We start from the raw sequence: 144179 nt of genomic DNA on the forward strand, positions 1-144179 counted from the left end.
AAAAATCCACACTGACATGGGGTGTCAGGTCTTATTAAGAAACAGAGTTACCTTCTGTTGATTCATAATGAGTGTCTAATTCCTTTCCATTCACAAACAAGCTGTGCTGCTGCTGCTAAGTTGCTTCAGTCGTGTCCGACTCTGTACGACCCCATAGACGGCAGCCCACCAGGCTCCCCCATTCCTGGGATTCTCCAGGCAAGAACACTGGAGTGGGTTGCCATTTCCTTCTCCAATGCATGAAAGTGAAAATTGAAAGTGAAGTCGCTCAGTTGTGTCCGACTCTTAGCCACCCCATGGACTGTAGCCCACCAGGCTTCTCCATCCATGGGATTTTCCAGGCAAGAGTACTGGAGTGGGGTACCATTGCCTTCTCAAGCTGTGCTAGTACCTGGGAATAAAAAGTCTATTAAGACTTACCCTCTGCATAAATTGTAGTACTATTTTCTTTGGATCTGTCTCCTAAAGCAAAGGAAACAAAAGCAAAAATTAACAAATGGGGTCTACTTAACCTTAAAAGCCTTTGCACAGCAAAAGAAACCATCATCAAAATGAGAAGGCAACCTATTGAATGCAAGAAAGTATTTGCAAGTGATACAACCAATAAGTGGTTAATCTTCAAAATACATAAACCACTCATACAACTCAACATCAAAAAACAAACAACCCAACTAAGAAATGGGCAGAAGACCTGAATATACATTTTTTTAAAGACATACAGATGGCTAACGGGCACATGAAAAGATGCTCAAAATTGCTAAATGCAAATCAAAACGAAAATGAGGTATCACCTCACACTTATCAGAATGGCTATCATCAAAAAGAACACAAATAACAAATGCTGGAGAGGATGTGGAGAGATGGAAATTCTTGTACACAGTTGGTGGGAATGTAAATTGGTGCAGCCACTGTGGAAACAGTATGGCAGTGTCTCAAAAAACTAAAAATAGAAGTACTGTGTGTGCTCGTGTGCATGCTGTCATGTCTGACTCTTTTGCAACTCCATGGACTGTAGCCCTTTGGGCTCTTCTATCCAGGGGATTTTCCCAGCAAGAATACTGGAGTGGCTTGCCATTTCCTCCTCCAGATGATCTTCCCCACCCAGGGATTGAACTCGAGTCTCTGGTGTCTCCTGCAGTGGCAGGTAGATTCTTTACCATTGAGCCACCTGGGGAGCCCAGAACTACCATATGATCCAGCAATTCCATCCCTGGTTATATATCTGAAGAAAACAAAAAGATTAATTTGAAATGATATATGCTTCCTAATGTTCATAGAGGCATTATTTACAATAGCCAAGATAGGTAGCAACCTAAATGTCCATCAACAGATGAGTGGATAAGGAAGATATGATACATATATACAATGGAATACTAGTTAGCTATAAAAAGAAGGAAATTTTGCCATTTGCAACAACACAGATGGACTTGGAGTGTAATTTGCTTAGTGAAATAAGTTGGACAGTGAAAGACAAATAACTGTATAATATCACTTATGTGTGGAATTTAAAAAATGAAACAGATTCCCAGATAAGGACAAGTTAGGGGTAGAGGATTAAGAGTTACAAACTATGAGGATATATGGTACAGCACAGAGAATATAGCCAATATTTTCCCATAACTATATATGAATTATAACCTTTAAAAATAGTGAATTATTATATTGTACACCTGAAATCGGAGAAGGCAATGGCACCCCACTCCAGTACTCTTGCCTGGAAAATCCATGGACAGAGGAGCCTGGTGGGCTGCAGTCCATGGGGTCACTAAGAGTCGGACACGACTGAGTGACTTCACTTTCCCTTTTCTCTTTCATGCATTGGAGAAGGAAATGGCAACCCACTCCAGTGTTCTTGCCTGGAGAATCCCGGGGACGGCGGAGCCTGGTGGGCTGCCGTCGATGGGGTCGCACAGAGTCGGACACGACTGAAGCGACAGCAGCAGCACACCTGAAATGTATACTATACATCAATTAAAAAAAGAGGAAAAAAATAGAACTAGCTTCTGCCCTCAAGGATCTTTTAGTTTAATTGGGAATCAGGTAAAGTAACACATCAGGTTACTTTAAGATTTAAGGTTAAGATTCAGACGTGCCTCCTCTTTTGTGGAAGTCCAGACCAGGGGACCAGGGAGTGGAACTTGAAAGATGAAGGAAAGTTTGCAAAGCAAAAAACAGGCTGGGGGTAGGATGGAACATCATCAGCAATTTGTCTGTGTTTTTGTCATCAACGCAGACAAGACAGGATAATCATGACTATAAAATCTAATAGCTTTAAAAATGTTAATCTCTAATGTTTTCAACAGGCTTGTGAAGAGACTTCTTGAGCTTGAGACTTAATGTACCTTAAAATCCAGTATTTGCCTACCATAAAGCCACATGATGCTAGACCATGAAAGGATATTAAACATCTTAAGTTCCTTTCCAATATTAAAAACCTCTTTTTAAAATGAAAATGGGACTTCCTTGGTGGTCTAGTGGCTAAGAGTCTGTACTTACAGTGCAGGGGGCTAGAGTTCAATTACTGGTCAGGGAACTAGATCCCACATGCTACAACTAAGACCCCTTGCAGCGAAATAAATAAAAATAAATATTAAAAAAAAACCCAAAGTAATTTATCTTTTTATAGAACATGTAGATCAGCAAAAGCTGAGAAAAAAAAATCATCTTTAATCCTGCTTCTAAACTGTCAGGACTGTTTCATAGCTAAATATTTGTAAATGCCTGAGATTATTCTCTTAAGGTAAATGAGGAGTCACTCCAAGATAGGAATTGCAGACTTAAAGAAAATGCCCATTTCAAGGCTTTTCGCTCAAACTGACGAATACAGGAAGACAGCATTTACTTCTGGAAACCTGAGTTCTGGAGTCTCAAGTTTTCTTCAGAGTCCACCATTACGAACTCTGAGAGATGGCATGTTTCCAACCTTCCTAAGCTTTGGCTTTTTTGGCCAACGGGCAATTTGCCCACAGAGCCAGGTGACCAACGGATTTCATTTGGCGGCAGCTGTGAAGACGGACCCGGGCAGCTGGAGGCGTGAAGAGCTCGCTTCCGGGAGATGGCGGGCATCCTGAGGCGCTAACACGGTGCCCGGCTGAGGCGAGGCGGACAGCAGGTACAGAGATTTGGCCGCCAGTCTCCCCTGGCAGAGAGCACTCCAGTAAGACCCCGAATGTATGTCAAATCAGAGGCCTGCCCCTTAGGCTGAAGTTCCGGGACAAGCAGAGGAGCCTCCTCCACACAAAGTCTGGGTGCCCAGCGGGTGCTTCGCGCTGGACCCAGGGTCAGGGAAACCCTGGTTTGCTCAGGTCCCTGCAGTCTTCTGGGTCTTTGGCATGTGAGCCCCAGTTGATTTTCAAAGCTAGACATTTTGGGGGCTCATCTTTCAGGTGCAGTTCTTAAAGGTTGGGGTACCTTGTGTGGGGTTCGTTCAAATCCTTTGCTCCTCAGAGGTGTTCTGGGTGCTGCTTCCTTCTGACTGAGGGTCTCCTGCCGAATGTGGGATGCGGGGAGGGGAGAGGGGCCTGTGTCCCACCCTTTCCCACCTGCTTCCTGTGGGCTTCTGCTTTGCCTCATGTGTAGAAGCTGCTCAGTTCTAAGGTTTTTTCCAGCGTAAGTTCTTCCATTTGTATCAGTGTGTGTGTTGTCATCTTAAAGCTGATTTTTTAAAAGGAAGCAGTTAGTCACATATATATTTTTTAACAATGTCTAATACTGCTGCTGCTAAGTCACTTCAGTCGTGTCCGACTCTGTGCGACCCCATAGATGGCAGCCCACCAGGCTCCCCCGTCCCTGGGATTAATATTTCTGTTTTCCTCCTGAATAAGATTAATAATTTTAGGATTCTTTAACTTCCTTTAAATATTTCTTCGCTGGTCTGCTTTGAGTAGCTTTTCCATCTTCTGTGCTATTTTTATCTAGTATTTTAATTCCATTTTGTTTTCCATACAAAAAAGTTATCATCATGTACTTATTTTTTAAAAAGTAAACTTTTTTAAAAAGCAGTTTTAGGTTCATGGCAAAATTGAGTGGAAAGTACTTGGGGTTCTCATATACCTTGTGCCCCCATCCTCATTATTTTTATAGTCGATTCTTGCTTAAATTTACCAATGGGTTTTCTGTTTTTTTGTGTGTGTGTCCATGCATCCCATACCTTCCTTCTGCATTTATTTTCATTAATGTGAAGTGAACCTCAATTCTAATTTCTAGAAATGCAAAATAAATGTATACATACTTTTTCAGGGGTGAAAACTTCTGTTTGTTGGGTCTGTGGACTGACTTACTCATTAGAGTTCCTGTTTTTTTTTTTCTTCCCGATATTCTTGGTGAGTGAGGTCATCTTCATGGACATTGTTTCTTTTGAGAGTTCCATGCATGCCTGGGGTGGGAGACGTCCCAGGAGACCTGTTTTCAGTTTGCCTCTGTCCACGTTCAGTAGTACTCATGAGTCCCCAGTTATTTTTGTTGTAAATAGTTTTGGACTTAAAGAAGAGTTGCAAAGATAGTACCGGAAGCTCCCATACACCCTTCACCCAACTTCTATTACTGCAGCCCTTAGTGAGCCTATGTTTGGCCTTCAGTAATTTGTTAAACATTTCTAACTAAATTCTTAGGGGCTTCTACGTGGTGTCACGTGTTTGTCCCAGTTAAAGGCCTGGGTCCTGTTTCTTCCTTGTGGATGTCTGTCTTTCTTCAGATTCTGTGTTGGTTATTGGCTCTGTGACCTCAGTTTTCTGATTTCATAAAAAATTGTTAATTTACAGTTTCTTTAGCTTGTTCCTTGTTTAAGTGTAGGTGTGATGCTTTCCAACACTATGTCTTCAAGTGGAATCAGTTTTGGGGTTAGTTTTTTCTTCCGTATTTCTGTACTTCTCCAATGATGCGAATTTGGGGACTACACAGGCAGTCAGCATAGTTTTGGTGCTGCTGATGCAGTTAGCTATCGGTTGGTTTCCTGGTGCCACAGACAGTAAAGAATCTGCCTGCAATGCAGGAGACCCAGGTTCGATCCCCGGGTGGGGAAGATCTTCTGGAGAAGGGCATGGCAACCCACTCTAATATTCTGGCCTGGGAAATCCCATGGACGCAGGAGCCTGGTGGTCTACAGTCCATTGAGTCACAAAGAGCCGAAGATGACTGAGCAGCTAATATTTTCACTTTTCACTGGTTGCAATCCTAGGTTAGTAAGCAGAGATTCTTTGGTTTCTGTTTATGGACAGGTAGATGGGTTTTATTTGTTTTTTAAAAAATATATTTATTTTATTTTTGGTTCTGCTTTTGTAGAAAATAGTGATTACTAGTGAATCCATGGGGTGAGGGTGGGTTCCCCTGAAGATAGAAATTTCTCAGTGTTTTCTGTTTCGTAACTTATGTGGAGTGCCTATGCACCTCTATGGCACTTTCCATATGATCTGTCCTACATGTGATTTTCTTCTATTTTATTCTGCTTCTGTTTGTTTTGTGTATTTTAGATTGGATGCACTTTGAACAAAGAGGACATAATTTCTACTTTTGTACACCATGTTAGTGCAGAGGATATTTTTTCATTCAGCAAGTATTTTCTGATCCCCTTCTGGGTGCCAGGATCTAATCTAGGAGCTGGGTGTACAGTAGGGAGCAAGCAGAGCAGTTCCCAACTCTTAAGTATTGTGAGGAGTCAGAGACAGAATAAATATGTGTAATTACCAACTATGGTAAAGAAAAGTATAGGGTGCTCTGAGGCCTAATTTTTGGTGGGAGCTTAGAAGGACTTCTCTGAGGGAAGGAACTTGTTTGATTTTTGGCCACACCATGCAACTTTGGGGATCTTAGTTCCCTGACCAGGGATTGAGCTTGGGCCCTGTGCAGTGAAAGTGTGGCATCCTAGCCACTGCACTGCCGGGGAATTCCCAGGAGAAACTTTTAAATTGAGACTTCATGGTGAAGAGGAGTTAGGTAAACAGTGGGAGGGAACAAACAGCATCACAGACAGAGAAAAGTATATGCTAAAATGTTTTGGTGGCAAAAAGTGTGGTGCATTCACAGAATGGAGCAGTCAGTGAGGCTGGATGGAGTGAGGTGGAGAGTCCCATGAAATGAGCTAAAGGAGTGGTCAGAAGTTGGAAGGTACAGGGTCTTGGAAGAGTTAATATTTCATTGTAGTCTTGGCAGCCATGGAAGGGTTTTGATCTAGTTTACATGAGCAGAAGACTGATTATAAGGGAGAGAGAATGGGAATAAGCAGATAATCTGGGCAGTCCAGGCAAGAGAAGACAGCGGCCAAGACAAGGAATCAAGGAAAGAAGGATTCTACGTACAGTGTGGATGTGGGAGGGGCAGGATGATGTTGTGTTTGGGGAGGGATGATTGGGACAGGGAGGAAAGTACCAACAAATCTTTTCCAGTTGATTTATTCATTTCCTCCTAAACGAGGGAAGAAAATGGTGATGTGAGTCTGTTTTTTTTTTTTTTTTTTTTTGGGGGGGGTTGATGGGGAGGGGACTTTCATTGAGCAGACACCTGCTTTACAGCTACATAAGTCTGGTTTGTTCCAGCTGCTGTATTCCATCCTATGTTCTGTCTTGGTCTAGTGAGATTTTCCTTCTCAATGGGATTGTTATTTGACTGGGGGTGCATTGAGGATAGGGGAAGGACTATGTTGCTTCTGTCTCCTCTGTCCATGGGATTCTCCAGGCAAGAATACTGGAGTGGGTTACCATTCCCGTTTCAAGGGGATCTTCCCAACCTAGGGATCAAACCTATATGTCTCCTGCACCGGCAGGCGGATTCTTTACCAATAGCGCCACCTGGAAAACCCACATAAAACTTAACACAGTCCTTGGCTTGATGCTAAAAGTCGTTTTTGAAATACATTTCTTTGGAGCACTTTGTTTCTTCAGTTGGACGAGAGAGATTTTACTTTCATTTGGACTTAACCCCTCTTTCAGTTTTCAGTCCATTGGTAAACTATGGTGCACTTGGCATGCTGATGATCAGTTTTTCCTCTGCTCTTTAATTTTAGTCTGCAATAGAATCAAACTGCTGGGCCAGCACACAGCCAAGCACTTTATCCAAGCCTGGTGTTTGTGAGGTGAGCTACTGAGGAGCACACTGAAACATTTTGCAGATGTGTTTTTTTCTTTAACCTCTGCGGTAAGACATTTTCCTAGCTGTGCTTCAAATTTTTCCCATTCCAGTTTTGAAATTTCCACATGGGGTTTAGCCACTGGGTGAAGAGCCCTCAGATTCTGTGCTCACCATCATACTGGCTTCAGCTGTGAGACCTTTGATATCTTTCTGTTTTTCTGAGCTTGGGTTTACTGCCCCACTGGCTGGCCTCTGCCTTTATTCTTTCCCAGTATTTTATGGTGGTCACGTATGGGCTTTCCCTTTCAACAGTTCTCTGTCCTCAGGGAAGCACTCTGTCTTGTCTGTTCTGTGGTTTTTGATTTTGACTCTGTTGCTTCCCAGCTGTGACTGTTGGAGTTTGAATCACAGTGCCCCAGAGCATGGACCATTTTTCTTCACTTTTGCCTGTTTCTGTCTTCTGTTCTGACATTGTTTCAGACACAGTTTTTAATTCAGTAGAATTTTTCTCATGATTCTGTTTCTTAGTTGCTGATTCCAGTCTGTGTCTTTAAAATAAAGCCAATTTTGTCAATTTCCTTCTTTCTTTCTCTTTTTCCATTTGGCAATGTGGAGATTGCCATTGCTCTTAACAGCTGCTTTCCAATATGTCATTACTCAGCCTGGGAAGTAATTTTAGAATGTTGTGTGCCCCTGACTGGAACACTGTGTTACCAATGTCCCGAGGGTTGTGCATCTGAAGGTGGGGATGACCTGGACGAGAATCTGTGATATTTACACAATGCCTTGCAGTTCACAAGGGACCTTTAAATCTGTGATCTTGTTTGGTACTCATAATAAGCCTAAGAGGGTGGCAGGGCATTATAATTTCCTGTTTTAAAGTCAAGGAACTTGAAGATCACAAAGTGAAGTGTTTTGCCAATGTTGCCTAGCTAGAAGGTGATGGAACCAGTGCTCTTTAGACTACAGGATCTTGTCTTTTCAATATAATTTATTATTATTATATTTAATATTTGTCTATTTATTTATTTGGCTACCTTGGGTCCCATTTGTGGCATGCGGGATCGTTGGTGCACCATGTGAGGTCTTGCGCTGGGGAAAGCAGACTCTCCAGTGTGGCTCCTGGGCCCAGTTGCTCTGCACACATGGGATCTCCATTCCCAAACTAGGGACTGAACTCACATCCCCTGCATTACAAGACAGATTCCTAACCACAGGACCACCAGGAGACTCCCTTCAATATCATTTAAATTTCGGACTGGAATAGATAGGGTTCTTTCCTGGAGAATCCCAGGGACGGGGGAGCCTGGTAGGCTGCTGTCAATGGGGTTGCACAGAGTCGGACACGACTGAAGCGACTTAGCAGCAGCAGCAGACAGGGTAGCTTTCAGGCACAATTGAATATAGGAACTCAAAACATTATTAGGAATGAGTCTTTCTCTCTCTTGGCTCTGCCTTCCTCTGAGTTGACTTTCTCTTTATCCAGGTTCTTCCCTTGGGGGGCCATGTGGCTTCCAGTAGCTCCAGGCTGCTGCTGCTGAGTCGCTTCAGTCATATCCGACTCTATGCGACCCCATAGATGGCAGCCCACCAGGCTCCCCCATCCCTGGGATTCTCCAGGCAAGAACACTGGAGTGGGTTGCCATTTCCTTCTCCAATGTAAGTGAAAAGTGAAAGTGAAGTTGCTCAGTCGTGTCCGACTCTTAGCGACCCCATGGACTGCAGCCCACCAGGCTCCTCCATCCATGGGATTTTTCAGGCAAGAGTATTGGAGTGGGGTGCCATTGCTTCGGGTTACATGTGCTTTAATTTGCTTCCTGGGGGTCCCGGAGGCTGCTCTCCAGGCAGAGGCGCTAGGCTGGGCTCTCCTGCAGCGGGCCCCCCACGTCAGCCCTGCAGACCCTCGGGAAGGGCTGTGTCTTCCTCCAGGCCGCCTGTGCCCTCCACGAGCTCGTCGTAGGTGATCTTCTCGGTGAACGGCCGCGGCCGGAGCAGCTCCATCATGTCGGCCGGCTCCAGCGCCTCCTTCTCCAGCAGGCGCCTGCCCACCTTGTCCACCTGCTCGCGGCAGCGCGTGAGCAGGTCCAGGGTGCTCTCATGCACGGAGCCTATGAGCCGCCACACCTCCTCGTCTATGAGCTGGGCTGTGGCCTTACTGAACGGCTTCTCCACCAGCGCCTCGCCTGGCCGTGGGAGATCAAAGGACACCTGGCCCAGCTTCCAGGCTAATATCTTCCAGTATAAGGGGAAGGAGAACATGCCTCTCCTGCAGAAAAACAGCAGTTTGCTTTGCATTGTCCTTAAATGAGTTCCGTGTTTATTTCTGAGCCAGTTACCGTGGTTAGAGGGGTGTGGTGCTGACTGGTCAGGCCTGAGTCACAGGACCTCCCTTGCTGGTAGAGATGCTATCAAATGGGCTTAAATTATGTGACAGGAGAATGGGAGGGAAGGGGTTCCCCAGAAGAAAACTGAGGTGCTGTTACCAGAATAAAAGTGAATGCATGGGACTTCTCTGGTGGTGCAGTGGTTAAAAGTCTGCCTTGCAATGCAGAGGACATGGGTTTGATTCCTGGTGGGGGAACTAGGATCCCACATGCCTCGGAGCAACTAAGCTTTTGTGCTACAACTGGAGAGTCTGTGCCCCGCAATGAAAGATGCCACACAAGGCAATGAAGATCTCTTGTGCCACAACCAAGACTCAATGAAGCCAAATAAATACATAAATATTTTTTTAAAAAGTGTATACATGCTGAGTGGGCTTCCCTGGTAGCTCAGGTGGTAGAGTCCACCTACAATGCAGGAGACCCAGGTTTTATCCCTGGGTCAGGAAGATCCCCTGGAGAAGGGGATGGCTACTCACTCCAGTATTTTTGCCTGGAGGATTCCATGGACAGAGGAGCCTGGCGGGCTACAGTCCATGGGGTTGCAAAGAATCAGACACAACTGAGCTACTAACACACACACACACACAAATGCTGAGTAGACATGACATGAGATGTCCTGTGATATTTTCCATTTGCTCCTCAGATTTTCTCACTGCTCTGCTCTATGTTCCAAGGGTCTAACCTTGTATAAAGTGCACTGATGGACTCCCTTTTCCTCAAGTTTCCAATTATGTTTGGCCAATGGAATGCTCTGGCAGGAGATCAGAGTCAAGGAGAAGAGGTAGGGAAGACTGTTTATTTTGCCAACTCATTCCTGTGAGGCTACCATCTGAAGCTGAAGGTCACAGGTCCTGCCAGGCAATCCTGTTTACTTTGCTTGCTCTGTACCCAGGTTCTGTTAACTGTTTTCCCTGTTTCTTCAATACCCTGGGGTATTGTACTATCTTTTTACTTTCCCTACCCTCTGCTCCCACTTTTGTAAATGGTCCTTTCATTAATCTGTCCACACGTTACTAAATTTGGGTGTGCCACATCTTTCCTGCCAGGGCCCGGTTGACCTCTACAGGCAGGAAAGTAAAAACTTAATCTGTGGCACATGAAAAATGATTTGGACCATTTGGGGTATTGGGTTAGGAGTTGAGAAAGTATAGTGGGCTATGAAAACTATGATCAATGTAGGTATGAAGGATGACCACAGAAAAAAAGGGAGGAGTAGTTTTTTGTGATTTTATTCAAATCAGAGTTGTTAGAAGTTGCTAACAATTTGTGCTGTCTAAAAATGAAGTGAAAAAAAAAATAAAAAAATAAAAATGAAGTGAGCTGCCTTACAGGCAATGAGTTCACCATCATTGATGGTATTCAAATGGACAGCTTGGCTGCTGCTGCTAAGTCACTTCAGTCGTGTCTGACTCTGTGCGACCCCATAGACAGCAGCCCACCAGGCTCCCCTGTCCCTGGGATTCTCCAGGCAAGAACACTGGAGTGGGTTGCCATTTCCTTCTCCAATGCAGGAAAATGAAAAGTGAAAGTGAAGTTGCTCAGTCGTATCCAACCCTCAGCGACCCCATGGACTGCAGCCTTCCAGGCTCCTCCGTCCATGGGATTTTCCAGGCAAGAGTACTGGAGTGGGGTGCCACATCTCTAGTGACACCCAATCTTCAGGATTTTTTTTCCAAAAGGGAATTCCTTCCTTAGATAGTCAGTGGATTAAATGGTCTTAAGCTGACTTATTGGAAAAGACCCTGATGCTGGGAAAGATTGAGGGCAGAAGGAGAAGGGGGTGACAGAGGATTAGATGGTTGGATGGCATCACCGACTCAATGGACATGAGTTTCAGCAAACTTTGGGAGATAGCAAAGGACAGGGAAGCCTGGCATTTTGTAGTCCACGGGGTTGCAAAGAGTCAGACATGACTTAGCAACTGAACGACAACAAAATGATCTTCAGAGTCCTTGTACAGTTCAATTCATGCAGGAATTGAATTTCCAGAGGAAATTTTCATTTTTCCGTCCTTTGGATACCCACTGCTTTCTCACTGCCTGGCAGACTTTTTGATGTTGAGACCGAGGCTGGGGGTACCCCTGCATTGATCAGTTTGCACTGATCTCCTGGGTCATCCTAGCTCCTAGCATCCCCCAACAGCCTCTGGTGCGAATGTCAGGAATCAGAGGTGGTGAGTTGTGTTTTGTTATTTTGTCAGTTACATGTTAAAGACAATAAAAATCCTCACCCAAGATTTTATCATCACAAACTGGCAAATGTCCCCAAGTGGACACTTTGGGGAGGTAACTGCTGAGGCTCAATACTAAAGGTACCATGTTGTCACAAAGAAATCAGCTACTACTCCTAGAGAAGTAAGATTACATGGGCATCAGGAATTCACTATATAATGACTATTGGTACTAACTTAAAATCTGACATGATGATCACAATCTCCTTATATGTTTCTGCACTCAAAAATTGAATTAAAAATCTCTTCTAAGGTTTTATAGGTTCAACCAAGACTTTTCTCCTCTAGTTCTATTTTGGTTAGAGGGAATATGATTCCTTAGAGACAAATTCTCCTACCCTGCAGGTTTTTATGAACTGATTATATCAGCTGGGACTGGTTACAAGTGACACACAGATCTGGTCAACTTAGTTTAAAGTGGAGCTTACATCTGAAGCACCAGGCTTGGAAAGGACAGTTTGCAGAGCAGCAGGAATCAGGAATCTTGGAAGGACGCTGCTGCAGGTACAAATCAGTTCTCACTAAATTTCTGGCCATGAGTTGTGATATTACAGGTGTGAAATTCTGGGAAAGGAGTCCTAATGGGCCATTTGAGTCTCAAGCCCATCTTTGGTTAGAGGAGGGCAGGGCACCTTGATTGAAAGTCCTACCAAAACTGTACATGGGGGAAGAGGCAACCTGCCTGGAGGTTGGAAAAATGGAAACTGCTATCCACAAAGCTACTCTTACAGCAACTTGAGAAATTATCACGTGAAACAGAGATTGAAACAGGTGTTACAGTAGTTCTGTGATTGTATAGCCAATCCTAGAAAAGTGGATTATGGTTAATGTGGAAAAAGTGCCAACACATAGACATGTATTTAAGAAATATCCACTGAGAGAAATACTATTTCAAAGCATTGTGATTTCATTGTTCCTCTCACTCATGGTCTTAGGATTATCTATGGGACAATTAGCTATTGCCAATACAGTGTGGGTCTAGAGAAGGGTTGACAAACTTTTTTTTTTTTTTGTAGTGGGCTACCTCATAAATATTTTAGATTTTGGAGACCATACAGTTTCTATTCAATTCTGCCATTGCAGTATGAAAACAAGCATAATATGAAAGTAAATGGGCATGGCTATCTTCCAAAAAATCTACATTTACAAAAACAAGCAGTGGTGAAATTTGGCCCACAGGTTACACTTTGTGGAGCCTTGGTCTAGACGGATATTTTTATCGACTATGGTAGCTTGGTGGAACCCAGTCAAAGTCAACGACTGCAGGCTCAATGTGAGTGAATAGTTTGTGTTGCTTTGTGTTGCAGCTGAGTCCTTAAGCATGTTATGATGAGCTGTGGAAGACATGTCTGGTGCGGAGGAAAACACAAGGGACTTTACATCAGGTGGCCTGAGTTCATATCCTTGCTCAACCGCTCTGTAATTGAGGGCAAGCTACTAGATCTTCCTGAGTCTCCAGCAATGTAATTAGAACCCAACTTGAAGTGAAAGTGAAAGTTGCTCAGTTGTGTCTGACTCTTTGCGACCCCATGGGTGTAGTCCATGGAATTCTCTAGGCCAGAATACTGGAGTGGGTAGCCTTTCACTTCTCCAGGGGATCTTCCCAACCCAGGGATCAAACCCAGGTCTCCCACACTGCGGACAGATTCTTCACCAGCTGAGCCACAAGGGAAGCCCAGAACCTAACTTATTTATTTATGCTTTCCATATGACTTTAGGAAGGGAGGGGAAAGGAAACAGAGTGTTCAGTGAATATAATGTGTCAAACTGCATGCTGAATATTTTTCATATATTACTTCATCATTTATTTCATGGGTAGAAGGGTAAAGAGGACCTGTTCCCCTTGCTTTCTTTACAATCCTCTTTCCAGCCTGGCTGCCTTAGAGCTGGGCAGCCTCCCTTCTAGAAACTGGGTGGTTCTGAAGTGTATTGACAAGCAGGAGTTCCTGTGGAGGGGCTATCAATCAGGCCCTGGGATAACACTTTAGGAACATGGGGATTTTCAGAAACATGATAATTTTACATGTTTGAAGGACTAAGCACCTTCTGCTGCATGGACCCAGGGGACCGAAATAGAAACAGTAAGGAGCCACAAAAGGCATGAACTGCCTGGCGAAGAGGGGAATTTCCTATTGCTAGATGTATACAAGCAGAGGGGTTCTGGCATGTTGGAGAGGGAATAAGATCTGGAGAGGGCTATAGATCAGGCCCTCCAACTCAGGAATCCTTTCAGAGCCTGTGGAAGTTCAGAATAGACAGGTTCGTGCACCAGTCCCCAGCCTTTTGGGCACCAGAGACCAGTTTTGTGGAAGACAATTTTTCCACGGCCAGGGGAGGGAGGATGGTTTCTGGAATGATTTAAATGCATTATATTTATTGTGCACTTTATTTCTATTATTACTATATCAGCTCTACCTCAGATCATCAGGCATTAGATCACATGTTGGGGACTCCTGGATTCTTCTTTGAGCTGTTCCTGAAGATATGTTGCCCTAAATATTAGCAATAGTCTACCCCTAGCTGTGGATAGGCTCTTCTCCATGATTGAAGAGTAATTAACATGCCTTCTCTGGGGAAGGATATTAGTAGATAATATTTATTGAACACTTAGAATGAGCCAGGCACTCATAGATGCACTGCAAACATTCTATCTTCTCAAAGTTGCTTTAAGAGGTAGATGCTCATTGTTATGTCATTTTAGAGATGAACCAACTGAAGTCAAAGGAGGTTATATACAGTTAACTAAGACCACGCGGATAACTCCAGAGCCCACTCTTAATCCCAAAACATTTGAAAATTTAATGAAGACAAATGGCTGCTGTTAGCAAAATTAAATAGTAATGTTTAAGGTGCTGGTATCCAGTTTGGGGTTGCCCTCTCGGGGTAGGGAGCTTTCAAGTTTAGTTCCTGCTGTGACTGTTCCTTATCTGCATTATAACCTTGAGTCAAAATGTATGTTGGGTGTTCACTGCAGATTCTGCTTTTCTGGAGGCCATTGAGGAAGTGTCTCATCCTGGTAACTGGGGTAGGAAGGGGAGGAAGGGAATGCACCAGCAGGTTCCAAAGAAGTCCTAAGACATGCATGCAATTGGGTTAAAAAAATGCAAAAATTTATTTAGACAGCTGGGCTTGGGAGAGAATGGTCTTTGTTTGGGGAAACTGCTTAATCAGCCCTCTAGTGTAGAAGGCGAGGGCTGGAAGAATGGTCTGGATGGCAGCATCTGGGAGAGGAGTTCAGGCCCTTTGGACTGATTCTCAAAAGATGTGTTGACCATAGCTGACAGGTAGGTGGCACATACATACAGTCTCTTAACCCCCGCTTCCCCTTCCTGGGAATAAGGCCGCAGCACGCTGGCTTGCTCTGCTAACATCTGACACATGCTGGGCAGAATGTTTGGGACTTTACCATGTAAGGCTGTGCTAGAGATGTTAATTTTAACCCAATTTTCCTTGGATGTGAATGCTGAAAAGCTGAGGAAGGGGTGTCTGACAGTGATTTGCTACAGGCCTGGAAACATTTTAGATATGTGATTCAAGAGAAAAAAATAAAACCACAGAGAACACAGTTGGAGCTTCTATCCTGGAAAGCACAGTCCCCAAACAACCCCAGGCTGCTGCTAGCTCCAGCTCTGCGGTGTGGCCTTGGGCGAGGCGTGTAGGTGTCTCTCTGAGTCTATGTTTCCCATTTGTAAAACAAGGGCAGCTGGACTGAATGATCTCTCAGGTCAACCCCTCATGCTGAAAATTATGTGAGTCCTCCATATTTCTTTCTCGGTATTGAAGTGTTTATTCATTTTAAAAATTCTCTACTAATTTTAGAAGATATTGCAATTCAAGGAGAAGAGTAGTGACATGATACTGGAAAAAAAAAATCAATGTATTTTCAGAATTTAAAAAGAAATGTAAATTCTATATGTCTGTGTGTTTCTTGCTCCCTCTTCTGTCCAAACTCTAGTTTACTCTGGGTATTTTCACATTTTGAAGACCATTGTATAAACTTACTTCCTTACTGTTTGAAATCTGTGCTATTATTATAATTGTTGATATTTCCTGTCTCCTTTTAAAATTGAGGTGAAATTCAAATAACATAAAATTAATCATTTTCAGCTGTATAGCTCATTGGCATTTAGCACATTCATAATGTTTTACAAACAATACCTTTATCTAGTGCCAAAACATTTTCCTTGCCCGCAAATAAAACCCTACATCATGAAGTAGTTACTGTCTATTCCTTCCTCCCCTTAGTCCCTGGAAGCCATCAGTCTGCTCTCTATCTCTATGGATTTGCATTTTATGGATATTTCATATAAATGGAATCATACATTTAACCTTTTGTGACTGACTTCTTTCACTTGGCAAAATGTTTTTGAAGTTCATCAGCATCATAGCATGTATCAATACTGCGTTCCTTTTTATGGCTGAATACTACTCCTTTTCATTGTATGTATGTACAATGATTTGTCTATCCATTCATTAGCTGATAGATACTTGTTTCTATCTTTTAGCTATTGTGAACAATGCTACTGTGAACATATGTGTACAAGTATTTGAATACCTGTTTTCAATCTTTCTGGGTATATATCTAAGAATGGAAATGCTAGGTAATTCTGTGTTTAACTTTTTGAGAAACTGCCTATTTTCCACCACTGCACCATTTTACATGCCCACCAACAACGTATGAGGGTTCCAATTTCTCTACATTCTCATCATGCTTGTTGCTTTTTATTTTTTTGAGTATAACCATCTTAGTAGATATGAAGTGGTATCTCACTGTGGTTTTGATTCTTACTTTTAGGAGATCACAAGATTCCACCATTGCAACCCAGTGCAGGAAGGAATAGATACCAGGCAAGTCCTTTGGCAAAATTAATTTGAATCATCAATCTGTTCTGTATCCCTGGCCACTTAGTTTCATGCCTATCTCAATCTTATTCCTAGGGTACAACTCTGTGGCTTTCTGTGAAAATGTCTTTTACTGACCCTTTGTTTGTCCTTAACAGAAAATACTTTAAAAGTCATATGCAGAAGAGGGTATGAAAGCCAAGAGTCAAGGAGGGAAATGTTTTGGTTTTGGCGAACATTCACTGAAATATACTGAATTCTTTTCTCTGGGGTACATTCTAGGTGAGATGTTTAATTACTCCTGGTTCTATGTGGAATTGAGAGTTGAGAGCATTTTCTTGGACAGACATCTTCTGGAGATACAACTGTTTCAAACATTTGGTCTCTTACAGGGATACTTGGAGCTTTTTTTTTTTTTTTCAAATAATTAAAAAAAATTCGTGTATTTATTTGTTCTTGCCTATGCTGGATATTCACTGCTTTGTGGGGTCTTTTCTACTTGTGTTGAGAGGGGGCTACCCTCCAGTTGTGGTGCTTGGACCTCTCATTGTGGTGGCCTCTTTTGTTTTTTTTCCTTAATTTTAATTTTGTGTAACATTAAAAGCATTTTGTTTTGCAGTATAGCTGATTAACAATGTGGTGGTTTAAGGTGAACAGTGAAGGAACTCAACCGCACATATGCATGTATCCATTTCCCCCCAAACTCCCTTCCATACAGGATGGCACATAATATTGAGCAGAGTTCCATGGGCTATACAGTAGGTCTTTGTTGATTATCCATTTTAAATATAGCAGTGTGTACATGGGAAAGACTAGAGATCTCTTCAAAAAAATTAGAGATACCAAGAGGATATTTCATGCAGAGATGGGCACAATAAAGGACAGAAATGGTATGGACCTAACAGAAGCAGAAGATATTAAGAAGAGGTGGCAAGAATACACAGAAGAACTATATAAAAATAATCTTCACGACCCAGATAACCATGATGGTGTGATCACTTACCTAGAGCCAGACATCCTGGAATTTGAAGTCAAGTGAGCCTTAGGAAGCATCACTACGAACAAAGCTAGCAGAGGTGATGGAATTCCAGTTGAGCTATTTCAAATCCTAGAAGATGATGGTGTGAAAGTGCTGTACTCCATATGCCAGCAAATTTGGAAAACTCATCAGTGGCCACAAGACTGGAAAAAGTCAGTTTTCATTCCAATCCCAAAGAAAGGCAATGCCAAAGAATGTTCAAACTACTGCACAATTTCACTCATCTTACACACTAGCAAAGTAATGCTTAAAATTCCCCAAGCCAGGCTTCAACAGTACCTGAACCATGAACTTCCAGATGTTCCAGCTGGATTTAGAAAAGCCAGAGAAACCAGAGATCAAATTGCCAACACTTGCTGGATCATCGAAAAAGCAAGACAGTTCCATAGAAACATCTGCTTTATTGACTATGCCAAAGCCTTTGACTGTGTGGATCACAACAAACTGTGGAAAATTCTTAAAGAGATGGGACTACCAGACCACTTGACCTGCCTCCTGAGAAATCTGTATGCAGGTCAAGAAGCAACAGTTAGAACTGGACACGGAACAACAGATTGGTTCCAAATTGGGAAAGGAGTACGTCAAGGCTGTATATTGTCATCCTGTTTATTTAACATATATGTAGAGTACATCATGTGAAATACTGGGCTGGATGAAGCACAAGCTGGAATCAAGATTGCTGGGAGAAATATCAATAGTCTCAGATATGCAGAGGACAAAACCTTTACGACAGAAAGTGAAGAAGAACTAAAGAGCCTCTTGTTGAAAGTGAAAGAGGAGAGAAAAAGTTGGCTTAAAACTCAACATTCAGAAAACTAAGATCATGGCATTTGGTCCATCAGTACATGGCGAATAGATGGGGAAACAATGGAAACAGTGACAGACTTTATTTTTGCGGGCTCCAAAATCGCAGCAGATGGTGATTGCAGCCATGAAATTAAAAGATGCTTGCTCCTTGGAAGAAAAGCTGTGACCGACCTAGACAGCATATTAAAAAGCAGAGACATTACTTTGCCAACAAAGATCCATCTAGTCACAGCTATGGTTTTTCCAGTAGTTATGTATAGATGTGAGAATTGGACTATAAAGAAAGCTGAGTGCTGAAGAATTGATGCTTTTGAACTGTGGTGTTGGAAAAGACTCTTGAGAGTTCCTTGGACTGCAAGGAGATCCAATCAGTCAATCCTAAAGGAAATCAGTCCGGAATATTCGTTTGTGACTGATGCTGAAGCTGAAACTCCAATACTTTGGCCACCTGACTCGAACAACTGACTCATTTGAAAAGACCCTGATGCTGGGAAAGATTGAAGGTGAGAGGAGAAGGGGATGACAGAGGATAAGATGGTTGGATGGCATGACTGACTCAATGGACATAATGAGTTTGAATAAGCTCTGGGAGTTGGTGATGGACAGGGAAGCCTGGCATTCTGCAGTCCATGGGGTTGCAAAGAGTTGAACATGATTGAGCAACTGAACTGAACTGTGTACACGACCTTCCAAAAATCCCTAACTATTCCTTCCCTCTGGCAAACACAGGTCATTTTCTAAGTCTGTAAGTCTCTTTCTGTTTTGTAAGTAGGTTCGTTTGTATCATTTCTTTTCAGATTCCGTATATAAGGGATGTTATATATTTCTCCTTCTCTGTCTGACTTACTTCACTCAGTATATTGCTCTCTAGGTCCCTCTATGTTGCTGCAAATGGCATTATTTCACTTTTTAAATGGCTGGGTAATATGCCATTGTATATATGTACATCTTCCTTATCCATTCCTCTGTCAATGAACATTTAGGTTGTTTCCATGTCTTGGCTCTTGTAAACAGTGTGGCAATGAACATTGAGGGGCATGTATCTTTTCGTACCATGTTTTTCGCTGGACATATGCCCAGGAGTGGGATTGCAGGGTCATATGGTAGCTCTATTTTTAGTTTTTTAAGGAACCTCCATACTGTTCTCCATGAACTATAAACTGGCTATACCAGTTTACATTCGTGTGGTGGCCTCTCTTGTTTTGGAGCATGGGGTTGCAGGCTTCAGTAGTTATGATGTGTGGGCTCAGTAGTTGTGGCTCGCAGGCTCCAGAGCACAGGCTCAATAGTTTTGGTGCATGGGCTTTGTTCCTTCACTGCATGTGGGATCTTCCCAGATCAGGGATCGAACATGTTTCTTCGACACTGGCAGGCAATTCTTTACTGCTGAGCCACTAGAGAAGCCTTGAAGATACTTTTGGTACTTCTTTCAAAGGGTATTCTCTATGCTTATCAACCCAAGAAGTGCTGATTCTGCAGAGGATGCCTTTGAACTTCTAACTGTAGTAGTTCCATCTTAAGGGAACTGTACTCAGTGGTTCATCAGCCTAGAGAGAAGGGTAAACACCTTCCCCTTCTGAATTCCAGATTTACATGTGGCATAATCAGTGAGGTCTGGCAGGCTGGCAGATGGCTAATGTTAGCAGGGATTAGTTCTTCCCCACTGCCATCTGAGTGACCTTTCATATCAGGAATTTCTTCTCTTTTCTCACACATCATTCTTCTTGCCGGTCAGTCAAGTCCAAGGTCAATATTTTTTATGGACACTCCACTTTGAAAAAATTGATGAGAGGAGGCTTCTCTAGTTTCTGTGGTAAATGAGATTTACCTACTCTCTACTACAAAATGAAGCATTGAGTTAAAGCTTACTTAAAAATTGGAAATAAGACAAAAAGATGGATAGTATGTCATTGTAGCATCATCTAGGGACATAGTTTAGCAGATCCACTCAAGGAGTATTTAGGCAAAAAAATATACTCTGTTCATCCTAACCATTATTATTCATTGAAGTCTCATATTAACATGTAGATTTGGCAAATAATGTCTGTCCAATAGAAAAGATAGCCACAAAGATTATTACTTTTTGCTCTTCTAGGTCATTAGCCAGTTTTGTATTTAACCTAGTGATCTTGTTGTAATGTTCCAAATACTTATGAAAATCTAGATCCTGAAAATGCTCTTTGAGTGAGCTTTACCATCTTAATGGTTCCCTAATTAATTAACAAATTGAATAACCTCTTTGACACACATTCATCTGATATTTGGATGAGAATCATGTTTTTAGTTTTTTGAAAATTATGTTTTGACAAGTGTTTCAGATGATTTTACTGGAAATCCAGGGGAGGATGGAATTGGGTCAAAGCTAGCTTCAGTAGGGACTTCCTGGTGGTTCAGTGGTTAAGACCCCACGCTTTCAGTGCAGGGGATGTAAGTTTGATTCCTGGTCAGGGCAAAGTAAAAAAAGCTAGCGTCAGTAAGGTGATTATGTCCCATGAAGACTGCCATTATGGCTTTCCCAGACAAGATGATCGCAGATCCATTTGCTGTGTCTAGCTGAGCAATGCAGATTTTGGGGGTTGGGGGGAGGCATCTGACTCCTTTCACTTTAAGACTATGTTTTAGGGTATTTTCAAAGCCTTTCCTTCCATTGTGTAGGTGCATGTGTGTGTGCTCAATCGTGTCCAACTCTTTGTGACCCCATGGATTGTGGCTTGCCAGGCTCCTCTCTGTCCATGGGATTTTTCAAGCAAGAATACTGGAATGGGTTGCCATTTCCTTCTCCAGGGGATCTTCCCAACCCAGGGATCAAACCTGCGTCTCCTTATCTCCTGTATTAGCAGGCGAATTCTTTACCACTGAGCCACCTGGAAAGCCCCGGCCTTTCATTGCCAATGTTAATTCTGCCCAACATTTAGACTTCTGCTTCTGGCTTCTTTGTGCTCTTCCAGCACTTCAGTATTCTTTCTATTCCCAACCTAGATAGACAATTGGCAAGCCCTTTCTCTCCCAACTTCTTTTAATCTTCCTCTCTTGAGTGTGAGACTTCTATACTTAGGAGTTCTAAAAGCTAGATTTTCAAGCCACTCAGTACTTGTTGACACTCCTTTCTCCTCCTGTGTCTGTGAGGCACACATGTGATCTGGCTGGAGAAGAAACACTAGGGAAGAATTTTTTTTAATGAGAGCAACTTGTGAGTTCCAAAGTAAAAACTTGGCTTCAGACTGAATTAAGTTTTTTCTCGTCTTTGGGAATGAGTGATCCTGTGTGCTCAATGATATCACTGCTGCGCTTGCTGTCATCAGTTCCTTAGGCTATTTAATCTCTTGGTCACTCATCAGCAGCTTGGGCTGTTCTATTTTTCCTTTGATGTGTGTATCTTCCCACAGTTCAAACCAGGATTTTCTGGACTCATTTTGATATTCCTTCCTCTTTTCCCACCCCTGAGAATCTTATTCCTCTTTCTTTTAGTTCAGAGTTAATTTGTGTTTCATCTTCTCTATGCTTTTTGGGTGGAATGAGCTCTTGAGAGCCAGATTATCCTGTCTTGATTTAGGCTGAGGAAAGATACATTTCATTTGGAGGGCTTCTTTCTTGCCTTTCTATTCTTCTCTATTCTCGTAATGTCTTCCCTGAGGCATCTCATTTCTCTCAGCTTCTGGGATTTCAGGGGAGGCCAGGGCTGAACAGCTCTATACTCAGAGTTTCTGTCTGTCCCAGGTCAGCTCAGCTTTCCCCTCCAGCCATATAGCCACATTGATGGCACTCTGGGAGAACACCAAAGTCCTCAGTTGTCCATCTTGGGGTCAAAGGTATCAGAAGGTCTGCTCTGCCCAGGCTTGTTAGAGTCTGAAGGAAGCTGTGACCTCACCTCTGTTTCTCAGGTTATCAGAATTTTGGTAATGGGCTTCTCAGCCTCAGATGGTAAAGAATCTGCCTGCAATGCAGGAGACCTGAGTTCAATCCTTGGGTTAGGAAAATCTCCTGGAGAAGGGAATGGCAGCCCACTCCAGTATTCTTGCCTGGAGAATCCCATGGACAGAGGAGTCTGGTGGGCTACAGTCCATGGAGTCGCAAAGAGTCGGACACGACTAAGTGACTAACACTTTCACTTTATCAGGGGGAGCAGGACACTGTCTTTACGCCTCCCCAGAAGCGCTTTTTATATTCTGCCATGGGATGTGTTTCTGTAAGCTTTATAGATCCCCCACAATGCCTAGAATAGTTGCAAAAAGATGTTGCTCAATCTGTGTTTGATGAATAAATGAATGAATCAAATTAGTCGGATTTATTTTGGCACTTGAGTTCCGCTTTAGTTTGAGCCCAGATTGGTTCACGTATAGCATTTCCATAGATCTAGCTTTGCAGCCTTCATTATTGAAAATGGTATTGTAATAGTAATTTAAGAAATTTCATAAAAAATATAGATGCTGATATAAATATAGAGGCCTATATAATTAAAAGCTGGGGCCTTCTGTTTTTAACATTTTGCAAAACCCAATTTCTATCTATTTTGAGAAAAGGCCAGACGTGGAAGGTCTGTTAGGCTCATGTCAGACCAGGACAGTACTAATAACTTAGCCACTGTTTGTGGTTGAACTGGTAGAAGGAGGTCAGCTGTGGAGTTTTGATGTTGCATCCCTGACTGAAGACTAATTAATGTTATTAAGTGGTTAGATTACTTAATACAAAAGAAGAATAGAATCTTCCTTACATAGACTGACTGCACATTGAGAGTCAGTTTCTTTCTGTATGCAGACTGAAGAAAGATTATTTTAATTTTTAAGACTTCTTTCTTGCCTTTCTACTCCTTATTCTGTTCTCAAGCTGTTGTTGACAGGATCTAGGTTTTCCCAAATGGGACAACTTGAAACACAAATGAACTCATGCTCAAATGAAATATATGAGAAAAGAGAACAGCTCTCAAATGTATTTTGGTGATTAGCCATCAAGCCAGGAGAGAAAGGGCAGCAGTTGGCTGGAAATCATCCGTATGAAATCTGCATTCATTTAGCATCCTTCTTTATCCATATGTCACTTTCCTGTTTTAATCGAAAAAGTAAAACAAGTAAACACTTTTAAGCATGCATTTTTTTGAGGGGGAAAAGATTTAGTCTTAAGATTATGCACAGTATTCATACAAGAGAATTTTGAAATATTTTAGAAGCAAATGAAATTAGATAGTTGCAAATCCTTTACAGACTGAAGTGATGTGTACAAATAAATAAAAGGAAGAGAGGTTTCTCTAGTCATCTTTGGGAGATAAAAAGAGTACATTTAGAGGGACTGAATGAATAACATTTTTATGAGAGGTTTATGAAACACTGCAGCTTTTAATTTGGATGCTGATGTACTTGGAAAAGAGAAAAGATGTCATCAAGAGATGGAACAAAATATGACTCATTATTTTTTGTCTTTTTTTTTAGTTTAAATAAATTGAATAAAAAACTTTATTCTGAAAAACTGTGACTCATAGTGTGCTAAAGAGCCTTCAGAGGTTATTTTGTCCAGTCTCTATTTTATACAAAGAAAATTGGTGCTTAGAGACATTAAGTAACTTGCCCAATGTCACCCAGTAACTTAATGGCACATCCTGGGGTTGAATCTAGTCTCCTCTTAAATAAACCAATATTCCAGTAGTGTTATGACTCCCCAGCCCCCATTTACCTAATGTGGTAAAGGTTTGGGAGAATCCAAAATGCTCCAATTGAAGACACAGAGAATTGCAGAATAATTTGCAATCCCCTGACCTTGCTTTGCAATTGCGGAGAGTGCAGCTCATTTTATTTAAAATATGCTAGTCTCTAATGGATAGTTTTATGGCAGACTTATATTTTAAAATTTTTGTGTTATACCTTTGGAAAGGAGGGAAAGTTCCCAAGGTCAACGCAGTTTCCTTGGATAGGCTTTGGCTGTAATTAAAATTTTCAGACTCTATTCTGCATTAAGATCCATGTGAAACCAGGGCGCTTTAGCTTCATTATCCCACTATTTTGGCAGTTAAAAATTTAAACATTTATTTGATTATCCTGGCACATATCTCTGTGAACATATATCTAGTTGACAAACATTATTGGATTTAGTTCTTTCTGAAAGTTTTTTTAAGCTCTTTGCTTTTTTTTATTTTATAAAGCTTTGTTTGTGTCTCCTGAAGATTTACCAATTTTTGCTGACCATTTGTTGCCTAACTTTTTTTCTTCTATCCTTTTGGCTAAATGAATAGATTTTATTCTAGATAGTCCTCTGACCCTTTTCAGACTTTGCTATTTGATTTTGAATGGGCAGAGATTTTCTCTATGTATTGATTCACTTTTAATTGTGGTAAAACAGAGACAAAATTTAACATTTTACCTATTTTTAAGTGTACAATTCAGTGGCATTAAGTACATTCACAGTTTATGCAATGTTGTGTAGCTTGTAATGGTTAATCATCTTCAGAACTTTTTCATCATCCCACACAGAAATTCTGTGCCCATTAAATAACAATTTCCCATTCTTCTCTCCCCTCAGTCCTTGGTAACTTCTATTTTACTTTCTGGATCCATGAATTTGACTAGTCTAGGCACCTCATCTCAGTGGAGTCATACAATATTTGTCCTTTTGTGGTTGGCTTATTTCTCTTAACACAATTCTTTTTTTCTTTTAAAATTAATTTTATTGGAGTATAGTTGCTTTACAATGTTGTTAGTTTCTGCTGTGCAGCACAATGAATCAGCCATTCATGTACATGCATCCCCTCCATTTTGGACTTCTTTCCCATTCAGGTCACCACAGTGAATTAAGTAGAGTTCCCTGTGCTATACAATGTGTTCTCATTAGTTGTCTATTCTCTATTAGTTTATACATAATATCAATAGTGTGTATCTGTCAGTCCTAATCTCCCCTTTCCTTCTTGGTATCCATATATTTGTTCTCTACATTGGTGTCTTTATTTCTGCCAGCACAATGTCTTTTATTAAACTATTGTTGATTTACAATATTGTGTTAGTTTAGGTATATAGCTTCAGATTATTTTTCTTTTACAGGTTATTACAAAATATTGAATATAGTTCCCTGTGTGATACAGTGAATCCTTGTTCATCTATTTTATATAGTAGTTTGTATCTGTTAATCCCATACGCCTACTTTATTCTCCCCCACTTCTCACTTTCCTTGTCCGTAACCGAAAGTTTGTTTTATATGTCTATAAGTCTCTTTCGGTTTAGCATGATATTTTTAAGGTTCATGTGTATTGTAGCCTATTTCAGAATTTTATTCTTTTTGTTAAGGCTACTTAGTACTTTATTTTGTGTGTATGTGTATATGCTGCTGCTAAGTCACGTCAGTCATGTCTGACTCTGTGCGACCCCATAGACAGCAGCCCACCAGGCTCCCCCATCCCTGGGATTCTCCAGGCAAGAACACTGGAGTGGGTTGCCATTTCCTTCTCCAATGCATGAAAGGGAAAAGTGAAAGTGAAGTCGCTTAGTCGTGTCTGACTCTTAGCGACCCCATGGACTGCAGCCTACCAGGCTCCTCCATCCATGGGATTTTCCAGGCAAGAGTACTGGAGTGGGGTGCCATTGCCTTCTCTGGTATGTGTATATATTTGTCTATATATCCCCAGGTGGTGCCATGGTAAAGAATCCACCTGCCAATGCAGGAGACACAGGAGTAGAGGGTTTGATCCCTGGGCCGGGCAGATCTCCAGAAGTAGGGAATGGCAACCACTCCAGTATTCTTGCCTGAAAAATTCCATGGACAGTGGAGCCTGGTGGGCTACAGTCCATGGAGTCACAGAGAGTCGGACACAACTCAGCAAGTGAGCACACCCAGGAACATTGGCTACAGGTGTCTCTTTGAGTCCCAGCTTTTGATTCTTTTGTGTATATACCTAGAAGTGAAATTGTTGGGTCATATGATAATTCTGTTTTAACTTTTTGAGTTAAACACCAAACTGTTTTCCACCACTGCACTATTTTATATTCCTAACAGCAGTAAACAGGTATTCCAATTTCTCCATATCCTCACCTACACTTGTTATTTTCCTTTCCTTTTTTTTTTTTTTTTGATAAATAGCCGTCCTAATGGGCATGGAATGGTATCTCATTGTGGTTTTAATATGTGTTTCCCTATAGTGATGTTCAGATCTTTTCATGTGTTTGTTGGCCATTTTATATCTTTTTTGGAGAAGTGTTCCCTCCAGTCCTTTGCCCATTGTTCTGTATCAGGTTGCTTATATTTTTGTTGTTGAGTTATAGGAGTTCTTCAAGCATGCTTGATAGTAATCCCTTATCAGATGTAATTATTTACAAATATTTTCTCATTCTACGGGCTGTCCTTTCACTCTCTTGATAGTGTCCTTTGTACAAAAGTTTTTAATTTGGCTGAAGTCCAGTTTGTTTTTTATTTTGTTGTCTGTGTGAGGCTTGCAGCGTGTTGAGCATCAGGTAGGCTGGCAACTGGGTTTCAGCTGTGAGGTCAGGTGTGCAAGAATGGCGGTGCCTGGGTCTCCACAACTGTGATCATCAGCCACAGATACTCTGGGTTCCACCTCGCCCAGGGAGCACCTCTTACCAACCCTGTAGAGACGGCTGCTTAAAACCTGGCAGAGGACAAACAGGCCCTTCTCAGATCGATAACCCAACGGTACCACCGTGCAGACCAGAAGTCACATGCCATAAAGCTGACAAGAACTGTCAGTGTGGGTCTGGCTGAGTGTAAGCCAGTGCTGGAGAGGCAACTGAAGCACTGTGGCTGGGACCTGCATCTTAATCCTGGCTGGGCTATTTACTAGCTGTGTGATTATTCAATTCTCTGTGCCTTTTTTATCATAGGTAATATGGAAATAGGTTTGCCAAAATTCGTGAGTTCATCCACATTAAGTGGTTGGAGTAGTGCTTGAAGCAATGCTCCACATTGTCTTTCTGTGTTTATCAACTCTGCTTGCTTTCCCTTGGATTTATTCTCAGGTACATCTCCAAGTGGTGATGAGATGACGCCCCTACTCTGCCCCTGCAGCTGCTGGCTAGCATAATCGTTAAAGACTCTCAGAGTCTCCCCGTCTCTAGTTTAAAGGTGGGATACTGACTGGTCCTATTGGTTATGTGCCTGCCTCTTAGACCAGTCCCCATAATGAATGTGACAACTTGCCAGTTTTGGGTTGCATGCTCCTTCCTGTGACCCCCCACATAAAGAAGAGATATATGTATACAAATGTATAGATGCCTGCACTTTCCATTCATGACTAAAAAGATGCATTTAAAAATTTGAGAGGGAGTGTTATTCCCTAGTCTGCTTATTAATTTAAAAAAGTCCATTTATTTGACTGCAACTGGTCCTAGTTACAGCTTGAGGGTGGGATCTTCAATCTTTGTTTGTGGCGTGCAAACTCTTAGTTGTGTCCTGTGGGGTTTAGTTCCTGGACCAGGGATTGAACTCAGGCCCCCTGCATTGTGAGCATGGAGTCTTAACCACTTACCACCAGCTTATTAATTTACAGGTTGTTTAGACTACCTTAACTTCACCCATTAGTCTTCAATTCTATTGGAGATGTTTCATATAAAATTAATAGTGGTCATTAGGCATTGTTTTAGGTGCCAGCATAGTGACATTAAGGCTTCCCAGGTAGCGTGAGTGGTAAATAACCCACCTGCCAATGCAGGAGATGCAAGAGACTTGGGTTCGATTCCTGGGTCAGGAAGATCCCCTGGAGGAGGGCATGGCAATATACTCCGGTATTCTTACCTGGAGAATCCCATGGACAGAGGAGCCTGCTGCCTACAGTCCACGGGGTCTCAAAGAGTCGCACTTGACTGAAACAACTTAGCCTGCACACATAGTGAATTAAAATGAAGGCTGCGTATGAGCTCTACCAGCCCAGCTTCTAAATTTAAGAGCTGAGGCTAGGTCAACTTCTGGATGGCTTTCTCAGGTCACTGGACTCACTCATTCATTGGGATCCCACTGCCCCGCACGTGTTAGGGTGTAATCTGACAGAAGAGTGTAGTAGGTAATTTCATGAGATCTGTGTTTTGACTCTCCATTGTCATACAAAATGTGTGATTTCTTATTTTGTCACAAAGCAAATACGACTATGATTGGTTTTGCATTTGATGTAGCTTTTCTAGTGTATTATATTTCACATTGAATCATGTTTGGGACAGTTAGAAAAATCAAAATGGCTTTAGAAGTTTTATTCTGACTATAAAAATGATAAAGGCTCACTGTAAACAATTCAAGAAGTATGGGAAAGTATAAAGAAGAAAGAAAAATGGCCTCCAAATCTGTCACCCAGAGATAAATACTGTTAACATTTTGACAAATATCCTTCTGGATATCCTTCTGGGCATTTCTCTGTGCATATATATTGTTACCTGTCTAAAAATGCAAGAATGAAGGCTGCATTTCCTCCAGCGCCTTCCGGAGCCCTTTGAAACGCTGGTATGATATATTGAACATTTTCTATACGGACTCCTTAAAACAATGAAAAACAGTGTTTGTCTACATATTTATCGATCTGTATATTTTTTTCCTGTAGAAGCTACTGGGCTTCTTACAGAAGGACTGGCATATCAGTCTGATTTTCTAATTCCTTAATTTCTGCTTTTTTTCCTATTGTAAGTCCTTCTTGTTTTCCTTGGGCTTTTGTTGTTCTTTTTCTAACTTCTGAGTCATACATTATGGCAACCTAAGTTGAGTCCTGTTTTCTGACCCTCCTTTAACCACCAGAGGAAACTCAAGAGTTCACACTAAACAAACATCTCTCTGTTTTGATAACTCTTTAACTTGGAGTAGAGAGACAATGGGAAAGGCTGGTGACCTTTTCACATAGCCGGCTGTAACAGATGGGATTGCCATTTACTTATGTTTTGGAAGCTCAAGGCAAATAACCATAGCATCTGGGATGAGATCAGTTAAATTTAAGAATGGAAGAAAAGAATTTGGGTCTTTCTACAAGATGAAGATGTAACAGTTTGCTCTAAATGTCACCACCGAAGGAAATGTTACCCTCTGCATAAACTTAGCAGTGCCGGCTCACCCAGCAGGCTTAACAAAATTTAGTGTGGATTGTAGACCGAAGGGCCTGATGTGCTTAACAGAGTTTGGTGATTCCTATTACAACAGGAAGTTTCTGGAAATGATATTTCCTCTGTTGATGTACTTGGTGTGGCTGGTCTTTTCGGCCTGAGGTCCCAAAATCTCCAGCATAAAACCTGCCTTTCTAGGAGGACCAAGAGTTCAGACTGGAGTCAGGATCTGTGCTCAATCATTATGAGCTGTGACCTTGTTGAGTCTCCTGCATCTCTGAGCCTTAGTCTCCTCTCCCAGAGTACAAGACTGATACAAGAGTTAAATTGGCTAATGCATGGAATACAGCACTGATTTTTGAACTGTTGAATGGGGTCATTGGCCAGTCGGACGAGGTACAGGTCACAGTGCTGAAGAGGGTCCTAGAAGCATCCTTTTATGTTTTTAGTTCTTGAAGAAAGGGGACATGGGAAGTCCTAGCAAGGGGAGCTCAGATAATCAGGACAACGGGGGCCTCTTAAGGGTACTCAGCGTAATGGCTGCTTGGTAATGGATAAGATAGTATTTTAATATTCATTTAAATAAGAGTTTTTGATGTGGATATCTTAAAAGTCTTTATTAAGTTTGTTATAGCACTGCTTCTGTTTTATATTTTGGTTTTTTGGCCTTGGGGCACGTGGGATGTTAGCTCCCTGACCAGGGATCTAACCCGCACCCTCTTATTCTGGAAGGGCAAGTCTTAACCCCTAGACCTTCAGAGAAACCCTTTTAATATTTTAATAGCTAGCATTTCAGCCTGGAAAAAAAGCACTTAGCACAGCATCTGGTATACAGTAAGCATTAAGTACTTGTAAGTTATGGTGGTTCCTGTTATTATTTAAAAACTAGTGAACATGATGATGACTATACATATTCCTGCCCACAGACTTGTGCTCTCATTGTTATACTTCTTGAAGGATGGTCATGAGTTAATAAATAAGGAATATGGTCCAACATAGCTCTGTCTTTTTTTTTTTTTGCCAGTGCCATTTCTTATTTAGTCTTCGGTTTCTATCAGGATCCTTTTTATCACCGTGTTAGCACTCCCCCTAAGGATCACTTCTCATTGACAGGAATCACTGAATATTCAGTACCTCGGATGTGCTCAGCACTGTGTTAGCACGCTGGCTCTGGTCCTTGTCCTCAGAGTCCTGAAAACCTCTTTGATGGCTTCCTTTGGTTCTTTTAAAGCCTTCGGTGGCTCCCAATAAACTCTGGATTCTCTGTCAAAATCCCCAGTGCTGTCCTCCGGCACTCTTCATATTACCAAACATTTTCACACCAGACAGAATGTTCCACGTTGGATTTTATTTATTTATGGCTGTGCTAGGTCTTTGGTGCCACACACAGACCGTTGCTGCGAGCTGGCTCTCTCCAGTTGCAGTGAGCACGGGCTATTCTCTAGCTGTGGTGCATGGGCTTCTCATCGTGGTGGCTTCTGTTGTTTCGGAGCATGGGCTCTAGGGAACACGGGCTTCAGTACTTGTGGTGCTCAGGCTTAGCTGCCCAGCAGCATGTGGGATCTTAGTTCCTGGACCCAGGATGGAACCCATGTCTCTTGCATTGGCAGGTAGATTCTTAACCACTGGACCAGCAAGGGAGTCCCAGTCCCACATTCTTGACTAATGAGACTATTTGTCCCTCTTCTACAACCAATTAGTTAACTTCCTGCCTCCTTGACTCTTATAATTTGTCCATGTGGCATATCTTCCCCCCTCAGTCTTCACCTGCTTGGCCTCCTCATGTTTCCTAAAAATGCCATGAGAGTTTCTGATCTTTGCTCAAGCTGCTTTCTCTATAGAATACTTTTCTCCATGCCTCTCTGTCCTGTCTCCCCTTCTTCTAACTCCCCCAACCTTGTAATTATATCCTCTATAGAATTTTTTGGCATTGTTATTTGCACCATTAATTTGATACCTGATATTACTTTGGTTTTACATCTTTTGAAAACTTAGGTCCTACATAATTTCCATAATTGTATTATGTGCTCCTGGAAAGTGCTTTACATCTGTATGTCAAACATCCATAATGAGAATGCAATAAGCATTTGTGGATAGTAGTGATGATGAATCCACTGTTAGTTCTGAGTAGGGGATTTACATGTCCAATGCAAGGGAGGCAGGAGAGATTCTGCAGCAATGTACAGAATGAATAGGATTAAGAGAATGTGGAAAACAGGAGACCAGCTAAAAGTCTGGGGAAGTAATTCATGCCAGGGCAAAGGTAATGGCACTGGGAGTGAGGAGGATGAAACCAATCTTAGGGCCATCTGGAAGAGAAAATCTGCAAGGTAATAGTACAGATTCCATTCAAGGGATAAAAAGTAGACTCAGAAATAAGTCCTGAGGTCTTTTGTTTACAGAACAAAAAAAGTGACAGATAACTGAGGAAAATTTGGATGCAGAGATAGTTTTGCTTTGTACATGTTGAATTTGAGGGGGTTCACAGACAAGTACGAGCTGGAGAATAGAGTTAAAAATCATAGGTAAGGACTTCTTTGGTGGACCAGTGGTCAAGACTCTGCCTTCCAAAACAGGGGGTGGGAGTTCAATCCCTGATTGGGGAACTAAGATCTCACATGTTGCACCTTGTGGCAAAACAAACAAACAGAAACCCACCATAGGTATTGGTAAGGCCATTCAGAGAAAGAATTAATAGAAAACTAGGTGGTAAGGAACCTGCCTGCCAATGCAGGAGACAGAAGAGACGCTGGTTCAATCCTTGGGTTGGGAAGATCTCCTGGAGGAGGGCAGGGAAACCCACTCCAGTATTCTTGCCTGGAGAATCCCATGGACAGAGGAGCCTGGTGGGCTACAGCCCATAGTATCACAAAGAGTTGGACATGTCTGAAGTGACTTAGCATGCATGCATACAAAGAAGAGTAGAAGCCCAGGGACTGAGCCAAAGATCAATCAAGAACTGGACACTGAGGAGAGAGAAGGGGCTGGGAGAAGACATGGGAAGAGGCTGAATCTAGAAAGCACCGTGTCATGGAAACCAACAGAGGACAGTGTGAAGAAGCTTGGGTGGTCAGATTCTATTCGTACTTGTGGAGAATGAAGAATAGCAGACTAAGAAAAGACAGGACCTGAGGTGGGGATTCACCTACTTGTGAGGGGCGGGGAGGGGGACGAACTTTAGTAGGACAGAAACTGGCCTATGAGAAAACGGTAGATATGAATGAAAGGAAAGTGATTTTTAAAAAAAATTATTTATTTGGTTGTGCTGTGTCTTAGTTGTGGCATGTGGCATCTTTTTAGTGAGGCATGTAGGATCTAGTTCCTTGATCAGGGATCAAAGCCAGGCCTCCTGCATTGGGAGCATAGAGTCTTAGCTACTAGACCTCCAGAAAAGTCCCTAGAGGAAACTGATTTAAACCACAGTCTTATCTAGTTATTGCTGATAAAAGGGAAATGTATTGAGAGCATGGAGGAATATTGCATGGAACCTGGGGTTAGGTTCTGCAACCAGGCTGTATGAGAGTCTGGGGCAGGAACTTGACAGCCAATGGTCAACTTCATTCTTTGTTCTCTCCACAGTATTTCTTTAAGTACTCCGGTATGTGCATAACCAAAGCTCCTGGATTTGAGTATCCTCAGTTCAAGTTAGGAGTTCAGATGTGATTATAGACACCCATCATCTAATAAGCTGTGGCCAGGGCCAAAGGGTCTTAAACACAAAAATGAGGATGAAGTGGTCCAGCCTGTGGGTGGGAGGAAGTTCTCAGGAAAAACGGTGTTGACTCTAACTGAAGAGTTAGATAGCAAAAGGAGGAGCAACCCAAGAGTAACAAAGGGGAGGAGCATCAAATACATAGGCTTAAGGTGGAGAGAAATGTGTGTTCCAAGGCAGGAGAGATGGGATCCTTATAAAGGGACAGCTTAGAAAAGGAGGTAATTGGGAGTCTTGGAGAAGGGGAGATTATATGGAATCTAGTGAATAAGTAGAGGGGCTAACTTCCAGGAGAAGAGAGGAAATGTTTAGTCTGGTGCTAGGAAGACAAAAAAACGAAAAGTGATATGATAATGTAAGGAAGGGGAAAGTAAGATTCCTATTAGAAATCTGTGGTAGATATATCCTGCCCCCCTTCCCCAAAGATGTCTTTATTCTAGTCTCTAGAAACTGGGAATATGTTATATTACATGACACAAGGATTTTGTCAATGCAATAAAGTTAAGGATCTTGAGAAGGGGATGTTCTCCTGAGTTATCTGCGTGGGTCCAGTATAATCTTTATAAGAGGGAGGCAGGAGATCAGTGTTAGAAGAGGAAATGTGGAGGCAAAGAAAAGGCGTGGGAGGGAGAGAGAGGATAATTTGAAGATGCTGTGCTGCTGGCTTTGAAGATGAAGGAAGGGGCCACCAGCCCAGGAATGTGGGTGATCTCTAGAAGCTGGAAAAGGCAAGGAAACAGACTCTCCCATAGAACCTCCAGAAAGAATACAGCCCAGCTTACATCTTGATTTTAGGAATTCTGACTTCAATAACTATATAATAATAAATTTGACTTATTTTAAGCTGCAAAGTTTGTGGTAATTTGTAACAGCACAATAGGAAACTAACACAAATTCTTAGTCTTTTCTGACAAATGCGTGCATGTTTAGTCGCTTCAGTTGGGTCTGACTATTTGAGACCCCAGTGGACTGTAGCCCACCAGGCTCCTCTGTCCTCCTCTGTCCATGGGATTCTCCAGGCAAGAATACTGGAGTGGGTTGCCATGCCCTTCTGCAGGGGATCTTCCCGACCCAGGGATCAAACCTCAGTCTCCTACATTGCAGGCAGATTCTTTACCCTGTGCCACCGGGAAAGCCCTAGTAGAGGGCAGACCATAGAATCTGGATAATAATGATAGAAATAAAGTGCTAAAATAAGGGTTAGAACTTATTGATGGTTTGCTGTATGCTCAGGCACTGTTATAAGTGCTTTACATAAATTAAGTAAATAAATAACCTTTACATAAATAAAGTATCATGAAATATTCTCAATAACTCCCTAAAATAGGTGCTATTATGAGCACTATTTACTCATTAGGAAACTGACCTGTTGGAAGGTTAAGTGACTTGCCTACTGCTATACATAGTGGCTCAGTCGGTAAAGAATCTGCCTGCAATGCAGGAGACCCAAATATGATCCCTGAGTCAGGAAGATCCCCTGTAGAAGAGAGGGCTACCCACTCCAGTATTCTTGCCTGGGGAAGTCCATGGACAGAGAAGCCTGGCGGGCTATAATCCTTGGCATTGCAAAGAGTCAGATACTACCGAGTGACTAACACACAGACAGACAGACAGACAGACAGACACACACACACACACACACTCACACAGTAATATCAGTGCTGGCACTTGAACCCAGTAAGTCTGACTCTGAGGTCTATGCCGAAGTTCTATGCCATCATAGAACATGATGCGGTGGTTCTATTCTTTGCATCTCATTTCTGAAGGCTTGTGTCTGGGTTTGGAATCAGATGAAGGCCTGACACTGGACACTACCTGGCCTCCAGCAGACATTACTCTAGCAAATGAACTCGTAGTCTAGTGTGCATTAGGGTTAGGGTTGGGATAACTTCACTTTCTCTTCTCTCTCATCTTCAATAATCTCTACTCTTCTACGTCAGCTCCTCTGATTGTCTTTTTCCTGAACATCTACTTCTCCAGCTCCTCTTTGAAGAGCCAAATGATGGAAGCAGGATAATAGCCAAAACTTTTCTAAGTGTCAGACTTAAAAACAGAGTAGATTAAGTTATACATTCCTCTTTGAGTCAAACACCTAATACATGCTAATGACCTTTCTGTGGAAGGTGTTTTGATTAGCTTGAGCTTCTATAACAAAATACCCCATTGAAAGGCTGATTTCAACAGCACACATTTATTTCTTACACTCTGGAGACTGACTGAGAAGTCTGAGGTTCAGGTGCTGGCAGATTTGGTTCTTGGTGAGAGTCCTCTTCCTGGCTTGCAGGTGACCTTTCTTCTCCCTGCATCCTTATGTAGTGGAGAGAGCGAGCTCTGGTCTTTTCCTCTTCATATAAGGTCTCATGACTTCATCTAAATCTAATTGCCTCCCAAATGTCCCATCTCCAGATACCATCACACTGGGGCTTAAGGCTTCAACATATGGATTTTGGGATGAGGACACAAAATAACAAAGATATAACAAAGTCCATTACAAAGGTATATTTAGTAACTGCGAAGAAGCGCTTGTAATCTAAGTGATTTCAGGGCTGAAGTTGCATAGCATCTATAGGATGCAACCTAGACTGCCACTTCAGTTCAATTAACTCAGCAAGGTGGTAACTAAATGAGGACTGTTGGAAGGATATTCCAGACCATTTGTATTTCTATTTCCAATTCTCTATCCCTGAGAGCCTCACAGAGAAGGTCATTTGGACCTTGAAAGTCATTGACCAAAAATAAAACTCAGACACTATGATGCATTATGCATGCTGAGAAAGGTAATGTTTAGTTACACTTACGTGCTCCGCACTCCAATTGTATTCTGAGATCAATGCCAGGCCCTTTGGGAGTACAGAGAATGAGCATGAGTTCTCTGGTTTCAAGGAGTCCTTTTAGTAGAAGCTTCTGTTTTAGAACTAAAGAGGGCTAAGGGTAAACATTTAGCTCCCCCCATCTTTTTTTTCATTTCTAAATTAATTTAAATTAATTGGAGGCTAATTACTTTACAATATTGTGATGGTTTTTGCCATACAGCGACATGAATCAGCCACGGGTGCCCATGTGTTTCCCCCATCCTAGTTTGCTTTTTGAAACTCTGAGAGACAAATTGTTGGACATATCATGATTCCAACAGCACAGATGTGCATCAGCAGAGCAGATGGGTTTGCACTGGGAGGCCGCGTGAAATTGTCCTTACCTCTTGGGCTGTGCACCTCACACACTCCAGTTTGAGTTAGGCTCCATCACTTACTCATTTCATGAAGCTAGCTATCTTGTTCAGTCTCTCTGAACTTCTCACCTATAAAATGAGTCTAATAATAGTGGAATCTTTCTTGCTCAAGGGTATGTTTTTCCTTGAAGTCTGTACTAATGATTATATAACAACAATGTATCTTGCTTTAGGACATGTTTCTCTTTGTTAACAAGAACCTTCTAACTAATCCTGCTTTCCTAAAATGTATGTTATGAGAGTGGGTCTGGTAAGACCCTTCTATTGCTAGTAACCAACTGAAAAACTATATAAAGCCTTGTTAAGATTGGTGATTGGGACAGCCTCTGCCCCCTTCTGATGTCTATGATAGAAACTCTGTCCTTTTTTCACTTGAATAAAACTCTGCTACACACACACACACACACACAAGTGGAATCCTTGTGAGGATTAAATGAGATCATCTATGTTAAGTGATTATAATAGAGCATTAAAAAAAACAGTAAATATAGTGTCTTTATTCTAGGCAAGAAGGAATCAATGCCACAAATATACTGGTAGTTCTTGGGCTTGGAAGCTTCTTGATGCAATATTATTTAATTATTCTTTGAGTTCTTCCATTATTAATAGGAATTTCAAGATTTAGCAAAACACAGGATACCCTGTACAGATACAGAACATCCAGTTAAATTTGAATTTCAGATAAGCAATGAATACTTCTTAGAATAAGTATGCCCCAAATATTGCATGGGACATATTTATAATAAACATTATTTGTTGTTTGCCTGAAATTCAATTTCAGCAGGGAATCCTGTATTTTATCTGGCATCCCTAGTAGCCTTGTGACTTAAGGCAAGTTACTTCTGTGTGTCTCAGTTTGCTCCTCTGTTAAATGGGTGATGAAATGGGTTGTTAAATGTAAAGCACTTAGAACAGTGGCTCATAGTAAGTGCTGTTTGAATTATTAAAATAATTATTACCATGCAGGTGAGGGTTGTACCTGAATAATGCCAGGTTTCTGGGGTTAAGTCATAGAATCATAATATTGAGGACTCAAGTGACATTTAAAAAAAAATTACATGTTCACTGCTATTGCATTTAGCAGCCATTTGGGATTGTCTTTAAAATGTAACTTTCAAATGAAATCAAAAGAGACTCCATCCTCATCATAGGCCCCTTTGACTTTAATGATTTTCACTCTCCCATAAATACTTATGACAGGATTGACAGTCATCAAGGAAAATTCAATACTCACTCTCTGTCTTCCTAGTTTTGCCCTCTGGAGCAGAGTTGAAATGAAATTCAGTTTCCTCCTTTTGCTCAAGTCGCAGAAGGGTTTTCTGAAGAATTTTTAGAAGTTTCAAACCAGTTCAAAACTGTTTCTTAAATAGAGGCCTCTGGTACTGAGAAAGTTTTAGATGAAAGACTCTGAATCTGAGGTGTAGCTGTGGTTCTGATGGGGGGAGGTGTTTATTTATTAATTTAACCCAGATATTGTATTTCAAATTTGTCAGAGGTTCGTACTTGCCGTTACTATTATTATTTTCTATCAGAGTCTTAACTAGTTAAAACTAGTAGTTATACATGTCTTTGATCTGAGAAAGTAGCTCAACTAAAATGATTTCTTTCCACTTGAAGTAGCCCTCCAAGCCCTTATTCTTCCTGAACTCCACTGGTCAAAGTTCTGCTTATCTTTCCAGAGTCTAATAAGTTCTGCTTCCTTGAGGGCATCTCCAAGTCCTGCCAGAATTAATCTTTCTGAGACCATTTGTCATAAAGAAATAATCTTTACGAGAACATGTATAATGTACGCCCTCAGATGCTGGATGTACTCTCCTTTAGGAGGAGGGATGGAGACCATGTGTAATTCATTTTGGAATTCCCTGTGATGCCTTACAGGTAGTAGACTGCTCAATAAATATTTGTGGTATTGAACTGAAAACATGTGAGCCTTTGGTAGGACTTTAGTGTAACAGCCAAAGACTCATAATTTCACAAATATTCACCTTTTTGTGAATAATATTGCAAACCAAATATGGTTCAAATATTGCAAACCAATCCGAAGGAGCTGCTTTCACTAGAATTGGCGAAATTAAAATATGGAAGAAAATAAATATTTTATTTCAAGTCCAAAGCATTATTCAATTTCTAGTCTTAAGATAGGTTAAGATAAGATAGGTTGGAGCATGAATAATTCACAGTAGACATAGGAAATAAGTGCTTTGGTGGAAATTCTCTGTGTTATTAATGAGAGGATTCCCTTTATTCCTACTGGAAGGAGAAGGGTGTTACCTATGATGTGGAGAACGGCTGGCTGGTATTAAGGCTCTAAGCCGATGTAAAAGGACTGGAACTCTCACTGGGTAGGTTGCTTTCCATTTGCTGCTCTACTCACTCTCTGCCCTCATGCCCAGGAGGCTGACCTTCTCAGATTGCGTCTCCTTTGTTCACCTGCTGGCAGCCTTCAGGTGGGTTTCGCCAACAGAAAGCACCAGCTGGTCAGGGAAAAGAGGTGGGGGAATTCTTTTTCTGTTTCTTCCCTGTTTCTACATTGTATCACAGGCAGCAACTGGATTCCTCCACAATAACAGCTCCTGCTGGGCCCCTTCTCTGTAACCGCTTCAGCTCTCCTAGGTCTCATGGGAGGTAATAGGTCCTTCACCATTGCTAACCTCTGGTGCTTTGACAACTCTGTTTCCTAACCTCTGCCTTCACCTCTATGACTAGTCCTTTCATTCATCTTTCTTTATTTGAAATATCCGGAGTTGATATTTTTGTTGTTACAGTCACACCATCCAAAGCAAAGACTTAATAAAAGATTAAATCCTTCTAAGCAAAGACTTAACAATATTTTTATTTATAGGAGCTTTTAAAATTATTTTCTTTCTGTTTAAATTGGAATATAATTGCTTTACAATGTTGTGTTTCTGGTGTACAATGAAGTGAATCAGCTGTCAGTTCAGTTCAGTCGCTCAGTCATGTTGGACTCTTTGCAACCCCATGAATCGCAGCACGCCAGGCCTCCCTGTCCATCACCAACTCCTGGAGTTCACTGAGACTCACGTGCATCGAGTCAGGGATGCCATCCAGCCATCTCATCCTCTGTCGTCCCCTTCTCCTCCTGCCCCCAATCCCTCCCAGCATCAGCTGTATATATACATAAATCCTCCATCTTGAACCTGCCCTCAACCCCACACACCTCTCTAGGTCGTCACAGAGCACCACACTGAGCTCCCTGTGCTGTACAACAGCTCCCCACTAGCTATCTGTTTTACACATGGTAGCTTATTTATATCAGTGCTATTCTCTCAATCTGTCCCACCCTCTCCTTCCCCCACTGTGTCCACAAGTTTGTTCTCTATGTCTGTGTCTCTATTCCTGCCCAGAGACTTAACGTTCTTTACCTAGTAAGTCTTCATGAGGTCCCTCCTATGTCCCAAACCCTTTCTGAGGGGATGGCAGAATAGGCAGTAGAGAGGAAAATATTGGTTGGATGTTTTAAAATATGATACCTTACTTTGTGTATTTCATTCCGTAACATTTTTTGCTTCAAAATTATGATTGTGAGGTTCATACTTGTTCGTCTCTATAGCACTAGTTCATATCATTTTCATAACTTCTTCATTCTCCTGATGATGGATATTTAGGTTGTTACAAGTTTTTTTTTTTTTTTTTGTACTACAATTAATGCTGGCAATGACAGTGATTTCTGTATGCCTGTTTCACTCATTTAGTAAGTAAAATCAGAGCCTCTTCTATGCCTATATTGCAGTATCGCTTACAATGACATTTTTAGAGCATTTTCCAGTTTACAAAATGCCTTTCAATCTATTAAAGCCTCTCATTGACAGAGACTAGGCTTATGCTAGGGTTTTCTGGGTCTCAAACCAAGGCTCATTACAGTACCTTATGCTATGAAACCTCTTTATGTTTATAAAGACTTTCACCAATGTGAAATAACATCATCACTGCTGAAAAGTACCTTTTGCAGTAGCTCAAAGCCCACTTGTTCTTTCTGTTTATCTTTCAAATAAGGCTTCAGATTCTACTGCTAAAGTTTCCCAAAGTATTACAAAAAATTTTCAATTTTCCATCCCGAGGTAAAAAAATAGTTCCTTGCCATAACCTTGACATTGCTGCCTTGTCAATGTGGCTTTTTAGTGAGTTTCTCTATAATCAAGATTTCCATGGATTTTTTTTTTTAGTTGAGTTTTTACAACTATAAAATTAGTACAAGATTGTTATATAAGGATTTGGAAACTGTAAATGCAGAAAGAAAAACTCACCCAGAAACGAGCACTGTTATCATTGTGATACATTTCTTTCCAGTTTTTTTTTTTTCAATATGTTTATATAGTTGGGCTTGTGCTGTTGATCCAGTTTTGTACCCTGCATTTTCCACTTAACTTGATAATGTAAGCTTTCCCTCTATGGACTTTTAGTGGCCAAAATTTACCCAGAAAGGAAGTCTGTGTCTCTAAGGAAGCTTATTCTCAGAAAGGAAAAAATTCTGTTCTTCACAAGGTTATGGGAAAAACGCCTCTGGTGGTTCAAGCTGTCCCTGCATAACTCTTTATTAAATGTGCAAGTAAACTTTTGTGTTCTGTCGGAGTTTGGTTTCCATGAAGATAATGGCTGGAGTAAATAAAATATGTAAAATGTGTGTATATACCAATGTGTGTACATATGTGGATATATATGACTAGATGTTTATACATACATACATACACATTCACACACACAGACACACACCCCTTAAGGAAGGAGTTGTATAAAGACAGACATACCTGCCACATTACTATTATTTTAGTATTTTGAAGTCATCTTTTTATGATTCTATGTTGTCTTAATCTCAGGCTTCTTTCAGGAAGTGAAGTGAAGTGAAAGTCACTCAGTCGTATCTGACTGTTTGCGACCCCATGGACTATATATAGTTCATGGAATTCTCCAGGCCAAAATACTGGAGTGGGTTGCTGTTCCCTTCTTCAGGGGATCTTCCCAACCCAGGGATCAAACCCAGGTCTCCTGCATTGCAGGCGGATTCTTCACCAGCTGAGCCACAAGGGAAGCCCAAGAATACTGGAATGGGAAGCCTATCTCCTCTCGAGTGGATCTTCCTGACCCAGGAATCGGACTGTGGTCTCCTGCATTGCAGGCAAATTCTTTACCAGCTGAGTTACCAGGGAAGCCCTTCAGGAAGTGGGTGACGTAAGTATTAATGACAGCTTGGAGTCCAAGTTAATTTGTTGTTGGAAGAACTAGTTATTCATTCCAGGGATTCTCCATCAGTGTAACAAGACAGCCTCTACCCATCAACTGTTTTGTTTATGATGAAGCTAATTAAACAGATTTGAGTTTACAATGCAAATAATTGCAAGAAATTAAGGTACACCAGACTTGTAGTATATGCAAAACAGCTATCTTCTTAAAAATTATTTATTTTTAATTGGAGGATAATTGCTTTACAGTTTTGTGTTGCTCTCTGACATATATCAGCATGAATCAGCCATAGGTGTACACATGTCCCCTCCCTCTTGAACTTCCCTCCTACCCCCACCCCATCCCACCCCTCTAGGTTGTCACAGAGCACCTGATCTGAGCTCCTTGCATCATACAGCAAATTTCCACTTGCTATCTCTTTTACATATGGTAATGTATATGTTTCCATGCTACTCTCTCAAGTTGTCCCACTCTCTCCTTCCCCTACTGGGTCCACAAGTCTGTTCTCTATGTCTTCATCTCTATTGCTGCCCTGTGAATAGGTTCATCAGTACCTTATTTCTATATTCCATATATATGTGTTAATATAGAATATTATTTTTTCTCTTTCTGACTACTTCACTCTGTAGAACAGGTTCTAGGTTCATCCACCTCATTAGGACTGACTCAAATGTTTTCCTTTTATGGCTGACCATTGTATATATGTACCACAACTTCTTTATCCATTCATCTGTTGATAAATCTAGGTTGCTTCCATGCCCTTGTTGTTCAGTTGCTAAGTTGTGTCCAACTCTTTGTGACCCCATGAACTGCAGCACACAAGGCTTCCCTATCCTTCACTATCTTCCATGTCCCAGTTATTGTAAATAGTGCTGCAGCGAACATTAGGGTACGTGCAGATCTTTCAGTTATGGTTTTCTCAGGGTGTAGCCCAATAACGGGATTGTTGGGTCTTATTGTAGTTCTAGTTGTACTTTTTAAAGTAATCTCCATACTGCTCTCCATAGTGGCTGTATCATTTTACATTCTCACCAAGAGTGTGAGAGGGTTCCCTTTTCTTCATACCATCTCCAGCATCTATTGTTTGTAGATTCTTTTTGATGATGACTGTTCTGCTAAGTGTGAGATGATACCTCATTGTAGTTTTTATTTACATTCCTCTAATAATGAGTGATGTTGAGAATCTTTTCATGTGTTTTTTAGCCATCCAGAACAACTATCTGAAAATGGAATCGAGTTTCCTCAGATTCAGTGAACATGTTTGTGACATAAACAGGAATCAAGTCAAGAAGTCTGCAAGGAAATTTTTTTTCATAATCCGTCTTCAGCTTTTAAAAAAGTTACATCATAGTTGCCTATTTTAATTTATAAAGTATGTAAGGGCATGAATTTCCCCAAGCAAGGTAAAATATGCAGAGGAGCCAATGTGAGGTTATGGAATAGATTATTTTATGGAAATGTTTTTGAAATGAAATGCTTTTGAAAGTCATAGTTAATAATATTGGAAGTCATTTTACAGTTTACCTGAATTCTCTGTAGCCTCCTCTTTGACTTCAGAGTGTGTAACAACTTCACCCCCATCGCCACAGAGGAGGTAGAAAACATTCCTTGATTCCTGGCTGGAATTCTGCGGGACAGGCTGGTCCCACAGGGAATCATTCTTCTTCTCGTGGCCCCTGGGTGGCCAATCCATCCCATCTCTGGGTCATTTTACAGGGGTGTGCTGGGAGGCAGAGCTAATTGTTACTTTCTGAAGCAAGAGCTCTGCTTGGCCCACGATTGGGATTGTTTGATGCAAGAGAAGTAACATTGGTAGTTACTCCATTAGAAGTGTCTATCCTTAGAAAACCCTAGTTGGGTAGCTTTTGCAAAAGGCTTATTCCAACCTTATTTCACCTTATTCCAACAAGAGCAGTGGCAATGGGCTCCTCTTAGGTTTTCAGCAGCTTCATGCATTTTGAACTTGACAACACTCTCAGGCTAGAACCACATTTCTTGCTTCCTGCCCTGGGGGTTCTGTGCTCTTGAGAACCTGCTTGGCACTCAGTAGTCAAAACAGAGGAGTATTGGGAGTTAAAAAGCCCTGTTGGGCAAGCGTTGACCAACACTTGACACACACTTCTTTACCCTTTTCTTTATGGAGAGCCCATTTGATAAGGTGACTGAACACCTAGAAGCTGGTAGTGTTGGCCAACTCAGTATCACATCTTTGAACTGGTCCTTTTTCCTTTCTTGTTTCATTCCCCCATCCCTCACTTCTGACTCTGGGATCCCACTACCAAACAAACTACTTGAATGTTAGCCATTGTCTCTGGCTCTCCTGTTGGGATAAGCCAGGTAAGACATGTTAGGCTTGGATGCATGAAAGGATGGCGGGCTTGTGAAGAGGAATAGGAAACCATGAATGAAGGGCAAGCTGATGCGGTCAGTTTGGGCTACTCTGAGTCTGAAGCAGTGGATGCAACTCTGATCACAGAACACTCAGTTAATATCTCAGTGTTATTGCTAGCCAGGGTTTTCCTGAAGTTAGAATCCAGGTTTCTTAGCTCCTGATCTTAGCTTTGGATCCGTGCGATGATGATTTCTTCAGTTGCTTTTATTTCTTCACGGCTAGTAGTCTGTATTAGTTGTCTACTGCTGCACGAAAAATTACTCAAAAACTTGGAAGTTTAAAACAACAAACACTTATGATGTTGTGCAGTTCCTGAAAGTCAGAAATTTGGGTGTGACTTAGCTAGTTTAGGGTCACTCATGAGGCTGCAGTCAATTGTCAGCTGGCACTGCTGTGTATGGAAAGTTGATGAGGGTTGGGGGTGGTCTGCTTCCATCTCATTCATGTTGCTGTTATCAGAGACTTTAGTTCCTCACCCTGGGGGCCTCACCATAAAGAGTTTTTTGGAGTATAATTGCTTTACAGTGTTGTTTTAGTTTCTGCTGCACAATGAAGTGTACACATGTAATGTGTACACTTGTGTGTGTGCTCAGTTGCTTCAGTTGTGTCCAACTCTTTGTGACCCTATGGACTGGTAGCCCGCCCACTCCTCAGTCCATGGGATTCTCCAACCCACTCATACTGGAGTGGGTTGCCATTTCCTTCTCCAGGGGATCTTCTTGACCCAGGGATGGAACCTGCATCTCCTATGTCTCCTGCATTCCAGGCAGATTCTTTAACCGCTGAGCCACTGTGAAAGCACCTGTTTGACACGTGGTCATGTGTATATGTCAGTCCTGTTCTCCCAGTTTGTCCTATCCTCCATTCCCTACCCTGTGTCCACATGTCCATTCTCTATGTCTGAGTTTCTATTCCTGCCCTGCAAATAGGTTCATCAGTACCATTTTTCTAGATTCCAAATATATGCATTAATATCTGATGTTCTTTTTTCTCTTTCTGGCTCACTTCACTCTGTATGACAGACTCTAGGTCCATCCATGTCTCTGCAAATGACACCATTTTGTTCCCTTTTATGGCTGAGTAATATTCCATTGTATTTATTTACCACATCTTCTTTATCCATTCCTCTGTTGATGGATATTTAGGTTGCTTCCATGTCATGGCTTTTGTAAATAGTGCTGTGATGAACACTGGTATACATGTGTCTTTTTGAATTATGATTTTGTCAGGTTATACGCCCAGTAGTGGGATTGCTGGGTTATAGAGCTTTTTATTGTGGCTTCCTACAGAGCGAGTGATCTGAGAAAAAGATTTATGTAGAGAAAGAGAGCACCCAAGACAGAAACCATAGTTTTTTATTAAACTTTAAATTGACCTACCATCATTTCTGTCCTATACTCTTGGACACACAGCCTTGGTACAACGTGGGAGGGAGACCATACAAGGGTATAAATACTGTAAAGTGGGATTATTGGGGACCATCCTGGAGCATGGCAACCACACAGCCTTTTCATTTTCTTCTCTTAAATAGGAATCTTATTATATAAGTGCTAAAAAAAAAAAAAAAAAAAAAAAAACCCAAAAAACCCACTGCAGAAGATTTTAAATGAAGAGTAAAATTCTTCCTCATGTCCTGTACCCAGGCTCAATCCTCATAGATAATCAGTGTTAAGGGTTTCATTTTTTTCTTCCTAGTGTTTAAAGCTGTGTTAAATAACTATAAATAGTATACTTTAATTTGCAAATTTGTCAGAGATTTTTGTTCAACTCCCACTTTCATGACTCTTTTACTTCCCAAATGTGTTAGTTACATAATTATTTTTAATTCCTCTCTTGGTTACTGAAAGGTTGTTGCTGAACCATGAAAGACACCAGAATTCTTGGCCTCCGGAGGCGAATTCAATCCGGGGCCAGTGACGAGGCTTGATCACTCAGAGCTTTTGTGTAATAAAGTTTTATTGAAGTATAAAAGAGATAGAGAAAGCTTCTGACACAGACATCAGAAGGGGGCAGGAAGAGTGCCCTCCTGCTAGTCTTTAGCAGGATGTTATATAGCTACTAGCAAGCTGTTCATTATAGAAAGGAGATGTCTCAAAACTCAGATTGGCACCAGGCCCCTCACCCACAACATGCATTTTGAGATAACATTGGCACCAGGTGAGTCATCCTGGGCCATAAAACGATTGACATGAATCTTGAAGAAAGGCAGGTTTCCAAAGGCAGAGTTTCATTAACATAGATTAGCAGAACAATGTATGAGTAAAACATACTGGTTTGTCAAGTTGGTTCTGAGTCTTAGGTGGAGCCGACTTGAAGACAGAGTCTAGGGTAAATATGTAGTTCATTAACATAGCTTAAGAAAAACATTTCCATGAGAAAAACGCTTTGCTTAGCTCAAGGTTTGAGAAAAGTTAAGTTCAGGTGGAACCAGGTGTCGTCATGGCAACACAAATTTTAAGAACCCTCTTTTTAAATTTGTATAGAGAAGGGGAAAGAATATAACACTAGTAGTTTGTTTCCTCCTGCCGCTTAATAGAGAGAGAAAAAATGTCTGACACTTGCAGCCTATTTCCTCCTTTTGGACACCCCTGTTACCCTCTCATTACCTTAGATGTTTAATATGTACTTAGATCTTTGGTTTATAAACATTATCTCTTGACTCCACTATAAAAGATGATATAAGATGAGATACTTAGTAACACACTTCTCTTTACTTTTGACCTCTGTCAGCTATTTCATTCCTTTTGATCTTATGGGGGTTAATAATATTTATATTCTGTTCTGTAGGCATATTTGCTTTTCATTCTTTGACTATAGATTGACTAAAATTTTAAAGCCATGGAACAACACTTATGAGTATGTAAGTATTGGGAGTAAATGCTTTCTGCAAAACTAGGAAAGGCACTCAAAAGGCCAGTGTGCTAAGGGCAAATGGATTTATTTATTTTTCTTTCTTTCTTTTCCTTTTTTTAAACAGCCAATTGATGCTTAAAATATGTCAGATTTTAGTTTGTATCATGTTTGCACAAAGGCTTTCTTTTTTAGTTTTTTTACTGGTATTTCGAATTGCTTTTCTTTCTTTCTTTCTTTTTTTTTTTTTTATAAAAGAGATGTAATGCTTTCATTTTATCTCTAAGGAATTTCTGATTCTTAATCATACATTTGTGTAATGGAATTCTTCTTCAGCTTAATGACATTCTTCACAGAACTGACCTCCTGTTCTAATCTGGAACAATTCATATCCTTCCTGACACGCAGTATTCCTTCAGTATTCCCTTGAGTTAGCTCTTTGAGTTAGTGTTTCTTCTCACTTTTAGATTCCTTTAATGATTTGTTGTAGTGTGTCCTCACATGGATGTGTTTTGAATGGGTTCAGAGGAAGTAAACTTTCTGAGTTCTTTTATGTCTGAAAATGTCTTTATCATGCTCTTACATTTGATTGATAGTTTGGCTTAGTAAGGAATTCAAGTTTCAACAGTTTTTCTTAGAACTTCAAAAACATTTGTCATTGTCTTCTAACATCCAGTGATGCTGATAAGAAGTCTGATGTCAATGAAATTCTTGTTCTTTTGAAGGTAAACCTCCAAGGAAGCCTCTAAAATTATTAAATCTTTGGTACTTGAATGTTTGGAGTATCTGGGTGTGGGTCTTTTTCTGTTAACCCTGTATGGCTCTTGGTGGGTCCTTTCAATCCTAATATTAGAGCCTTCCTGGAGTCCAGCCCCTATGGGCTCACGTTCTCTGATTCTGTAACTTTTGTTACTCAAATTGCTCCTCATTGTAATAAAGGTTTTTATTTTGTATTTTTGCTCTGTTTTAGGGGAAATAGCCCTGACTGTCTTTCAGATTAGGTACATTCTTTAAAAAAATTTTTTTATTTATTTACTTTATCTGGCTGTACCAGATCTTAGCTGTGGTTCGTGGGACCTTCGATCTTCCTTGTGTCAGGTGGGATCTTTAGCGTGGCGTGCGAACTCTTAGTTCTGGCATGTGAGATCTAGTTCCCTGACCAAGGATTGAACCTAGGCCCCTCCATTGGGAGCACAGAGTCTTAGCAACTGGACCACGAGGGAAGTCACAGATCAGTTACATTCTTCTTTTACTCATTCATTCATTTTTAAAATTTTTAAATGTTAGGTAGTTAGAATAGTTAGAATAGGAAAAAGGAGTCCAGAATGGTGGTGGCTAAAAGACACAGAAGGGAAAAGCCCGTGAAAATAGAACAAAAGAAGGTCTGAGGACTGGAGTGAGGACCTCAGGTAAAACAAACAGCACTCCTAGTTAGCCCAATTTACTAGGGCAGGCCCAGGGGGAGGAGAAAAAACATAAAAAGAGGAGCTAAAATTGGACCGGGGGCCTCTTTTCTGTTCGCATCTTTTGGGTCGGCATTCCCTCATTCCTTGAGGGTGTGTTTTCCTTTACTTTCTAAATAAAACTGAGCTGTAACATAAAGCTGTAACACTGGTCTATCTGAGAGCTGTAACACTGGTCTGTCCGAGGGCGATAATGCTGGTCTGTCCGTCACTTCAAATTTTTGTTGCGACAAGACAGAACTGAGGAAATTACAAACTCCCTTAACAAATGAAACAAAGATGAATATTTTTAACGATAAAAGGTACTATTCACAAAAAAGATAGACATCATAAACCTTTAGACACCTAGCAATAAACAAAGATACATAAAGCAAAAATCAGAAGAAATATAAGGGAAAAGGAAAAAATATATAATTATAATGAGACATATTAACATTTCTCTGAGAATATTTTATGAAGTGCAGAAAAAATAAGAAGATCCTGATGTCATTAATAATTTAAGTATAATAGATTTATATTAATCATATCCTACACAAATATATTTAAAATTTTGTATCTCATATGTTATTAGATTTCCATAGGACATTTAGAAAAACTGGCAAAAAGATAAACATTACTAAATTTCAAAAAGTAGAATTAATTTTTTTGGTGATTCAGTTATTCATATACATAGGTTATTACAAGATATTGACTATAGTTCCCTGTGCTGTACAGTAAACCTTTTTTGCTTATTGCATATTTATTTTTTAAAATTAGAAATCTAGCATTCTATTCATACTAAGTCAAAGAAGTAGAATCAAAATGTCATAAATTTTTTGGTTAGGCAAAAATTCATAAGTTTTCTGAAATATATATATTATACATACTATTTATGTATATGTATACAAAAGTGTTTCTACTTTGCTTGATAAAGGCTTGAGAAAGAACATCAAAAAGAAAAGAAGAGATGGAGAAATTGGAAAACATAAGATCAGGTACATTCTTAATGGAATTGAGTAAGCTGCATTCCTCTTTTGGATTTGTTTCTGGTTGCTCTTTCTTCACAGAAGCCTGTGTGTGTCCTTTCTCATTTCTCTGTGTATACCCATAAGCATTAAAAAAAGTCCTTTCCTTGTATTACTTCTTTCTCTCTGTTGGGATTGGTTCTTCTCTTCGTTCATCTTAGTCTTTCTCATTTATCCAGCCTCAGTACCAATATAACACACTTGCCTCAGCCTAATTGTTTGTTGCCTTTAGAAAACAGTTGTTCAGGTCTCTAATAGGATGACATTATTCAAGCCAGTCCTCTATATACTCAGGGAAAAGTGGTCCAACTTCTAATTCTGACTTTCCTGGCAGCCTGACTCTTCGTAGAGAAGACCTATTATCTGTTTTATGATGGAAAAATGCTAGCCTAGACTCCTTGTCTTAGAGGAATTGGGGATCTTTATCTATGAAGATCCTAACATTTAGCCATCATTTTATTAAGAAGGGTTTTCCTGGTGGCTTAGATGGTAAAGAATCTGCCTGTAAAGCAGGAGACCTGGGTTCAGTCCCTGGGTTAGGAAGATCCCCTGGAGAAGGGAATGGCTACCCACCCCAGTATTCTTGTGTGGACAATCCCATAGACAGAGGAGCCTGGCCGGCTACAGTCCATGGGGTCTCAAAGAGCGGGACATGACTGAGTGACTAACATTTTCCACTTTATTAAGAATAACAATCATTTATAGAGTGTTGTCTGTTTGCCAGAGACATAACATATATATTATCTCTTTCAAACAACTTTGAGGAGTAATTACTATTATTCCATTTTATAAAGAAACAGACTAAGCCAGTTAGAATAATTTCCCCAAAGTCACCTAAACAGTAAATTCAAAACTAAGGTTTGAACCTCGGACTGTTGGAGGCTCCAAGTCATAGCTTCTGAAAGGCTTCTATGGCTTGACAAAAGATGAAGAAATACTGCAACACCTCAAAAAGGCTCAATTTTTTTTCTTAAGAGTTTTCTCAGCTTGAAAAAGACAGTGTTTTCAAAAGTAGCATTTGGCATAATTCTCATCTTCCCTCATGTACAATACTATTTTAAGATACCAGGACTTGTTTACTGGCAGAAAGCTTTTATAGAATTTGAAGAGCTCTCTTGAAAATAGATGGATCTATAATCTTGTGGAGAGAGAGGGGCAAAGTTTTTTGTTTGTTTGTTTTAAATGAAGTTGAAGTTGGAGTGTATCTTCAGGGAACTATTCTTGGTGAATTAGAGTAAATATTGCAAGACTATTACTTAAAGTGAGACTTAGACAATTTGGGTAATGGAAGATCTTTATCAAGATCTGCAAGGGTTAATCAGATATGATAGTACGGTGGAGTGAGGGAGAGGTTATAGGCCAAAGAGTTCTAGGATTTATATATTTATTTATGTATTTCCTATGGGAAAAATGCGTAGCCTACTTGTCAACTAAAATCCTTATTTTGGACAGACATCCTGGCATAATGTGTGCTAGCAAAACAAACAACCATATGTACACAAAATCAAACAAGAAGTGGGGAGGAGATGCAAATATAGGGTTAAATAAATTATGTTACACATGAAATCTGTTGTGCCCCACAGTCAATTGCCACTCCCATTGGCTTCTAAGCCACTCCCATAGGCTACTAATGTTTTATTCCAGGCATTTGGGCCCAGGCAGTTGCACCAGCAGAAGCCTTATCATGAAAAATCTGCCTTAACTCTGTGTTTTGTTATAGCCCTAATTAGCAAGCAACTTCCTCTAGTCCTCCCATAACCTCCTATTTCTCGAAGATTGCTATTGCTAATTTGACTTGCACTCCCTCTACTGGCAGATCCAACTATTTTACCCAATTACTGTGGATTTCACTATTGCCAAACTCACATGATGCTTACTAAGTACCAAAAAAACCTTTCTCTTTAACTTGTTTTGCTGTTAAGACAGTCACAGGGTGAAAAGGAAAATTTTTCATAACGGACTTTCAACCTACAGGAAACCCTCCATGGATGATGACTTCCTTTATTCAGGTTCTTTCCGTAATTGAACAGAATAACAATGCCCTAGACAGAAGGCCAAATTAAAATTCGTACCCAGTAGAGCTATAATTTTTTAGTTCTAATAAACCAAATCTTTCTCTTTGAATGTAAATGACCTCTCTTTCTACTCTGAAATTTTGCCACTTAAGATTTACCCAGTAGGAATTTATAGTAGATTAAAAAACAAATCTCTTCAAATCTATTTCAAAGATAAATGCCTCCTACAAATCTTGTCATCAGATATGTACTACTCAGTAGATTCATATGTGCCTGAGGCATTGTTGGTGATGCTTGGGGGTGGGTAGAGTTTTTATTTCTATGTTATATTCTCTTTTCCCTCTCCTAACATTTTGAGTAAATGGGGGTGGATGGATTAGTAGTTAGAATGTCTCTCCTTTCCCAGGACTGGACACAGAGAAGGTGAATGTTCTCTCCACAGAACCCCCTTTTGAAAAGTGTAGCTCCTTCTTTTCAGGGGGGAGAAGTAAAGGAAAACCAAAATAACAGCATCCTTTAAAATGGTTTATAATTGCACATGTATGCAATCATAAGAAATATATGTATTTCCAAGTTTCTGACACAGACCTCCTAGTTGTTCAGTTGCTCAGTAGTATCTGACTCTTTGTGACCCCTTGGACTGCAGCATGCCAGGCTTCCCTGTCCTTTACTATCTCCTGGAGCTTGCTGACACTCATGTTCATTGAGTTGGTGATGCCATCCAACCATCTCATCCTCTCTCACCCACTTCTCCTCTTGCCCTCAATCTTTCCCAGCATCAGGGTCTTTTCCAGTGAGTTGGCTCTTTGCATCAGGTGGCCAAGGTATGGGAACTTCAGCTTCAGCATCAGTCCTTCCAATGAATATTCAGGATTGATTTCCTTTAGGATTGACAGACCTCCTAAAACCCTTGCAAATAGAGGTGCTAGGAGACTCTTTTATTCTAACATTTAGTCTTTGACCTTAGTTATTGACACAGAGCTCCAAAATCCCTTGAAATTTCCTAGGTGATAGTAGTGTCTTTTGTTCTAATGAACTCACTCTTGTTGGCTCCTGTATGGGGACTGGTTACCAGAAAAATGAAGCCAAGATTAGAAGTTTTGAATTTTCGACCCAACCTCAATTTGCAAGAAAGGGGAGTGTGGCTGGAAGTGGAGCTAATAATTAATCATACCTAATGTGATGAATCCTCTATAAAAATCCCAATGGTGGACTTCCCTGGTGGTCCAGTAGTTAAGACTCTGGGCTTCCACTGTAAGAGACATGGGTTTGATGCCTGATGGGGGAACTAAGATCCTGAATGCTGCCTGGCACAACCAAAAAAAAAAAAAAAATTCCAATAGTATGGGGTTTGGCGAGCTTTCAGGTTGTGGAACACATTCATGAACTGGGAATGTGGGGCACCTCAACTTCACAAAGGAAGAAGGTCCTGTGCTCAGTACCCTTTCAGTCCTCAGCCTATATACCTCTCGCGTATGTGTGTGCTCAGTCGTGTCCAACTCTTTGTGGCTCACAGACTGTAGTCTGAAAGGCTCCTCTGTCCATGGGATTTTCTCAGCAAGAATACTGGAGTGGGTTGCCATTTCTTCCTCCAGGGAATTTTCCCAACCCAGCAATTGAATCTGTGTCTCTTTTATCTCTGGCATTGGCAGGCAGGTTCTTTATTACTGAGCCACCATGTACCTCTTACCCAGCTGTTTATTTTTTATGACATCCTTCATTACATAGTAAATTGGTAAACGTAAGTGTTACCTTGATTTTTGTGAGTGATTCCAGCAAATGATCAGATCCAAGCAGGGAGGTCATGGGGGCTTCTGATTTGAAGCCAAGCCAGACAGAAGTTGTGGGTAGCCTTGGGACTTAGTACTTGTGATCGGTATTTGATGTGGAGGACAATCTTATGAGACTGAGTCCTTGACATGTGGGTCTTGCTAACCCTGATTAAGGTCAGAATTGAATTGTAGGGTACCCAGCTGATGTTATGGAATTGCTCGATGTGTGGAAAACCCACACCTCTGGGGTCAGAAGTGTTGTGTTTGGTAGTATTGTGGGGGTAAAGGAGAAACATTCGGGGTGTGTTTCTTTCAAACACTGAGTGATTGTTCTGTTCTACTTGACATTTTCTGTGGAGTTTGAGTATTAAATAAAATGTCTTCTTTGGAAGGAGTGACTATGAGATATGTTGAATGCCATTTTTCTTGTCTTGTTGTTCTTTCTCAAGCATTGTGATTTCTTACTTGAATTTCTGTCTTCCGCATAATAAACATGTAGAAATAAAGATCGTGTAAAACTTCCTTTCACCCCAGATAACAGGTGACTAAAAGGCCATATTTCAAAAATATGAATGCAGTTTTGAGTCTTGGTTGGAAATCATACTTTTTTTCTTTCCCGTAAAATTAATTGAGACTTTTGCTACAGCAAAGGCAAGATGCAAATAATTAAATCCAAATGAGAACTTGCCCAAGAAAATATTTTTTTAAACAATAAAAATAAAAATTGACTAACAATCTAACATTTGTGTTGCATTTTCTATTTAGCAAGATAAAGTGTACTGATGATAAATACTTAAAAAACTGTGGCCCAAAGAAAAATTTTCTCAGACAGAAGGAATTTCCCCAGAGGCAGGAGCATAGTCTTAATTTGAGATCAAAAAGCATTATCATAAAACAGAGTCCCTTCTGTTCTTACAGAAATGGATGATTATCAAAAGAATTTTAGAAGTAGTGAAGGACAGGGAAGCCTGGTCTGCCACAGTCCATGGGGTTGAGTCTCAGACACTTTGAGCGATGGAACAACAGCAACAACAGTGGCCAGTGGTCTCAGTACGAGAAAAGGGCATATGCTAAATGCCCTTACTGGGGTCATTTTGGGTTGGGAAGAATCAGTTTGTTACATTTGTTGCTAAATTCTCCTTCCTTCTCACCTGCTTGAAATTTTCTGTCCTTGTTTTAGGTGGCCGTTAAGAATGATTGAGCTTAGTTGATCATTAGACTAAATGATTCTTCCTTGGGAGTCATTCATTAACAGTACCAGGTTTTGTGGTAGAAGGACTCAACCCAAAAGGACTTTTTGGGATTTTCTGAAAGACAAATTCTCATGTCTGCTGAAGGTGATTGAAGAAGAAAGACTGGCCTTTCAGAATGCTTCAGTGCTGTGTGCAAGAAATGTGAAGAAGTGACTAGAAGGTATAGGAATAGTGGAACAAAATAAAGTGTACGCCTACTTTCTCTGCCTAGTGAATGTAAAGGACATATTTCTCTGTCCAGCATTCATGTTATGGGGGATTGCGCCTCCTGCACTCTATTGCCCTGGTGGGATATAGATTGTGAAACCCATGATACTAGGGGGTGGGGCTTTGGTAGTAGGCACATGACTCAAGCTAAGCCAATCAAGGTCTTCTTCTGGAAGTTTGGATCATTACAGGTGATATCAGCTAGAAAGTGGATTGGGATTGGGCCATCTGATGGCTGGAGCCAAGGCTTCTGTCACTGAATTACTGTTCCTCAGGTCCCTGGGAGTTTCCCCATTCCTGTCTTTCTGGTGGCTGTGGTGTTCAGTGCTTCTTTCATAATGCTGACTACCTACCCCAGTTAGCATTAATATTAATTACATTAATACTAGCATTAGTTAGCATTAATATTTTTAATAAGCCCCCTTTTCTTGTTTAATATGGCAAGATCAATTCCCATGGTTTACTATAAAAAAACAAACAAACAAAAACCCAACTAACAGGTTCAGGTCTAACAGCAATTTCTGGATTAGAAATTAAATTGCATGTATGCATGAGAGAAAGAAATTCTATGGTACAATGGCTCTAAATTGTCAGTCGCTTATCTGCAAGCAGAGACATTACTTTGCCAACAAAGGTTCGTCTAGTCAAGGCTATGGTTTTTCCTGTGGTCATTGTATGGATGTCAGAGTTGGACTGTGAAGAAAGCTGAGCGCCGAAGAATTGATGCTTTTGAACTGTGGTGTTGGAGAAGACTCTTGAGAGTCCCTTGGACTGCAAGGAGATCCAACCAGTCCATTCTGAAGGAGATCAGCCCTGGGGTTTCTTTGGAAGGAATGATGCTAACGCTGAAACTCCAGTACTTTGGCCACCTCATGCGAAGAGTTGACTCATTGGAAAAGACTCTGATGGTGCGAGGGATTGGGGGCAGGAGGAGAAGGGGACGACAGAGGATGAGATGGCTGGATGGTATCACTGACTCGATGGACGTGAGTCTGGGTGAACTCCAGGAGTTGGTGATGGACAGGGAGGCCTGGCGTGCTGTGATTCATGGGGTCACAAAGAGTCGGACACTACTGAATGACTGAACTGAACTGAACTATCTGCAAGCCTGGTTGGCATTATATCACCTTGAAGTTCTGCATCATGTGGTCTTTTCAGCTCTGAAGCTCAGTCAGTGAGACCAGAGAAGCTAGGGAGGCAATGGGGCCAGTGTCGTGTTTCTCAATGTGTTCTAAGAAATACTGTACTACTCCCTTGAGAAAATGCAAACAGAAACATGATGTAGCTAAATAAATGGAGAAACAACTTACCTTGTAAGTGTTTTATGGAGATTTATGTAAATCTCTGAGTTGCATGGGAAAGGAAAGTGTTAACCTTTTGTCTAACCCAGCATTTCCTAAGCTTGTTTAAATATAAAATCCTTTTCCTGCTGCTGCTGCTAAGTCACTTCAGTTCTGTCCAACTCTGTGCGACCCCGGAGAAGGTAATGGCACCCCACTCCAGTACTCTTGCCTGGAAAATCCCATGGATGGAGGAGCCTGGTAGACTGCAGTCCATGGGGTCGCTGAGTCAGACACGACTGAGCGACTTCACTTTCACTTTTCACTTTCATGCATTGGAGGAGGAAATGGCAACCCACTCCAGTGTTCTTGCCTGGAGAATCCCAGGGACGGTGGGGCCTGGTGGGCTGCAGTCTATGGGGTCATACAGAGTTGGATACGACTGAAGCGACTTAGCAGCAGCAGCATAGATGGCAGCCCACCAGGCTCCCCCGTCCCTGGGATTTTCCAGGCAAGAACACTGGAGTGGGTTGCCAATTCCTTCTCCAATGCAGGAAAGTGAAAAGTGAAAGGGAAGTCACTCAGTCGTGTCCGACTCTTAAGCGACCACATGGACTGCAGCCTACCAGGCTCCTCTGTCCATGGGATTTTCCAGGCAAGAGTACTGGAGTGGCGTGCTATCGCCTTCTCCAAAAATCCTTTTCCTGCAAAGTGCCTATTGATATCTCTTGGAACTAGAATTTTGTAAAATGTATTTGGGAAAAAGCAGGTGTAGAGGAATTAGAAATTTAGATATTTAAACATTTATTTGGTAGATTGCTAACAGATGAATTTTTACTTTATTCTCTTTTTCCTAAAACAGTATTTCATCTTTAACCATATGATTATTTTTGATAATGATTTGGAGTATTTTACTGAGACCTTATTTGGGTCATTGTAGTGAGTATTTGATTCAATGGCTATTATGATTTCAAACACTCAAACACTAATTCTACCTTTCCTGAGGGAGACAGATAAATTCTTTCAAAGATCACTAGCCCAAGGATACAGGGTCCAATTTTATTACTTGAAACATGTAACCCTGTATACAAGACAGCAAAAGAGACACTGATGTATAGAACAGTCTTTTGGGCTTTGTGGGAGAGGGAGAGGGAGAGGGTGGGATGATTTGGGAGAATGGCATTGAAACATGTATATCATATATGAAACGAGTCGCCAGTCCAGGTTCAATGCAGGATACAGGATGCTTGGGGCTGGTGCACTGGGATGACCCAGAGGGATGGTACGGGGAGGGAGGAGGGAGGAGGGTTCAGGATGGGGAACACTTGTACACCTGTGGCGGATTCATGTTGATATATGGCAAAACCAATACAATATTGTAAAGTTAAAAAATAAAATAAATTAAAAAAAAATTTTGGACTTTGAGTGAATTTATCACTTCTTAATGGAAAAAAAAAATGAGCATATGTCAGCTAGAACAATGATTCTCAACCTGGGGCAATTTTATCCTCCAAGGACATGTGGTAATGTTTGTAGATGTTTTTTGGTTGTCACAACTGAGTTAAAGGGAATGCTACTTGCATCTAGTGAGTAGAAAGGATGCTCTAAACATTGTGCAATAGGATGACAGATCCCCACAGCAAAGAGTTGTTCAGCCAAAAATGTTAATAATGGGGCTGAGATTGAGAAACCCTGAGTAATGCAAGTGTTCCTGGAGAGGATGGAGAGAGCCCTTTAAGGCATTACCATATTCTTAAACAATTAGGTTCAATGATACACTCCCCATAGGCTTTGTGGCATTATGTATGACAACCTAAATCTAGACTTTGTCATTAACTGAAATTTGACCTGTGCAAATCACTTGAGGGCTCAGTTTCTTCTCCTGAAAAAAACAAAAATGATTAGATGAGATGATTGAGAGGTTTCCTGTGATGTTGTGATTCATGAAGAACAATCCTGGGTCTTAAACACTTGTAATGTGAGATAAACAACATTGGGCTTAACCGTTGGGACATTTAACCTTGTAGAGTAGATCTGCATCCAGTGATGTTGCTACCTTGTGCCTGGATGTATCTGGTACAGTCATGTAGTGATCATGGGCTGAGGGATAAAAGGCTCAGGTCTCCCAGAGAATCTCATCAACTATTGCTCCACTCATCCCTTAAGTGAAAGCTCTGATCTCAGCCCTCTCCTCAAACTACACCCATCTTCTGGCCATGTTCTCCTCTCTTGTTATACTCAGTCCTAATCTCTATGTGAGTATAAATCCCCATTTCACATCCTCATCTTTCTCATGAGCACTGATTGCTGCTGCTGCTCAGTCGTGTCCTACTCTTTGTGACCCCATGGACTGTAGGCCACCAGGCTCCTCTGTCCATGGGATTTTCCTGGCAAGAATACTGGGGTGTGTTGCCATTTCCTCTTCAAGGGGATCTTCCTGACCCAGGTATTGAACCCATGTCTCCTGCATTGCAGGTGGATTCTTTACTGCCGAGACACCAGGGAAGCCTGAACATTGATTCCCAATGGTTTTTCAGGCATCTCCACATGGATGATAGTGATGATGAGGGCAATGATAATAATCATAGTTAAAAATAGCTAACATTGTTGATCTCTTGCTGTGATCCAGGCATTGTACCAAACTCTCTCATTAGAAGTGACTTAGCAGCAGCAGCAGCAGGACTCAAAACTACTAGGGTTCAAAATTCCACATGTCCTAATAGATTGATCAGTTTCTCTCTTACACAGTTCCTCTTGCTGTGTTCCCTGTAATGACAGAATCCATTAACTATTAGTAGAATGGAGTTATCTCATATCCTTATATTTGCAACTAATTGGTTTCCAAGAATTTAACACAATTCATCTTTTCTTTTCCCCAACTACTATTCCCGTCATTGCCTTGTCTCTACTGCACATCTTCATGACTCCCCATCTATAACCAACTAACAAAATGACTTGCTTTTATTTATTATTATTATTTTTAATGTTTTTGGCCACACTATGCACCATGCAAGATCTTAGTTCCCCAAACTCATGCTTCCTGCAGTGGGACCAAGGGTCCTACCACTGAACACATAGGAATTCCCTATGACCTGCCTTTAAACTTTTCCTCTTGATTGTTCTTTCTGCAACCATACTTTCCCTCGTGTAACAGAAATCTAGTCATTTCCTGCCAATCTCAAGAACTTAACAGAAGAAGAGGATATTAAGAAGAGGTGGCAAGAATACACAGAACTGTACAAAGAAGATCTTTACAACCCAGATAGTCATAATGGTGTGATCATCCACACTCACCTAGAGCCAGACATTCTGGAATGTGAAGTCAAGTGGGCCTTAGGAAGCATCACTATGAACAAAGCTAGTGGAGGTGATGGAATTCCAGTTGAGCTATTTCAAATCCTAAAAGATGATGCTGTGAAAGTGCTGCACTCAATATGCCAGCAAATTTGGAAAACTCAGCAGTGGCCACAGGACTGGAAAAGGTCAGTTTTCATTCCAATCCCAAAGAAAGGCAATGTCAAAGACTGCTCAAATTACTGCACAATTGCACTCATCTCACACTCTAGTAAAGTAATGCTCAAAATTCTACAAGCCAGGCTTCAGCAATACATGAACAGTGAACTTCCAGATGTTCAAGCTGGTTTTAGAAAAGGCAGAGGAACCACAGGTCAAATTGCCAACATCCGCTGGATCATGGAACAAGCAAGAGAGTTCCAGAAAAACATCTATTTCTGCTTTATTGACTATGCCAAAGCCTTTGACTGTGTGGGTCACAATAAACTGGAAAATTCAGAAGAAAGAGATGGGAATACCAGACCACCTGACCTGCCTCTTGAGAAATCTGTATGCAGATCAGGAAGCAACAGTTAGAACTGGACATGGAACAACAGACTGGTTCCAAATAGGAAAAGGAGTACGTCAAGGCTGTATATTGTCCCCTGCTTATTTAACTTATATGCAAAGTACATCATGAGAAACACTGGGCTGGAGGAAGCACAAGCTGGAATCAAGATTGCTGGGAGAAATATCAATAACCTCAGATATGCAGATGACACCCTCCTTATGGCAGAAAGTGAAGAAGAACTAAAGAGCCTCTTGATGAAAGTGAAAGAGAAGAGTGAAGAAGTTGGCTTAAAGCTCAACATTCAGAAAACTAAGATCATGGCATCTGGTCACATCACTTCATGGCAAATAGCTGGGGAAACAGTGGAAACAGTGGCTGACTTTATATTTTTGGGCTCTAAAATCACTGCAGATGGTGATTGCAGCCATGAAATTAAAAGATGCTTACTCCTTGGAAGGAAAGTTATGACCAACCTAGACAGTATATTAAAAAGCAGAGACATTACTTTGTCAACAAAGGTCTGTCTAGTCAAGGGTATGGTTTTTCTAGTGGTCATGTGTAGATGTGAGAGTTGGACTATGAAGAAAGCTGAGTGCCGAAGAATTGATGCTTTTGATCTGTGGTGTTGGAGAAGACTCTTGAGAGTCCCTTGGACTGCAAGGAGATCCAACCAGTCCATCCTAAAGGAGATCAATCCTGGATGTTCATTGGAAGGACTGATGTTGAAGCTGAAACTCCAGTACTTTGGCCATCTGATGTGAAGAGCTGACTCATCGGAAAAGACCCTGATGTGGGAAAGATTGAGGGCAGGAGGAGAAGGGAACGAGAGAGGATGAGATGGTTGGATGGCATCACCGACCCAATGGACGTGAGTTTGGGTAAACTCTGGGAGTTGGTGATGGACAGGGAGGCCTGGCGTGCTGCGGTTCATGGGGTCACAGAGTCGGACATGACTGAGTGACTGAACTGAACTTCCTTGCTTATGGAATAAAGACCTTACTCTGACATTCAACACTCTCCATGTCTGAGTCCCAACTGTTGTATCAGCTACAACACTCACCAGTCATTTTCATTATTTCTTTGATCATATCATGTACATTTACATCCAAATTTTTTGAGGGTGTGGTTTAAAGCTTCTCCTAATTGTAACACTAGAATATTAGTTCTCTTGGTTGAAAAAACCAGCTTACTTTTTCCTTGCATTCATCAGAGAAACACATTGACTCCTTGACTCCTTGCTTAGAGGACAGAATGGATGTGGTTTTCAGAATGGATCTGCTTTCCTTTTTTTTAAAGTTTTTCTTTTTTAATGTGGATAATTTTCAAAGTCGTTATTGAATTTGTTCCAATATTACTTCTGTTTTATGTTTTGTTTTTTTGGCCATGAGGCATGTGGAATCTTAGATTCCTGACCAGGGGTCTAATCTGCACCCATCCCCTTCATTGGAAGGCAAAGTCTTAACCACTGGACCAACAGGGAAGTCCCTGCTTTCCTTTGTTTATTTGTGCTTCCTTACACTAGCATGCCTATCCTTTGCCCCATCACTTCTCTTTTCAAAGTCCAGATTTGAAGCTTCTTTCATTTACCTTGCTCTGATGTACGTTCCTCAAAAAGTATTCTTTTAAGTATTATTCTTCTACGATCTCACAGGATATTTTAATATCTGTTTCCCCTATACATTGTAAGCTTCTTGGGCAGGGACACTGTGACTTATTCATTTTTGTATTCCTGAACTATCACCCATTACAGGGTGATATGTATGTATTGCCAACATGCAGAAATGGATCAGTAAAGGTTTGATAGTAGCCACATCTCTTGAAGTTCCTTTTAGTTCTGCGATTCTAAAATTATCATTCATTATCTACTTCTTTAAACTTCTTATTGCATCAGGATACGTATTTCTCCCTGATGGTGGAAATATGTTACAGTTAATCTGAAAATTGAAAGTACATAAGGATTTTAATCACAGTATAATTAAGATCTAGGGTATTTTTTTTTGAAATACTGCAGCATTTGTAAAAGAGTAATGAGCTCTTTCTCACGAAAACAATATAGCCTGTGGAATGTTTTCTTCTTCTTCTTTTTTTTTAATTCCCTTTTTAAAAAGCTTCTTCCATAAGCTTGAAAAGTGTCAAGTTTATTACTATTGCAATTAAGTTTTTTTATTTGTCTTTATTTTCTGTATGAGACCAACCTATACAATATACTGATTAAATATCCCATGTATTTAGGTTGTTTGTATTAATAACCTCAGTACTTAGAAAAACAAGTTAGTAGTTTTGTATTTATGCTAAAATACTATTTGTATTATAGCAAATCTATATCTAGTTCTCCTTTCCTTCCTGGGAATACAGGGTAAAACTTTGCAGTTTGCTAAATTTGCACCTAAGCAGAGCTGTGTGACAGACAGCTCTGGCCAAGTAAATATGAATGGGAGTGATGTGTGGTGATGAAAAGCAAACACAATCCTCCCATTCTTTTCTCTTGTCTTAGCTGTAGTGAAGGAGGCCACATGGTGAGAGAACGACAATGTGAAAACAGCCCGAATTGTTTTTCTTTTAAAGCAAGTAATATGCATTTACCATCAGTTTGAGGCAGATGTAAATGAACAGGAATATTTAGAGGATAATTCCTTTTGAAAAACATTTCATGGTGTCTACAGACTGGTCAGAATACTATGGTACTATGTGGTATAAACTACTCAGAGATATTTCTGTTTATTTCACCTTTAGTAAAAAAAAAATTTTTTTTATACATGATTGAAAAATTACTTTGCTTTAAAATTAGTAGTCACAATTGAACAAATAATGGTTTATTTTTCTAATCGAGTGACCAACTTGCTGAATCTTAAGACCATGACAAATGTTGCACCTTATTATTTTAACTAAACAGCAGGACCTTCTATTTTGATTATTACTGGTAAATTGCAACTTTGTTTCTCAGTACTTTCTAGTTGCCAAATAGGGGCCTCCCCAATGGTTCCGCTAGTAAAGAATCCACCTGCAATGCAGGAGACACAGGTGATGCAGGTTTGATCCCCTGGAGAAAATCTGGAAGATCCCCTGAAGAAGGAAATGGCAACCCACTCCATACAAATACACATTGGTTTTTTTTTTTTTTTTTTTTGTATTTTTGCCTGAAAAGTCCCATGAACAGAGGAGCCTGGTGGGCTATAGTCTAAAGGGTTGCAAAGAAATGGACATGACAGAGTGACTAAGCACACACACATGCATGAAAATAGTTTAAACTGGTAGCTACTGCTCTTGGGAGATTCTGTCAGATGAAGCTGCATTTCCATGCAACAGCTGCTGGCAATCCTTCACTGAACGTCCATTCATCAGGACTTTTCTATGGTGGTTGGTCAAGAGTTGCTTTGGCTGCCACGGCTTCATTCTGCTGAATAAGATATTCCTGAAATTTAATGGATATTCTTTGCATCACTTAAAATACTTCTATAAGCAATGTTCTGAACAGATGATCTCATCAAGTTTTACTTCTCTTCCAGTGAAGTCTTTTAACATAGTCCAGTAACATTGTTTCTTTGAGAGTAGGTTCCGAGAAATTCCTTGAACTGTTTTATCTGATCAGATTCTGGTATTCGTACAGCTCTATATATTTTACTTTTAAAGATTTATTTATTGATTATTGGCTGTGCTGAGTCTTAGATGCTGTATGAGGGCTTTCTTTAGTTGTAGAGAGCAGGGGCTACTCTCTAGTCGTGGTGCTCAGACTTATTGCAGTGACTTCTCTTGTTGCGGAGCACAGGCTCTAGGACACACGGGCTTCAGTAGTTGTGGCATGTGGGCTGAGTAGTTGTGGTGCGTGGGCTTAGTTGCCACAGCATGTGGGATCTTTCCGGAGCAGGGATTGAACCCACGTCCCCTGCATTGATGGGTAGATTCTCTACTACTGGATCATCAGGGAAGCCCCGTGCAGCTATATTCTTTTGGTATGTTGATCAGTCACTAATTCTGATGCATGAGTTTCCTATCTGTTGTAGATAAGCAGTTAACTTTTGCCTGAATGTCTCCAGTGAGGCCTGATTTCTTCCTTAAGCTTAGGCTTTCCCGCCTGCTACCAGTATGAGGCAGAGAGGCTAGTCTGGAGGTAGATTGAGGTACAGGTGGGTGCTTGGCTGCTGGACGGCAGAGAACCTAAATTTAGCACTTGAATTGTTGAGTCACCTCATGGAGTCAGCTGTCCCAGAATGTTACCAGGACCTATTACTGTGATCTTTGCTTGAATGCAAAATTTTTTTAAGCCAATGAGATTTTGGATTAATTTGTCACTGAATTTGTCATGAGAATCACTTGACTTATTCTGACTAATACAGGTGGCATTGGGAATTGCAGTCATTGGAGATAAAAGAAAGTCAATGATAGCATTGCATGCATACATGCTCAGTTGCTTCAGTCATGTCAACTTTTTGCGATCCTATGGACTGTAGCCCGCCAGGCTGCTCTGTCCATGGTATTCACCAGGCAAGAATATTGTAGTGGTTTGTCATGCACTACTCCAGGGGATCTTCCAGGCCCAGGGATCAAACCCACAACTTCTGGGTCTCTTTTATTGGCAGGTAGATTCTTTACCCACTGAATCACCTGGGAAGCCCCAATAATAGCAATAGCTAGCCCTTATTAAGCACTTACTCTCCAGCACTTGTCCCGTATATTTTGAATGAATTATCTTTTTCGACTCCCACAATAACTTACTTAACAGATGAGACTGAGACATACAGAAAGTTAATAGCACACCCAGGGTCACAGATTTTATAAGACTTAGAGCTACAATTCGAACCTGCATTTGATGTGATACCAAAATTCATTTACTTACTGAGTATGCTCTAAAGTTATTTGGTTTATTCACATATTTGTAACTTTCTAAGTAAATGAAAAAATAGAGCTTGTTTCTAAGGTGTCAGGTGAAATAGTCTTTAAAGGAGCATAGTAGATATCGTCTTCTGAGAAATTTCTTGGAATTTCTGGAAACTTTATTTTCTTTGGGGTCAAAGGGGAAATTTCTGTTTCGTAGGACTGGCTTCATTTTTATAGTACCCATATTTTGGGCATAGAGTAGGATTAGAGCCAAGTTCTTTTAGGATTTAGGAATGCTGCTGTGATTAATTTGATGTGATTTCACAGTGATGACACATAGAGCAATCAGCAATTTAATAGATTAAATTTCATTTATGTGCCTACTGGGAAAAGGACTCTTTGGCAGATTAATAAGACTTTGTGCCTTCATTGCCAATGGAGTTTTGAACTCAACCTGCCTCTCCACAGTGAAGATCAAATCCTGAAGTCCTGGCTTTACTCATCCATCATTTCTTTGACTCCTTAAGGAATCATTACTTTAATGAAGACAAATTCTATTACTTTAAACACTTATTCTTGATAATAAATTCAACCAGGACTCTAATTAATGAACTGGCAAATAATTTTACTCTAGCCTGTTAAAAATATGTTGGTATGAGTTGTTCACAGGTGTGCATGTGTGCGTGCAAAGTTGCCTCAGTTGTGTCTGACTCTTTGCCACTCTGTGGACTGTGGCCCACCAGGCTCCTCTGTTCATGGGATTTCCCAGGCAAGAATACTGGAGCTGGTTGCTATGCCCTTATCAAGGGGATCTTCCTGACCCAGAGTTTGAACCCGAGTCTCCTGCATTGGCAAGCAGAGTCTTTACCACTAGCACCACCAGGGAAGCCCATGGATTGCTTGGGGACATTTTAAAATATATATATATATATTTTTGGGTGGGAATTTAAAAATATTGATTCTTTAGGGCTCCCTGAAGAATTTGAGAGCAGTTGGGGAGCAGGTAAAACATAAGATCAACTGAGATACCTTGTTGGGCAAAAAGTAAGGGAAAACTCAATGACTAGTGGGTGTGTGTGTGAAAAGATATTCAAGTCAGCTTGAATGGGCTGCTCTTGACAATATTAGGGGACTGTTTAAACATAAAAAAATATTGACTGTGACTGATGGTAGAAAGAGAAGAGGAGTCTTTCATAAGTATCTCAAGGCGAATAATTTGCTGTAGAAGAAGTATATATGGGTTAAGAGCTTGGTCTGGGTTTTGGCCTTCCCTGGTGGTCTGGTGGTTAAGACTGCCTTCCAATGCAGGGGATGAGAGTTCAGTCCCTGGTCGGGGAGCTAAGATTCCACATGCTTTGTGCCCAAAAACCAAAACATAAAAAAATAGAAGCAATATTATAACAAGTTGAATAAAGACTTTAAAATGGTCCACAGTAAGAAAATCTTAAAAAAGAACGTGTCTGGGTTTGAATCCTGACTCTATTACTGAAATGGAGCAGGATGCTATGGTCCTTGCTCCCCAGCTCCCATGTCTTCAGTCTGTCTTTAGTTAAAGAATGTTTTATCAGAGAAATGAACAGGCAGACACAAAGGAATATAGTCAAAGGACACTAAATAATAATAATGTAGTCATTAAGCACAGTCAAGGGCCTTTAGTGCCTTCTCAGGGGCCACTCCAGTACTCTTGTCTGGAAAATCCCATGGACAGAGGAGCCTGGTAGGCTGCAGTCCATGGGGTCGCTAGGGGTTGGACACGACTGAGCAACTTCACTTTCACTTTTCACTTTCATGCATTGAAGAAGGAAATGGCAACCCACTCCAGTATTCTTGTCTGGAGAATCCTGGGGACAGGGGAGCCTGGTGGCCTGCCATCTATGGGGTCGCACAGAGTTGGACGTGACTGAAGCAACTTAGCAGCAGCAGCAGGGGCCATAGATAATATTCTGAGCCATATCCTGTGAGCTGTCTTATCTTAATATATACTGAGACACCAGGTGGAAAAAGTTAACTACATAATGACCAGAGTGTAGCCACAACATAAGCTGCCACAGTTTGGAGTATTGGCTTCAAAGAAATGGAAACAAGCTGACCCTGGAACTGAAGAGTAAGATGCTAGTCAGACCACCAGTGCCCAATTTGAAGATGACTGTCAGAGCTGTCTGTACTGTTTCTGCACATAACCCCTGCCCTCAGCCTTTAAAAGCTCTTGGCGCACTGATTGACAGTCTGGGGGAGCTGGCCTTTGGACATACACCCCCCTGTCCCAATAACGGACATTAGAAATAAAGCAAATTTCCTTTCCACCAACCTGGCCTGTTTATTTGCTTTTGAGCAGCAAGCAGCTGGACCCCTCACCTTTTAGTAACATTACCTCTTTGCCGTTAAGTTTTTAAACCTTTCTACCCCTTAGTTTTCACATCTGTAAAGTGGAAATAATAATAATAACTACCTCAGAGGGGTGGCAAGAGAAGTAACTAAGATAAAATTTGTAGGTAAAGTGTTGAAAACAATCCTTGGCACATGTATCATGGGCTAAATAATTGTTATTTATTGTTATTTTTATTATTGTCTATAACGTCCGTTACCCACTAGGGAACTGCCATACCAGCTCTCAGCCTCTGTTTTGTTGTTGTCATCATGGAAAATTGTTTTATTTTTTCCAGCTTTATTGACATATATCTTGACATATAACATTGTGAAAGTTTAATGTATGCAATATATTGACTTGCTACTACACATATATTGCAAAATGATTACCACAATAGTGTTAGGTAATACTTCTGTCACTTTACCTAATTACCATTTCTTTTTTGTGGTGAGGACATTTAAGATCTACTCTGTTAGTAACTTTCAAGTGTATAGTACAATATTGTTATTTATAATCACCATGCTGTACCTTAGATCCTCAGAACTTACTCATCTTACATCTGGAACATTGTACCCTTTGATCAACGTCTGCCCATTTCCCCCACACTCCAGGCCCTGGTGACCACCATTTGGTTCTCTTTTCTTTTGGTATGCTTGTCTGGCTTTGGTATCAGGGGAATGCTGGTTTCATAAAATGTATTTGCAAGTGTTTCCTCTACTTCAGTCCTTTGAAAGAGTTTGAAAAGGATTGATATTAATTCTTTAATGTTGAGTAGAATTCATTGGGGAGATCCTCTGATTCTGGGTTTTTCTTTGTTGCAAGATATTAAAATTTTTTTTTTAAGTTATTTATTTTGGTTGCCCTGGGTCTTAGTTGTGGTATGTGGGCTTCTTACTTTTGGCGTGTGGGATCTAGTTCCCCAACCAAAGATTGAACCCAAGCCCACTGCATTGGGTTATAGGGTCTTAGCCGCTGGACCACCAGGGAAGTCTCCCTGTTGGGAAATTTTTGATTACTGACTCAATCTTACTTTTTTTTTAAACATTAAAAAAAATAATTTTATTTATTTTTTGGCTGTGCTGGATCTTCATTGCTGTGTGGCTTTTCTCTAGTTGCAGCAAGCAGGGGCTACCCTCTAGTTGCAGTGTGTGGCTTCACACTGTGGTGGCTTCTCTTGTTGAGGAACTTGGGCTTTCGGGTGCTCAGGCTTCAGTAGTTGTGGCTCCTGGGCTCTAGAGCACAGGCTCAATAGTTGTGGGATGTGAGTTTAGTTGTTCCACAGCATGTGGGATCTTCCAGATCAGGGATTGAACCTGTGTCTCTTGCATTAGCAGGCGGATTCTTTACCACTCAGTGACCAGGAAAGCCTCCTCAATCTTACTTGCTAATTATTTTTGTTCAGTCCTAAGTCATGTTCAACTCTTTGTGAACCCATGACCTGCAGGACGCCAGGCTTCCCTGTCCTTCACTACCTCCCAGAGTTTGTTCAAACTCATGTCCACTGAGTCAGTGATGCCATCCAACCATTTCATCCTCTGTTGCCCCTTTCTCCTCTTGCCCTCAATCTTTTCTGGCATCAGGGTCTTTGCCAATGAGTCGGTTCTTTGCATCAGATGGGCAAAGTATTGGAGGCTCAGCATTAGTTCTTCCAATGAATATTCAGGGTTGATTTCCCTTAGGATTGACTCGTTTGATCTCCTTGCTGTCCAAGGGACTCTCAAGAGTCCTTTCTAGCACCACAATTGGAAAACATCAATTCTTTGGCAGTCAGGCTTCTTTTGGCCCAACTCTTACATTCATGCATGACTACTGGGAAAACCATAGCTTTGACAATATAGACCTTTGTTGGCAAAGTGATGTCTCTGCATTTTAATACATTGTCTAGGTTTGTCATAGTTTTTCTTCCAAGGAGCAAGCATCTTTTCATTTTGTGGCTGCAGTCACCATCTGCAGTGATTTTGGAGCGAAGAAAATAAAACCTGTTACTTTTCACTTTTTCCCTACCTATTTGCCATGAAGTGATGGGACTGGATGCCATGATCTTAGTTTTTGGAATGTTGAATTTTAAGCCAGGTTTTTCACTCTTCTCTTTCACTATCATCAAGAGGCTCTTTAGTCCCTCTTCATTTTGTGCCAGTAGAGTGCTATCATCTGAGGTTGTTGATACCTGAGGTTGTTGATATTTCTCCCAGCAATCTTGATTCCAGCTGTGAGTCATCCAGCCGGGCATTTAACATGATGTACTCTGCATATAAGTTAAATAAGCAGGGTGACAATATACAGGCTTGAAATAATCATTTCCCAATTTTGAACCAATCAATTGTTCCACGTCCAGTTCTAATTGTTGCTTCTTGACTTGCATACAGGTTTCTCAGGAGATAGGTAAGGTGGTCTGGTATTCCCATCTCTTTAAGAATTTTCCACAGTTTGTTGTGATCCATACAGTCAAAGGCTTTAGTGTAGTCAATGAAGCAGATGTGTTTTTGAATCCCCTTGATCCAGGGGTCATTGGTAATTTGATCTCTGGTTTCTCTGCCTTTTCTAAATCCATCTTGTACATCTGAAAGTTCTTGGTATATGTACTGTTGAAGCCTACCATAAAGGATTTTGAGCATAATCTTGCTAGCATGGGAAATGATAGCTATTATATGGTAGTTTGAACATTCTTATAGTCCTGTGGTCACTGGTGAGTTTTCCAAATTTGTGGCATATTGAGTGCAGCACTTTCCCAGCATCATCTTTTAGGATCTGAAATAGCTCAGCTGAAATTCCATCACCTCCACTAGTTTTGCTCTTAGTAATGCTTCCTAAGGCCCGCTTGACTTCACACTCCAGGATGTGTGGCTCTATGTGAGTGATCACACCATTGTGGTTATCTGGGTCATTAAGACCTTTTTTATACAGTTCTGTGTATTCTTGCCATCTTTTCTTAATCTTTTCTGCTTCTGTTAGGTCCTTGCCATTTCTGTCCTTTATTGTGTCCATCTTTGCGTGAAATGCTTCCTTGGTATCCCTGATTTTCTTGACAAGATCTCTAGTCTTTCTCATTCTATTCAGCTCAGTTCAGTTGCTCAGTCGTGTCTGACTCTTGGTGACCCCATGGGCTGCAGCATGCTAGGGCCTCCCTGTCCATCACCAACTCCCGGAGTTTACTCAAACTCTTGTCCGTTGAGTCAGTGATGCCATCCAACCATCTCAATCTCTGTTGTCCCCTTCTCCTCCTGCCTTCAATCTTTCCCAGCATCAGGGTCTTCACATCAGGTGGCCAAAATATCCCATTCTATTGCTTTCCTCTATTTCTTTGCATTTTTCACTTAAGAATGCTTTCTTCTCTTTCCTTGCTATTCTCTGGAACTCTGCATTCAGTTAGGTAACTCTTTCCCTTTCTCCTTTGCCTTCTGGTTGTCTTCTTTTCTCAGCTATTTGTAAAGCCTCCTCAGACAACCACTTTGCCTTCCTGCCTTTCCTTTTCATGGGGATGGTTTTGGTCACCACCTCCTGTACAGTGTTAGGAACCTCTGTCCATAGTTCTTCTCTCTACCAGATCTAATTCCTTCAATCTGTTGGTCACCTCCACTGTATAATAGCTGTATGATCTATTGGTTTTTCCTACTTTCTTCCATTTAAGCCTGAATTTTGCAATAAGGAGCTGATGATTTGAGTCAGTGTCAGCTCCAGGTCTTATTTTTTCTGACTGTATAGAGCTTCTCCTTCGGCTGCAGAGAATGAAATCAGTCTGACTTCAGTATTGACCATCTGGTACCGTCCTTGTGTAGAGTCGTCTCTTGTGTTTTTGGAATAGGGTGTTTGTTACGACCAGTGTGTTCTCTTGGCAAAGCTCTGTTAGCCTTTGTGCTGCTTCATTTTTTATTCCATTTTGTACTCGTTAATAGTATGTTTAGATTTTCTATTGATTTATGATTTATTCATTCTTGGTAGGTTGTATATTTCAGGGAAGTCTATCCATCTCTTCTAGTTTATTCAATTTTTGGTGTATAATTGTTCATAGTAGTGTCTTACAATCCTGATCCTTTGTATTTCTGTTATCAGTTGTAATGTTTCCTCTTTCCTTTCTGATTTTTTTTTAGAATCTTCTCTCTTTTTATGTTAGTTTCTTTCTAAAGATTTGTCAATTTTGTTAAGTTTTTCAAAAAATAACTGTTTCATCTTTTCTGTTGTTTTTCTGGCCTGCATTTATTTCTACTCTGATTTTTATTATTTCTTTTATTCTGCTAACTTTGTAGCCTTGGGCTTTCTTACTCTGGACTTAAAAAAATATGCACTCCTAATTGGATCTTTGTTACAGATGAATTGCTGTTTAATACAGTAAGTCATCTCAGAGGCCACTGTGATATCAGAAAGATGGTAAAGTCAAAAGTTGTGAAGTAGAAAATCCCACTGCTGTGTCAAAAGCAGTTCTATGGTTCACTGCCCTTTGGGACTCTATCCTCAAGCAAAGAGATCTGGTGAAAGCTGCAAGGGAAGAATCCCAATGTAATGTCACAGAACTGACTGATAGATGAAGGTAGAAACCTCAGGGCCCCAGAGACCCAGGAGATCAAATAGAAGTATGGACGTTAACTTCAGTGTTGAGATGACTTTGGCCAATTGTGGTTTGCTTGGCTGTTAATTTCCCTGCATGAATCCTAGGAAGTGTTTCATTAAGAAGTCTATGAGGAATTCTATCTTTATCTGCCCTTCTTTCTGTCTGGAGCATTTAAAGACCTTCATCTTAATCCTATTTCAATTAATGTTCAATGAAATTGTATTTGAAGTGGTTTTAGTTTACCATAACACTTTGTAGTGTTCCTTTGAAAAATCTGCTTCTAGAATAAGTTATTTGAAAACTGTGCTTCTGGAAGAGGAGAAATAAAATTTTCATCTCACGGTCAATTTACATTTCAGTGTTTTAAAAAAGCTGTGCAGAGTACATCATGCAAAATGCTGGACTGGATGAAGCACAGGTTGAAATCAAGATTGTCAGGAGAAATGTGCATAACCTCAGATATGCAGGTGACACCACACTTATGACAGAAAGTGAAGAAGAACTAAAGAGCCTCTTGATGAAGGTGAAAGAGGAGAATGAAAAAGCTGACTTAAAACTCAGCATTAAAAAAACTAAGATCATGGCATCCATTCCCATCATTTCATGACATATAGATGGAGAAACAATGGAAACAGTGAAAGACTTTATTTTCTTGGGCTCCAGGATCATTGTGGACTGTAGACTGTGAAGGCAGCCATGAAATTAAAAGATGCTTGCTCCTTGGGAGAAAAGCTATGACAAACCTAGACAGTGTATTAAAAAACAGAGATATTACTCTGCCAACAAAGGTTCATATAGTCAAAGCTATGGTTTTTCTGGTAGTCATGCATGGATGTGAGAGTTGGACCATAAAAAGAAGGCTGAGCACTGAAGAATTGATGCTTTTGAACTATGGTGTTAGAGAAGAGTCTTGAGAATCCCTTGGACTTCAAGGAGATCTAACCAGTCAGTCCTAAAGGAAATTAGTCCTGAATATTCATTGGAAGGATGGATGCTGAAGCAGAAACTCTAATATTTTGGCCATCTGACGAGAAGAGACAACTCATTGGAAAAGACTCTGATGCTGGGAAAGACAGAAAGTAGGAGGAGAAGGGGATGATAGAGGGAGAAACGGTTGGATGGTTTCACTGACTCAGTGGACATGAGTTTGAGCAACCTTCGGGAGATGCTGAAGGACAGGGAAGCCTGGCATGCTACAGTCCATGGGGTTGCAAAGAGTCAGACAGGACTGAGTGACTGAACAAAAACAATGTTTCTAGAAATCATGTTTTAGTATCAAATGCATCTTTAATTTTTAATGTAAGATAATGCCAAAGGTAGGGTCTATGATTCCGGTTTTCACTAAATGCAAAATTTTCCCAGGATAAAGCAAATGCCTATATCAAGAGAAGCCATTTTAATCCTCATTTTAAGCCCTTCAGTAGTGTTATTGGCCATATGAAAAAGTTACGAAGTCAAGTAGCTGTATGTGTTCTTGGGTAAATTAGTCTCTTTGAAACTTAGTTTCTTCATACATCAGAGGGTGCCCATGGTGATAGTGAGCATACTACAGTACCTGTTCAGTTCCCCTTTCTTCTTTTTTTGTTATGACATTTTTAAAGGAGCAGTTTTAGGTTCACAGCAAAATTGATGGGAAGGTACAGAGACTTTCCATTTCTCTCCTGCCCCCACACTTACATAGCCTCTCCTGTTATCAGCATTTCCCACCAGAGTGGTGCATTTGTTACAGCTGATTATCTGACATTGATACATCATCACCAGAAGTTTATAATTTACATTATGGTTCACTCTTGATATTGTGCATTCTGTGGGTTTGGACAAATGTATTATGGGATGTATCCATCATTATGGGATCATTCAGAGTATTTTCACTGCTCTAAATCCTCTGTGCCCCACCTGTTCTATCTTACCTCCTGCCACCCCTTGGCAACTCCTGTTTTTCTTACGTCTCTCTAGTTAAATGAATATGCAGCCTTTTCAGATTGGCCCCTTTCACTTAGGATTATGCATTTAGCTTCCTCCATGTGTTTTCATGGCTCAATAACTCATTTCTTCTTCATTTCAGTTAGGTTAGTTCGCTCAGTCGTGTCTGACTCTGTGACCCCATGAATCGCAGCACACCAGGCCTCCCTGTCCATCACCATCTCCCGGAGTTCACTTAGACTCATGTCCATCGAGTCAGTGATGCCATCCAGCCATCTCATCCTCTGTTGCCTGCTTCACCTCCTGTCCCCCATCCCTCCCAGCATCAGAGTCTTTCCCAGTGAGTCAACACTTTGCATGAGGTGGCCAAAGTATTAGAGTTTCAGCTTTAGCATCAGTCCTTCCAATGAACACCCAGGACTGATCTCCTTTAGAATGGACTGGTTGGATCTCCTTGCAGTCCAAGGGACTCTCAAGAGTCTTCTCCAACACCACAGATCAAAAGCATCAATTCTTTGGCGCTCAGCTTTCTTCACAGTCCAACTCTTACATCCATACATGACCACTGGAAAAACCATAGCCTTGACTAGATGGACCTTTGTTGGCAAAGTAATGTCTCTGCTTTTGAATATGCTATCTAGGTTGGTCATAACTTTTCTTCCAAGGAGTAAGTGTCTTTTAATTTCACGGCTGCAGTCACCATCTGCAGTGATTTTGGAGCCCCAAAAAATAAAGTCTGACACCGTTTCCACTGTTTCCCCATCTATTTCCCATGAAGTGATGGGACCGGATGCCATAATCTTACTTTTCTGAATGTTGAGCTTTAAGCCAACTTTTTCACTCTCCTCCTTCACTTTCATCAAGAAGCTTTTTAGTTCCTCTTCATTTTCTGCCATAAGGGTGGTGTCATCTGCATATCTGAGGTTACTGATATTTCTCCTGGCAATCTTGATTCCAGCTTATGCTTCTTCCAGCCCAGCGTTTCTCATGATGTACTCTACATAGAAGTTAAATAAGCAGGGTGACAATATACAGCCTTGACATACTCCTTTTCCTATTTGGAACCAGTCTGTTGTTCCATGTCCAGTTCTAACTGTTGCTTCCTGACCTGCATACAGATTTCTCAAGAGACAGGTCAGGTGGTCTGGTATTCCCATGTCTTTCAGAATTTTCCACAGTTTATTGTGATCCACACAGTCAAAGGCTTAGGCATAGTCAATAAAGCAGAAATAGATGTTTTTCTGGAACTCTCTTGCTTTTTCCATGATCCAGCAGATGTTGGCAATTTGATCTCTGGCTCCTCTGCTTTTTCTAAAACCAGCTTGAACATCTGGAAGTTCATGGTACACATATTGCTGAAGCCTGGCTTGGAGAATTTTGAGCATTACTTTACTAGAGTGTGAGATGAGTGCAGTTGTGCGGTAGTTTGAGCATTCTTTGTCATTGCTTTTCTTTGGGATTGGAATGAAAACTGACCTTTTCCAGTCCTGGGCTACTGCTGAGTTTTCCAAATTTGCTGGCGTATTGAGTGCAGTACTTTCCCAGCATCATCTTTTAGGATTTGAAATAGCTCAACTGGGATTCCATCACCTCCACTAGCTTTGTTTGTAGTGATGCTTTCTAAGGCCCACTTGACTTCACATTCCAGGATGTCTGGCTCTAGGTGAGTGATCACACCATCTTGATTATCTTGGTTGTGAAGATCTATTTGTACAGTTCTTCTGTGTATTCTTGCCACCTCTTCTTAATATCTTCTGCTTCTGTTAGGTCCATACCATTTCTGTCCTTTGTCAAGCCCATCTTGCATGAAATGTTCCCTTGGTATCTCTAATTTTCTTGAAGAGATCTCTAGTCTTTCCCATTCTGTTGTTTTCCTCTATTTCTTTGCATTGATCACTGAGGAAGGCTTTCTTATCTCTCCTTGCTATTCTTTGGAACTCTGCATTCAGATGCTTATGTCTTTCCTTTTCTCCTTTGCTTTTTGCTTCTCTTCTTTTCACAGCTATTTGTAAGACCTCCCCCGACAGCCATTTTGCTTTTTTGCATTTCTTTTCCATGGGGATGGTCTTGATCCCTGTCTCCTGTACAATGTCATGAACCTCTGTCCATAGTTCATCAGGCGCTCTGTCTATCAGATCTAGTCCCTTAAATGTATTTCTCACTTCCACTGTATAATCATAAGGGATTTGATTTAGATCATACCTGAATGGTCTAGTGGTTTTCCCTACTTTCTTCAATTTCAGTCTGAATTTGGCAATAAGGAGTTCATGGTCTGAGCCACAGTCAGCTCCTGGTCTTGTTTTTGCTGACTGTATAAAGCTTCTCCATCTTTGGCTGCAAAGAATATAATCAATCTGATTTTGGTATTGACCATCTGGTGATGTCCATGTATAGAGTCTTCTCTTGTGCTGTTGGAAGAGGGTGTTCGCTATGACCTTGGCAAAACTCTGTTAGCCTTTGCCCTGCTTCATTCCGTATTCCAAGGCCAAATTTGCCTGTTACTCCAGGTGTTTCTTGACTTCCTATTTTTGCATTCCAGTCCCCTATAATGAAAAGGACATCTTTTTTAGGTATTAGTTCTAAAAGGTCTTGTAGGGCTTCATAGAACTGTTCAACTTCAGCTTCTTCAGCGTTACTGGTTGGGGCATAGACTTGGATTCCCGTGATATTGAATGGTTTGCCTTGGAAACGAACAGAGATCATTCTGTCATTTTTGAGATTGCATACAAGTAGTGCATTTGGGACTCTTTTGTTGACCATGATGGCTACTCCATTTCTTCTATGAGATTCCTGCCCACAGTAGTAGATATAATGGTCATCTGAGTTAAATTCACCCATTCCAGTCCATTTTGTTCGCCGATTCCTAGAATGTCGATGTTCACTCTTGCCGTCTCCTGTTTGACCACTTTCAATTTGCCTTGATTCATGGACTTAACATTCCAGGTTCCTAACCAATATTACTCTTTACAGCATCAGACCTTGCTTCTATCAGCAGTTACATCCACAACTGGGTATTGTTTTTGCTTTGGCTCCATCCCTTCATTCTTTCTGGAGTTATTTCTCCACTGATCTCCAGTAGCATATTGGTCACTTACTGACCTGGGGATTTCCTCTTTCAGTATCCTATCATTTTGCCTTTTCATACTGTCCATGGGGTTCTCAAGGCAAGAATACTAAAGTGGTTTGCCATTCCCTTCTCCAGTGGACCACATTCTGTCAGACTTCTCCACCATGATCTGCCCGTCTTGGATGGCCCCACATGGCATGGCTTAGTTTCACTGAGTTAGACAAGGCTATGGTCTGTGTGATCAGATTGACTAGTTTTCTGTGATTATGGTTTCAGTGTGTCTGCCCTCTGATGCCCTCTTGCAACACCTACTGTCTTACTTGGGTTTCTCTTACCTTGGATGTGGGGTATCTCTTCACAGCTGCTCCAGCAAAGTGCAGCCGCTGCTCCTTACCTTGGATGAGGGGTATCTCTCACGGCCGTCCCTCCTGACCTTGAATGTGGAGTAGCTCCTCTCCATCCCCTGCGCCTGTGCAGCCACTGCTCCTTGGACGTGGGGTAGCTCCTCTCAGCCGCTGCCCCTGACCTCGGGTGTGGGGTAGCTCCTCTTAGTGTTGAATAATAGTCCTTTTCCTGAGCGTAGCACCATTTATGTATCAATTACCCTACTGAAGACAATTTGGTCGCTTCCAAGTTTAGCACTTATGAACAAAAATCCTATAAACATCTCTGTGCAGGTTTTTGTGTGGACATAAGTCCTCAGCTTTTTGGAGGTAAATACCAAGGAGTGAAATTGCTGGATTATATGGTAAGAGTATATCTAGTTTTGTAAGAAACTGCCAAACTACCTGACAAACTGTCTATACCATTTTGTATTCTCACTGGCAATGAAGGAGAATTCCTATTGCTTCACATCCTCATCAGCTTTGGTGTTGTCAGTGTTATGACTTTTGGCCATTTTAAATAGGTATATAGTGGTTCGGAGAAGGCAATGGCACCCACTCCAGTACTCTTGCTTGGAAAATCCCATGGACGGAGGAGCCTATTAGGCTGCAATCCATGGGGTTGCTAAGAGTTGGACACGACTGAGCGACTTCACTTTCACTTTTCACTTTCATGCATTGGAGAGGGAAATGGCAACCCACTCCAGTGTTCTTGCCTGGAGAATCCCAGGAACGGGGGAGCCTGGTGGGCTGCCGTCTACGGGGTCACACAGAGTCGGACAGGACTGAAGTGACTTAGCATAGCATAGCATAGCATATAGTGGTTTCTTATAGTTGTTCTAATTTGCATTTCCCTGATGATATATAATGTGGAGCATCTTTACATATGCTTATTTGTCATCTGTGTATCTTCTTTGGTGAGGCGTTTGTTAAGGTCTTTGGTCCATTTGTAAAAATTATTATTATTGTCTTTAAAAAATCTTTGTGTATTTTGGATAATAGTCCTTTATCAGATTTGTCTTTTGCAAATATTTTCTCCCAGTCTGTGGCTTGTCTTCTTATTTTCTTGACTGTGTCTTTCACAAAGCAGAAGTTTTAATTTCAATTTTAATGAAGTTCAGCTTATCAATTATTTCTTTCATAGACCATGCCTTTGGTGTTGTATCTAAAATGTCATTGACATGCCCAAGTCTTTCTGGGCTTTCTCCTATGTTATCTTCTAGGAGTTTTATAGTTCTGCATTTTACATGTAGGTCTGTGATCCATTTTGAGTTAATTTTTATGAAGCATGTAAAGTCTGTATCTAGATTTTTTCTTTTTGTTATGTGGATATTCAGCACCATTTGTTGAAAAGACTATCTTTGCTCCTTTGTCAAAGATGAGTTGACTATATTTATGTGTGTCTATTTCTGACTCTATTCAGTTCCAGTTTTTTCCTCCTATAAATTCCTATGCTGTATTCTGTCACTAGCCCGGAGGAAAGGGTTAGCTTTGTTTATGATACTGAGTATGTTGTCCAACTCCCATGTCACTGTTTTCAACATAGTATACTATATATATTGTAAAGGATCATCACTTAGTACTTATCAAATTTCCACCAGAATTCAAGGTCCTTGATGAAATATACAAGTAGCATGGTTGTTCTCCTTAAGAAACCAAAGTTCTAACAGGAAGAAAAATATCCTCAAGAGCATCTTGTGTCTACTTTTTCTCCCCAAATTATCTAGATGGTATGAGGCAGATAAGGATTTTTCAGGAATACTTAAAGAGAGGGACAGATTCTGTTTCTTTTTCTTTCTCTGCGTATTTCTTTCTGTATTTTGTCTCCATCTGTTTGAATCTTTGTCTTGCATTTACAGTAATATTCCTCTTGTGAAACATTTGCATATGTGGATTTATTTCCAAAAAACTTGTCCTAAAACTGTAAGGCTTTCAGTTCACATTTTATATAAGCTTCAGTCAGCATTCATATAAATTTGTAATTACTCTCAATGGAGACAATTTTAAAAAGACATACCTGGGAGTTGGGGGAATAAGGAGGAGGAAAACCAGGTAGCAAAGCAGGAGTAGGAGTTTTTGCTGTACATCCCTGGGTAAGAGCCAGGAAGCTGAGCCAAGGTGCACCTGTGCCAGAGGGCAACTCTCCTGCTTGTGAGCAGGAGGAGGGAGCTGGCAAGGTGAGAGAAACAGTTGGAGCTAGGGCTTGGGGTACTGAGACCTTCTGATATATTTCCAGCCTGGAAGGATCATAATGGCAATAAGGCAGGAATAGGAAATCTGAGAAATGCCAATTTAGTATAGGATACGATAAATAATTTATAAACAGTTTACTCAGAAAGTTTTCATCTAAAGGTTCAGACTGTTAGTGGCCTACTCAATACTAGTGTCCCTTATATCCTTAATAAACAGAACCTTCTCTTTGATCAAAGTGGCAGTACATCGATGGAAAACTGCATTACCCAGCATCCTCTGCAGTTAGGGGTGGACATGTGACTAATTCTGGCCAATGGGTATAGGGGAAGTTACTGAGTGGGGGCTTCATGGAAAGTACCTTCAAAAGGGGGCTAATGCAGTCTGCAAGCTTCTTTTGCCCTTCCCCTTCCTGTCTGAAATAGAGTTGTATGGAATTCCCTAGTGGTCCAGTGGTTAGGACTCTGCTCTTGCAATGCCAGGGCCTGAGTTCAGTCACTGACTGGGTCACTAAGATCCTAGCAGTGTGGCCAAAAATAAAAGTGGTGAATGTGGTGAATCTTGAGCTTAGAATACATGTGCTAAGGATAGTAGAGAGAAAAATTGGAAGCTGAAATACTAATGGCATCCTGGTGCTACCACATCAGCTAGGGAATTAGGGAATGCCTTTTTCTTTCCTTTTATTTTATTTTTTTAACATCTGAGAACAGCCGTGTCAAAGATGAATGTAATTTCTAATGGAGAGAGATCCTCCATCTCTTAAGCCATCTTTAGACATGGGAAGGAGAAAGTTTCCAGTCTGAGTCATAAAATCATAAAGGCGTTTAAACTTGAATATAGGACCAGTTAATCTTTTTCTTTCAGGTTAGAACTCTCTGTTTTTCTTTGAGATTATTAAAAAAAAAAACCCAAGTACTAGTTAAAACAAGACATTAAAACTAAAGTGTACAAAATGAAAAGTGAGAGTATCTTCTAATTTCACCCTCCAGAGTGTTAACTGTTAACTGGGTTCTGTATTTTTCAAAACATCTTCTCTCCCTCTTTATAAACATATATATATTTTGTTTATATATAAACATATATATAAAACATATATAAAACATATATAAACATCTATATAAAACATAAACTAATTTAAAAAGTATTCTTGATAAGCATATTTTGTACAAGGAAAATAAATTTGTAAACCTCTTGAGAGGAGAACATGATACTGAAAAATGATTGTGACATTCAATAAATGCAATTAACTACCAGTCCATTCTGAAGGAGATCAGCCCTGGGATTTCTTTGGAAGGAATGATGCTAAAGCTGAAACTCCAGTACTTTGGCCACCTCATGCAAAGAGTTGACTCATTGGAAAAGACTCTGATGCTGGGAGGGATTGGGGGCAGGAGGAGAAGGGGACGACAGAGGATGAGATGGCTGGATGGCATCACTGACTCGATGGACGTGAGTCTGAGTGAACTCCAGGAGTTGGTGATGGACAGGGAGGCCTGGTGTGCTGTGATTCATGGGGTCTCAAAGAGTTGGACATGACTGAGCGACTGAACTGAACTGACATGGGGAGTATTATACCATGTTAAGATATGTAGAAGGTCACTGATAGTCTCATTTTGCTGAATGATGATTTCAAACCCAAGTTCCTCAGTGTCAGCACATAGCGTGATTTTTTTTTGCCCAAGGTAGTTTCCTTGTACCTTGGTGGGAGGTTACTGTTCCCAGAAGAAGGGCAGAATTCTGAGTAGGTAATAATTTGGATTCTCTATTTTCTTTTGCTCTGTGAAATAAGACTGCATTTTGTTTGACTTGTACCCCTCAAAGCTAGCATTGTTATTGTTTAATTGCTAAGTCATGTCTGACTCTTTACAACTCCATAGTCTATAGTCTGCCAGGCTCCTCTGTCCATAGGATTCTCCAGGTAAGAATACTAGAGTGGGTTGCCATTTCCTTCTTTAGGGATCTTCCCAGCCCAGGGATCAAACCAGAGTCTCCTGTGTTGGCAGGTGGATTCTTGACCACTGAGCCACGTTGGAATTCCCAAAGCTAGCACAGAACCTCGGAGAAGGCAATGGCACCCCACTCTAGTACTCTTGCCTGGAAAATCCCATGGACGGAGGAGCCTGGTGGGCTGCAGTCCATGAGGTCACTAAGAGTCAGACACGACTGAGCGACTTCACTTTCACTTTTCACTTTCATGCATTGGAGAAGGAAATGGCAACCCACTCCAGTGTTCTTGCCTGGAGAATCCCAGGGATGGGGGAGCCTGGTGGTCTGCCATCTGTGGGGTCACACAGAGTCAGACACAACTGAAGTGACTTAGCAGCAGCAGCAGCATTGGACCTAGTATAAAATATGTCTACTGTGTGTTTCTGTCAGTAAGAGTTCTATTCAGAAAATGAGGAGAACCAGACAGAGGTAGAGAAGCCCAGGAAAGAGTTCTGATTATTGTTCTGAGACAGGAGTGGCAGTGAGAAAATCAAATTGGGACAGTGAGAAGATAAAATTCATATAGGAGTAATTCCTTCTGGAGTTCCCTTTTTTTTTTTTTTTGTGGCCAACTATATAAATATGTATGGGCTTCCCTTGTAGCTCAATTGGTAAAGAAGCTTTCTGCAATGCAGGAGACCCAGGTTCGATTCCTGGGTTGAGAAGATTCCTTCAAGAAGGAAATGGCAACTCACTCTAGTATTCTTGCCTGGAGAATCCCATGGACAGAGGAACCTGGCAGATTACAGTCCATGGGGTTGCAAGAGTTGGGACATGACTTAGCAACTAAACCACCACCACCCTATGTATGTATATATGCATGAGAAACTATACACATGCAGAGGACTCTCTGCAGATCAGAGACTCTTTACTTTCAGTATCCAATTACATCAGCTCATCTGGTAGTTGATTATTGGTCTATTTTTGTGTTCTATGTTACAGCTATACTTCTACTCTCTATCCCCTGCCTTCAAGGCACATTCTTAATTCTTTTTTTTTTTTTTCAAGATAATTTTATTTTATTTTATTTTTTAACTTTACAATATTGTATTGGTTTTGCCATATATCAACATGAATCCGCCACAGGTATACATGTGTTTCCCATCCTGAACCCTCCTCCCTCTTCCCTCCCTGTACCATCCCTCTGGGTCATCCCAGTGCACCAGCCCTAAGCATCCAGTATCGTGCATCAAACCTGGACTGGCGACCATTCTTAATTTTTACCTGGCTTTTTACTCAGCAAATTATTCAGTAAACATGCAACAGTAAGTTACCACCCATGTTTCTACAGAATATTTTGATTTTTAAAAACATCTCATGTAGTTAATACTAAGTTTTTAGAGCAGACCATATAGGTGTAATTCCATCTTGCAAGAGCGAGAAGGTTAATTTCAAGTTGGATAGACTTTTTTAGTTTTTCATTAATGAGTTCAATCCCTTTTTTATATCAGTGAACTTTTCATATTTCTTGGTTTCTGTGGGTTCATGCTGAGTTAAAAGAAATTTCATGCCACCATTCATTCAACAGTTTTACTTTTCCATTTTTACTTAATGTAGCAGAAAAACACAGAATCTTTCAATCTTGGAAACCTGAGACATCAAAGGACATTTGATGTTCATGGTTTGAATTTCATGATTTTAGAAGAAATTGTTCCCTAATGAAAATGGTTCAGAATGAACTGCTTAAAAATGTAGCAATGGAACCACTCTGCATGTATTCAAGAAGCTGCTACATTCCATTTGCAGATTTATATTCATCATTTTAATTTAATATTTAAGAGAGTTTAGGGGTATCATCATCTCTCAATGTTTATCTTTGCTAAAAAGAAATCTGAGGACTTCCTGGTTGGGTTGATGAAGTATATAATGAAAGCAATTCTTTCCAGCAAATGGCTCTCAGAGGCCATTTGAGAAGACAAAAATCAAAAGCTATAGGAGGTATCAGTATCAGTTCACTTGCTCAGTCATGTCCGACTCTTTGCAACCCCATGGACTGCAGCATGCCAGGCTTCCTGGTCCTTCACTATCTCCTGGAGTTTGCTCAAATCTGTGCCCATTGAGTCGATGATGCCATCTATACATTACATTCTCTGTCGCCCCCTTCTCCTCCTGCCCTCAGTCTTTCCTAGCATCAGGGTCTTTTCTAATGAGTCAGCTCTTCTCACCAGGTGACCAGAGTATTGGAGCTTCAGCATCAGTCCTTCCAATGAATAGTCAGGGTTGATTTCCTTTTTTTTTTTTTTTTTTGTCCTGGATTATCTATTTTCAACTTGGAATCAGTTGTATGATGTCTTTTTTTTTTTTTTTTTTAGGGCAGAAAGCTGGATTTCCCTGAATCCTCTTCTCTCTTCTAACCCTGAAGCTGGGTTAGAGTTCACCAGTGAGGACAGATCAGAAAGAAGAGGTGGGGCCATTATTTACTCTCTAAGGAGGTGCTGAGGAGGAAATAAAGACATGACATTTGAAGCAGCCTTTTGGGGAGCCTCTTGTAAGACATTCAAGTCTGTGCTATGCTGCTGCTGCTAATCACTTCAGTCGTGTCCGATTCTGTGTGACCCCATAGACAGCAACCCACCAGGCTCCCCCATCCCTGGGATTCTGCAGGCAAGAACACTGAAGTGGGTTGCCATTTCCTTCTCTAATGCATGAAAGTAAAAAGTGAAAGTGAAGTCACTCTTAGCAACCCCATGCATGGACTGCAGCCTACCAGGCTCCTCCATCCATGGGATTTTCCAGGCAAGAGTACTGGAGTGGGGTGCCATTGCCTTCTCGGAGTCTGTGCTATAAGCATGGCTTTTTAGCAGTGAATTTCCTAAGTTGCACTTCTTCAGCTCTTTCACCTCTGACTCCTTGTGTTAAACCCTCCATGCTTGCAGTATGTAGAGTGGCTACTGTTTTCTAGCCTTAATCTTGACTGACATGCTTTTCATGCTGGTTACCTCAACTTTATTGGAATATCAGATTTCCTCAATTCCCTAACATTTGGCCACAGAGGTTGTTGGAATTCTCCAGGATGATGGCAGAACTTAGAAGAAGTTCAAGAGCTAATACATAAAGTTGCATGAATAGGAAATTGGGAAATGGCAACTTGAGGAAAACCAGAAGGTGGTGTGGGGCTACAGAAAAGGGTTAGGACGTTCTGAGCAAAGAAACCTGAGATCTGGGTCACAGGACAAGTCTTGTATCTTGTGGCTTAGATGGTAAAGAATCTGCCTGCAATGTAGGAGACCTGGGTTCAATCCCTGGGTCAGAAAGATCCCCTGGAGAAGAGAATAGCTACCCACTCCAGTATTCTTGCCTGCAGAATACCACGGACAGAGAAGCCTGGTAGGCTACACTCCAGGGGTTACAAAGAGTTGGATACGACTGAATGACTAACATTTCACTTCACTAGATAGTAAGAGACCAGCCTGAGAAATTTACCTCCAAAGGTAAATATTTACATTTCAGAAGAGGAATGAAACCTAGTATCATGGAGATATTCCAGAGATTGTTAATTCGTAGATGCTTAACTTCTTCCTGGATCTTCCCAGGTGGCATTAGTGGTAAAGAACCTGCCTGCTGATGTAGGAGATGCAAGAGATGTGGGTTTGATCCCTGGGTCAGGAAGATTCCCTGGAGAAGGGAATGGCAACCCACTCCAATATTCTTGCCTGGAGAATTCCACGGACAGAGGAGCCTGTTGGGCTGTAGTCCATAGGGTCACAAAGAGTTGGACATGACTGAAGTGACTTAGCACACATGCATGACTTCTTCCTGTAGACATTTATTTATATTTCAAAGGACCAGAACTCAGGACTCATTCTCTTCTCTCACTCAGTCTATATTAGGGAGAAACATTTTTTCTCTCTCATGAGGGGAAGGGGACAGCTGCTCTTATCCTAGGTAAACTCACAGATTCATGTTTTGGGTTCCTTGCCTATCATATTGATCCTAGTACAGGTATGCTGACATCTGGTTCTCAATACATAGCCCCAATGAGAAGAATTGAGACAGAGGAGAACTGATGTGGTTATTGCTATAAGTAATATAATAACTCTGCTCCGGAAAACTCGTGTATACTTTCAGGATAATGTGAACAAATATAGATACCAAAAACTTATCAGGTGCTAGAATCAGATGGTTTGAGCTTCAAGGGTGGCAGTGGAGGTTTTGAAATACAAATAAGAACAACTTGGAGAAAGCCCCAAGGAGGTTGCCAAGCCTGATCTCAGGGATTGGGGAGGATAATGGCAATGAGCAGTTTCCTTTTGAGGGCTATGGGAGAATTTTGTACAATCAGTTCAGCTCCAATGGAAGAAGTCTTACTGAATGAGAGGCTTCAGATTTCAAATGGATTTTTTCCTCATCTTTACTGGGAAGGAGCATACATAGTGGTAACAATTATGCCATTTGGATTAGAAATGCAACTCCACCCATTATTCATTTAGACAGTGTTTATTGAGCGTGTATTATGTACAAGGCTATTCTGCTATGTGCTGAGTTAGAGGGATGATCTCTGCCCTCGTGGAGCTTACAGTCTACTGCAAAAACCAGACGATGGAAGCAAACAAAGGAGTAATAAATGTGATGAAGAAAAATAATAATGTGAGAGAAAATAGAGATGACCAACTTTAGATTGAGTGGCCAGGAAAGGCTGCTCTGAGAATGCAGCAGTTAAGCTAAGGTCTGAAGGAGGGGAAGGAGCTGGCTACATGAGAAGAGGGGTGTGAGCTTCCCAGGTGGAATAACTTGATTTGCTAGCTGGATGTGAAATGCAACCCCTCAGAGGTAGTCTGAGTGAGGTATTTAACAGTTGGGGGCATTTCTACACTGGTTTGTGGTTGGCTCTGTTTCTTCAATCTGTATAAAGGAGATAGTAACACCTACCGCCCAGGCAGGAAGCTCTGCTGTCCAAGAGAGACTGATCTAGAAATGGCCTCCTTCCCCCAACTTTGTGGTTCAGGTAAACTCTGTTTCTTTTCTGAAGGTGAGTGACCATCGTATCTCAGGAGGAAGTATCTACTGTTTGTTGTTCAGTCACCCAGTTGTGTCCAACTCTTTGTGACCCCACGGAGTGTAGCTCGCTAGGCTCCTCTGTGCATGGGATATATACATTAGGGAAGTTTATCTGGAGGTAAGGGGGAGTGACTACAGGTGAGTTCTACTGCTATCCAAGGTCTTGATTTCTGATAATGCCTTCCTCCTTTAGAAGAAAAATTGAAGTAAGGAAATTTCAGCCTTAGTACAAATGCAAGCGGGAAAGAATTTTTGAAGGCTCTTCTCTGGGTCCCCCATGGTGCATATGACAGTCCGTTTCACTTATGCCTGAGGCTGCTTTGACCCGGGTTTCTGGGGCCATCTCCGGTGACATGTCTGACTTGTAGGCAAGCAGGCAATTGTAGTCTGGGGAGGCTTGGAATGGGAGAGGGGCAGAGAGGTGGAGTTATGTGATCTTCATCTCGGTATTTATTTCTAGAACTCTTTGACTCAAGGGTTGCTATGAATGCATTCATTTTCCTCACAATAAAGCAGATGTGGAGTGGGATTGGGGACTAAAGCAATTGATTTTAGGAGTCTAGGCAAGGCTGGAATCAGAGGGAATTGCTGCTGTGATGTATACACTGATAAATCAGGAAGTAACTTGGCATTTGTAATGATTTCTTAACTATAATGCTGTAGACCATACCTTATTGGAGTCACAAGTCCCCAGGAAGTGTATTTGTTTCCTGTTTTGATCAGATAAGTAGTATCTCTAATGATCATGATACAATGCATAAATCTAACTTTGAAAAGATTAGACACTGGCTTTTATAATTTTATTGCTGCTGATTATTTTGAGGAAGAAGGAACTCTCAATAGGGTAAATGGGAAGCAATAATAACTCCCCTGGCCAGAATCATTCATTTACTGAATGTATATGAAAAGAAAGTACAAAAAGGTCTCCTAGATGCACTTCACATTCTCTTTGTTAGTTTTCTCCATTGCTTCTTCCCCTTATTGTCTCTGAGTTCTTCGAAATTCAAATGCATCACTTCTAAAATTGTGATTTGCTTCTCAGAATTGAAGGCTTTAAAATTTTCCACTTGTTCAGAATCTAGAAAAATGGTACAGATGAACCTAGTTTCAGGCAGGAATAGAGACGCAGTCCTAGAGAACAGACGTGTGGGCTCAGTGGGGGAAGACGGGTGGGATGAACTGGGAGATTAGGACTGACGTATATACAGTACCATGTGTAAAATAGATAGCTAGTGGGAACCTGCCATATAGCACAGGGAGCTTAACTTGGTGCTCTGTGATGACCTAGAGGAGTGAGATGAGGCAGGGGGTAGGCGGGATGAGGCAGGGAGTGGGTGGGAACAAGGACCAAGAGAGAGGGGGTATATGTACACATATACCTGCTTCACTTCACTGTACAGCAGAAACCAACACAATATTGTAAAGCTATTATGCTCCAATATGAAGAAATTTCTACTTCTTCAGAAAAGGCAATGCCAAAGAATGTTCAAACTATTGCACAATTGCACTCATCTCACATGCTAGCAAATTAATGCTGAAAATTCTCCAAGCCAGGCTTCAACAGTATGTAACCCGAGAACTTCCAGATGTTCAAGCTGGATTTGGAAAAGGCAGAGGAACCAGAGATCAAATTGCTAACATCTGTTGGATCATAGAAAAAGCAAGAGAGTTCCAGAAAAACATCTACTTCTGCTTTATTGAATATGCCAAAGCCTTTGACTATGTGGATCAAAACAAACTATGGAAAATTAAGAGATGGGAATATCAGACCACTTTACCTGCCTCCTGAGAAATCAGTATGCTGGTCAAGAAGCAACAGTTAGAACTGGATATGGAACAATGGACTGGTTCCAAATTGGGAAAGGAGTACGTCAAGGCTGTATATTGTCATCCTGCTTATTTAACTTATATGCAGAGTACATCATGTGAAATGCCAGACTGGATGAAGCACAAGCTGGAATCAAGATTCCCGGGAGAAATATCGATAACCTCAGATACGCAGATGACACCACCCTTATGGCAGAAATAGAAGAACTAAAGAGCCTCTTGATGAAAGTGAAAGAGGAGAGTGAAAAAGCTGGCTTAAAACTCAACATTCAGAAAACTAAGATCATGGCATCTGGTCCCATCACTTCATAATAAATAGATGGGGAAACAATGGAAACAGTGACAGACTTTATTTTCTTGGGCCCCCAAATCACTGCAGATGGTGATTGCAGCCATGAAATTAAAAGATGCTTGCTCCTTGGAAGAAAAGCTATGACAAACCTAGACAGTGTATTAAAAAACAGAGGCATTACTTTGCTGACAAAGGTCCATCTAGTCAAAGCTATGGTTTTTCCAGTAGTCATGTATGGATGTGAGAGTTGGACTATAAAGAAAGTTGAGTGCCAAAGAATTGATGCTTTTGAACTGTGGTGTTAGAGAAGACTCTTGAGAGTCCCTTGGACTGCAAGGAGATCCAACCAGTCAATCCTAAATCGGTCCTGAATATTCATTGGAAGGACTGATGCTGAAGCTGAAACTTTAATACTCTGGCCACCTGATGGGAAGAACTGACTTAATGGAAAAGACCCAGATTCTGGGGAAGTTTGAAGGCGGGAGGACAAGGAGACAACAGAGGATGAGATGGTTGGATGGCATCACTGACTCAATGGACATGAGTTTGAGACTCCGGGAGTTGGTGATGGACAGGGAAGCCTGGTGTACTACAGTCCTTGGGGTTGCAAAGAGTTGGACATGACTGAGTGACTGAATTGAAATGAACTCAGAAAAGGAAGTGGACCTGTCCTCCTATGTTTGTTCTATTTTTGTGTCTGCCATTGTTGATAGAAGTCAGAGAAGACCAGATTGGAAGTCACATTGTGTGATTTAGAGCCTTCCAGTAGTCATAACTCAGTCTTAATATTTTAAGCATCTCGGTGAATACTTACTCCCATTTCCCCCCAAGACATGATGACTGGCTTCTTCCTCTGTGCCTCCATCAAGCTTAGTTCAGCATTCATTTAGTATATATTTACTAAGTTTTAATTATATGTCATACTGAGAGAGTCATTGGGTGTGCCATGGTGAACAAGAAAGACGCAGTCTCTCTCTCTCTCTCTTTTTCCTCTTTCCTCTTGCCCCATACCTCCCTGCTCTCTCTCCTCTCCCCTTCTCTCCCTTACCTTCCCCTCCCTGCCCTCCCTTCTTTTCCCCTGCCATTCCCTTCCTTCTCTTTCCCTTCCCTCCCTTCTCCTCCTCTCCTCTTTCCTCCCTCCCCCTCTCTCTCATCTGATAGGAGGACAAACAAAATAAACAATTATCCCTGTATGATGTGGGGCTCCTCTACTGGCCAACTTGGCCTCGAGAACCCCCTGGCAGCATTGCTGAGACTTTCTTAGAGTTGCCTGCAGTCTAAAACTTCCCACCTAGTCACCCTCTTTCCTATCCTTTCATAGGTGTCAGACTGTGTGTGCATGCTGAGTCATATTCCACTTTTTGAAACCCCATGGATTGTAGCCTGATAGGCTCCTCTGTTCGTGGGATTTCCCAGGCAAGAATGCTAGAATGTGTTGCCATTCCCTTCTCTAGAGGATCTTCCTCACCCAGGGATCAAACCCGTGTCTCCTGTATTGGCAGGCAGATTGTTTACCACTGTGCCATCTGGGAAGCGAATAGGTGTCAGACCTGCGTTGAAATCCGAAGTCTCTCCCTGCCTACTCCTGCTCCTCCACTGTTACCCTTCACAGGCATTTTCCCCAATAAGTCTCTTGCACATCTATTCCCATCTTGGATCTGCTTCCCAGAGAGCCTGACCTAACAAGAGATTAATAGGTTTTATGCTGAAGAGTAGAAATGGGGATGGAGTGGGTTAAGAGGGCCAGATGATGAAGGGTTTTATCTGCTAGGTAAAGCCTTTTGGATGTTGCTCTCAGGAGTCAGTGGGAAGCTATAGACAGTTTTTAACTGATGAGTGACAGGTTTTAGAAAAAAATATTCTCTTTTTTTTTTAGAGTCTCAGATTATTTATTAGTCTGTGCAAATCCTAACATGATTTTATGTATTTCTAGGGGAGAGATTTCCTGGTTACATGGGAAATTGTGCAGTGGCTTCTGGAAGACCTTCGTCCTAAGCAGTTTTATAGCAAAACATCTCATTTAGACGTCTGGACCCTCTTTCTTCAGTTTACTGTCAGCTGTGTTCACTGAGTAGAACTTGTATTGATCATTGGGACCTAGTCTGTTCCAGGATTCTCGGTTATTCTTTCTGTCCCAACTGACATCTGGATTGAGCAACGTCTTGCCAGGCACAAGGCATACAGTGCTGCTCCAGTACCTCCTGCTCCAATAAATATGATGAAGAGGGGGATCACGCTAGCATGCTCCTTGCCTGACCATGAGTTGGCAGAGCACGGCTGTGACAGAGGCCTTGAGTCTAGAAGGAGAGAAAAATCAACCTGCAAGGCCCAGGATTAAGCAGTCTCTGCACCAAGGAGGAACAGACATCTCTAGAAAGATAATTCTTTTTAAAAAATTTTTATTTTTTTAAATTAATTTTTATTGGAGTATAGCTGCTTTATATTGTGTTAGTTTCTGCTGTACAGCAAAGTGAGTCAGTTATATATACACATATAATCCCCTCTTTTTTGGATTTCCTTCCCCTTTAGGTCACCACAGAGCACTGGGTAGAGTTTCCTGTTCTAGCAACATTATTCTTGTTGCAGGGTAGAATGAATTGGAAGGAAGCAAAGTAGGCGGCATGTGCATATTGCAGTCACCTCGACAAGCAGTGATGATGGCCTTGATGGTAGTTCATTATACCAACTCTGTCTATCCTGGGAGATTCTGAACAACCTGAAGGCCAGGACTCAGTTTTACTGACCCTGCTTCCCTAGCACAGTGGTAGCTAATCAACACATGTTTGCCAAGAATATGTAATTATTGTTGTCTCTGTAGAAATATATTTTATCATTTTTAATCTGTTTATGTATGTACATTAGCCTAAAATCAATTGCTTTTCTCATACTGAGCTGTCAGCCTAAGCCGTGAGGCATTTTAGTAAATTATCTGTGATCACTGTTCTTTGCAATTCTGATTAATTCTACCATAGGATCTACATTGTTTTGGTATCAGTTTTGAGAGGAAAAAAATGTTAGCTATAACTTGCTGTCTTAAAAGTAAATTTCAGTTTTGCTCTGTCATTATTCCCATAAGCAATTTATTTGTATATTCAGCCGTTCAGTATGGTTTTAATGACAAATTAGATGCTAACATGGCAAGGGGAAGGATTTGATAAGAAAATTTGTTAAAATGGCATTTATTACTTACATGGGCACAATGATAGATTCTTTTTTTTGTATATCATGTCATATCACCTATCATATTCTATCTCTGTGCTTATCCCTTAAAACACATGTGGGAGCTGTCTAGATGCAAAGGAAGCTGTGACTAATGTGATTATCGGTATGTATGCTCCTATTACTATTTTCTTAATTGTTTTGGGTTTGTTTTTGTAGATCTTTTTTCTTCCCTTTCTCTTTTGTTCTTTTGTGGTTTGAGGACCATCTTTAGTGTTGGTTTGGGTTGCTTTGTCTTTTTTTTTATATCTGTTGTTGCTTTTTGGTTTGCATTGGCAGCTGTGATTAATAACATTTATATTCATTTAAAAGTCTAGAAAATCTTACTGTGGGTAGCTAATGGAAATTTTTTGCCATGATTAAGGATACTACACTCATCATTTTCTTCCTTTATTTTGATCTTGATTGCTTTCTTTCAAAACTACACCCCTCTTCAGACCAAGAACCAGTTCTTGTTGTTCAGAAGTAAGTCTGGAATAGCTCTCATTGTCTAGTCTATATTTGTTGGTCTGATTTAAGTGCAGGACTCTGTTTCCATTACTTGTTTTATCTCCAGAGAGATTGGGTTGTCATTAGCACATACCAGGAATTTATTAGAATCTTTGCTTTTATCATATTTTGACTTCAGGCAGAAGGTAGGCTTATCATTTTCCTGTATTGCTTACTGTGGCATCACAGACTTGAATTTTATTTTTTTAGCTTGATGTTTAGGTGTGTAAGGAATAGCCTTATGCTCTTTTAAAAATTTTTTTGAAAATAATTTTTACTTATTTATTTTTGACTGTGCTGGGTCTTCATTGCTTTGCTTGGGCTTTCTCTAGTTGTGGTGTCCGGGCTTCTTACTGCTGTGGCTTCGGTTGTTGTGGGCTTCTCTAGGCACGTGGGCTTCAGTAGTTGTGGCACATAGGCTTACTTGCTCCACAGCATGTGAAATCTTCTCGGACCAAAAATCAAACCCGTGTCTCCTGTATTGGCAGGTGGATTCTTATCCAGTGTGCCACCAGGGAAGTCTCCTATACTCTTCTGTATCCCGGTGGTACCTTAAACAATGCTGAATAAAGCAGAAATTCTTATTTTCTCTTTGTGTTTAATAGTGTTTCCGCTTAGGAATTATTACTATTTTCATAGAGTCATAAAGTGTTGGGGATGAAAGAGATCTTTGAGCTTATTTTAGTCGATTTCTCATCCATATATGATTAAACTGAGGCTCAGAGCAGTTTCACGGCTTGCAGGCAAAGTCATAGTTCTACTAGTGCAGTGTTTTCATCTGGTCAGGGCTAACTGCTGAAAAAAAAAAAACCCTTATAAATCTTAGCGGTTTATAAGAAACAATAAAGGTTTATTGTTTAATTATATGATAGTCTATGTGGGTCCTTGGGAATGGTATTTGTGTGTTCCATGCAGTCATTTAGAGACTCAGTGTTTCTATCTTATAGGGTCTCAGAAACTGGCTCCTCTGCATCTTGGCTAACAAACAAGAAAAGAGAGAGACAGCATGAAAAAGGTTCACTTACTCTTAAGTGCCTCAGACCCAAAGTGATAAATCATTTCCACTCATATACCATTGATGAGAATTAGTCATGTGATCCCATCTAGATGCTAAGGAGGCTGGGAAATGTAGTTTACCTGTGTATCCAAGAAGAGAAAACAGGTGTGGTGAGCATCTAGCCAGTTCAGCCGTATTTAATCTTTCTATATGATAGCAATTTTCAAAGTGTCAACACAGCACCAGCAACATCACTTCAGGACTTGTTAGAAGTGCAGATTCTCAGGTCGCACCCAGACCTACAGAATCAGAAACTCTGGAAGATTCTCGAGTTTGATGCATGCTAAAGTTTGAGAACCACTAACACATTCTATTAGACATATTCCAGTGGCTCTTAACCCTCGGTTCAGTTCAGTTGCTCAGTCATGTCCAACTGTGACCCCATGGACTGCAGCACCACAGGCTTCCCTGTCTATCACCAACTCCTGGAGCTTGCTCAAACTCATGTCCATCGAGTTGGTGATGCCATCCAACTATGTTATGCTCTGTTAATCCCCTTCTCCCCTGGCTACATGTTAAAATCACCTAAGGAAACCTAAAACAAACTAAAACAACATTTCCTGGACCCCACCTGGATTAATTAAATAAAAATTTGTAGAGGGAGACCCAGGCACTGGTATCTTAGGCTAAAGACTAACCAGTTATTTTGAATGTGACCAGGGTCAGGAACCATTATCTTGGATTATAAAAAAAATTGTTTCTTTTATTGTGTAATTTAGCTTGCAGCTTACCACCTGTGTGACTTTGGAAAAGTCAGTTAACTTCCCTGAACTTCTGTTTTTCCCACCAGTAAAATGGGGCATAACCCTAGAATCTACTGGACTATGAAGATGACAAAGAAATTGTATTTATAAAGTGTTTATGTAACATCAGGCACATAGTGAGTGCTCATGCATAAAAGGAAACATTTTTTTCAAATCACATTTTGATTGCTCTGTTGAGAGAATGACAGAGAGAAAATAGAGCTGCTAAATCAGAAGTTAGGAGAGTATTCATTATATCTTCCTATATTTTCAAGTTATTTTCCCTCTCTCTGTCTCATCTTCCCCCTACATTGAAAATTTGAGATTTGGATTTGTAACAATTCACCATTTGGGATTGTCAATATTATTCTTTCCTTACAGTGGCTACATTCCCATTGCTCCCTACTAGATCTGTTTCAAGCATTGAATTTGGGCAGGACATTGATCTCATGTGCTAAGTGGAGACAAGGGAGTGGGGTCTCTCACCCTGATAGCTGCTTGGCAACTGACCATGTGGTGCCTGAATGGCATCTGGACACGAGGGAGACCTAGTCATTGTCTGTGTGACACCTCCATGGTGCCTGAAAAAAATGTAGATTCTTGCCTCTGTGTTTAGTGTGCTGCTGGAAAGGAGAAAACAATTGCATCCACGTGGTTGCATAGGTTTTCTTTTACATGCTGTTTGCTGATAAGATGAAATTTTAGCAGAGTCTGGATCACCTAAAAAAGTGCTCAGGAAGTTCATCCATCTACTGTGGCCTTCTGGCATGACAGCTTTACTCCTGTAGAATATTCAAACAAAATAGCTCATTGACAGGGCAAAATAGCTAGCTCATTTGTTCTTATCTTAATGGAATTAAGATTAGATTCTATCTTTCCTGAGAATTAAATGGTTTTTCTGGTCTATGTCTGCAAGCTTAGCTAAAATATTAGATAAAGGGTTATATTCGTTAGTGAAACTCTTCAACTTGAAGTACCTGTGCTTTAAAAAAAATGCTTTAGGTGACAGTTGTGATGGATTAAAGCCGGAAACAAGACAGAAATTGGTACTACACTTGATAGAGAGTAGATGAATCATGCTAGGGTTAATATTCTGACAGCAGAACACTTGCATTTAGACTTCTGAATGGATATAAATGGTTCATTCTATTCAGACATCCTGGCAACACTGAATTTAGGATCCAGGTAGGATGCTGGTTTGTGAGAAGCATAATTTTCAAGGAAGTAATCACAAAGTGGAGGGTGACACCTTTGAGTTTAAATTTCAGGTTCTCTTTGTGATATTACATAAATCACTCAGTTTCTCTCTGGATCTTGTTTACTGCCTGTAAAATGTGATTCATGGCGTTTCTCTCATACATATCTTATTTTTTTTTTAAATGATTTATTTTTGGCTGTGCTGGGTCTTAGTTGTTGTGCAGGCTTTTCTCTAGTTGTGGCAAGCAGGGCTGTTCTCTTGCTGTGGTGCACAGGTTTCTATTGTGGTGGTGGCTTCTCTTGTTGCGGAGTACAGGCTCTAGAGCATGGGCTCAGTAGTTGTAGCTCTCAGGCTTAGTTGCTCTGCAGCACGTGGGATCTGCCCAGGTCAGGGATGGAACTGAGTCTTCTGCATTGGCAGACAGATTCTTTACCACTGAGCCACCAGAGAAGCCCCACATATCTTCTTGTAGTTCTCACTGAAATATTTCAAGGATTCATATTTCAAGGATTGTGTGTTAGTCACTCCATTATGTCTGACTCTGCGACCCCATGGGGTGTAGCCCACCAGGCTCCTTTGTCCATGGGATTCTCCAGGCAAGAATACTGGAGTGGGTTGCCATTTCCTTCTCCAGGGATCTTCCTGACCCAGGAATTGAACTCAGGTCTCCTGCATTGCAGCCAGACCCTTTACTGTCTGAGCCACCAGGGAAGCCCTTTTTTTTTTTGCCAAATTATAGTCATTTAGAGGGCACATAATTTTCCCCCAGAAAATCCTTTATTCTCTGTGCCTGTTAGAACCAATTAGATGCTGGAAACAACTTGAAGCATGAGTTCAGGGTAAGCCATGAACCAAGTTCGGTCATGGGAATCAGACATTAGTGTTGTTCTTTTCTCTCTTTGATCATTTCTGTGAGCAAGGGGGAAATCTGACTTTTTGAGAAAGCAATTTTACTTGGTGGGTTCATAATTTTGGCTGACAAATGGATAGATAAATTGACAATGACATTCCAGCTAAAGAATACTGTGTATGTTTACCACCATAGGGAGTCGGAATTTTGTCAGTTAACATGATTTCTTTTTAGCTTTCCTAAAGTTTCCAGCTAAAAAGAAAAAGCAGCAAGATTCAATTTCTCTCAATGAAAAAAAGCCTTTTAAAAGCCAGGGAGGTTCACTGTTGGTACTGGCTGTGTCTGTAGAGGATGCGATTGTGATGGACTGTTATCCAGGCTGTCTTCAGCATAATGGGGAAATTCTTCTTCTCTCACCAGCAAATATTGAGTCTTCGTGGATAAGGTGAAGGTTGTGGAGCCAGATGATAGGGATGCAAAATGTTCAAGGCATCCTAGGGAGACAGTGTAGCGCTACAGCAAAGAGGCTTTGCTTGGGAGTCAGGGAGACCTGGGAGGGAATCCTGGCTCAGCGTCCAATGCATGTGCAGCTTCAGGCGGCTGGCTTAAGCTGTTAAGTCTCGTTGAGCTCAGCTGGGACTTCCCTCGAGGTCCAGTGGTTAAGACTCCATGCTCCCAAAGCAGGGTCTTGGGTTTCATCCCTGGTCGGGGAACTAGATCCCACATGTTGCAACTAAAAGATCCTGCATGCAGCAACTAAGGTCTTACATGCTGCAACTCAGACTCGGTGCAGCTGAAAAAAAAAAAAAAGAGCTCACCTGTGAAATGGGAGCATCATCATATAACTTGTAGTTTAGGATTACATTAGGTGGCATGTTCCAAATATTTGGCAACATCAAGGCCTGGCATGTGGCATGAGCTCACCTTTCTCAGGTAGCCCTCCTACTGGACTTTCCTTTCTGGTTCCATTTGTTAATGACAGTGAAAAATACCTGGTGTTCATTGCTCTGGGGAAGGATTTTGAATTGTTATTGACATTTTAGTATAGTTTCAAGTCACTGACCTCCTTCTACCTCTGTATGAAGCAGGGGTCTGAACTTAGGTTTAGATACAGTACATGTTACAACTCAGTCATTTCTAGGAAATGAGGTGGTAGCCCCAGGCCTGATGCTGTGCTATGTAACACCCTCCGATCCTGGTTCATTGCCTACAGACAGACCTGAGGCCTGAGATCACCATCGCTGGTGTCTACATACTGGACTGGCCAAAAAGTTTGTTTGGATGCAAGATGTTACAGAAATATCTGAACAAAACTTTTGGCCAACCCAGTGTAAAATTCCCAAAGCAGTTTCATTAAAATCTTGTTTGGATAATGAGGAAACAGATTTTGGGTACCATTGATTTTTGTAATATTGACAGTAATGAGGAATGGCTCCTGTAACTTTATGGTAATTTGCTGCTGCTGCTGCTGCTGCTGCTAAGTCGCTTCAGTCATGTCCGACTCTGTGCGACCCCATAGACGGCAGCCCACCAGGCTCCCCCATCCTTGGGATTCTCTAGGCAAGAACACTGGAGTGGGTTGCCATTTCCTTCTCCAATGCATGAAAGTGAAAAGTGAAAATGAAGTCTCTGTCATGTCCGACTCTTCGCGACCCCATGGACTGCAGCCTACCAGGCTCCTCCATCCATGGGATTTTCCAGGCAAGAGTACTGGAGTGGCAATTTTCTAGTAATGAGTAATAACATTGCTGGTATTAGCAGTGCAGACATTGGCACTGTCAACACAAGGCATCGTGTGCTTTGGACCAAATGACACTATGCAATTGAAGCAGTAGTGGTGTCTTTTGTTAAGCTTTGGTGGTGGTGGTTTTGGTGGCAACAGGGCATTAAATATAACCTCAAACGTATGTCACCCATCTCATTAAGAGGTGAAATTTACTTCTCTTTCCCTTGAATCTACATTGGTCTGCATTGGTCCTGTGACTTGCCTTGACCAATGTATTACTGTTCAGTTGCTAAATTGTGTCTTACTCTTTGTGACCCCATGGACTGCAGCACAACAGGCTTTCCTGTCTTTCACCATCTCCTGGAGTTTGCTCAAACTCCTGTCCATTGAGTTGGTTATGCCATCCAACCATCTTATCCTCTGTTGCCCCCTTCTCCTCCTGCCCTGAATCTTTCCCATCATCAGGGTCTTTTCCAATGAGTTGGTGTTTTGCATCAGGTGGCCAAAGTATTGGAGCTTCACCTTCTGCATCAGTCCTTCCAATGAATATTCAGGCTTGATTTCCTTTAGGATTGACTGATTTGATTTCCTTGCAGTCCAAGGGACTCTCAAGAGTCTTCTCCAGCACCACATTTCAAAAGCATCTATTCTTTAGTGGTCAGCCTTCTTTATGGTCCAACTCTCACATCCATACGTGACTACTGGAAAAACCATAGCTCTGAGTATATTGATTTTTGTTGGCAAAATAATGTCCCTGCTTTTTATTATGCTGTCTAGAGTTGTCATAACTTTTCTTCCAAGGAGCAAGTGTCTTTTAATTTCATTGCTGCAGTCACCATCTGCAGTGATTTTGGAGCCCAAGAAAATAAACTGTTTGTCTGTTTCCCTCCTTTTCCCTATCTATTTGCCATGAAGTAATGGGACCAGATGCCATGATGTTAGATTTTGAATGTTGAGTTTTAAGCCAGCTTGTTCACTCTCCTCTTTCACATTTATCAAGAGGCTCTTTAGTTACTCTTCACTTGCTAATGTGGCTTTGTAACTTCAGAGGGTGGGCTTCCAGATATCTTCAACATCTAATTGTGCTGCTTGGAATACTCCATCTGGGAATTCACTCCCCATGCTGTGAGAAAGCCCAAGCAGCCACATGACAAGAAGGGTGAGGCTCCTGGCTGACAACCAGCACCACTTCCCAGCCATGATGAAGTCATTTTGGATCAGGCCATCCCAGAGTCCCAAATGACACCAATGAAGCAAAAAACAACTTGATCAATCCATGGAGTCAATGGAAGTAATATATTCTTGATGTTTTAAGCCATGAAAATTTGGGTGGTTTGTTATACAGCAACAGATGAAGGCACAGTGGCTATTTGCATTGCAAGAGATAGTGCCCTAAAGCTGGAATAGAAAAGGAGGAAAATATCAAACCCCATGGAATAGTTAATAGAACTAGTTAAGAGCACACACTTGAGCTGCCTTCAGAGGATTCTCAGAATAATAAGAAAGAAACTGTTTTGGGGGAATGGAGATGAGTTCATTAATAAGTAGGAGATAGTAGTACCAACCTGTTAATAATGTGATGAAGATTCAGTGGGATAATGTGTGTGAAATAATTAGTGCTCTTTTTTGCCTAAATGTACTCAGCAAGTAGTAGCCATTATTGTTACCCTCATCTTCTCTGAGGTTAGCCCACTAATTTGATGTTCAACAGAAAACAGTCACATTAACTGTTATTGTTGCTTAGTCGCTAAGTCGTGTCTGACTCTTGAGACCTCCATTGACTGTAGCCCACTACGTTCCTCTGTCCATGGGATTTCCCAGGCAATAATACTGGAGTGGATTGCCATTTCCTTCTTCAGGGGATCTTCCCAACCCAGAGATGAAACCCGTGTCTCCTGCATTGGCAGGAGGATTATTCATCACTGTGCCACCTGGAAAGCCCACATTAATTGTACATACATCTTATTTCCACAGCTAGATGGACATTCTCTTAAGGGCAGAGCTGAGTCAGTTCAGTTCAGTAGCTCAGTCGTGTCTGACTCTTTGCGACCCCATGAATCGCAGCACACCAGGCCTCCCTGTCCATCACCAACTCCCAGAGTTCACTCAGAGTTAGTAGCTTATATTTCTTTGTGTTATATAGCTCTGAATAAATATTTGTTGATTGAATAGCTTGAAATAGGGCAGATTATATCACCTATTTTTAGGATTCTATTTTCATTCACATTAGATCCATGTGTCAGTATATAATCTTAGCTAAATTTCTAAAGCTGAAAGATAGAAACTGATTGGATTTCAACTAACATGGGCACGCATTGAAAGCGTGACTGTGTCATGCACGTATATTTCGGGTGGTAATACAAAGCCAGGTGCTCTGTTGCCAAGGAGATTTGTCTATTTGATTGCGCTTAGCTGAATCAGCTACACACCTGGTATGAACTCAGGTTGCCTATCTCTGGAGATTTGGGAAGCATCCTTCCGTCAGTGTCAGGTGCCAAAACAGACCCATAGTTACAGGCAGAATAGCTACATCAGGGCTTGTGGAACTAAAGTCTTTTAAGTCTCTATGAAGCTATGGTAGTATGTGATTGGCCCTTTTTAGCACTGCTCTTTACTGAGTTGCTGTTACCACCTCTGCCATACAAATAGGAGGTCACTAAGGTTTCCTTATCTATTGAGAAGGTAAAATCTAGAAAATACTGCCTGCCTTTGAGGGGGTACAGATTGATTTGAGGAGGCAAAACCTTTAGCTATTACAAAATTCTGTGGCCTTGGGCCAAAGGGCTGCAGTATATAAATAGGTACATTATATCATGGGGGAGGCAATTAGGAGAAAAGAATCTAAAAAGGCTTCTTATGGGAACAATAATAATAATTAAAAAAAAAACAAAAACTGGAAACACTGTTCTGGATCCAAGAAAGTTGATGTGTCTTAGGACATGAACCAGAATGAGACAAATGTTAGGAAACTTGTGATCAATGATGCAGCATGAGTTGTGAAAACAGAACCTGAATTTGAACCAGCTTACTTTCTGGTGGAAATGACAAGCAGCTTAAGCTCCTGGCACCTCAGTTTCTCCATGATGACCTTTTGCCATTGATCCCTCTTTTGACCCCTGGCCCCAGGCAACCACTGATCTGTTTTCTCTCATTATAGTTTCCTAGAATTTCATATATATAGAATCGTAACACATAGTCTTTTGTTTTGACTTCTTTTGCTCATGTTTTTGAAATTAATCTATATTATTGCCTATATTAGTATTTCATTCTTTTTTATTGCTAAGTTGTATTCCACTTATTAACTGATGGGCATTTGGGTTATTTACAGTTTGGCACCAGAGAGCATTATGAATAATGCTGCAATGAACATTTGGGTTCCGGTCTTTCTGTGGACATGTCTTTCCAAACAGCTTTTCATAGTTTTTGATTTTTTGCTACCAGATGCCAATGGATGTCAAATATGCTATTTGGTTAATGCATACATAAACTATATCTGAAAACAGACAAACGATGAAAGAAAAAATATAAATGGATGAATTTGATAAGTTCTTTTTGAAATACTGCAGATTTTACAAGTATTTATTGCCAGAAATAGCACATTTCAAAAAATACTTGAAATGTAGAAAAGTATGTAAAAGAGAAAAAGGGCATTTAAAAATGTACAAAATCCTTTCTCCAGGGACTCTTCCCGACCCAGGGATTGAATCTGGGTCTCCTGCATTGCAGGCAGCCTCTTTACCATCTGAGCCACCAGGGAAGCCCCAAAACACAAAAAGGGCATTCAAAAATGTCCAAAATAATCATACTAGTGGTAAAGCTATGCTACAAAACTAAGATATAATTAATGTTAAAAAGTACAAAATTAGGTTCAAAATATCTTTGGACAAATTGGTTATAAAAATCTTAATTTATAAACCCTAATTCAGAATTTTGGCAAAAAAAAAAAAAATTAGGAAGTTAATCATTAGGCAAGTAGGTTTCAAGTTAACACATTTTGGGCAAATTCACTTCAGGCAAATTTCACTGTTAATGGAAAGGGATTTGTTATTAACTGGATATAGATGGAAAAAGAAGAGGTCAAGTCTGGACTGATTTTCAGATTTCTATTGTGGGCTACCAGGCATTAGAGGTGTCATTCATGACGATGAAGATTCAGAAATGGAAGGAGGATTCACGGTGGGGACGGAAGGCAGATGGTGAACTGAGGTTTGTTTGTGTTGAGTTTGAGTTGCCTGGGAGAGGCAGCTGGTAGGCATTTGGATTTAAGGTGCTCAGGGAAGATCCGGTGTGGACATACATAGAAAGCCAGTAGCACACAGGTGTTCAGACATACGTGGACATATGGGGAAGCTTGTTGGGGCTGGAGGATCTCTGTAGAGGAGAATAAGGCTTTTTATCTGCTCTTGCCTTCTAGGAGCTTGTATAGACTCTCGAGTGCAGCAGATGCGTGCACAGGGCCCTGTGGCTCAGATGCTCAGTCTTTGGCTCACAAGGAGGGGTGGGGTGATGCCCTGAATTCAACCTCTAACCAGGGGTTAGTGTGTATTGGAGGCTATAAAGAAAAACTGTAAAGACTGACTGTCTGAAAACCATACTGGGTCTTTGAGGCCCTTCCTACAGAGCGTGGCATAAAAGGAGGAGAGTATGGCAGAGGCCTCGGCCCCACATCCCCTCCCTCCTGTCTACCCCTACTTTCCGTTGTAGCTGTGGTGAACCCTCCTGGGGAATGCAGATGTACTTCATCATTTTCTGACGTCTGCTCTGGGGGGCCTTCTCCGATTCTGTCGGAGTCCTCTTGGCCTGCATGCAATTGCCTAGAAATGCAGGGGAGTCATTGTTTTCTCACTCAAGGGGCACTGGGAACAGCCATCCCTCCTTCAGGAGGACGGCTTTGGAGATATCCTCTATGATTGAACCAGACCCTGTTTCTCATTGGTGACCTGAATAGCTTATCCTTGAACTATCTTTTCTTCCTTCCATCTCACCCTTGCATTCTTTCACTCTCAATTCCAGGAGCACCTCCCAGATAAATCACCTGCACCCAAATTCTTGCCTCAGACTCTGCTTCTGGGGGAATATCCCCCCCCTCCCCCCCCGCACCAGCCCAAGATGACCTGCTATGCGTACTGTTCAGCAGAACATTGTCAGCTTGGTTGCCTCCCACCAGCCTTGACTGAGGGAAGAGGCTGTGGTGCCCAGCAGAAACAGCAGGGTGCCTAATGGACGAAGTAACACCCAGCCAAGAGGGTAGGGGATCAGGAGGTGACAGTGGAAATTAAGATAGAAATTAAGATAGAAACTATGGGCTGGGTGTGTCTGTGAACATGTGTGAGTCACCCTGGGGAACTCCAAAAGTACTTGGTGACACTTTTGCTGGAGGCTTCAAATGCATTCTCAGGAATGCGTAAGAGCCAGTGGGACACTGGTTATGGGAAGATTTGGAACTTCACAATGTGTGTGATTCTAGAGTCAGCAACCAATGATGATGAGTGACATTTTCTGGGAGCAATGCGGTATTTCTCAACTTTTGGTGCACATCAGAATCACACGAGGAACTTAAAAAACGCAGTTGTCCCCAAAGGAGAGTCTGTAGGGGTCTGGCCGTATGTAGTTTTGAAAATTCTCCTGTTGATGCTATGTCCAAGAAAGTTTGAGGACCTCTGTTTAGAAGTGGGACAAAACAAACATAAAAAAAAAACAGGGACAGAAGTCAGAGGATGCATTAACACATAAGACACAGGCAGAGAAAGATGAGGCCTGAAAGGAAGGTAAGAAGCAGCAGTCAGAAAGTTAGGGGAGGAAGTCTCACGCAGGTGTATAGGCCCATTAAGGGAAGGTTGAACAAGAACATAGGGTGGGAACACTGGTAGGATCAGTTTCAGGGAAATAATGGGGGTGGGTGTCAGGACACAGTGGATGAAAGTGTGGATCGAAGAGGAAGAAGCACAGAGTGCATTCTGTCACTTTCAGATGGCTCACATATCAAACCCTGCCTCCCTCCACATCATACCCACCATGGGAGAGCATCTGTGATGGTAAGCCTATATATAACCCTGGGTTTAGCACAGCCCTTCAGCACCAGGGAGACTGTGGCTGAGCCACCCTTAGAGAAGGATCTGTGAGAATCTCTGGTAGAGAAAAATCTCCAAGAAACTAAGAGGGGAAAAAAACTTGGAAAAAGAAAAAAAAAATAACCAAGCATTTCAAAACAGTGGATGCAAAGATTGGGATGGTATTTTGCTTTTTAAAGTGAAAGTTGTCTACATAATACCTCTTTCCTCCTTGGATGGCTCACAGGCTGTCAGTCCCTGACTTCCTGCCCCATGGGAGGCTGTGGTGTCCTAGAGGGAAAAACTCCCTGCAGAACATCTCCTGGGTCACACTCGTTTTGCACTGTGACTCTGTGTCCTCTAGATGGCAATAAACCTCCACCTTTGAGTTCCCCTCCTGGCTTCAGGTCCTTTGAAAATTGCTTTCTGGTAGAAAAAAAATGAGAGGCATTTCTTCAGAATTGACTGGAAGCTGCTGAGAAAGCTCTTCCTTGCCTCTTAGTTCTTAAAAGGCCTTTGCAACACTGGCAAGAGTCCAGTGTTTGGAATATTGATATCTTAGCGAGGAAGGAGCTGCTGCATTTATGACTACCCTGGAGCTAGGATTTGTTGTTAGGGAATAAAGAGCTCCCAGGGCAGCAACCTTGCTCCTTGGGAAACCCTCTTTCCCCTTGTGCCCCATGCCTGAATAGCTCTTACCCTTCGTAACAGGGTCATGGCATTCATTCTACCTCATGAGCCAACCTTTCTATTTTTGGCACTTACCTGCCATATGTCATCAAATTCAAGTGTTTTAGAAGTCTCATTCAACTATCCCAGCTAGGTTCTGTTATTCTGTTATTTAAATAGTGAACTACTTGACCAGTATCAGTCAGATTAGAGCTTGAATTATTTTTTAAATTAATTTTTATTGGAGTATAGTTGAATTACAATGTTGTGTTATTTTCGGCTGTACCAGAAAGTGATTCAATTATATGTATACATATATCCACTCTGTTTTAGATTCCTTTCCCATATAGGCCATTACAAAGTATTGAGCCGAGTTCCCTGTATTATGCAATAGGTCTTTATTAGTTATCTATTTAATATATGGTAGTGTATATGCGTCAATCCCAATCTCCCAATTTATCCCTTTCTCCCTGGGTAACTGTAAGTTTGTTTTCAACATCTGTGACTTTATTTCTATTTTGTAAATAAGTTCGTTCGTACCATTTTTTAAGATTCCACATATGAGCAATATCATATGATATTTGTATTTCTCTGTCTGACTTACTTCAGTCAGTATGACAATCTCCAGGTCCATCCATGTCATTGCAAATGACATTATTTCATTCTTTTTATGGCTGAGTAATATTCCATTGTATATACGTACCATATCTTCTTTATCCATTCCTCTGTCAGTGGACATTTAGGTTGCTTCCATGTCCTGGCTATTGTAAATAGTCTTACTATGAAGTGCAGAGCTTGAATTTTTAATATTGCCTCAAGGACTAGGTTGAAAAACACCTGCAAAACTCTCTGGTAGGAGCCCTGAGGTGGGTCAGAGAATCTGTGTCTCTGGGGAGTGTTGCTAAGGCCATGAGCCTTAGGCTGTCTGAAGGGTTTCTAAGGCTCTCCAGGTGTCCTGGAGAGGGTCAAAGAGTTCTGAAGAGAATCAAGGTGTGTGTGGGAAGCAAGCACAGTGGCCCCTGCTGCTATTAGGGGCCAGCTCCACCTGTGACTTGGGACTCAGTTTAACAGTGGGTATATGACACCATGGAGAAGGCAATGGCACCCCACTCTAGTACTCTTGCCTGGAAAATCCCATGGATGGAGGAGCCTGGTAGGCTGCAGTCCATGGCGTCGCTGAGAGTCGGACACGACTGAGCGACTTCCCTTTCACTTTTCACTTTCATGCATTGGAGAAGGAAATGGCAACCCACTGCAGTGTTCTTGCCTGGAGAATCCCAGGGACGGGGGAGCCTGGTGGGCTGCTGTCTATGGGGTTGCACAGAGTTAGACACGACTAAAGTGACTTAGCAGCAGCAGCAGCATATGACACCATCAGGGTTCCCAGGTGGCACTAGTGGTAAAGAACCCACCTCTCAATGCAGGAGATAAAGGAGACATAGGTTTGATTCCTGGGTTGGGAAGATTCCTTGGAGGAGGGCAAGGACACCCAGCCCAGTATTCTAGCCTGGAGAATCCGTGGACAAAGGAGCCTGGCGGGCTGTGGTCCATGGGGTCAGCAAAGAGTTGGACACGACAGAAGTGACTTAGCACGCATGCATACACGTACCTATGACACCACTGCATGCATTCAGACTCTTTTGTTTAATAGTAACTTTCTTGGAAAGCAGTCAACCTAGTGGCCTGTTCAAAGCAGTAAGCACATGCAGATTGGCTCTAGGGAGAGAATTGGCAATTGCTGGCCTATTGTGTCTTTGAGTGAGGGCAGCTTTGCTTTCCAGCTGACGTCAGAGGAAGGTCATACATGACACATGAGCTGGGAGACCTTGGAGTCAGGCTTGGTGCAGATGTCTCTACTGTGAATTTCTTACAGGGAGTCACCAGGGTGAAGGCTCAAGTTTTCCTTTGGAGAACACAGATAGCAGAATTGAGGTCGTATCCTCTCTCCTTTCCCCAGGTTGCCTTTAGAAAGATAAAGAATGTTAAAAACATTGTTGTTTATGGGTTATATGTTTACTGTGTATATGGCCCTGTAGTGAGCTGTTTTTGTACACTGTTTCATTTAGTTCTCACACAACATGGTGAGATAAGTATTATTATTTCTCTTTTGCAGATGAAGAAACTGAAACTCAGAGAGGTTAAGTAACTTACCCATGATCACACAGAAAGTAAGTGACAGAGGTCTGGTCTGTATTACTCCATTTGGCGCTTTGCTCTCACCCACTCTCTTGGGCAGACTCCTCCTTCGTCAGTGTACATGGGAACATCAGAGGGCTGAGCGTCAGAGTGATCATTCTTGGAGGCAGAGGCAGAGGTGTGGGGACGGGTGCGTAGCCTTAGCTAAGACTCCAAAATCGCAGGCTCCTGTGCGTCTCTCTCCAGAGCAGACGAGATTCAGACTACAAGGGAAATTTGAAGGGAGCTTCTCAAAGCCCTAAGTCTCCCAGACCTAAAGGAACGACAGCATTTCTGCTCTCTGGCTGTGTCTGTGGGGGAGAGTTATGTGGGTGGGAAGCAGGCCCTGCACTTTTGGAATGAAATCCTGAAGTCAGCCCCCTGCTTCTAGTCCTTTGCTTGGCCATATGGCTGTTGCTGACTGTACTTTATTCAACTAAATGTATTTAATAGCAACCATAAAGCCTGTGACACCTTGATTGCAGCACAGGGTTGCAGTGGATGGCCCAGTCCTGGTGATTGGTGTGGTGATGGAGGCTGCAGTCACTTTTGGCTCACCTGTCTCGAACGCTCAGAAGGCTCTACATGTATTACCAACATCCATCCTAAAAATGCTGTCAATAGCTATTTCCCCCTTTCCCTGAAGATCCTGAAATACTTTGCATGTGTTCCTGCCTCTGAAAGATACCAGCTTGGTGTTGTAGTTGATCCCCATTTATGAGATGAATGACCTTACGAACACAGAGGGAGCTGAACCATGCCTCCATGCAACAGCCTCCTTTCATAGTTCATGCTTCTCTCCAGAGATATAAGAATATATAGAAATACAGAAGCCATATTTATGGAAACACAGAAGAAAACATTTTGAATATCCACTTTTATCAGCACTGCATTTTTCTACTTCACATGAATCCTTGGGTTCATTTGGATTCTTTACTGAAAACTGCATACCCACGTTAGCTAAAGAAAGAAAATTAAAACCTTTTCAGTTATGAAAATGAGTTGGTTGTCTAAATGTTTTTAACTAAATGTCTTTATCCATATCTTAACCTGATTTTTCCTCTCCATATATTTTAAAGAAAAATTTGTGCTTCTTTGACTTGAATTTATTAAAGTCTTTTTATGTATGTGGCTCTAGTGAAGGCTCTGCGGGGGAATACAGGTTTGTGAATATTTTCCCCTCTATAAAAGAGCTTACAATTTAGCTGGGAAGAAACCTGCCTATCCATGGCTATGTCAATAGTCATTGCTTCTATTGTTAGTTGTGACAAATGAGAGAGACAGATGAGTCCTTTAGAACTTCATAGAAAGGAAAGAGCTCCATGAATTGGCTGTTCAGAGATGGGCTCTGGGAGCGGGGGCAGGGAATCATTCATTTATCCATTCAACAAATATTTGTTGCCAGCTTTTGAGCAGCTTGCTGTGGCTAAGGTGATGGGTTAGAAAAGCTCTTTGTAAAAACTCACAGCAGATAAATAAACAGCCCATTATAATCCAAGCCTAGGTGACTGGGAGGGCTTCCCTGGTGCCTCAGCAGTTTAAAAAAAAAAAGTCTGCCTGCAATGCAGGAGACACAGGAGACATGGGTTCGATCCCTGGGTGGGGAAAATCCCCGGAAGGAGGGCATGGCAACCTACTCCAGTGTTCTTGCATGGAGAATACCATAGACAGAGGAGCCTGGCAGGCTACACTCCATGGGGTTGCAAAGAGCTGGACACAACTGAAGTGACTGAGCACACGTGCAGGTGACTGGGAAAGTCTGAGCAGTGTGTGCACTGCGTGAGCTTCAGGGGAGAAAATGGAGGCGAGTGGAGCTAAGTCCAGCCCCTAGTCTCTGCTCAAGGAGTGCTTGGAAATGTGAATAAACCATGGGAATTTGCAATGCCTTTTTGCAAATCCTTCCAAGGTGCCACGTGGCCAGTGTCTGCTGCCTTGAGTGTAATTAAAATTTTTTTTCTACTTTTAAACTTATTTTAAGATTCACATACAATAAAATCCTTTTGGTATACAGTTTTATGAGTTTCGGAAAATTCATAGAGTCTTATAACCGCCTCCACAATCATGGTACCCAACAGTTCCATAATACCTCTAAAAAAATTCCCTCAACAGATCAGTGGTTTCCAGGGACTGGAGATGAGAGTTGTCTCATCTACAGCCACTAGCAACCACTGAAGTGTTCTCTGATCCTATACTTTGTCTTTTCCAGAATGGAAATCATACAGAATGTAACCTTTTCAGCCTGGCTTCTTTCACTCAGCACAATGCGTTTGAGAATTATCCATGTTGTTGCATGTATTGATTGTTCCTTTTTATTGCTAAGTAATATTTCAGTGAATGGGTGTACCACAGTTTGCTTATCCACTCCTGTGCTGAGGGATATTCTATTGTTTCCAGTTTTTGGCTGTTATGCATAAAGTTATAACATTTGCATATTGTTTTTTGTGTGAACATAGGCTTCTATTTCATTTCAGTAATTAGCTAGAAATAGGATTGCTGGGTTTCACGTTAGGTATATATTTAGCTTCATAAGAAACTAGTTAGGGATGAAACTAAGGTAAAAGCTTCATACGGACTCTATCAGTTTGCATTCCTACAGCAATGTGTGAGGGTTCCATTACTCTGCTCCTTGTCAGCATATGGCATTGTTAGCTTTTTTTTTTTTTTTTAATTTAGCTGTTCTAATAGTTGTATAGTGGTGTCATATTGTGGTTTTAACTTGCATTCCTCTAATGATTAATTATGTGAACATCTTTTCATCAGCTTATTTGCCACATATGCTTCTGCTTGGTGAGATATCTTTTGAAATCTTCACCATTAAAAAATTTTGGACTTCTTACTTGTTGTTGAGTTTTGATGGTTGTTTACATATTCTGCATACAAGTCCTTTGTTTGATACATAATTCATACTTATTTTCTCCCCAGTTTATGGCTTATCTTTTCTTTTTCTGTGTCTTTCTCAGAGTAAACATGTAAAGTTTTGATAAACTCTAATTTATCAATTTTTCTTTTATTGATTGTACTTTTATCAACTGTCATATCTAACAACTCACTGTCTAACTTAAGATTATGAAGATTTTTTCCCCTATATTTTCTTCTATAAGTTTTATAGTTTTAGGTTTTATATTTAGGTCTGTTATCCATTTTGAGTTACTTCTTATCCATAGTTCATGGTATGGGTTGATACTCTCTCTCTCTCTCCTTTTTTTTTTTTTTTTTTTTTTGGTCCATGGAATTTCTCAGGCAAGAATACTGGAGTGGGTGGCCATGCCAAATCTCCTCCAGGGGATCTTCCCAATCCGGGGATTGAACCCAGGTCTCCTGCATTGCAGGTGGATTCTTTACCATCTGTGCCACCAGGGAAGCCCATGAATACTGGAATGGGTAGCTATCCCTTATCCAGGTTATCTTTCCGACCCAGGAATTGAACTGGGGTCTCCTGCATTGCAGGCAGATTCTTTACCATCTGAGCTACCAGGGAAGTCCCTTTGTTTGGCCATGTGGATATCCAGTTGTTTCAGCATCATTTGTTGAAGAAACTGTCCTCTCTTCATTAAATTGCCTTTGCTTTTTGTTAAAAATCAACTTCCCATGTTTATATGGGTCTTGGTTTCTACTGTACATAGAATGGGCAGGAGGGGTTGGAGGCTATCCAGGGCATATAACCTTTAAACTGAAGTCTATATAGACTAAGAGTAAGTCAGGAGAAGAGGATGGGCAAGTATTTTTATCTAAAAATGTATTTATTTGGCTGCATTGGGTCTTAGGTACCCTCTGCAGGATCTTCACTGTGTAGTTGTGCATGCAGGATCTTAGTTGAGGCATGTTGGAATCTAGTTCCCTGACTAAGCATTGAACCCAGGCCCCCTGAATTGGGAGCAAGGAGTCTTGGCTATTGGACCACCAAGCAAGTCCTGAGGATGAGCAGGCATTATAAGTCATTTCATGCCTTGGGAACATATTGTGCAAAGGCTGGGGCGGGGGGCGGGCAAGGAAGAAGTGGGTGGGACAATGATATGATTCACAGTGTGGTTGGAATTGAGTACTGGAGATGCATTGGAGACGTTCCAAGCCAGGGTCAGGTTAAGGCAGGAGTGGATTTGATCCCAGGGTAGAGTGGATGTGTTTACTTCAGAAGAGAGCATTTATGTAGGTCTCCAAGATGAGTAAAAACACCCGATCCGATCCAGCAGTTCTCTTCTGTCACTCAATCAGTGCATCTTCCCTCTCTCTAAAACAAGGAATCTGGCTTCTCAAAGTAAGTGGACCCCAGTTCCAGCTGCCCAGTCACCTCCCAGAGGGAACAGCCAGCTCAGACCAGGACTGACGCTATCCTATATATAGGTACCCGTATGAACTGAAACTGAACCATGCTTTCTCTTGCCTCAGGGTCTGTAAAGAGGCCTTAGTTTGTCTAAGTGCACTTCCTGCAAAAGACCTGCAGGTGGTAGCAAAACCAAGGTTCGTTGAGCGGAAGCCGCCCAGTTTTTCACCTTCAATTCAGAGCAGCTCTAATATTGCAGTAATTTGGTGCCTGCATTATAGCAGCCTTGTTTTTAACACCCGCCAGCCCCACCGGAAATAATATTCTCTAAGCCTTTTGGAACCAAATCTGCCAAATAGAGTATAACGTGTTTCCCAATCATTTGAGCCTCCCTTTGGAACGGGTGTTGGTTTCAGCGGGTTTCTGCCGCAGTGGATCATTAAGAAGATGGTCTGGACCTGGTCTGGTAAGTTGAAGAAATAGCCAAGCACATGGCATGAGGTGAAATGAGGACGAGAGCAGGAGACATTGGGTAGGCAGGCGAGTGGGGCAAAAGAGAGGCAGAGAAGGCAGGGTGACAGAGTGGATGCCCACCCGCCCAGCATGCTTGCTGAGGTGCACCTCAGCCAGGTAAACCTCTTCCTCAGAGAATACTCCTCCCCTACTGCTCCAGAGTTCTGCTACGGAAGACAAAACTTTTCAGAAAATGCAACTGTTGCTTCCTTGTGGAGGTCATTTCCCCAGCATTCTCCCTCTCCCCCTTCTCCCACAGTGCAGACTTATTTCCTGGTGCTTTTCACAGTATGTAATTATATAACTGTGTTAGCATCTCTTTCCTCTAGCCTGGGAAGCCTGGTGTGCTGCAGTCCATGGGGTCGCCAAGAGTCAGACATGACTCAGTGACTGAAGCACAGCAACATCCTCTACTAGATGGTAAATCTCATGAAGGCAGGCATAGTCTTGTTTTGCCTCATTCTCTTTTCTGCAGGCCTAGGTTAGCTCCTACCACAGCTATGGCACAATTATTTATTAATTCATGATTATATAAATAGAAGAGGAAGTATAATAAAAAGATGGAGATTGATTTTGGCGGAAACCTGTGTCTGTCAAGGGCTTCCCTGGTAACTCCGTTGGTAAAGAATCTACCTGCAATGAGGAGACTGGGGCTCCATCTCTGGGTTGGGAAGATCCCCTTGGAGAAGGAAATGGCCACCCACTCCAGGATTCTTGCCTGGGATATCTCATGGACAGAGGAACCTGATAGGCCACAGTTCATGGGCTCTTGAGAGTCGGACAAGACTTAGCCACTAAACCACTACCACCACCCACCTTGTGTTTGTCATTTACCTACTGTGTGTGCTTGAATACATTGCGTAAGCTCTCCAAATTCCAGTTTTCTCATCTGTAAAGCAGGGAAAATAATGCCTATTTCACAAGGTGGTCATCTATGTGAAGTGTGAAAGAAAGTGAAAGTTAATCACTCAGTGGTGTCCAACTCTTTGTGACCCCATGGACTGTAGCCCACCAGGCTCCTCTGTCAAGGGAATTCTCCAGGCAAGAATACTGAAGTGGGTTGCCATTTCCTTCTCCAGGGGATCTTCCTGACCCAGGAATTGAACCCAGGTCTCCTGCATTGCAGGCAGACTCTTTACCGACAGAGTTACCAGGGAAGCCTAAAGTGCAGTGCTTAAAACTAAGCACTCAAATGTGACAGTTCTTTTCATTTTTATGGAGAAATCTTCATATGCAATTTGCTGGGGGGAAACAACATGGATTTGAATTCACAACGCAGTTGGAGAGTTCTTGGAGGTGGTGGTGGTGCTGCTGAAATGAACAACTTGGAAATCCTAAAACTGTTAAAATGGGTGCTAAAGTGTTGAATGGAAAAATTCTGCTTAGAGTCAGGAGAAAATAATCAGCCAACTAGGTGAAGCCATACTCTAGTTTAAAAAAAGAATGTGTTTGGTTCGTTGATATAAGTGTCATGAACGGAAGGCTGAGGAAAATAATCAAAAATTTAAGTTCCAACAAGTCTAGTAAATGTTTGGTGCTGCTATCTGAAAAAGAAGAAGGTGTGGTTAAAAGACGCCCCGGATGGGAATGGTGTCCTCTTCCCAAGAAATGCATTCAAACTGCTGCATACATGCTTTATATTACTTTAAACATAGATATTTTACAAGTGTTTTTAAATATTAGGGATACTCATAATAGCTAAGAAGTAGAAATAATCCAAGTGTCTATCAGCTAATGAATGGGTAAACAAAATCTGGTGTAGCCACATAATGGGATATTATTCTGGCATAAAAAGAATGAAATACTGACACATGCTGTATGTAACTGAATGAAGCTTGAAAATATTATGCTAAGGGAAATAAACCAGACACAGAAGGACAAATATTGGATGATTCCACTTATATGATGTACTTAGAATAGTCAAACTTATAGAGACAGAAAATAGGACAATGGTTGCCTATGGCTGGGCGTGGGGAATTGGGAGTGACTGCTGATGGATACGGTTGTCTTTTGTGAGTGGTGAACATATTCTAAAATTAGATTGTGGTGATTGTTTTACAACTCTGTGAATACACTGAATACCATTGTGGCATTCACTTTAAAGCATTCATGTTAAATGCGTGAATTTTATGGAGTGTGGATTTTATCTCAATAAAGATATTAAAACTATTAGGGATAGATCAGTGATTCTTGACTCTGGCTGCCTGTTACAATCACTTGAGGCTAAAAAATACAGATTCTCAGTATCCTACCTACAACCAATTAAATCAGGATATCTGAGAGACAGGACATGACCCTGGGCATTTGAGAAGCCTGAACTGAGAATTTTTGAACTGAATGATTGAGGGAGTAGATTTTGATTTTTCTACTTCTAAAGGACCTTCTATGGGCAAAGTACTCAATTTTGTTGTTGTTGTTTTTAAAAATCCATGGGCCTGAAATAATTTCTGTTTAGTTTTTCTTGAAAGATGAAGGATGGCTGAACTCCATGTCCTTATTAGAATCATTCCCATTTTAGGATTTTGTGATGAAATTCATCTGTTGTGGATGTGATAAAAAGAGACATGCATTTGTTCTAGTAATGTCTGGAGCTTTAGTACAACTAGAAACATTCTGTTCATTTAAATTTAGTAAACAGAGGTAATGACACGAGTAATAACATGAACATTTCATGCCAAAATTGTACTTCCCACTTAGAAAAATTAAAATGATTAAGGTCTAGGAAGAAACTTTTGTTTCATTACTGTTGTCGTCACTACCAGTATCATGATCAAAAGCAGTTAATTGTCCATTTATTTTCCACCCTGGAAGGGGCAAGTCAGACCTGTCTTGTTAGGCCAACCACTGGTGCAGATGAATGTCCCTGTCAAAATCCTTATGAGAGCTGAACAGAATCTGTTTGAATTGCAATAACCTTTTAAAGAATGAAGAGGGTCCATTGATATCTTAAATTTTGCAGTGCAAGAAATAGTATTGGACACTTTCAAAATAAACACATTAGAATAGAGCATGTCATTCTGTTAAATTAGATTTTGAAAGGGCAACTCTAGTAGTGTGGAAGGAGGAAGAGATAAAGGAAAATAACATTTCTTGAGCTACCATGAGTCTGACATGAATCATTATGCCTTATATATAGTATATCATTTCATTCTATCCCCAGTTGTCTTTTCAGGTAAGCGTTTTCTTTTTTTTTTTTTTTGCTGGTAGGGAAGGGAGTTCAGGGAGGCCACGTATTTAGCTCCAGGCCCCAAGTTTGTGAGTGGAGGTCCTGACCCAGCCACATGTACCTCTGCCAGCCTGTCATTTTAAAGAAAGGCCAGATGGTTTCTGTTTGACAGCTTTGTGTAGGAAAGAGTGCTGAACATTAGAAGACCCACTTTAAAATTTTGTATGGTCTTGGGCAAGTCACAACCTTTGTGTCTTAGTTTCCTGAGCTAAAACTGAAGGTGAGAGCATTTGCCTAGGGGGATTGTTAAGAGGCAAATGAGTTACTGTACCGAAGTACTCAGCATCTTTCTTGGCACAGCTTAGGTGGGACATTTCAGTTGTCATTCCTGAGACTCTGAGTTTCTAAGTTGTGGAGTAGCTCACGTAGAAGAGGTGACCTGTGGTGGTAAAACCCCCAGCCTCACTCTGTCCACCATCCTTGAAAACCATTTGCACCAGGGTCAGGCCTGAAAGCCCAGGTTAGAGAAGGCTCCCAGTGGGTTCTTTCTTCTGGATAGCTGTTTTGGTTTTTAAGGAAATTATTTCCTTCCTTGAGTTATTTCAGAAATCCATTAGTCTATAAACCAAGAAGAATATATTAAGTATCTGCATGGGCTTCCCTGATGGCTCAGTGGTTAAGAATCTGCCTGCTAATGCAGAAGACGTGGGTTTGATCCCTGGGTCAGGAAGATCCCCTGGAGAAGGAAATGGTAACCCACTCCAGTACTCTTGACTGGGGAATCCCATGGGCAGAGGAGCCTGGCAGGATATATAGTCTTTGGGATTGCAAGAGTTGGACATGACTGAGTGACTAAACAATAAGAACAACAACCTATGCTAGGTGCTCTGGGGATTATTTCTGTCTCTAAGGAATTTAAAATGTAGATGCAGAGGCAAAGAAAATGTATGTGCACAATGGTACTGAACTAGATGGCATTGATGAACAGAAATAACTCCCTCACACAGTGAAAATTTGCTGAAGGATGTATAGTGAAAAGTAAGTGCGCCTTCCACTCATGCCTTTCTCACTGTGGTTGTCTTTCCCTGTAATCAGTTTCTTCATACTTTCTGGAGAGATTTTTTTTTTCTGTACACAAACATATAGGTACATGCATCAGCTTCCCTTTTATCAAATGAGACCTACTATAATGCTGTTCTGCAGTTTGCTTTTTAAAATTCATAATGGATCTCAGATACTGTGCTGTATCAGTACATATTGATCTCCCTCATTCTCTCTAATGGAATTCCTTTGTATGAATGTACCACATTTTATTTAATAGCCCCTTATCAATGGTCTTTTAGGTTGTTTCCAGGCTTTTGCTACCTGAACAATGCTGCAATAAATTCTCCTGACAAAGAGCCATAATTAAGGGCTAAATTGTGTGGTTCAGACTGTAAGTGATTCTCATTTCACAGTGTGTGTGCTAATGGCATTTTGGGTGGGATGGTCTTTTTGCCGTGAAGAACTGTCTTGCCCACTGTGTGATTTTTGGCATTTCTCCTCCCTCCCTGCTTCCTCCAGCCAAGTTCAAGTACATTTCCACTGTAACGACCAAAAACGCCCACCCCTTCGCTTTTCTAAGTGCCCTGTGGGAGATGCTGTAGCTTAGATGGAAACTGTAGCAAATGAAGGGAGTTGGAAGCCTAAGGAAGGAGGAGAGGAAGGGGCTTCTGAGCAGGGCTTTGAGGATTGGCACAGGCTTTGGGAACAACGTGAGAAACACCAGAGGTAGAGTCACTGCACTGTGGGTTTCCTTCTCTCTCTGCACCTACTTCCTTACTCCCAGAGAGATAGTGAAGTGTCTGAAAAGCTGACTGGCCTGCCCTGTGGTCCACAGCCTCTAGTCTGGGTCCTGCAAGCTCGCCTGCATCCTTGCTTCAGCTTCTCCCTCCAGCCTTCCACATTGGCCCCAGGTCTGCAGAAGCCTCCAGTCATAGGAGTGCAAGTGCTAGCCCAGTGACTGTTGACCAATGGAACATGGAAGAGCATTGACACAGCCGGATGGAACTGCCAACCAGGCTGAGGACAAATTTACTCAAAGCTTGAATTTTCACTCTGCTGTTTCTGTCAGTGAATCATAAACTTCTAGAAAGTCAAAGCTGGAAGGGACTTAAAAACAGTCATCTAGACCTTTGTCCATAACCTTGGGTTCCACATCATACTTAACCAACTCCATAGTTCCAAGAAGCACTGGTAACGATTTCCATAGCATTTGCATTGTATTAGATATAAGTAATTTGAAGATGATTTAAAAGTATGTGGGAGGATGTGTGTAAGTTAAGGGCTTCCCAGCTGGCTAAGTGGTAAAGAATCTGCCTGCTAATGCAGGAGATGCAAGAGATGCAGGTTCAATCCCTGGATCTGGAAGATCCTTTGGAGGAGGAAATGGCAACCACTCCAGTATTCTTGCTTGGGAAATCCCATGGATAGAGGAGCCTGGTAGCTTACAGTCCATAAGGTAGCAAATAATTGGACACACACACATTCACATGTAGGTTATATGTAAATAATATGCCATTTTACATAAGGACTTAAGCATCTGTGAATTTTAGTAGTGATTCTGAAACCAGTCCCTGTGTATACCGAGAGATGACTGTATGCATCAGTTTGATGCAAGAAGCAATATTGAGAAAGGAAGAAATGTTAATGCTGATAAGGGGTGTTGGACTAGTGAAACCACAAGGTGTTTTTCAGGGGAACTCTGAGGAGCTCTGGTTCTTTATGTCTCAGTGCAGAAAGAATTCACTGAGACGCAAAGCAATATGTAAGAAGTGATTTATTAGAATAGGACGTTTGGGAGGCTTACAGGCATATGGGAGAGAGGGTGCCTTGCCCCAAGAACTTAGTGGGCTACCATTTTATAATCAAGAGAAAAGTGGGGAGGGGAAAAAGACCATATTCTTCCTCATTCTTAATTAGATATCTTCCATCATCAGTTCCTGCTCCATGTTGGGCAGGGAAGTTTTTTTGTCCCTACATCATCAAGCTGGACTGTCATGGCACAGTGGAAATAGGCAGAAAGGCAGTAACATATGCTAAAAATGGTAATCATCTCAGGTTTTAGGTTAATGTTGCCTTTTCTTTATATTTTTCTTGTTAGTATGTGCAGAGGAGTGTGTCTTAGGAATCACTAACTTACTGAGTTCACCGGGCAGGCTGTTTGTTTCATTCTGCCGTTGTTTTCTTGTTTGGGAGCATGTCTCATGCTTCTGTTGCATGGTCTTGTTACTAAGCAAGCTTGCTTGGTTTTGTGGTTACGTAAACCTACTTTTGTGAGTAATTATTAACCTGTGCTTTTTTCTCTACTTAAAATCCCCTACTGAAATTAAATATTTAATTACCTACTTTGTCCCTTTACTCTTTCCCTATCACTAAGGGAGGAGCATAGAGATAACTCACTGTGATGACTGTATGCAAAGGGAAAAATGATCAAAATCAGTGAGCTTTACATCAGAATTACTTGGAAAAGTTATAAAAAGAAAAACAAATGCAGATTCTAGGCTTCACTGCAAAAAAGAAAAGACTGCTAGGACCAGGGTTTCAAGATCTGTATTTTAATTATAATACTCAGGTGATTCTGGGAGTGGCTAGACAATCAAGCTTGGGAAACTCTGATTTGAATAGAATCCAATTAAATAATTCCCACATCACAAATACAAGTGTTAAGAGGAGCCTGGAGTGCTGCTTTGCTGGCTATTTGCCCTATTAGTAAAGGGAGTAGAAGATAATATGCTAGGTGGTTAATTACATTGACATTTATTCATTCTGAAATGTTTACAAAAGTAATTAGAAGTCAGATTAGGTTTGATGCTCACTGACCTTTAAGGAAGGGCTTGACTTCAAACAACCAACCAAAAGATAAGAAAAACAAAAAGAAAAAAGGAAAAGAAAAGAAATGCTTATTTCAAAGGTTAATCAGAGCAAAACACAGCATGATTATCAGGGATCTCTATCTTGCAAAAAGGATGTTTTATTTCTCATTAAGGATGAGAGTTAGGAAATGGAAGATCATCACTTCAGGTTGTTTTTCTGTATTTAGAATGTGAAGGCAAAGCTTCTTAGAAATAAGAATCCTTTTAAGTATGAGCCTTGTTTTATACTGGTCTCAGCCTATCAATAACCAATGTTGTGTTTGGATCAGCGCTTGTGGTTCTTACTATGATTGCAAGATGCCCTTCAGCTATAACCATCAGGGAGCATTGAAAAAAAAAAATAAAGGTTTATTTCTTACAAGACCTGGAAATTACACGGCGCACCTGGGGCCACACAGTGTGGTTATGGGCAGAGGGAGAGTGCCTGGGCCTTGGTTCTGCTTTTATTGGCGTCAAAGATGGGGGCCTAGGGTTTCTCAGGCTCGCTCTTTTTGTGAATTTAAAACATAAAGAGTGGAAATTTAAAGCATGGGAAGAGAGAGAGGAAAAAAAAAGAAACAGTAGCCTAAATGGTCTGTTAACAAAAGCAACTGAGATCTCTAAGACAAAGAAGGTGAGATCTCTTAAGTACAGGGAGGATCTTCATCTGTCCTATGGCTAGCAATGCATTTATTTGAGATAGCTGTCTTTGAAGTGGATGCCTCTTTGACATGGATGTCTTGGCAATCAAAATTTATCAGGTGTTTAAATTACAGAAAAAAAAAATCAGGATTTACACTACAATCCACCCTGTGGTGCTGAGGCATCAGAGTCAATGATGAGGACATGAAATACCTGGGTAGCTGATATGCTGAAAGTCAGGAGTAGGGCATGTTGTAAGCCTGAAAGTACACATCTACATAAGAGTATACTTGCAAATTCTATAATAATTATACCAGCAATAGTTTGAAATCTGGAATTCCATGGTAGTTTAGCTGGTAAAGAATCCGCTGGCAATGCAGAAGACGCTGGTTCGATTCCTGGGTCGGGAAGATCCACTGGAGAAGGGATAGGCTACCCACTGTAGAATCCTTGGGCTTCCCTGGTGGCTTAGCTGGTGAAGAATTGGCCTGCAATGTGGGAGACCTGGGTTCAATCTCTCGGTTGGGAAGATCCCCTGGAGAAAGGAACGGCTACCCACTCCAGTATTCTGATCTGGAGAATTCCCATGAACTGTATAGTCTATGGGGTTGCAAAGAGTCGGACACAACTGAGAGACACTCACTTTTAGTTTGAAATCTAGTTTGTACCCATTGTCACAAACTTGAAAAGGTCCAGCCCTGAAACTTAAGTCAGTCATCTCAGGTACCTAGAACTGGAAAAGGTCAGTTTTCATTCTAATCTAAAAGAAGGGCAATGCTAAAGAATGTTCAAACTACCACACAATTTCACTCATCTCACACGCTAGCAAGGTAATGCTCAAAATCCTCCAAGCTAGACTACAGTATGTGAACTGAAACTTCCAGATGTACAAGCTGGATTTAGAAAAGGCAGAGGAACCAGAGATCAAATTGCCAACATCAAATGGACCATAGAAAAAATCAAGAGAATTCCAAATAAACATCTTCTTCTGCTTCATTGACTACACTAAACCCTTTGACTGTGTAGATCACAAAAAACTGGAAAATTCTTAAAGAGATGGGAATACCAGACCATCTTACCTGCCTCCTGAGAAATCCATATGCAGATCAAGAAGCAACAGTTAGAACTGGACATGGAACAATGGACTAGTTGAAATTGGGAAAGGAATATGTCAAAACTGTATATTGTCACCCTGCTTATTTAACTTATATGCAGAGTACATCATGCAAAATGCTGGGCTGGATGACTCAGAAACCGAAATCAAAATTGCTGAGAGAAATATCAATAACCTCAGATATGCAGATGATACCACCCTAATGGCAGAAAGTGAAGAGAAACTGAAGAGCCTCTTGATGAAGGTAAAAGAGGAGAGTGAAAAAGCTGGCTTAAAACTCAACATTCAGAAAACTAAGATCATGGCATCTGGTCCCACTTCATGGTAAATAGATGGGGAAACAATGGAAACAGTGACAGACTTTATTTTCTTGGACTTCAAAATTGCTGCAGATGGTGACTGCAGCCATGAAATTACAAGATGCTTGCTCCTTGGAAGAAAAGCTATGACAAACCTAGATAGCATATTAAAAAGCAGAGACAATTACTTTGCAGACAAAGATCCATCTAGTCAAAGCTATGGTTTTTCCAGTAGTCATGTATGGATATGAGAACTGCACAATAGAAAAGGCTGAGCGCCAAAGAAATGATGCTTTTGAACTGTGGTGCTGGAGAAGATGCTTGAGAGTCCTTTGGACAGCAAGGAGAGCAAATGAGTCAATCCTAAAGGAAATCAACCCTGTATAGTCACTGGAAGGACTGATGTTGAAGCTGAAGCTCCAGTACTTTGGCCACCTAATGCGAAAAGCCGACTCATGTGAAAAGACCCTGATGCTGGGAAAGATTGAAGGCAGGAGAAGAAGGGGTCGACAGAGAATGAGATGGTTGGATGGCATCATTGACTCAATGGACATGAGTTTGAGTGAACTCTGGGAGATGGTGAAGGACAGGAAGCCTGGCATGCTACAGTCCATGGGGTCCAAAAGAGTCGGGCACGACTGAGCGACTGAACAGCAATAACAGCAACCTAGGAGTCTGTTCAAAGATTTAGGTAATATTGTGGAAAAATTTATCATCATGGGCCATCTGGGAAGTAAGTAGATTTGAACCTGTTTTGTGTTGGCGGATTGCTTCATACATCTCTAACCAGTCTCTTAGTCCTAAGACTAGGTTAGTTCAGTTAAAGGCTATTTCTCATTTCAGGAGGCAGGATGCAGGTGGGCTCCCAAAGGTAGACCTATGTGGTGGAAGTATGCCAGTATTTAATAAGAGGCATTTCTATGGAAATAGAAGAAAATGATTAATGATTGGAGCAAACCATAATCACAGTTTATAAGTTCTGATGGCAGCCAATTAAGAAGATTTTTAGATGTTTGGCTGAAGCATTTTTAGATGAAGTGAGGGCAGGCCATGGCAATTTGATAGATTTTCCTGGTTTGTAATTTGAATGTCTCTGGTGATCTTTCTGATTGGTCCACACAGCAATAGGCACAAAATTGTCCATACATGGGCTGTTGTATTGATTTCTTTGAAGTTTATATCAAGTTTCCAACTTTCAGCTTGCATGGCTTCAGAAAAAGGGCTATTTTAGTTCTCAATGATTCCAACTCAGGAGGATGGGAGAAAAATTGGAAATGTTAGTATGGAGAGTTGTAGTCAAATATTGGAGGAAAGTAGAATAGTTCAGTATCTATCTAGTCTGGTTTGGAGGTAGAAACTCAGAGACAATTAACAGCACTAGATTTTTATATCCACAAAGGTGTATTATAGTTTCTAATGAGAGAGAATTTTTCTTTCTACAGTCACCCAAATTTCTATCAGAGATAACCAAAATAAGACTAATTTGTTTGTAAAATGAGTTCTGTTTCCTTAAACGTGGCCTGGTTATTTATATAAGTGCAGTTGGAGAAGGCAATGGCACCCCACTCCAGTACTCTTGCCTGGAAAATCCCATGGATGGAGGAGCCTGGTAGGCTGTAGTCCATGGGGTCGCGAACAGTCGGACACGACTGAGCGACTTCACTTTCACTTTTCACTCTCATGCATTGGAAAAGGAAATGGCAACCCACTCCAGTGTTCTTGCCTGGAGAATCCCAGGGATGGGGAGCCTGGTGGGCTGCCGTCTATGGGGTCGCACAGAGTCAGACACGACTGAAGCGACTTAGCAGCAGCAGCAGCAGCAGCAGCAGCAAGAATAGTGATTGATCATACAGACTCTTTTAAATTGGCTTTGCTGGAACTTTCCATAACGTGTCTCAGATTGAACTTTTAAATGCCTCTCAAGGAAAGGAAGCCAAGCCAAACCAACTATGTGCCATCATGCTCACCTGCAATGTCTATAGATTTGGGTGAACTCCTTCTCAAGGTCCTCCAAGTATTCTGAGATTCCTGTACATGCCAGGAAGTAACTTACTTTTTCACCTGGTAAGGCTGCTGGGAACCCTGAAAGTGAGGTGCCAGGCTGTTCTTCCAAGGGATTTATTGGCTCCGTAAAGTCAATCTTAGTTCCTTAAAGCTGTCTGGTCATATCTGAGTCTGTATATGTTTCTTCTTAAATATGACATTTCAGTCAAAACCTTCGCAGTACAACCAATGTTTTCAATTGTGTCTTCTTACAAGGACTTCCCTGGTGGCTCAGACGGTAAAGTGCCTGTCTACAATGCGGGAGACCCGGGTTCGATCCCTGGGTCGGGAAGATCCTCTGAAGAAGGAAATGGCAATCCACTCCAGTACTATTGCCTGGAAAATCCCATGGACAGAGGAACTTGGTAGGCTACAGTCCATGGGGTCGCAAAGAGTTGGACACGACTGAGTGACTTCACTTTGACAAGAACAGATTTTATTGGACTTATGCAAACAAGGGTACCCACTGAGAGTTTTTGAATTCAAGAGGGATCAGGTAGGGAGAAAAAGAGAAGTGGTTCAATTCTGCTGATAAAGGCATAATTTACCTCATCATTGTAAGTCATAGTTTAAGAAGAAAATTTTCCTTATAATCTGGAAAATGAAAGATTAAAGAATCAGAAATAAGGGACTTCCCTGGTGGTTCAGTATTTAAGATTCACCTTGCATTGCAGGGGATATAGGTTTGATTCCTGGTCAAGGAACTAAGATTCCACATGCCATGGAGCATTTAAGCCTATAAGCCAGAACTACAACTACTGAGCCCATTCTCCACTACTAGAGAGGCCATGTGTCTCTGAAAGATCCCACATGATGCAATGAAGATCCGGTGTGCTGCAAGTAAGACCCAAGGCAGCCAAATAAATAAATATTTAAAAATCATCAATAAAAAGTCATAAAAATTATAATCATTCTCTTCTGTTCATTCAGTCCCATGTAATTAATACTTGTTCCCCTTGAATCTAGCTTTTTTCCACGTTACTTTTGGAAGTTTTTACCTCTTTCAGTTTTATAATCTTAAATTTATCAGAAACCTGTTTCCTAGAGTCTTTGCTGAGAATCTTCTTGAAGGTAAAGCATTTTTGTAGAAACACTTTTGTAAAATCATACTGTCTCTAAATGACAAAAGACAGAAAAAAATGGTTATTGTTAGTCATTCATTATACTGGGATTGACAAGAAAATCTGGTTATTGTGATAACATTTTAAGGTAATAAATGGAATTATGGCTGATAACATTATATTAGGATATACTGATTTCTAGGAATTTCACATAATTTCTGAAACATTTAATACATATACCTACAAAACACAACATAAAGAAGGCTTTGTATTACTTATTTGACAATGCTTCCCATGTAATTTAGTATATCAGTTCAGTTCAGTTGCTCAGTCATGTCCGACTCTTTGCGACCCCATGAATCGCATCACACCAGGCCTCCCTGTCCATCACCAACTCCCGGAGTTCACCCAAACTCACGTCCATTGAGTCAGTGATGCCATCCAGCCATCTCATCCTCTGTCATCCCCTTCTCCTCCTGCACCCAATCCCTCCCAGCATCAGGGTCTTTTCCAAAGAGTCAACTCTTTGCATGAGGTGGCCAAAGTATTGGAGTTTCAGCCTCAGTATCAGTCCTTCCAATGAACACCCAGGACTGATCTCCTTTAGAATGGATCTCCTTGCAGTCCAAGGGACTCTCAAGAGTCTTCTCCAACACCACAGTTCAAAGAGCATCAATTCTTCAGCACTCAGCTTTCTTCACAGTCCAACTCTCACATCCATACATGACCACTGGAAAAACCATAGCCTTGACTAGATGGACCTTTGTTGGCAAAGTAATGTCTCTGCTTTTTAATATACTGTCTAGGTTGGTCATAACTTTCCTACAAAGAAGTAAGCGTCTTTTAATTTCATGGCTTCAATCACCATCTGCAGTGATTTAAACAAGCCTAATTAGTATAATTGGAGAAGGCAATGGCACCCCACTCCAGTACTCTTGCCTGGACAATCCCATGGATGGAGGAGCCTGGTAGGCTGCAGTCCATGGGGTCGCTAAGAGTCGGACACAACTGAGCGACTTCCCTTTCGCTTTTCACTTTCATGCATTGGAGAAGGAAATGGCAACCCACTCCGGTGGTCTTGCCTGGAGAATCCCAGGGACAGGGAAGCCTGGTGGGCTTCCGTCAGTAGGGTTGCACAGAGTCGGACACGACTGAAGCGACTTAGCAGCAGCAGCAATTAGTATATCTCTCTTTTTTATAAGGAGAGAGAACAAATCTTTTGAAGTGTTCCAAGCGCCCTCTGAAAAATTTCAGTTAGTTTGAGGTTAAAAAAAAAAGGACTTTATTTTAGATTTTGATATTGTAAAGTTTGTCAAAAACATCAAAGAGGTTTTTAAAATTACCAGTCAAATAGGATCATAGGTTACTCTGAAACAATATTTAGTTATTCATTTAACCATTTTGACAAAGATCTTAAGGGCAACTACAGAAGATTATATAGTTCTGGACAAAATTTAGCTCTTAATCTTGAGAAGGCCAGGTTTATTTCAGTAAGTAAAGACCTGATGATAAAGATAACATGAAGCACAGTAAGTTATTTTTATCAGATACAAAAAACCTTTGCTTTTCAAATCGATTATCCAAAAGAAAGAAAGGGGGATATAAAACTTTCGTAATTGCTTATCAAGAGCAGACCAGTAATCCAATAAAACTTTTTTCTTTCAGCAGATGAAGAAAATGTTTAGTTTTATATAAGGAGACTGTTGGTGTGTGTACGTGCTAAATTGTTCAGTCGTGTCCGACTCTGTGCAACCCTGTGGTCTGTAGCCCATCAGGCTCCTCTGTCCATGGGATTCTCCAGGCAAGAATACTGGAGTGGGTTGCCATTCCTACTCCAGGGGATCTTCCCAACTCAGGGATAGAACTCACGTCTCTTATGTCTTCTGCATTGGCAGGTGGGTTCTTTACCGCTAGTGCCACCTGGGAAACCTCAGACTATTGGTATTAAAGCTCAATTTAAAAAATCTCTTCTAATAACAATTCAACTTGTAGCCAAGTTGACCACACAAGATTTCCTCTTTTTTTTTTCTCTCTCTTTTCATTTATGATCACTGATTCTCTATATTATCTGTCTAGATCAGTAAGTTGGAGTCTTAATGTCCACTACTATTATTGTATTGCTGTCAATTTCTTCCTTTATGTCTATTAATATTAATATATGCTGTAGTTAGGTGTTCCTGTGTTAGATGTTTGCAAGTTTACAACTGTTCTGTCCTCTTTTCAAATTTCCCTTTATCATTAAAAAATTTTTTTTTAAAATATAAATTTATTTATTTTAATTGGAGGCTAAGTACTTTACAATATTGTATTGGTTTTGCCATACATCCACGGGCTGCCCTTCTTTGTCTTGTGTCAAAGATTTTGTTTTAAAGTCTGTTTTGTCTGATATGACTACTGCTGCCCCAGCTTCCTTTTGAGTTCCATTTGCATGGAATATCTTTTTCCATCCCCTCTCTTTCAGTCTCTGTGTGTCTTTAGCCATGAAGTGAGTCTTTAGTAGGCGGTATATAGGTCAGTCTTTAAAAAAAAATCCTTTCAGCCAATCTGTGTCTTTTGTTTGTAACATTTAGTCCAATTATATTTAAAAGAATTATTGATAGGCATGTATTTACTGCCATTTTGTTTCTTGTTTTCTGGTTGTTTTGAGGATCTTCTCTCTTCTTCTTTTAGTCTCTTCCCTTGTAGCTTAATGTTTTTTCTCTAGTGTTATGAAACACTGAAGAGTTTCTTTCCTTTTGTTGTTTGTATATCTATTGTAGGCTTTTGGCTTTTGTTTACCATGAGGTTCATATATATTAACCTATATATATTTGTTTTAAACTGGTAGTCATTTAATTTAAACACATTCTAAAATCTCTACATTTTAATTTCTTCTCCTATGTTTTATGTTTTGTTTCGTATTTTACATCTTTATGTGTATCCTTTAACTCTCTATTGTAGCTATAATTGATTTTATGTCTTTTGTTTTCTAACCTTCATACTAGCTTTTAAAGTGGTTGATCCACTGCCTTTATTATTTATTTGCCAGTGAGATTTATTTAAAAAAATTTTAGTTGTGAATCAGTTATTATAATATAAAATTCACTGCTTTATGCATAATGGTTGGAATGAGTTTTTTTAGCTCAGATGGCTAATTTACTGTTTGTGAGTAAGACTCTTAAGATTTGAGTTTGTTCTTGAGAAGCAGTCTTAAGGAGGTTATTAAGAATTTGGGCAAGAGAGCTCTTTTAGCAGTTTGCATTTAAAAAGAGTTCTTTCCACTTTTTTCCCTTTAGTCTCAAGAGAGTTTTAGTTACCTCCCCTGGTGTTTACATTTCAAAGACATAGTAAGATTTACATTTTTATGCGGCAGAGAAAGAAAGTGTTAAGTTTTCTCCTGGGACTTTCTGCGCTTTTTGGATGGTTTTGGCAGTCCCAGTTAAAATGTAGTAGAACCAGCCTGTAAGTAGGGGTTGTGTGTGGTGCTAAGTCACTTTAGTTGTGTCAGACTCTGTGTGACCCTATGAACAGTAGTCTGCCACGCTCCTCTGTCCATTGGATTCTCCAGGCAGGAATACTGGAATGGCTTTCCATGTCCTCCTCCAGGGGGCCTTCCTGACCTAGGGATTGAACCCATGTCTCTTACCTCTCCTGCATTGGCAGACTGGTTCTTTACTGCTAGGGCCACCTGGGAAGCCCAAGAAGGGGGAATACCCTGTGAAAAGTAATTTTCTGGACCTAGGGTCAAATGGGGCCACTTCACTATTGGAAATGAAGGAGAGGTCATTTGGGTCACCATGGTCTTGGAAGTGATAAACCTAGTTTACCTAGTTTTGCACAGCAAGGAGATGGACTTTATCTCAATGTTTTCTTTTCAGTGTGAACCTTGGCAGTGATCCCTATGATGGAAGAATGAGCATGGTGTCAGGCAATAAATACCCAAATGAGGAGACGGTGTTACAAACGTCAGGGGCTCTGAAGGCCTTTTTTTTTTTTTTTTGCATTTGCTTACCTAAAAGAAGCAGAAGATATTAAGAAGAGGTGGCAAGAATACACAGAAGAACTATACGAAAAAGATCTTCATGACTCAGAGAACCAAGATGCTGTGATCACTTACCTAGAGCCAGACATCTTGGAGTACAAAATAAAGTGGGCCTTAGGAAGCATCACTATAAACAAAGCTAGTGGAGGTGATGGAATTCCAGTTGAACTATTTCAAATCCTAAAAGATGATGCTGTGAAAGTGCTGCACTCAATATGCCAGCAAATTTGGAAAACTCAGCAGTGGCCACAGGACTGGAAAAGATCAGTTTTCATTCCAATCCCAAAGAAGGGCAATGCCAAAGAATGCTCAAAATACTGCACAATTGTGCTTATTTCACACGCTAGCAAAATAATGCTCAAAATTCTCCAAGTGAGACTTCAACAGTATATAAACCGAGAATTCCCAGATGTTCAAGCTGGATTTAGAAAAGGCATACATCAAATTGCCGACATCCATTGGCTCATAGAAAAAGCAAGAGATTTCCAGAAAAACATGTACTTCTGCTTCATTGACTACACTAAAGCCTTTGACTGTGGATCACAATAAACTGTGGAAAATTCTTAAAGAGATAGGAATACCAGACCATCTTACCTGACTCCTGTGAAACCTGTATGCAGGTCGAGAAGCAACAGTTAGAACCAGACACGGAACAATGGACTGGTTCAAAATGGGGAAAGGAGTATGTCACAGCTATATATTTAACATATATGCAGAGTACATCATGTGAAATGCTGGGTTGGATGAAGCACAAGTTGGAATCAAGATTCCCAGGAGCAATATCAATAACTGCAGATATGCAGATGATGCCACCCTAATGGCAGAAAGTGAGGAGAAACTAAAGAGCCTCTTGATGAAGGTGAAAGAGGAGAGTGAAAAGGTTGGCTTAAAACTCAACATTCAAAAAGCTAAGATCATGGCATCTAGTCCTATCACTTCATGGCAAATTGATGGGGAAACATTGGAAGCAGTGTCAGACTTAATTTTCTTGGGCTCTAAAATCACTGTATATGGTGCAGGTGGTGACTGCAGCCATGAAATTACAAGATACTTGCTCCTTGGAAGAAAAGCTATGACAAACTAGACAGTGTATTAAAAAGCAGAGACATTACTTTGCAGACAAAGATCCGTCTAGTCAAAGCTATGGTTTTTCCAGTAGTCATATATGGGTGTGAGAGTTGGACTATAAATAAAGCTGAGCCCCAAAGAATTGATGCTTTTGAACCGTGGTGTTGGAGAAGACTCTTAAGAGGCCCTTGGACTACAAGGAGATCAGACCAATCAATCCTAAAGGAAATCAACCCTGAATATTCATTGGAAGGACTGATGCTGAAGCTGAAGCTCCAATACTTTGGCCACTTGATGCGAAGAGCCAACTCATTAGAAAAGACCCTAATGCTGGGAAAGATTAAAGGCAGGAGGAGAAAGGGATGATAGAGGACAAGATGGTTGGATGGCATCACTGACTTAATGGACATGAGTTTGAGCCAACTCCAGGAGATGGTGAAGGACAGGAAGCCTGGCATGCTGCATCATGGGGTTGCAAAGAGTCGGACACAACTGATTGACTCAACAATAACTAGAGGCCTTTGCTTGCCCATTTCTTTCTCTCTTCTCACCAGAGGCCTTAAAAACTCTGCCAGCTTTTCACTTGGTGACAGGGAGGACTCATGTGGTGTGTTTGCTAGTTCTGCCTCGTTCAGGGAAAACTGCGGGAGCTCAGGATCTGTGGTACCTTAGTGAAACAAGCATATTGTCCGGATGCATCTTTAAGGATTTTAAAATCTTTGGAGACACCAGTCAGTTGATGCATTTTGGCAGCTGTAACAACTCAGAAAATATTACAAACAAACAAACAATAGCCAATTAGTTCACCTCACTCCTTCCTGCTGCATACAATGTTTAAGAAATGTTTGAATTTCAGTTAAGGTATGGTTTTTTGATCTCAGTTGCTGCTTGTTTTTTTTTTCCATGGTACCTTAATCTTATGTGTTTTTATCAGAAAAATGTGGATGATGTGACTGTGAGCCCCTTCATCGATGGCAACTTCCCAGGGTGTCCCAGGAGACCTCCCTGGAATTGGGTTCTGTTTCCATTATCAAATATGTCTTTGACAGAAGCCCCTTGGCCTCTGAAACATAATACCAGAGTCTTAGAATCTTGATATATATGACATTGAATAACACCCAGGAGATATCTATGGGGTTTTGCCTTTACCAAGGATCTGGGTACTTCCCTAGAGTTTTCTAGGAGGTGCTGGTACCACATAATCAAGACATTTATATTTACTCATCACTTTTTAAAAAAAGTAACATCATGCCAGGATTAGACCCATAATATCCCATTGGGTCAGGAGATGAAGAGCAACAGTAGTGAGTGAAGTGGTAACACGGAGACTATAGGCCTGTGTTATATTTTCCCTCCTCTGGTGTCATGGGCTTCTGGTTGCAAGGCTACTTCACTATTCTGGGTTAGGACATGTTGTCTGTGCATGGTCCACTGTCTCTGTAATTGTAGGTAGAGGTCTCCCATCCTTCTCACCTATTGGAACATTTTTCTCATTCCTTTTAGCCCAGAGCTTCTCCTTGCATCTTCCCTGGTGGCTCAGTGGTAAAGAATCCACCTGCAGAATGAAAGATGCAGGTTCGATCCCTGGGTCAGGAAGATCCCCTGGAGAAGGAAATGGCAACCCACTCCAGTATTCTTGCCTGGGAAATCCCATGGACAGAGGCTCCTGGTGGGCTACAGTCTATGGGATTGCAAAAAATTGGGCAGGACTTAGCAACTCAATGACAATAAAAATTCTACTTGGATGGCGACAGTAGCCTTGTGATCCACTTCACCCTCCTTAGTTCTCTTTTGCCTTGAGGCATGGAGAACTCTTATGTACATTAATGGTCAATTAAGGTCGTTATACTTAGTGGTCTTATCGTCTCCTTAGATCATATGGTCCTGATTATGCTTCTCTGGATAGATCATTGGATTATTATAGCAGCTGTGGCATTTTGGGTTGGATACCATAGGCAACACACAACAGAGACAATCTGAGAAAGCGTATAACAGTCCAACAGATCCTCAACAGGTAGGTGGTGTTGGTACCTAAGTTAGGTGGTAGGTACGCAAGTTGCAGGCAAAAGACATTCCCTTAAGTTAATTGCAAGGGCAATCATGCAGTCCTGCCAACTACACCAATTGTTTTGTACTAGTCTCAGTTCAGTTCAGTTCAATTGCTCAGTCATGCCCGACTCTTTGTGACCCCGTGAATTGCAGCACGCCAGGCCTCCCTGTCCATCACCAACTCCCGGAGTTCACCCAGACTCATGTCCATCGAGTCGGTGATGCCATCCAGCCATCTCATCCTCTGTCGTCCCCTTCTCCTCCTGCCCCCAATCCCTCCCAGCATCAGGGTCTTTTCCAATGAGTCAACTCTTCACATGATGTGGCCAAAGTATTGGAGTTTCAGCCTCAGTATCAGTCCTTCCAATGAACACCCAGGACTGATCTCCTTTAGGATGGACTGGTTGGATCTCCTTGCAATCTAAGGGACTCTCAAGAGTCTTCTCCAGCACCACCGTTCAAAAGCATCAATTCTTTGGCACTCAGCTTTTTTCACAGTTCAACTCTCACATCCATTCATGACCACTGGAAAAACCATAGCCTTGACTAGATGGACCTTTGTTGGCAAACGAATATCTCTGCTTTTGAATATGCTATCTGAGGCTCTCAATAATCAGTGATATGGTTGGATTGGCCTTTGTGGTTCTTATTATGATTGAAGGATGCCCTTCTTAATAACCATCATGGAACTTTGAAAAAATAAAAGTTTATTGCTTTGAAGATCAGGAAATTACAGAGCACACCCAGGGCTACACTATGAGGTCATGAAGAGAGAGAGAGAGACAGGGAGACATGGAGAGAGAGAAAGAGAGAGAATGGGCCTCAGTTCAGTCATTCAGTCATGTCCGACTCTTTGAGACCCCATGAACTGCAGCATGCCAGGCTTCCCTGTCCATCACCAATTCCTGGAGCTTGCTTAAACTCATGTACACTGAGTCAGTGATGCCATCCAACCATCTCACCCTGTGTCATCCCCTTTTCCTCCTGCCTTTCGTCTTTCCCAGCAACAGGATCTTTTCTAATGAGTCAATTCTTTGCATCAGGTGGCCAAAGTGTTGGAGTTTCAGCTTCAGCATCATGTGCACACAAGGAGAATGGGCCTGGGATTCTGTTTTATTGGGGTCAAGGGTAGAGTTTGAAGTGCTCACTTTTTATTGGTGAATTTAAAACCTAACAGCAGGAATTTAAAGTGCAGAAAGAGAAATAAACCAAGTAGCCCAATAAACCAAACCAAGCCCAGTTATTGAAGTCAACCAAGGTGTCTAAAAAAAAAGAACTTTCATGCAGGGAATTGGGCCTGGCTCTTACATCCTGTGGCTAGCAAAGTGTTTATTTGAGATAGCCTTCTTTGAAGCTGATGCCTCGTTGAACTGGATGCCTTGGCAATTAAAGCTTGTCAGTCAGTTGCATTCAAAAAAGAAAAAGAAAAAAAAAAGCCAAACATTAGGGCTTACATTACAAGCCTGGAGTGGTGTTCTGAGAAAAGATATTGATCAACTCTTCTTAGACCTGAATCTTTCCTAGCAAGACTGTCAGTTTTCAATTTTTGCCTATATTTCTGGGAAAACCATTTCAATTGTGAATTCACAGTTTTTGCTCTGAATGGGTACATGATCAAACAGGACTGTTGTCTATTCTTCCCTCAGTGCTTGGAGTCTACCATCCTGCCTTGCGATGGTGCTAAGTCCTCCAAAATTGCTCAGTCCTTTGCTAGGGTTGTGCATTTGAAATCTTTTCTTGGTAATGGCGTGAGGCTGGCTAGCTTTAGAAGCTTAGGTAAGTCTGCAACTTTTCTGTTTTGGCCTTTTGCTCTTCTGGATCCATTTTTCCATCCTGCTCTGGGCCCTAGGAGGCTGAGTTCAGTACACTGCGTCACTTGGGTTTCCTCGCCAGTTGTCTGCCTGCCAGTTCAGCCTGTGGCAGTCCCTTCCCTGCCTGGTTTGTTGCCATGGCTACATGGATGGCTTCCATCTTCCTTGACTCCTCTGTGCAGCCACTTCTGCACACCTGAGGTTCTCACATAGCTCCCTTTCCATCTTCCAGCCAAGAGCCAGTGATGGCCACCCCTGTTGGTAGTTGCTGGATACTTCATTCACTCTTGGTGTTTCCTTGATCTCTGTTCACTTTAGTGGCTCAGTTGTGTCCGACTCTTTGCGACCCCATGGACTGCAGCACGCCAGGCTTCCCAGTCCATCACCAATTCACGGGGCTTGCTCAATCTCATGTCCATCGAGTTGGTAATGCCATCCAACCATCTCATCCTCTGTCATCCCCTTCTCCTCCTGCCTTTATTCTTTCCCAATATCAGGGTATTTTCCAGTGAGTCAGTTCTTCACATCAGGTGGCCAAAGTATTGGAGTTTCAGCTTCAGCATCAATCCTTCCAAAGAATATTCAGGACTGATTTCCTTTAGGATTGACTGGTTTGATCTCCTTGAGTCCAAGGGACTCTCAAGAATCTTCTCCAACACCACAGTTCAAACGCATCAATTCTTCGGTGCTCAGCTTTCTTTACGTAATCCAATTCTCATATCCATACATGGCTACTGGAAAAACCATAGCTTTGACTAGAGGGACCTTTGTTGGCAAAGTAATATCTCTGCATTTTAATATGCTGTCTAGTTTGGTCATAGCTTTTCTTCCAAGGAGCAAGCATCTTTTAACTTCATGGCTGCAGTCATCATCTGCAGTGATGTTTGAGCCCCCCAAAATAAAATCTGTGACTGTTTCCATTGTTTCCCCATCTATTTCTCATGAAGTGATGGGATCAGATGCCATGATCTTAGTTTTTTGAATGTTTTAAGCCAGCTTTTTCACTCTTTTTCACTTTCATCAAGAGGCTCTTTAGTTCCTCTTCAGTTTTTGCCATAAGGGTGGTATCATCTGCATATCTGAGGTTATTGATATTTCTCCTAGCAATCTTGATTCCAACTTGTGCTTCATCCAGCCTGGCATTTTGCATAATGTACTCTGCATATAAGTTAAAAAGCAGGATGACAATATACAGCCTTGATGTACTCCTTTCCCAATTTGGAACCAGTCTGTTGTTTCATGTCCAGTTCTAACTGTTGCTTCCTGACCTGCATACAGATTTCTCAGCAGGCAGGTAAGATGGTCTGGTATTCCCATCTCTTTAAGGATTTTCCACAGTTTGTTGTGATCGACACAGTCAAAGGCTTTGAAAGTGAAAGTTGCTCAGTTGTGTCCAACTCTTTGTGACCCCATGGACTATAGTCCATGAAATTCTCCAGGCCAGAATACTGGAGTGATTAGCTGTTCCCTTCTCCAGGGGATCTTCCCAACCCAGGAACCAAACCCAGTTCTCCCACATTGCAGGCAGATTTTTTACCGATTGAGCCACAAGACCAGCTGAGCCACAAGGGAAACCACAAGGGAAGGCTTTGGCGTAATCAATAAAGCAGAAGTAGATGTTTTCCTGGAACTCTCTTGCTTTTTCAGTGATCCAGTGGATGTTGGCAATTTGATCTCTGGTTCCTCTGCCTTTTAAATCCAGCTTGAACATCTGGAAGTTCACAGTTCATGTACTGTTGAAACCTGGGTTGGAGAATTTTGAGCATTATTTTGCTAGCATGTGAGATGAGTGCAATTGTGCGGTAGTTTAAATGCTTTTTGGCATTGCCCTTCTTTGGGATTGGAATGAAACTGACCTTTTCCAGTCCTGTGGCCACTGCTGAGTTTTCCAAATTTGCTGGCATATTGAATGTAGCACTTTTACAGCATCATCTTTTAGGATTTGAAATAGCTTAGCTAGAATTCCATCACCTCCAGTAGCTTTGTTCATAGTGATGCTTCCTAAGGCCCACTTGACTTCACATTCCAGCATGTCTGGCTCTAGGTGAGTGATCACAGCATCTTGGTTATCTGGGTCATGAAGATCTTTTTTGTATAGTTCTTCTATGTGTTCTTGCCACCTCTTCTTAATATCTTCTGCTTCGGTTAGGTCCATACCATTTCTGTCCTTTTTGGGCCCATCTTTGCATGAAATGTTCCCTTGGTATGTCTAATTTTCTTGGAGAGATCTCTAGTCTTTCCCATTCTATTGTTTTCCTCTATTTTTTTGCACTGATCACTGAGGAAGGCCTTCCTATCTTTCCTTGCTATTCTTTGGAACTCTGCTTTCAGATGGGTATAGCTTTCCTTTTCTCCTTTGCCTTTCACTTCTCTTCTTTTCTCAGCTATTTGTAAGGCATCCTCAGACAATCATTTTGCCTTTTTGCATTTCTTTTTCTTGGGGATGGTCTTGATCACTGCCTCCTGTACTGTGTCATGAACCTCCGTCCATAGTTCTTCAGGCACTCTGTCTATCAGACCTAATCCCTTGAATCTATTTCTCACTTCCACTGTATAATTGTAAGGGATTTGATTTAGGGCATACCTGAATGGTCTAGTGATTTTCCCTACTTTCTTCAATTTAAGTCTGAATTTGGCAATAAGCAGTTCATTATCTGAATCACAGTCAGCTCCTCGTCTTGTTTTTGCTGACTTTATAGTGCTTCTCCATCTTTGGCTGTGAAGAATATAATCAATCTGATTTCTGTATTGACCATCTGGTGATGTCCATGTGTAGAGTCTTCTCTTGTGTTGTTGGAAGAGGGTGTTTGCTATAAGTAGTGTGTTCTCTTGGCAAAACTCTGTTAGCCTTTGCCCTGCTTCATTTTGTACTCCAAGGCCAAATTTGCCTGTTACTCCAGATATCTCTTGACTTCCTACTTTTGCATTCCAGTCCCCTATAATGAAAAGGATATCTTTTTGGGGTGTTAGTTCTAGAAGGTCTTGTAGGTCTTTATAGAACTGTTCAACTTCAGCTTCTTCAGCATTACTGGTTGGGGTATAGACTTGGATTGCTTTGGTATTGAATGGTTTGCCTTGGAAATGAGCAGAGATCATTCTGTCATTTTTGAGATTGCACCGAAGTACTGCATTTCAGACTCTTTTGTTGACTGTCAGGGTTACTGCCTTTCTTCTATGGGATTTTAGCCCACAGTAGAAGATATAATGGTCATCTGAATTAAATTTGCCCATTCCAGTCCATTTTAGTTCACTGATTCCTAAAATGTCTGTGTTTACTCTTGCCATCTCTTGCTTGACCATGTCTATTTTACCTTGATTCATAGACCTAACATTCTAACATCAGTCTAACATTCATAGGTTCCTATGAATATTGCTCTTTATAGCACCAGACTTTACTTCTATCACTAGTTACATCCACAACTGGGTATTGTTTTTGCTTTGACTCCATCTCTTCATTCTTTCTGGAGTTATTTCTCCACTCTTCTCCAGTAGCATATTGGGTATCTACCGACCTGAGGAGTTCATCTTTCAGTGTCCTATCTTTTTGCTTTTTCATACTCTTCTTGGGGTTCTCAAGGCAACAGTACTGAAGTGGTTTGCCATTCCCTCCTTCAGTGGACCATGTTTTGTCAGAACTCTCCACCATGACCCATCAGTCTTGAGTGGCCCTACATGGCATGGCTCATAGTTTCATTGAGTTAGACAAGGCTGTGGTCCATGTAATCAGTTTGATTCAGTTCAGTTTAGTCGCTCAGTCGTGTCTGACTCTTTGCGACCCCATGAACCACAGCACGTCAGGCCTCCCTGTCCATCACCAACTCCCGGAATCCACCCAAACCCATGTCCATTAAGTCGGTGATGCCATCCAACTGTCTCATCCTCTGTCGTCCCTTTCTCCTCTTGCCCTCAATCTTTCCCAGCATCAGGGTCTTTTCAAATGAGTCAGCTCTTTGCATCAGGTGGCCAAAATATTGGAGTTTCAGCTTCAACATCAGTCCTTCCAATGAACACCCAGGACTGATCTTCTTCAGTCTGATGAGTCTTCTGTGATTGTGGTTTTCATTCTGTTTGCACTCTGAAGGATAAAGATAAGAGACTTATGGAAGCTTCCTGATGGGAGAAACTGACTGTGGGGGAAATTGGGTCTTGTTCTGTTGGGAGGGGCCATAGCTCAGTAAATCTTTAATCCAATTTTCTGTTGATGGGTGGGGCTGTGTTCCCTTCCTGTTGTTTGACCTGAGACCAAACTATGGTGGAGGTAATGTTGACCTCCTTCCAAAAGTCCTGTGCACACACTGCTGCACTCAGTGTCCCTTACCCTGCATCAGGCCATCGCTGACCCGTGCCTCCACTGGAGACTCCTGGACACTCACACACAAGTCTGGGTCAGCTCTTCTTGGGGTCACTGCTCCTTTCTCCCGGATTCTGGTGTGCACAAAGTTTTGTTTGTGTTCTCCGAGAGTCTGTTTCTCCAGTCCTGTGGAAGCTCTGTAATCAAATCTAGCTTGATCTCTGTGCATCTCAGTAAATAATCCCTTTAGGAAAGTCTTTTCAAGTTGAATACCTGGAAGAAATCTCTGTTTTTATTTTAGTCTCCGCCTAAACGGGGAAGCAGATCTTCCTTCACTTGTCTTAGTGTAACTGAGAGGGTGATGTGAGATCCTGTGTGGGAATGTGCTTCAGAATTGGAGGCATTCAATTTCAGGGTGCCATCTATGGTGCTATGGTGACTATTCCTGAAGTCTGAGATATATTCCTAGTTCTAAGACATTTTGGACAGTTTTCAGTATTTGATATTTACACAGTAAACTCTTAATTAAATCAGGGAGCAGAATGTGGGGAAAGATAGCAGGACCATCTACTTACTTTTGTCAGGCGAGTGTATTCTCCTCGGTTCAACTCCTGTGTCTCGTCACAACAAAGATTTGGAGTGACGGACATTAAAGCCCTCGGTGTGGCGTGAGAGCATATCGACCCAAAGATGCAAAGAGAAGAGTGCCCCAGCGCACGGGAGACAGAGAGACCCCCAGCCCTTTGGCTCCTCTTTTTATAAGTTTTTTCTACCCTTGGGCCTGCCCTATGTAAATTGGGTTAGCCAGGAGTGTTGTTTGCTCTACCTGAGGCCCTTACTCCGGTCCTCGGACCTTCCTTTGTTCTATTTTCGCGGGCTTTTCCCTTCCTCATCTTTTAGCTACCGCCATTCTGGACTCCTGTTTTCTAACTACATAACACTTTCAACTGTACAGACTCACTATGTTTCTGGGAGATACAAGACTGCCCAGTTTAATTGTCTTTGTTGTTAATGAGAAAAATTTCCAGATTCTGCTAACAAGTTGGTATATAGCCCAGTTTTCAGAGTTTCATTGTTTTCATTTCAATCTTGTTTCCGTAAGTATTTATTTGAAAGTTAGATAATATATTAGGGTCACTGAAAGATTTCATATTAACTTAAAAAACGTCAAAAGCCTAAGTTTAAAGTAAGGTAAAAGAGCCCTGCTTATTTAATTTATATGCAGAGTACATCATGAGAAACACTGGGCTGGAAGAAACACAAGCTGGAATCAAGATTGCTGGGAGAAATATCAATAACCTCAGATATGCAGATGACACCACCCTTATGGCAGAAAGTGAAGAGGAACTAAAAAGCCTCTTGTTAAAAGTGAAAGTGGAGAGTGAAATAGTTGGCTTAAAGCTCAACATTCAGAAAACAAAGATCATGGCATCTGGTCCCATGACTTCATGGGAAATAGATGGGGAAACAGTGTCAGACTTTATTTTTTTGGGCTCCAAAATCACTGCAAATGGTGACTGCAGCCATGAAATTAAAAGATACTTACTCCTTGGAAGGAAAGTTATGACCAACCTAGATACCATATTCAAAAGCAGATATTACTTTGCCAACAAAGATTTGTCTAGTCAAGGCTATGGTTTTTCCAGTGGTCATGTATGGATGTAAGAGTTGGACTGTGAAGAAAGCTGAGCGCCAAAGAATTGATGCTTTTGAACTGTGGTGTTGGAGAAGACTCTTGAGAGTCTCCTGGACTGCAAGGAGATCCAACCAGTCCATCCTAAAGGAGATCAGTCCTGGGTGTTCATTGGAAGGACTGATGCTGAGGCTGAAACTCCAATACTTTGGCCACGTCATGGGAAGAGTTGACTCATTGGAAAAGACTCTGATGCTGGGAGGGATTGGGGGCAGGAGGAGAAGGGGACGACAGAGGATGAGATGGCTGGATGGCATCACTGACTCGATGGACGTGAATTTGAATGAACTCCGGGAGTTGGTGATGGACAGGGAGGCCTGGCGTGCTGTGATTCATGGGGTCTCAAAGAGTTGGACACGACTGAGTGACTGAACTGAACTGAACTGAAAAGAGAGAGAGAGAATAGGTTGCCTATAGAGATAGGGCAGTCACAGGAAGACTTTCTGACATGGTGACATTTGAGCTGAGATCTAAATGATACAAGGGAGCGAGCTGGACACATATCTGGGGGAGGGCACTTCTGGCAGAGGGAACAGCATGTGCACTAGCCTGGAGGAAGACTGTGTTTGGCGTGCTTGAGGGACAGCGTGGAAGTTAATGAGACTGGAGAGGAATGAGTGAGGGATGAGTAAGAGCTGAAGTCTGAGTGGGGACTGGGAAAAGGCTTGAAGTGTCCTCTTGTCATTGGAAAGAAGGTTCTGACTGATGCTTATGATGATGGGGGCCTTGGAGGGTTTGGAGTGGAAGAGTGACATGATCAGACTTTAAGAGACTCTCTTCTGCTGCCGCAGAGAAAAAGTTCTGAAGTGGGTGAGGGTAGAGTTAAGGTGGCCAGTTAGGAGGCTTTTGTTGTGATTCAGGTAGAGATGAGGGTGGTTTGGACTAGAGTTATTGCAGGGGAGGTCATGAGAGATGGTTGGATTCTCTGAATATTTTGAAGGCAGAGATGGCAGATCTTAATCATGGATTGGATTCAAGGTATGAAAGACAGGAATTAAGAATGGCTCTGGGTTTTGGCCTGATGAGTGGTGTTTGAAGTATAAATAAACATCTGTCTGGTTAGGGCAGTAGTTCTCAACCCAGGCAATTTTACTTCCCACAGGACATTTGGCAATGTATAGACATAGTTTTGTCACATCTGGGGTGAGGAGTATGTGTTAAAGAAATCTATTAGGCAAAACCCAGGGATGCTGCTGAACCCCTTACAATGCATAGGACATCCGCCCCCGACAAAGAATTACCTGGCCCCAATGTCATTGGTTCTGGGGCTGAGAAACCTAGAGTTAGGAAGATCACTGCTTTTTTCTTTTCTCAGCCCTTTATTCTCTTGGCTTTGTGCTCTCCTCTGCACATGGATTTCTTTGCTGCTTTTTGGACAAGTTAGGAAATGATTGGTCCAACTCTTCCGCCTCCCTCCTATCAAATGTGACCTTCAACCTTTCACATCCAAATTCAACTCAGTATACACTATCTCTTTTTCCCAGTTTCATATTACTGGGAGAGAGATTTTCATTGGTTCAGGTATTTCCTCTGTTCCAATAATGTGTGTCAAAAGGTGGTCTTGTGTGGGTTCCTGGTCACTTAAGAAAGACTATAGGAAAGATATTCTGGGGAAGAGTGAGGGTTAAGATATTCTAGGAAAGAGTGAGGGTTAGATAGGAAAATTAACTGGACTGTCTATTGTATGAACTTGGAGGATTCAACCTAAAGCTTTGACTCCTAGGGGCCAAACAGAATTCTCCAGGGTTCTGCAATTTTAGTCCATTCCTTTCAAGTAGCAGGAGAGGGGAACTATGGTTATGGATCTAGGTTAAGGACCTCCTGGGCCATGTTTGGAATCTAGATCTCCACTGAGCTGGACGCAAAGGAGAAAGCTATTTTCTGTGTTCTTCCTCTCCCCTTCTGATTGAATTTGAATCCAGTATTATCTTCAGAGGAAATAATCTGGAGCAACAAGCACTCATAGCTAGTGACTGGCATGAAAAATAACAGTGGGGAGGGAGCATGAAATGCAGTATGCATTTATTGTGACATATGGCTCTCCTGGTTTTTCATTCACTGTATTATCTAGGCAGGAACTTGTTTTTAGAGAGAAGGAGGTATTCTGCAGATGGCAGCATATTGGAATCATTGTCAAAAAGAGAAAAGATTATATCAGGCTCATATTGAATCAAATGTTCGGTTATGAATTAGTCTGAGATCATTTTTCCATGCAGTAATGAGAATTTTAATATTTCCAGCCTGCTGTTCCACATGACTAATGCATTTCTCACAAAAGGTTGTCTCTGAGGGCCTCAAAATAATGCTAATAAAAACTGTCATAGGAACAGAAGGATGATGGTGAGGATAAAGGTAGCCTGATCAGGCCCAGGGCTGTGCTGGCAGACTCCTGGCATGGGCAGAGCAGGAGACCCTGGTGACCAAAATGTTTTATTTGCCTCACCTGCCCATTGCAAGTACCTGTATTTCTGAGACCTTTGAGGTAAGGCTTTGAAAGTCCCTGTACTGAGGCATATATCATCTAATAATTCAGGCATGAAAGGGCATTTGCCCTTAAATTTTTTGAATTGATGCTTTTGAACTGTGGTGTTGGAGAAGACTCTTGAGAGTCCCTTGGACTGCAAGGAGATCCAACCAGTCCATTCTGAAGGAGATCAGCCCTGGGATTTCTTTGGAAGGAATGATGCTAAAGCTGAAACTCCAGTACTTTGGCCACCTCATGGGAAGAGTTGACTCATTGGAAAAGACTCTGATGCTGGGAGGGATTGGGGGCAGGAGGAGAAGGGGATGACAGAGGATGAGATGGCTGGATGGCATCACTGACTCAATGGACGTGAGTCTGAGTGGACTCCAGGAGTTGGTGATGGACAGGGAGGCCTGGTGTGCTGCGATTCACGGGGTCTTAAAGAGTCAGACATGACTGAGCGACTGAACTGAACTGAACTGAATTTATATACAGTATCAGTCACCTTCTTAAAAGGTACAATTCAATGGTTTATATATTCAGAGAGTTGCGCACTGATCATCACAAGGAATTTTAGAACATTTTCATTACTCTAAAAAAAAACCAAATACAACAGAACCCTCAAAACAAAGCATGCTCATTTCCCTCAAAACTTCAGCCCTAGGCAACTATTAATCTATTTTCTCTGTAAATTTGCCTTTTTGGAAGATTTCATGTAAATGGTGTCATGCAATATGTAATATTTTGTGTCTGGCTTCTTTTAGTTAGTATATCAATAACATTTTCAAGGTTCATTCCTGCCATACCATGTATTATTTTTTATGGCTGAATAGTATTTCATTGTATGGATGTATCAGGTTTTATTTATCCATTCATCAGTCAATGGGCATTTGGGTTGTTTCCAGTTTTTGGAATGTGAGTAATACTGCTATAAACATTCATGTATAGGCCATTTGCCTATAATTAGTTTATCAAGTAAAATAGCCAACTGCTCTAGGCATTTGCTATGATTTGCCCACTTCCCTCTTTGCCCTTTTTCTCTGCCCAAGTTAATTATGCTTTCCATTCTCATAGCATCTTGTATATTTTCCCATTATTAGTACTTGTCACACTCTACTGTGATGATTTTCTTATTATCTTACCTGTCATCTCTGTGAAAGCAAGGGCCATGTCTTATTTATCTTTCTATCCCCAACACCTAGTAATATGAAGTTTACAACTAGTTCTACTTCTTAATTAACTGCTGGATGGCATTTAAAAACAATGAGTATCCATCTGTGTACCTACCTATCCACCTACCTGCCTGTGCCCGGTCTTAGGTGCAGCATACAAGATCTTTAGTTGTGGCATACAAACTCTTAGTTGCAGCAGGTGAGATCTAGTTCCCTGACCAGGGATCAAACTTGGGCCTCTTGCTCCCCTGTGGGAGCATGGAATCTTAGCCACTGGACCACCAGGGAAGTCCCAACAATGAATTTTTATACCAGACTCAAAAAGAATTTCAGTTTCAATTTGACCTAAAATTCCACATATTTTTCTCTTTAGTTTCTCTCTAGTTTCCATGGGTTCTTTTTTCTTAGAGGTGGATCTGATTGGTCTGTCCTGGTCATTCCTGGTGAATCAGAAGGAGGCACCAAGAAGATTCGGAAAATCAGACTTTTTTTCCTTATATTTATAATGTTAAATGATCTTTTTTTGTCTTTCCTTTTATTTTTTGTTTTTGAGCTCTGCAGGCAGGGGAGCATCTAAAACAGGGATATTGATTCATTGACACATTGGGGTAGGTGAATAATAACCATCATACAATGTGGGCTGCAGTCAAAGGGGAGACTTCTTGGACCTTGCTGAGGACAGCTTTGCTGTTGATGACACAGATGAGCCTTCTCTTCGGCATCTGCTCAGTCTTTTTTTTCCCACAGGAAATGATCAGATCTTCCTTGAGGACCTCAGGGCTTTGTGTGCTCAGTGTGGTTTTCAAGGTGGTACAGTCCCTCACAGACAAGTGACAGAGGTCATGCAACTGGACTGAACCCTCTGACGGGTTGGTTTCTGACTGTCATGGCCAAGGCTGCTGCTCCCACTTCTAGGCCACTCTGTCGCCCTCAGTGTTCCTGAGTCCTTACAATGGCGGGAGATCCTGGAGGGTTTGGAGCAGAGGAGCAGCATGATCAGACTCTTACTTGAAAGGCACTCTCTGGCTGCTGTGTAGAAAAAGCTCTGGGGTGGGTGAGGGTAGAGTGAAGGTGACCAGTTAGGAGGCTTTTGAGGTAATTTGGGGAGACATGATGGTGGCTTGGACTAGGGTTGTTGCCCTGGAAGTTATAAGAAATGGCTGAATTCTGGGTATATTCTAAAGGGAGAGGTGGCAGATTTTAACCATGGATTGGATGCAAGGTGTGAAGGAAAGGAGTTAAGGATGACTCTGGGTTTTGCCTTGAGTAATGGTGGTTGAAGGATAAATGAATGTCTAGTTAAGGCTGTAGTTCTCACCCTTATATACCCTCTCAGAGTGCCCACCTCTAGTTTTGAGCCTTCTTGTTTGCTGGCTGAGGCCTCAATGGTGTTCAAGGTCTGGACAATCAAGCTTTTGTTTCAGCTCTGTGTTCACAGTGCCAAGCACAGCACTATACCCCTCTCAAGGTGACTGTTTTTGAGTGGACCACTTGTTGGCATCCTTTTAGGGCTTGTTGAGGACATAGGTACATGAGGTACAAGAGCTCTCTGGGTGTGGGAAACAAAGTATGTATGAGTCTAGAATAGACTAGAGGCCTTGGCACATTTTTGCTTAGAGAGAGGGGCAATCCTGGAATTCAGGCATGACCTGGTGAACTAAATGTTTTTTTTAGTTGAATGGTGTCTCTTCATCTATTCTTGGGGAGCTAGACATTTGTGTAGGCTTCTAAGATGATTTCTAGTTCTGAGCATTCAGAAAAGGCATGTGCTTCAAAATTATTTTCCTCTCTGATCTGAAGTTGCCTCAGATTATTGAAGGTAAAGGACCTGTTTGTTTCTGTCTGAATAGTAAATCCTTGGACATGTGTTGCCTTTGGTACTTTTTCCAAGTGCTTTTAAGAAAATTCTTTCAGGGGACCCACACAGCCCCAGGAGACTGGGACCATGTCTTTTCCTTCTATAATCCTGACTTCTGACATGATGCTGCCTATTTGGAAGATACTAATTCCATCTAACTTCAGTGAGTATGTGGCAAGGATTTGCTCTTCCTTTTCACAAATAAAGCAATGAGGACTAGACAGGTGATCACTGTTTAAAGACAGATAGAGATTTTCTTTGGAGAAGGAAATGGCAACCCACTCCAGTATTCTTACCTGGTGAATTTCATGGACAGAGAAGCCTGGCAGGCTACAGTCCATGGAGTCGCAGAGAGTCAGACACAACTGAGCGACTAACACACACAGAGGCTTTTTAAATCTTTTTTCATCATGTCATCCATCTCTATTTTGCTGATAATTTGTGCTGATGACATGTGGCTGCTTCAAATAATTGGTGTGTTTTGATAATAAATCCATTCTTGTCTTTTCTTTGGGCTCACTGTTTAGATTTCCTTTGCCTTCCCATCCTGTTGTCTTCCCTTTGAGAATGAATAGCCAGGTAGTCATATCAGCGAGGTA

At 41.3% G+C, this 144179-nt stretch overlaps 1 long non-coding RNA gene across 2 annotated transcripts; it reads left to right on the plus strand.

Moving 5' to 3' along the window:
• Nucleotides 1–1989: 1989 nt before the first annotated feature.
• LOC129659277 (uncharacterized) lies at nucleotides 1990–107159 on the plus strand. 2 transcript variants are annotated; one of them, XR_008717929.1, is made up of 5 exons: nucleotides 1990–3112; nucleotides 41327–41498; nucleotides 83181–83272; nucleotides 106100–106154; nucleotides 106647–107159. It is a non-coding gene; the product is annotated as an uncharacterized LOC129659277 (long non-coding RNA). The 2 variants fall into 2 exon arrangements; XR_008717928.1 differs by lacking the exons at nucleotides 106100–106154; nucleotides 106647–107159 and adding an exon at nucleotides 89919–91048.
• The last annotated feature ends 37020 nt before the right edge of the window (nucleotides 107160–144179 follow it).

The sequence above is a fragment of the Bubalus kerabau genome, chromosome 1 (genome assembly GCF_029407905.1).
Source record: "Bubalus kerabau isolate K-KA32 ecotype Philippines breed swamp buffalo chromosome 1, PCC_UOA_SB_1v2, whole genome shotgun sequence".
Classification (NCBI taxonomy): domain Eukaryota; kingdom Metazoa; phylum Chordata; class Mammalia; order Artiodactyla; family Bovidae; genus Bubalus; species Bubalus kerabau.